Source organism: Caloenas nicobarica, chromosome 2, assembly GCF_036013445.1.
Source record: "Caloenas nicobarica isolate bCalNic1 chromosome 2, bCalNic1.hap1, whole genome shotgun sequence".
In the NCBI taxonomy this organism is placed as follows: Eukaryota; Metazoa; Chordata; class Aves; order Columbiformes; family Columbidae; genus Caloenas; species Caloenas nicobarica.
In genome coordinates this window covers 100,502,921-100,609,019 of record NC_088246.1, presented here as the reverse complement: position 1 = coordinate 100,609,019, position 106,099 = coordinate 100,502,921, and the positions used below count along the sequence as shown (strand labels likewise).

Here is a 106,099-nt window from a genome sequence, read left to right as displayed (position 1 = left end):
AAAATAAAAGATTAAGGGTCCTTAGTACTTTCAAGCTCTAGAAGCTGAAGCAACAAAAAAACCAGGAAAGAGTCAACTGGATCTTGAATTTAGTAAATGAGATAAAGTTAAGCAAATTATGATGAATGCTGAATATCAAGGGGCATTTCCAAATAATAAGATCTATTAAAATGTGTATTATGTGTAGGAAGGAAAATTTTCAACACTGTAATTAAACCTTGACTGAAGTGGAAAGAGTGATGTCTGTAAATGTAGAAAGATAATAATAATATAAATATAAATATAAAATATAAATATAAATGTAAATGTAAATGTAAATGTAAATGTAAATGTAAATATAAATATAAATATAAATAATAATCTTCCTCATTTTCCTATGTGAATCAGTTTCAATATTTTAAGAATGTTTTAAAAATACAAAACCATACAGCCCGCAAACCTGATAAATCAGAAAGTGTGAGGGTAAATACCATGAACTCAATTAGGAGTTTATATTTGTCTGGCTTTATCTCTGTTTTCAAAACTGCTACAAAGTCTGTGCTTATACACTACTGGTAAAGAGACAGGGATGGCTATTTCAGTGAAATTGCTGGAAAAGAAACTCGATTATTGTAACATCTTTTGTAATTCTTTGAGAAGATGAAAAGGGTGAAGAACAAGCCTCTAAAAATGTCCAAGCAAATTCTAGTTGTTTTTTGGTTTTGTTTTGGTGTGGTGTTTGTTTGTTTGCTTTGTTTAAAACAAAACAAACCAAAAAACCTGTTAACAGCATCTATGCAGTAGTTACAGGAAAGATCATGAAGGTTAAGAACAAACAAGAATACAACTTGCTCTTGTATGAGAAGAAGCAATTAGCACTGAGTTTCTGGAAATGCATGATCTCACAAGCTGCCTGGAGACCTACTACCATCTCCCACATAGTTATGACAAGGAGATATCAGGAGACATTTCACTTGAGCACATCAATATTTTTGAAACTCTAACCCTAAAGAGGTTGAGAAGGGCATATCTGGTCTTCCCAGTGCACCTCAATGTGTTACACACATCGCTCCCATTGAAATCTATAAATTATGTGCCCAGGTTGCTTGGACAACTTCGAAAAATAATTTACTGCACCTCTCTCAACAATTCTGTAGGCCAGAGGATGTACTTCTAAATGAGAATTATAATGTTTAATTAAATAAAACAGAAAATTATTTGGTGACCTCAAATGGGACACTCCAGAGAAGAAAAATATGCTAAATATACCAGACAATAAAGAACCAGTGTAGAAGACAAGCTACATCTTTTTTGAATCCTGTGCCCTTACAAATAACAAACTTAATCAGTAAGGGCAAGAAAGGATTGCTGAGTTTTTTGGCCAAGGCACAATAATTTTTATAATAGTCAACAGCAAACTGGTTTTAGCTCATTCATAGTAGCTTCTAAAATCTTGTGCAGATTTTCTAAGGTGAATTTGCTAAGTAAGGATTTAGACTAGTTTAAAATTGATTTGGTTTGGAAATAGTCTGTTGATTTAGATATGAACAATGTTCTAAACAGTCAATACGTATCATTACCAATATAATCTGTGACAAAAGGTTTTTTAATCTGCTTGCATTTCACATAACTTTTTTGTGATCATTTGCTGTTCTTTAATGTACTTCCTGCTTCTGAGACTCAAGATGCTGCACAAACTCATCTTACATTTTAAATGATCTTAATAATCTTCTTAACCCTCCTATCTCCCTAAACTACAGTAAGTACAGTTATGGTGGTTCATTTCTATACTATATTATTTCACAACTACTGGACTGGTAACTAGCAGCTAGACATTCAACTGCCTTGCTATCACAGTCTGAATACTTAAAGTTTCTTCCTAACTTTTCCAGGAATCACTGATTTAAGGTACAAATACATATGAAGGAAAACTGCATGCATGATGTATTGTTATGTAAAACAGCACAAGGAATCTCTAGAGGATTTGTTAGGCACAGAAGTGTTTGCCTGAAGAATGCTGCCCCCTCCTCAGGACAGCAGACTGGCCGTGGTCCTGCTGAAAACAGGCAGTGGGATCTGCCTACGAGTGATTTTATCACTCCTGACAAGCCGGGGCTGCTGCACTCACATCGGTTATGTCTGCAGAGCTCCCTCGTTCACTTCTCACCAGCCAGCTCCAGTGACTTCACAGTGACCCTATGTGTTAAATACATCACTATATGCCCTGAGCCCCTGCTGCCATGACAGCTTTACAATTTCTTGACACCTTCACAATTACAAAAATAAAATCCTATCGTTCAGGAAATCCACTCTGTATTCAAGTTATTCTTATTGCAGTTTTATTGACCAAAATTTTGTAATGCTACCAGATAGAAATTGTTCGCTGTGATTCATGAACTGACTGACATAGCTCAGATCCGTTTAAGGGTCAGACTGACTTATAACAGCCTGCTATCTCTTTAATACTTTTTCTGAATTTTTTCCTATCAGTAAACTTAGCATTTTGGCATTAGAGGAGTAAATATTAGTGGAATATAAGCTGGGAAATTTGCAGAGGTTTCTGATGCCATTAGTTTAAGATGGGAGATTAAATCTCTGATGGAGTCCTACAATGATTAGTTGTTATATCCACAAAGAGGTTTCCAAGCCATGACAGATTTACTTTTTTTTTTCTTTTCCCTTTTTAAAGGGTAGTTTATATCTGGTGAGTCCTGTTTCAGTGGGCTAAACAACAAAGAATCTTTAAGTAGTGCTTTCCTTGTGTAACTTCACAGGCAGCTTGTGTATCCATTCTAGATGTCTTCTCACTCAAGCTTGTGCATATTCTTTGTGAAGTAAGAGACATATTTATTAATGGGGAGAGTAACAGGTACAGATCATAGTGGAGACAAGAAGTAAGGTACAGAATGAATTTATTACTTGATTGGTTCCTATTCCCCACAGACTTTCTAAAGAGGAGAAAATCAATTCTGTCCATGATCCACTCAGACTTTGAAATCTGTATAGAATGATGATTCAGGATACCTTCTTGATATGCACACAGAGCTATCAGATGTCAAGGGTTTTGGCACGAAGTCAAAACCCCTGATCAGTACAATATACAGTACATGCAAAAAAAATATGATTCCCGACAGTTTATAATTCTGCCAATACTACAGAAATTTTTATAATGGCAGTAAAAGGCACCTCTCTAACCCAAAGCTCCTGCCAGGCTTCCAAAACGTGCGGCTAATCATGATGGAATTGGAGCTGTTAAAGTTATAACCATTTTTTTTATTACAGAAGCACTAGATAAACTGAGTTAGAGGCCGCTACTCCTTCTATCACAGTGCCTGTACAGTAATGAAATAATTATGTCAAGCATTCACTTTTCAAATAAAAATATGCTTGCCAATTTTGAATGTGTGATTCTAAAAAACTATCTATATTGAAGATTGAAAATGCAGTGCTTACTTTTAGTTTGATAAGGCACCAAAGTCTTACAGGCTTCTGACTCATTTCTAGACAAAGGCAGGAATTTTTAAATAAATTATTTTTCTGAAAAAAAAAGCGGGGGGGAGGGGACAGAGGCATTCTCTTTGTAGCCACCCTTTAAGTACTGGGATACTGTGATGAGATCCCTCTGAGCCCTCTCCTCTCCAGGACTAAATCCATCAGTCGTTCCTCACAGGGCAGGTTCTTCAGCCCTTTGATCACCTTCATGACCCTCCTGTAGACCCTCTCCTGCCAGTCCGAGTCTTTCTTGAATTGTAGCGACCAGAACTGAACACAATATCCAGGCACGGTTTGACAAGTGCTGTGTAATTGATCTTGTGAATTTTACAGTTTGGAATGATCTTTGTTAATCAAGCTCTTTTTTTTTTTGCTGTGACTTCTAACCCTATATTTAATGATATAAAATTAAGGAAAATATTAAAAATTGCTCATTTAAATCAGTGGATTTTAGGCTTGAGAAAAGAGCTTTGGGAAGATAGGACATGCTTCGAGGGAAGCAGTAAACAGTGTCATTTATAAGACACAAAACCTGAAATTTATACAGAAATCTATAAAGAAAATGACAACAGAATTGAGAAGTGCCGACTTGGATCAACACACACTGTATGACAGCAGAACTGTCTTGGGAGCAAAAAGGGTTGAAAGGAAAAGAACACTGCTTCATCTCTTTTATAGTATGAAGTGTTAAAATCATCAGACTTTCTACATAGTGACATCATAAATTATATAGTTGTAACGGTAGCAAAGGGAACGATGTCTTTAGGAGAAAGAATTGTTAGCTATGTTTTTTCCTATGATTATAGAGAAAAAACTTTCAGTCAAAATAACAATTGCAAATGTGGCTGAAGACACCACAGATAAACTGCTTTTAGAAGATTTATTTGTAAGAAACAACGAAAATGGAATTTATACGTTAACAATGGAAAGCTGCTAAGGCTTCTGAAAGAACACAATATCCAAAACATTAAAGATTGGCAGCAGCTTTTTTCTTCTCTTCGGTAGGTAATATGTGTCTTTCTTTTTCTTGTTCAGAAACATACCTTCAGGTCTGAAGAATTCATTATCCTTTTACCATTTTTGAAGCTTTCAAACCTAGCAACTTTTTAAAGCTGCTCTTCTGCTTTTGCTTGCTATTTATCTATTTTCAAGGAAGATGGTTGACTTGTTTAAAGTCTGCTTGTCAGCTCCTAATTATAAGCTTTTGCCCTGTTAAAATGTTTGTATACATGTTCTTAGAAGCATTTACTTAATTCAAAAATTATTATTGTTTTCCACAAAAATACCCTAAATACAAAAATATTGTGTCCATAGTCTGTAAAATTTGATTTTTGAAAATAATGTTCAAAACATCTGTGGAAAGACACAAGGAATATCGAGAGCTTAAAATACTGTATTCTAAAAGTTAAAAGACCTTGCCAGTAATGAATACTAACAGTATACTGAGTGATATTATGATTTTGCAGCTGCATTCTCAGCTGCCCATAATTAGAATGAATAGCACATATATATATAGAATAATAATTACTGAGAATCTGCCCCAACATTGTGACTCAGCTTCAAATGAACAACATCCTATGTGGACTTAGTAGAGTATGCATTTAGGCACAAAATTATCATCATAGAAAAGAGAAAATTAACATCTTAAAACTAGGAGTTACTCCACGATTCCTAATGTTATTTACAGTAAATTTTGCAAAGCTAAGGTATTCCATAAATAATACCAAATTCTAAAATGCCATTTGGTTGTCGTTACTCTACTAGCAACAGAGTTTTCTCCCTCTTCCACTTAGTAACACTGTAGTATATTAGTTTATTCTAGTAAGTATGACAAAGTCTGATGTCCACAACCTGCTGTTATGTGAGTAGGCAACCAAAGACCTCAGGTAACTGAGGGGCTACCATGGAGAAAAAGTTAAGAAAACTTATGCCTGTTTACAAAAGGCTTGATCAAAAGTTTGTGGAACAAAGTTGTGTAGGGCCCAGGAATACTATCAGATTTCAGTAGTCAGGTTAATCTCAGTTTATCCTCTTACTTATTTTACACTTTCTAAGTAAATGGTCTGATTCATCTCTATGGCTACCTAGCAAGCAACAAGTTTTTGGTTAGTTTTGTGAAATTATCACCATCAACCTTCTCTGCCTCTCAGTCTGATTCTTGACTGAGGCACAAGATGAACTGTTGCCAGGAAGCACAAAATCAAGGACTACAATTTCCATTATTTTGGTGCTAGAACAAATTTCCAGTAATAATGACTCATGGTTAACCCCTTCTCTGGCAGCTCACATAGCTGACAGGCAGATTTTACCTACAGTCAAAAGGATCCCACCAATTTAACTCATACCTTTACACCTTCAACCAAACCAGCCTAAGCCTCTCAGCAACGCATTTTTTATATCTGTATATATGTCTGCTTACTTATATATTCCACTCTTCAAATTGTTTCAGCTCGCAAACCTACCAAGCGTACTTTGTAGTATGTGAAATGTATTGCCCATAAAGAAGAGTTTCTATTTTTATCTTTGTATAACCATCTGAGCAGATGCAAGCTAGTTTTACTGACTGCATTAATATGGCACCAAACCTGCACTAGTATGTTCTTTGAGTAAAGTGGAGAGACAAGCTCAGTCTCGGTGATTTGCTGATGTGGTCTCCGGCTTTTGGACTAGAGCAGACTCATTTACGCAGAACACACAGAGCTTGTTCATACCTGCTATGCATTCAACACTGTGGCTGTGCTTTACAAAGCTGCCTACAAACGAGCTAAGCATTACTAACAGGCCTTTTCTTCAGTATAACATATTACATTGTTGCACATTTTATCCTTCCCTTCTCTCTTGCCCAAAGGAAAAAAGGGAGCTGCATGTGCAAGGGAGTATTTTGGTTGTTATCAAACGTCTCCTTTTAGGTAGGATGCAGAGATTAAAAACCAAAACAAACAAACAAACAAAAACAGCAAAAAAAAAGAGGGTTTGGGGTTTTTTTTTAAAGTCACTTTAGAGACCATCTGTAAACTATACTGTCAGGTTAGGAAGAAATTTTTTACAATGAGGGTGGTGAAACACTGGCCCAGGTTGCCCAGAGAGGTGACAGATGCCCCATCCCTGGAGACGTTCCAGGCCAGGCTGGACGGGGCTCTGAGCAACCTGATCCAGTCGAAGATGTCCCTGCTCATTGCAGGGGGTTGGACTAGATGACCTTTGAAGGTCCCTTCCAACCCAAACTGTTCTATGTAAACCTTCATTAAAAAGACTCAGATGAAGAAATGACTTCGTATGAGGAACAGAAAGTAGTTAGAAAAGATCATCAGCATACATAGGTCACAAGACAAAGTGATGAGGGAAGCACTTGCAGGAAATAATACAGCAACCATTGCTCTAAATACAGTAATAGATTTTTCTGCATTTTGTGTCTTCCTATAGGACCCTTCTCTGGCTGATGACTGCAACATTAGCAATTGTGGATGCTTTATCATGAGTCCAGAAATACATGATAAAATGTGAAATATGGTCCACAAATATCTGGTGTTCAGCTTTTTGAGTTATTTGAAAAAAACTGAAAGCAGAGATTGCTGAATCTCTGACATCAGAAGGTAACTTCTATTATTATTTTAATATTAAAAGAGTAAAGACTTTAAGTCACTCAGGCTTGCTTTCAGCATTTGACTCACTGTTTTTTAATACTTACGATGAGCGGACTAGTGATTCATGGCCTTCTCTTTTCCTTGCTCATTTCTGAAATACTAAGGTGCACAGAGATCATTTTTTTTTACCTGGAACTGCAAGGACTAGAAATATTCTTTAAAGACATGAACACTGATACTCTCTTCTAAAGATATGATTAAATAAGCAGTACTTTAGAGCTTTAAAATAAACATTAGAAAATAAAATTCAGTATGGAGTCATGAATTCACAACGGGTAGGTACTAGGTCCTCCACAGCACACACATCCCATGCAAATTCTTACATCTTTCCGTTCTCCTCTTTATGACCCAAAAGGTACCTGCTCAGAAGAGAGAGGAAAGAGAATACTTGAAGGCTTTTCTGAATCCACCAAATTTGAGTTGGGGATGTGAGACACAAGATGATGAAAAAATACCTTTCTCTTTTTCCCACAACTACATTGTGAGTTAAAACATTCTCCCTGGAGGAGAGGACTTTGGTCACATCAGGTCTCAGTTTTGCTCCAACCTTTCACCAACTTGCAATAGTTAGTCAAAGTTAATCCTTGGGCATTGGGTCAAAGGCTTCAAGTAAAGCTTTTAGGATATACCTCAGTGAAAAACCTGACTTACTCGGGCTGCACTGCATGGTATTAGCACATGTTCCCACCCCATTGAGTTCAGACACCTGCCCAGGGTTGGCTGGAGCAGAGAGTTTGGTTTTGTCAATGGTTTTCGTGGATCTGCAAGTCTCTAACACAAAAAGCTCTGGTCTCTGCATTTGGTGAATTACGCAGACTGGAGGCATCTTCCCTTCTCAGGGCACCACTGACGAAAATAACTGCTTGTTATCAGGTGGCTCAGAGACTACAACCGGCTTGTGTAACCACTACGTCATGATCTGGATGAGGGGATTGAGTGCACCCTTAATAAGTTTGCAGATGACACCAACCTGGGTGGCAGTGTTGATCTGCTGGAGGGTAGGATGGCCGTATAGAGGGATCTGGACCAGCTGGATCATTGGGCTGAGCCCAATTGTATGAGGTTCAACAAGGCCAAGTGCCGGGTCCTGCACTTGGGTCACAACCCCAGGCAGCGCTACAGGCTCAGGGAAGAGTGGCTGGAAAGCTGCCTGGTGGAAAGGGATCTGGGGGTGTTGATTGACAGCCGGCTGAATATGAGCTGGCAGTGTGCCCAGGCGGCCAAAAAGGCCAACAGCATCCAGGCTTGTATCAGAAATAGTGTGGCCAGCAGGACTAGGGAAGTGATTGTGCCACTGTACTCAGTGCTGTTGAGGCTGCACCTTGAATCCTGTGTTCAGTTTTGGGCCCCTCACTACAAGAAAGACATTGAGGTGCTGGAGAGAGTGCAGAGAAGGGCAACGAAGCTGGTGAGGGGTCTGGAGCACAAGTCTGATGAGGAGCGGCTGAGGGAACTGGGGCTGTTTGGCCTGGAGAAAAGGAGGCTGAGGGGAGACCTGATCGCTCTCTGCAGCCACCTGAAAGGAGGTTGTAGTATGGAGGGGGTTGGTCTCTTCTCCCAAGTAATAAGTGATAGGACAAGAGGAAATGGCCTCAAGTTGTGCCAGGGGAGGTTTAGATTGGACATTAGGAAAAAATTCTTCATGGAAAGGGTTGTCAGGCATTGGAACAGGCTGCCCAGGGCAGTGGTGGAGTCACCATCCCTGGAGGGGTTTAAAAGGCATTTAGATGAGGTTCTTAGGGACATGGTTTAGTGCTAGAGGTAGGTTATGGTTGGACTCGATGATCCTGAAGGTCTCTTCCAACAAAAATGATTCTATGATTCTATGATTCTTCCTCCTGCTTTAAGAAAATGGACTCTCCTCCACTTTGGAGAAGGGGGAAGAGATGTGGTCATCTGGTCAATGATTACATAACACTCATTTTCTGGATGCTCACTTCCAGCTTGATTTGCACACATGCTGAGAACTTCTCATGGGACCATTTACCATCAGTGCGAGTTCTGCTTTCTAAGAAGAAACAGAAAGCATATGCCAGAAAACAAACAAACAAACAAAACCCAACAGCAACAAAATCCCCAAACCTGGGTGCCTAAACTTGACTATTGTAGAGTAAGCATAAAACCATATTTTTTCTTTTTTTTTTTTTTTTCTGATTGCTAGCAGTGCAGGATCTCTGCAGGGGCTCTCTCTCAGTGTTGATGGTATTGTTGAGTGAAGACAGCAGAACAACTCAGCACAGAAAAAATGGCAAAGGCTTGAACTGAAATTCTTACATATAGAGTGTTTTTTTGCTGACATTCAAGCACTGCTTCCAATTTCTTTTCTCTGATTTACTTTTGCACAGACATCTTGAAAGCATAAATGGTAGGGGAATTAATATCTGTTATCAGTATGTAGAGTTTTGTTATTTTTTTCATGCAAAAACATTAATGTATTTTTTAATAGTAACTTTGTGCAATTGACTCAGAACTGTGAATAGCACCTTTCAATTATACAGTAGTAACTGGTTTACTCTGGAATTTTGCAAAGTACTTTGCTCTTCAGCTGAGGAAGGAAGCCAGGTAATTGTTTTGTACAAATAAAGTTCAAAACTGAATAGGATGAGAAAGACAAGAAAGTCAGAATCTGGAAATCCTCTGATGTCCTGAACAGAAGAAAACATTGAACTAGTCATGCTGCACAGCAGAATAAGAAGTGAAAGACTTAAGAGAATCCAGATGACTGAAGAGAATCCAAATGACTGAACCGAGACAAACTCTAATATCTTAAGGAATCCACCAGCACTCATTTTTACAGGGTTGGAGAACCACCATTCTGGGTAGTAAAGGACAAGCTGCTGTTTCTTCTGGAAGGGACTATTCAGAACTAAAACTGCAAGCAACAGAAAGCAAAGGAAGAGCTACAGAATTTGACAGCTATGACATTAAAAGTACCTATGTACTCATATGCCTGAGGCAAATAATATTGCATCTTAAAAGGTTAAGTTAGGAGACCGTGTTTTAGCTATAGCTCTCAGGCCATCAGATCACGCGAAAGGAGTCAGAATGAAAAAGCGAGCGCAGCACAGCATTTAGTGTGCTGTTAGTGCCCAATAACAGATACACTACTTACTGAGCTGTGGTTTTGTTGTCATTGTCTGGCAGCAAGATCATTTGTTTTAATGACCTTCTGCCATCATGTGAAAGCAAATAGCTCTTTTGATTGGACATGTGGTAAAATTAAAGGCTAATTGGTATTCCACTGACGATATACAGTAGGTGCCTCATTGTGCTGCTGACAAGATCTGATGGATGCTGCTTCAAGAACATACAGGTTTAAAGGAAATTAGTTTGATAGGAAAAAAATTACAGCGCCACATTTTCAAGTTATCTACTAGTGTTCTATTTCACAAGAGATATTATACCATCCAAATTTAATACATACCAGGCAGCAGAAACCAGAACGACAATAATCCTAAACATTATTGTGGCATCTGTCATATGCCGTATGAGGTTATTTTTGTATCACAGCTTTGAAACAAGTACACCTGAAAAAAGCAATAATTTAACAAGAGTGAAGACATTAGAGTACCAGTTTATCAAAATAGGCAAGTCTTGAGGCCAACAAGAGATCTCCTACTCTCATCTCCCTTTTCCTACTAGAAATATGACAGGAAGTCCTGAACATTTCTGATGGGCTGCTAGATTATCTAGAAACCCTGCATATGTTAAGTAGTTGCAGAGGTCTAGTGTATCTAGAGTGTTACAAGTGCTACATACAGCTTTGGAGCTTATCTAGTTAGGTACAACTAATACAACGTATTCTGGACACTCTCTAATCTGCAGAACATAAACAAGCAGTTGGGGCATGCCCTAAGACCCACCCAATGCATGCACTGATACTTCTTTCCAGAAAGCTCCACAGAGAAATTTTGCAATAATTTTTCTGTACAGAATACACAGTACTAACATCTGCATCTCTGATCTAGCCTTTGTGTCAGAACATGTTTGTTTCAAGTATTACGTTAATTGCAGTCATAAAAGCTTAACTGATCAGAATTTAAGCTTACATTATTTATTAAAGACAACCTTTTAAAATGGCATGGAAACTCTTCATCCACACTGAAGAATGTAAATAAATGGCCTTAGATCCTGAGCATCTATTAGCTTCAGTGATTTCAAAGGCATTTGGGTTCGAAAATTTTGAGTTTAAACTGGAGATTAGAAAGACAACTTCCCGAATGCATGCCTTCCAATTATCTTCTGTATCCAGCAGAGAGCCCAAAATACAGCAAAAGCTGCTGTGCTCATATACGCTTTTTAAATCGAGCTCTTAACTCCCCTAGCTTTGCAAAGCAACATGAACACAAAAAATCTATTCCAACAGTACATTAAGAAGCTATAACATCCATCATTACAATCCATTTTCAAAATATACAAACTAAAGTGGTATCATTTTTCTGTTGTGACGAGGCAAAGCATGGTGCGGGAAAGGAGCAGGCTGTGTCAAAGGGAAAGGTGGCCACAAATCCAATAACTGTGTTGAGTCCAAACGAGAGAGCGACAACAGAGGTCATCCTAGCGCAACGACCCTTTCACAGGACACTGCACCTAAAACTGGAGAGAATATGCTGCTACCATGAACATCATTCTTCACCATGAATTTTCTCATTGCAAGTAAATGTTTCATTGTTACCTCAGGTAAAGAAGTGAAGGCAATGAGTGTCAAAAAGCCCAATGCTATCCCAATAAGATTTGCAGCTCAACTTTGCCATCTGGCCCAGGACATTTGAGATTCAGGCTTCTATTTATGCAATCAAATGATGAAAAAAGGAACCGACAAACGAGGAAGCTATTGTTTCTGTGTTTGTGAAATATAACTTTTTCTAATTAAGCAGAAATTTGTTGAAGAGTTGCTACCCCTGTGTTTTAGACACACGCAAAACATGCATGTTCTACGATGCAGAATCTCTTTGGCAACTTTCAGAAGTAAATAAAAGCTGTAAGCTCCAGATGATAAACTGTACTCAGACACCTCAACCATTAAATTCCTACAGCAAAAAGGAACCGAATCTCCATCTTGGGATACCTTGTAATGATGTTGTAGATTCCCCTATGAAGACATGCAATAACTTACGCTACTTAAAAGCATGCCATGCATGAACAAATGCCCTTATTCTCTTCCTTCACCATCTTCCAGTCAACAGCACTTACAATAATGTATAAAGTTATTGCATTATTCTGTGATTCTGTGATTCTGTGAAATAGCATATTGTATATTATGTATATACATAGCCTTGCTAGATAACAAAGTACATTGTTCTACAACTCTGAATAGGTCACTCTGGAGTGGTTGGGTTTTTTGTTTGCTCGTTTTTTGTTTGTTTTGTTTTGTTATTAATGTTCTCCGTATTCTTTTCTAGTATACTTTGCTGCTGCTTATACTCCCTTCCTGAAAACTCAGCCTTTCTGTCTCTAGATCTAACACCACCACAATACCCAAACAACAGTAATTACTAGGGGTTACCAAACCTTGCTGCCCAGTAGAGCCAGGCTGCTCTGGGTCCAGCTGGTAGCAAGGCTGAGCACGTTCTCTCAATAGGTGGAGATGCACATGGCACACACACACAGACACACACAGCCAGCCACACAAGACACAGAGACAACAAACTCATGCAACCATCAATAGCACCAGCAGCCACATCTCATTCCTGTCAGGCTGATTAGGATGAAAACCCATTAGCAGGAACATGTACATGGGTGGATACAATACAGATCCCTCCAACAGCTGCTCTTAGATACTCCATCTGTCCAGTAACTGGCTGCTGGATCTCCTGGTGTCTCCAGTTGCTGGCATCTGGACATACAAGCCCCTGAAGCCCACAGCCCCACGTGGGTTGCTGGCACCCAGAACCCCGTGCACATGTGCACACTGCTGCGCATACTGCAACTCCCTCTGGTCACCGGCCTTAGTCCATCGAGTACCTGGCTTCTGAATCCTCTGGTCTTATAGTTACTTCATGCACAAAGGCACATGCTGCTCCCCTGATCCTACAGGTCCTTCCAGCACTGCCTTGGACCTCTTGGTTCCTCCCATAGCCAACACTCAGGATGCTTTGGTCTCCTCAGTATGCAGCCCAGGCTTACAGCTTCTTTAGTGCTTGGCTCTCAAGCCTCTTATCCCACTAGCCTGCTAGTCCAGCTTAATGTTCATCACCAGTTACACACACTGGTGTATGCATCCACACAATACGCGTGCAACAGTCTCTCCAGTTGCTGCCACTCCAGATACACAGACACCTGTGATGCTTGGCCCTCTCTCCCACTGTGCTCCAGCATTTCCAGCTGCGCTCCAGTATTTCCAGCTGCTGGCATCACTGAAGTATGGGCCCCTGTGACCCCTGGGCCACTCTCCAGCTGCTGGCACTTAGATGTCCATCCACACAGAACAGACAGACTCCCTCCCAGGAAAAGAGTTAGAAATGGAGTTCAGTAAGAAGACTGGACAGGCAGCGGTGAACACACACAGGGCATGGCCAGGGAAGTGTACTGACCAGCAGCCTTGCAACTGGCTCCTTCTCTCACCTCTTCCCCATCTGCTCACATTTGTTCCTCCTCAGATGACCTTGATCTTCCTTTTCCTCACCTTGGTCCTTCCCCTAATGAGTCCTGCATAATCCCAAGAACCTCTATCCTTGCATCCCATGACTCCAATGTCCCTCTCAGGGTGACGGTGTGTCTGTAGTTGCTCCCACGGAGCCTCTTCCACTGACTCATCTGGCGAGTTTCACACTCGGACATGAGGCTGATCCTTCCCCTTTGACAGCCCCAGGTCTAGGTCAGGGTGTTTTCCCTGCCTAGGTCACTGCAGTGTCACCGCCTGTCACTGTTCCTCTGTGCTCATGGCAATGAGCCTCTGATCACCTCTGATCACCTCATGTACAGCTGAGATATTTTCCTGTTATATTGTTAGATTATCAACCAAAGCTTAAGAGTTTACAAATCATTTTCAATGCTGATATTCTAGATATATCATGAGCATTGGAGAACACAAAATACAACTAAAATTACTGAAAACAAGAACCTCAACAGATCCAAATTGTAAAGTTCTTAGTTTCTCAATAACTGTGATTACATGCTCAGGCCACTAGTTTTCCCACCGACTTCGGTAACTGATGCATCAGGCTAAAGGTTAAAAGATATCATGCAAGGAAAAAACAGCATAACTTTAATATTTTATTTCTATTCTTTACTATTTTAATCATTTGGGGGCTTATTCTTTAGGAATTATTTGTAAACAGATCTAAACTGAAATGACACGACCATAGCTGAGATTTGTAAGAAAACGATCCAAGCCAAAGCCCTACCCCACAGTTAGTGCTTCCCCAGGCGTCTGTGCAGCTCTTGCTGTGCAGCTTCCAAATAATCGTTTCTTTTGTTAAAACCTCTCGTTGACATGAGAATGAACCACTAAAGACAGACAAGAGCACAGTAGAAGGTCCTGGAGATTTTTACGTAAGGACTTGTGTACTGCTCATTAGCGTCGCTGTTGAAGGATGTATGTTTATAAATGTTTTGTTACTTAAGAAATGACTGCTTTGTACGCATACTACTAAGAAAACCCCAAAGCTCACCATGCAGCTTGCTGAAAATCTGCAGCCATTTAACTAGTAATACTGCTTTTTCCCCAGATATAATTCTAAGTATTTTGAAAACCAACATAAAACATATATTAATAAAACCAAGGACATTGCTACATTAAAATATATATTTAGGACTTAAAATGCAAGACCACGAAATATGCAATTGCTAAATAGCTGTTCAGTATGGCGTTGGAGAGAAGAACCTATTGGAACAATGACAGAAGGAATTGCCTTGGGGATTTCTTTATAATTGTGAAATCCTGTTAATAGAACAAAAGGATTACTGGAGATTTTTTAGAAATAACATGGGAGTTTTGCATGGGATTACATCTGTCTAGAATTGTGTGGTAACAACTCTTAGTTTAAAACAAATATATTTGTAACTTTCAGAGTTTTCATTTATTTTATACAACATTTAATATTTCTAATGATACAGCTGTTCTCGATGAAAAGTTAAAAGGCAAGGGAATATAAAACTTTTCAAATTTTAAGAAACTTTCAGAAGTGGAAGCTTAGAGGGACCAGAGCAGAGCGGTTCTCAGCATCATGCTCACAGCCACTTCCCTGCCCACTTACCATCCCCTCCGTTCAGTGTGCAACGCTGGGCTCACACAACACGTTTGTGATGAAGTCTTGCAATAGCTATCAAGTGCAAGCAAAGAGGCTAGAACTGCATGAACAGCCAGCTCCTTACGGGTTCCAAACTGGTGAGTTTTAAAGCATTTGCCCTAACACATACTCAGAAAAGCAATAAGCAATTTTTGGGCAACACTAGTCACAGCAGCTAAGCAGGTGGTATTGTTCCATAAACTTTTCCACTTCCATCATATTCTTCCTCATTCATCTCTTTTCCAAGTTTATTCCCAACATACTCTTTTTGAAATAGAGGCCTGGAGCTACACGGTGTAGTTAAGACGCAGTCCCATGATGGATCAAGACAGCAGTCAAATCGTTTCCTGCGTTGCTCTCTGCTGACTCTCTAAATGCTGCTTCCCATTTGTCCACAGGTTAAGAGATTTGTATATATATACACACATATTTAATACATATATCTATTAAACCACCCAGAAGGGACACCAAGACCCTTGTTTTACGTGATCACAGCTACTCCAGAGCTCCTGGTTGGACACATATTCAGACTAAGTCACTGGAAAATAGAAAGAGCAAAAATGACTAATGTGCTTTAATTTTACCAAGAGATAAAATTACTGAGATCAACAAAGGTACTGTAAACCAGATCTGACATCAAGTTTTACTGCAAATAAGATTTTAGGTGGATTGTTTTTACCAGTGTGGGTTCTTTTTGCCTAGCCGATGTGTGTTAACTACTGAAATTAAAAACAAAACAAACAACAAAATAAGGCATTATAGCGCTGAAAACCAGTTTTGTATGACCTAAGCTCTGACACTTATATCTGTAAATGACCTTGACAAGATGTGAGAGGAAGATTAAAAAAAAAAAAAGATTAAAAAAAATACAACAATCACATGCCTAACATTAGCATCTCAGGCATAAATGTTGTGTTACTGAAATATTACAAAGGCATCTGGTAAACAGTATTCGCGCAAAATGACTTAGCATTAAAGAAAAAGATCTCACCCACTCCTGCATTTTATAGCCTCTCTTCCTCCAGGGAAGAAAAAAATAACGAAACCAAAACCAAACAAAAACCTAAGGCTGAGGGACACAGTATTTTTTCAACACTTCAAAAGCTATTGTATGGAAAAAATCCATAACCTGCTGACATGTTGCTGTTTCTAGAGTTGTTCACAACACATACTTCCCTTCTGTCCTTCAGTCAGTTGAACTCACGAACAAACAGGTTTAACTCACTCAGAGGTATCAGGCATAAAGAAGACAAATCTGTCACCTCCTTGCTGGTGAGCAAGGTGGAACTGTCAAGAGCAGCAGGCAGCAGGAGAAAGATGGCTGAGAATCGACTGGATATTAAGTTTAAGTTGTTGGTGTAACATTCAGGAGCCATCAGGAAAGCCAGATCCTAGGGCAGGATTTAGTGCTGCCTTCACACTCCAGCAAGCTGAAAAACCTTGGCAATCGACCACACAGGAGAGGTCAAATCCCAAAGCCAGCTGGGATGGGTAAGCAGAACTGCACCCCCTGTACCAGCAACGTTAATGGACGTGATGATAGAAAGTAAAATTCTGGAAGCGGTGGAGGAAGAAAGAGTAAATGCAAGAGAGCCTGTGCTGGGACATGCAAAGGTTGTGGGGTCATGGCCAGTTAGGAAAAGTGCTACAGCAAAGCAACACTTGAAAAATACAGTATGCCTATTCAGAAGAAAGCAACACATTTTCAGCAAGTTTGAAGCCTTTCTCCGAGGTGATCTCAGTCCTTTCTTATTGTCTCTTCGTTCACTTGCACATGAAGTGCAGCTTTCTTCTGCCAGATCATTAGTTACAATGACAGACTCAAGCAGTGCTCACCACAATTCCCTAATGGATGCTGTCAAAAAATGACAATGCTTACCATCTACCCACACCCCCCATTTACCACCAGTCAGCTCATTTGCCAGCCCTGGCTTGCCTAAAACCCACGCATGTGCTCTTTTCAAGACTAGGGGTCCTCATGCCAAAACACTGGCCCAGGTTGCCCAGAGAGGTGGCAGATGCCCCATCCCTGGAGACATTCCAGGCCAGGCTGGACGGGGCTCTGAGCAACCTGATTGAGTTGCAGACGTCCCTGCTCATTGCAGGGGGTTGGACTAGATGAGCTTTGAAGGTCCTTTCCAAGCCAAACCGTTCTCTGATTCTACTATAATCTAAGAGATGCTACGACACCCCATGTGTTCACCTAAACCATGGCTTCAAACCCAGAATGATTTGTGTTTCGAGGAAGAATTGCTGTTATCTTCTGATGATTTTAACTCTTTCAGGAACACTTCACACAAACCGCCACCTTCTGAGCCACCCTAAATACAGGTTTTCAGCGGGAAGGTGTGGGAAGGGAAGGTGCGGGAAGGGAAGGTGCGGGAAGGGAAGGTGCAGGAAGGGAAAGGAAGGTGCGGGAAGAGAAAGGAAGGTGCGGGAAGAGAAAGGAAGGTGCGGGAAGGGAAAGGAAGGTGCGGGAAGGGAAAGGAAGGTGCGGGAAGGGAAAGGAAGGGAAGGTGCGGGAAGAGAAAGAGAAGGGAAGAGAAGGTGCGGGAAGAGAAAGAGAAGGGAAGAGAAGGTGCGGGAAGGGAAGGTGCGGGAAGGGAAGGGAAGGTGCGGGAAGGGAAAGGAAGGTGCGGGAAGGGAAGAGAAGGTGCGGGAAGGGAAGAGAAGGTGCGGGAAGAGAAAGAGAAGAGAAGAGAAGAGAAGGTGCGGGAAGAGAAGGTGCGGGAAGGGAAGGTGCGGGAAGGGAAGGTGCGGGAAGGGAAGGTGCGGGAAGGGAAGGTGCGGGAAGGGAAGGTGCGGGAAGGGAGGGTGAGGGAAGGGAAAGGAAGGTGCGGGAAGGTGAGGGAAGGGAAGAGAAAGGAAGGTGCGGGAAGGGAAGGTGCGGGAAGGGAAGGCAAGGTGCGGGAAGGGAAGGTAGGGCAGGTGCGGGAAGGGAAAGGAAGGGAAGAGAAAGGAAGGTGCAGGAAGGGAAGGTGAGGGAAGGGAAGGTGAGGGAAGGGAAGGTGCGGGAAGGGAAAGGAAGGGAAGAGAAAGGAAAGTGCAGGAAGGGAAGGTGAGGGAAGGGAAGGTGTGGGAAGGGAAGGTGAGGGAAGGGAAAGGAACGTGCGGGAAAGGAAGGGAAAGGAAGGGAAAGGAAGGGAAAGGAAGGGAAAGGAAGGGAAAGGAAGGGAAAGGAAGGGAAGGTAGGGTGGGTGCGGGAAGGGAAGCCCCCGCCGCCGACCGGCCTCGAAGCCGCCCACGTACCGCCGCCACGCGCTCCGCCGCCCCCACGTGACACCCGCCCCGCTTCCCCGTTGGCCGCCGGGGAGACGCCGTACCCGGAAGAGGAAAGAAAGGGGGCGGGGAGCGGCTGCCGCGCGCGTGGGCAGCGGCGGCGGGAGGAGGAGGGTCCGGCGGCGGCTGCAGCGGCAGCAGCAGCGGAGCCCGGGACGGCCCGGCCCGATCGGGCGGCGGGCGAGGTAACGTCCTCCCGCGGGGCGGGCGTGTGTGCCCCGCGGTTGGGCTGGGGCTGGTGGCGGTGGGGCGGGCCGGGCCCCTGGAGCAGCAGCCACCGGGTGAGGCGGGGTTGGGCCGGGCGCGGCATCGCTCCGAGGCTCCGCTCGTCCCCGCCCGGCGCTGGCAGCCGTGGAGGCAGCGGCCACACGCGGCCCGGGGAGCATCGGGGCCGCCCCTCCCGCCCTGTGCCGGCCGGGGGCCGCGGGCCGGGCCCGGGCGCAGGCTCCGGGGAACGCGGGTCTCTGGGGACGCCGCCTCCCGCCGGGGCCGTGGGCAGCGGGGACCCGGGAGCTGCGGGGCCCGGCCGGGCTTTGCAGGCTGATCACAGAATGTTGGGGATTAGAAGGGACCTCGAAAGATCATCTAGCCCAACCCCCGCGCCGGAGCAGGAACACCCAGATGAGGTGGTCCGTCTCCCTCATGAGAGGAGGTGTACCATGGCAGGGTTAAAACAGTGACAGCATAAAAACTAATTTTTGTGAAGTACTGAAAGCTTGCCTGGCTGGCCTGCCAAGAGCTCTGGGAAATCCAGCGATGGAAAGCTGGGAATTTTGATTTTTAAGCAGGAACATTGATTTATAATATTTATCTGTCACTAAAAGTGAAATTATAAGGCTTCTTTGAAGCAGAAGAAAAGCCCAACCTAGGACTCAGTTGTTGCAGCCTTGAGGATGCTCCTGTTGTTTAGCTGGTGTGAGATAAGTGACTCAGGCCAAGCTGAACAAAAGCCAGCTTACACCTGGAGGGGTGTTTACAGCCAGTGACATCAATGCTGCATAGCAATGCAGCTTCGTCTCCTGTTGCCTAAGGCCACACATCTGGGAAAAATGCTGAATGTGTAAGAAATTTAAATGGCTCTTAGTGCATTGATACTTTGAGCAGTGTTTGGAGCATGATATTAAGCTACTAGAGAGTGTCCAGAAGAGGGCTACGAAGTTGGTGAAGGGTTTGGAGGGGACGTCGTATGAGGAGCAGCTAAAGTCACTGGGTTTGTTCAGCCTGGAGAAGAGGAGACTGAGGGGAGACCTCATGGGGCTCCAGCTTCCTCACCAGGGGAGGAGGAGGGGCAGGGCTGAGCTCTTCTCTTTAGTGACCAATGGCAGAACCCGAGGGAATGTCAGAAAGATGTGCCGGGGAGGTTCAGGTTGGGCATGAGGAAAAGGTTCTTCCCCCAGAGGGTGGTGGAGCACTGGAACAGGCTCCCCAGGGAGGTGTCCCGGCCCCAAGCCTGACAGTGTTCAAGAAGAGACTGGACAACACCCTCAGACACATGATGTGACCTGTGGGGTTATCCTGTGCAGGGACAGGAGTTGGACTCGGTGATCCTTGTGGGTCCCTTCCAACTCAGGACATTTTATGATTCTGTGGTTTGGTTTTGTTTGTTGTGGTTGGTAGTTTTAGTGGTTTTTGTTTGGTTTTGTGTTTTTTTTTTTTTCCCCAGCAAATTATGAACATTTATTATAATGGAAAATGTGATCAGGTTTATGCAGACTATTAAAATTTTCTTCTGTTTTCCCCTACTTCTTTTTCACTGCTAAAAAGAAACTGCAATGGAGAGTACAGTATGGGTCTCTTTCCTTGTATTGTTTTCCATACTACTGTGTGAAAGTTACCATCATGGAGTGGAGACAGCTACTGTTGTGCATATATCGGAGAGAACTTTTCCAGAAAAGGCAGCTGGCATTAATACTGACTTGGCAGGATTAATACAGAAGCTTCACCTTCAAGAACTTTTCCATCGTTATGGGGAAAACAACTCTCTGTCAATGGAAGGGTTTAGAAAACTGCTCCAGAACATAGGTATAGATAAAATGAAAAGGATTAAAATAGACCACGATCACGACCACGATCATCACCTTCATCATACTCATGTTTCGTTGAGTAAAAACCCCGAGAAGACTGTTTGTCCAAACCATGAATCTGATGCTAACAAAGACCATAGGAACAGTCACTCAAAGGAAGCTCATAAAGTAGACAATGTAGAACATCAGCAGAACTTTGTACGCAGCAAGAACACCGTTAATGAGATAACGGCATCTATCGTCACTGCTCCCACAGATGGCCGCTATGAATTACAGAATGGGCAGCCTGGAGGAGTCAAGGCGGTTTCACGTTTAGGTCTGACCAGCTCTACTGCTGTTAATGTCGCAGGTGGCAGCAACGCCAGCTGGCTTGCTAACAGCAAAGCAAATGAATCTCACTCTTCTCCGAAGGAATCAGAAAGAGGAAGTTACTTGTATTCTAAACCAACAAACCAAAATACCCAAGAGGTGAGACCCATTCTGTTGTGTTCTTGGGAATCTGGATCCACCGGGAGTGGTGTTATGGCATATTTGTCAGGTGCTTATCATTGAATGGCGTGCAAGCTTTGTGATGTAACAGTACTCGTAGCAAAACACAAACAACTTTCCTTGAAACTTAACATTTTGAAGGAATGTCATGTTATGTTCACAAGCTCAGAGGAAAATATATATGTGATCTAGTTATTTTTAATTTTTTTATTCTGAAAAAGAAATACATACTTATATTAAGTATAAACATACACTTGATTTTATATATTGATTATATACTATATATATTCATTATATTATTTATGTGATTTTAAAAATATTACTAAAAGTGAAAAACACTTCAAATTTAAAACCTGCTGTTCTGCCTTAAAGCCAGAATCTGTCTTGTTTTCCTAGTAATGTGGTGAAAGTAAAAAAATCTAGTTAAAATACAGTCACACCAAAGCTGCGTGGCGAGTGTTAGACAATCCTATGGCAAATAGTGTAGAACTGCAGGGAAGTAATGGGCACCATCCTCCTTCAACCCCCTCCCTCTCCATCTTTAAGATTGTTTATTGAGACCAACTGTAAAAAAGTTTGCTGCGAAATGTTATCTATTACTTTAAAATAGTAAAAATTAATGCTGATAAAGTCTATAGTGTGTTTTGGCCATTTTTCTTACACAATGAGATCCTTCTCCATTAAAGGCTTTTGAAAGCTTTAAAAACCAAGTGTCTCCCTGGAATCCACGCCAGGTAATTCAGAGTGGGTGTTATGTAGCATTATGATTGTAGGTGCTGAATTAACAAGTTGTTCCTGTGTTCTGCACAGTCAGAGCAGAAGTACAACTGTTTTAAACCTTGTGAGACTGTAGGTCATACAGTGGGGAACTCTACTGGAGGAAGTGTGTGCAGAACATCTTCTGTACAAGACTTTCCATAGTAATCACTTCTATAAAAAGGTATTTAACCTTTTTACTACTTCTTTATATGGCCTCTAAAACTGAGTGAGAAGTGTTTTGCTATGCAAATAGTAAAAGCCTAACATCTGACCCCCTTGTGTTGAGAATGAATGATAATTGTGTATCATCTACTAGGACTCCCAAACCAGCTTTCTAGGCCAGAGGGGGGGTTGGAGGTAAAGTTCTTACTAAATTAGTTTGTTACCAGTTTTTAACGACCATTTAATTACCTGTTTTCATGTGATGCCACTGCATTTCCACTGAAATGGGATGTGCGGTCCTTTTGAGCTGTATCATGGTGTTTTGGTTCTGGTTAATCTTTAATGTATTGTCTTTCCACAGTGCTCCAGTGCATCAAGACTAATGCAGTCCCATGGAATAGGCACTCAAGTATTGTTGACAGCTACAGAATTTAGTTACCTCTGTCCAGCTCTTATTAATCAGATTGACGGCAAATACTGCATAGTCCATGCAACTAGTGAGAAAGCTGAAACTCCTCCAAAAAGTTACTCTCTGCAAATAGGTAGGTTGTCTTTTTAAGAGGGAATAAAAACTTACTGGAAACCCATTTATGTTGGTTATAAATTTGAGAAACATATTTCGAAGTTGAAAGAAGTTTGCAATTTTGTTTGGGCACTTGACCATGTCTAGAGAGAAATCTTTGCGGCAGACCATTTGTTAAAATCCCATTATGCAACCGATCAGGAGTGTTTGAAAACAGACATGTTAAGCAAACGAAATCTCATATAGCTGTTATTTATTCTTGTTACTACTTTCTTTTTTTTTTTTTTTTTTTTACCAGCTTGGATTGGTGGCTTTATATCCATCTCTGTCATCAGTTTTCTTTCCTTATTGGGTGTTATATTGGTACCGCTGATGAATCGTGTATTTTTCAAATTTCTTCTAAGTTTTCTTGTGGCATTGGCTGTGGGGACTTTGAGTGGAGATGCTTTCTTACATCTGCTTCCACATGTAAGTATTAATTACTTTTTCACTTAGTATCTGAAAGCAGAGAACGTGATACCTGTCATTAATTAGTGCTCATTTGGTGAGTCATTTCTCAACCTTGTAAGACAGATTATTTGATGGAAAGGTCTCCCATTTGGAGCTGTTTATATTATTCATTTCACAGACCTTACAGGTTAAGAACTTCACACCATTATCCATCAGTCTCTCTCCCCTTCTTAGTCATCTGTGCTGCCAAATGACTCATTACTCCTTGCATGCAAAAATTTTTCACAAATATTTTTAGTCATTTATTGCAATGCTGCCTGTTTATTTTCTTGCTCCAGTTTAATGGACTTTATAGATTAGTGGAAATTGCTCATTGTACACTTTAAATGTGGAATAGATAATCCACTGTTTTCTGTTATCAGCCACTTATGTCTATTACTTATCCATTGTAACTTTTTGATCGGAATCAAGCATTTCTTAAGTCCTGGGAAAACATTACTTGATAGACTTTAGGGTTATGTGTTAATTGTTATGTAACACGGACAATGAAATTGGAGTGTGATTGCTAAACTTCTACCTTTTTTGAAGCTCTTAAACAGACATTCCCCCCTCCCTGTTCCCATATCTCCCCCAAAGGTAACTTGTTGCAGCTTTCAGATAAGATGGATATGAAGGACTGCAGATCCTAGGGTAGTTTCTGAGCCCTGCCTGTAATTCACTGGGTCCTTCTTTTGCCTCTTAGTTAATTTTGTTTTGCTGTGTGAGGTTATGTAAATCTAAACATGTGCAAATGAGGTGTCCTAGAAGTTTTTTGATACTGAACAGATCAGTAGCCAGTGAGGAAGGGAAGAATGTCAGACTTCCTTTAAAGAAGGAAATTACTGCAAGTTCCTTGAGGGGGGTGGCGGGGGTGGGAAAAGTGTTTCATGTCTATGAGCTGAATTAGATGGGAAAGTAATTGGTGTGCTGGCTGTTATTACTACTTAAAATGCAGTTTCCTGCAGGAACTTTTGTGGGGGCAGTTGTACATCTTGTATTGAGCAGTATGCACGTAGATGCAGTGTGAGGGTGAGTACCAGGCCTGCTCTCAGTCCTTGCAATGTTTCTGCTTAAATATTCCTTTATCACAAAAATCAACAGATTTCTTTGTAATTGTTTGAGTTTGTATCCAGAGCATTTACCCCATGAAAACTGTTAAGCCTGGACTCTAGACTTGATGAAAAGAATGTTAGGAATACTTTGTGTTTTGTAGGTTATCAGTTCTTTCGAATATAATGGCTTCCCCTGTTTGGTTCTCCTTGTAGTCTCATGGAAACCATCACCATCACCACGAAAAACCTGTGCTTGAACAAAACAAAAGCTCCACGTTCAAACACCTTGTTTTTCAAAGTATAGAGGAGAGTGCTTACCTGGATTCTACATGGAAGGGACTTACAGCGCTTGGAGGCTTATATTTCATGTTTCTAGTGGAGCATTTGATCACTTTAATAAAGCAGTTTAAAGACAAGAAGAAAAAGGTAGAGAAACTGTTACTTTGAACTTATATTGTATTGCATGATAATTTTATGAGTATCGTATACCTGTCTGGATTTAATAGTGGTTGCTGACTTGATTAGTGTTATCATATCATTTATATTAGTGACACATATACTTTTAAACTACATGATAACCTTTTTGTGTGGTCCTCTTATGGAACAGCTCTGAGCTATTTCCTTAACCAGACATATAATAAATGTAAAAGTTGACTCAGTAAAAAGGGTACAGTAAAAGCTGGTGATATGGTAAGCTTTGCTTGAAAAAAAGTTAGTAAACTACTAATTACTTAAAAATGGCTAACTTCTAGCCTACCACAATGACTGAATCTCTGTTTAGTTTTCTTGTTAAATTGGTCATTAAGGCAGCGGTCTCAGAGCAGATGCCGTGTAAGCTCTTTGATTTTGGTCGCGGGAGGTTGTGTTGTGGGGTTTATACTGAAGCTAAACCAACTGTGAGCGACAGGATTGCTTCCCCTATCTCTAGTTAAATTTATTTGCCAAGAGAGGACATGAAGAGTTCCAAGCAAAGCAAGTGTTTTCTGTGTCCTTCTGTCAGCCACTGCGAATAGATTTCCTATTAGACTAATTATGCCCTTCGAGATACTGAGTCACTGATGGTATATTGTTGTGATGGAGAGATTAGCAAGTAATGGTTGAAGATTTTCTTTGATTTTCCTTCAGTACACTAAAAAAACCAAACAAAAAACCCCCAAAAACACACCACAAAAAAACTCCAAACAAACAAGACCCCCGACAATAAATAAAAACAAACAAAAATCCATGTTATTCCACTAATTCTTTTCCATTGTAATATCAGTATAACTTTTATGCAGTGTTTGTGTTTTGCCTCTCAGATCAACCCCTCTGCTTATTTCTCATGCAAAAACGTGGGGTATTTATGCATGTGGGGTTTTTTATTGTTTTTGTGTTTTTTATTGTGTGTGGGTTTGTTTGTGGTGGTTGCTGTTGTTTTTTTTAATTTGCTTTTATTTCCTCCTGTGGAACCTGAGGAACCTTTGTCTTACTGTACTTAGCTGTTTTTTTCAATGTGCTTCTTCTGTGCTCTTTATATGGTTTCCAAGTTGTCATCTTCCTGTGCAAGCTGCATGAATGTTGTGAATATAATGCTGCTCATGTATATCCTGAAAGATAAGTAAAATATTCATAACCACAGTATTTTCTTTTGGAATAAGAAAAAAAATGAAGATGATGGAGAGAGTAAGAAGTTTTCAGCAAATGAAGAAAAGTTAGATCCAGATGATCGTAAGTCTCAGTAATATTGCGCAGTTGTTATTTTGTGGCAGCACTGTTTAAAAAACACCTGATTGGCGGCTCATAGATCTGCTTCTTACTGTAGGTTGAATCACTACCCACCTGAATTCTTTTCAGAACAAAACCTGTCTGTGCATTGGTATGTAGAGAACAAGCTCTGTTTGCTGCTTTCCTTTAGAAAGGATTGACAAGTTGGAAGTAGTGAATTCAAAATTTTGAAATCTTAAGCCTTTTAATTTGGGATTTAACAGCAGAAGTTGAAGTCATTCCCTGAAGCTCTTCTGGCTAATGCCTGTTGCAAATACAGCTGTGCCTACTGACTTCTACACTTCAGAGTGTTAGATGTTATATGTGTGATCCATTATTTGGATTTTTATGTCTTAAGTCTGGATTTTGTTAGTTTGAGTGTTTATTTATAAGGTCGATAATCTAAAATCCTAGAGGTTAGTTGAAGTACCCGGATTGCAAATGATCGTGTGTCCCCAAGATTGTGCTGTAAGCCAAAACACACCTCACTAGATACTTGTTAGCTCTTGTAACTAAAGGAGATGTTAAGTTTTTCAGAAAAATTTTATAACCAATAAAAAGAGTTGTTGATAATGCAGGAAAAAAGAACTGCATTTGTTCATTTAATTGCAGGGGAAGAATTGTGCAAGTATTTGGTGTTAGGTAAAGTAACTAACCATAGTGTGCCACTGATGTTTATATGAGGACGTTTCATAGTCTTGTGGTGATTATTTTTGAGTGTTTATTTTTCGGGTGTTTGAACTTAAGCTCCTGTATTTATAGAAGTACAGGAGTTTCCAAAATTATCTGTAACATAACCCTCTTCAGCCCTAAGATGAATAAATGGCATATGCTTTCTAGACACTTTGTCTTTCTGAAGCAATTGAACTAATGGCCTTCGTGCTGTGAAACTGGGACATAGAGCCTTATGCTGTTGTGTTTAAATTGAACTGTGCCTTAGATTAAAAGCTTTTATACCTTTTAGGAGGCACTTGCTGCCGTAGTGTCACAGCTGCTTTAGTAGTTTGGGACAGAGACTGAAAGATTTTCTGATTTTGAACTATTGAGAATGATCTTAGAAATCCAATTAAAGAAAAATAAGTTGTGGAAACTCTTGGAAAAAAAACCTGGTACAAGAGTTGGGGTATCAGTCTCAACTTCTAGACTTACTCTTCTTTACTGCATCACTTACTCAACTTGTTTATTGCATCTTTGCTTCTTAAGTGATCTTAAAAATGCTAATATTATGCTCTGGGTTTTGTAACAGGGCCTGAAGGCTACCTAGGGACAGACTCACAAGATCCATCACCCTTCATTTCTCAGCAGCCAACTGTACAAGAAGAAGAAGAAGTGATGATAGCTCATCCTCACCAAGAGGAGGTTGACAATGTCTATGTGTCCAGAGGCTGTAGAAACAAATGTCATTCTCACTTACACGATACTCTAGGGCAGACAGATCACCTTAGTCATCATCACCATGACTACCATCATATTCTGCATCACCATCATCATCAGAATCATCATCCCCACAGTCACAGTCAGCGCTACTCACGTGAAGAACTGAAGGATGCGGGGATAGCAACTCTGGCATGGATGGTGATCATGGGAGACGGACTGCACAATTTTAGTGACGGCCTAGCGATTGGTAAGTGTTAGCTTGGGCACTGCAGCTTTGTTATACATGAGGACAGCAGAGTCTTCTTGCTGTCACTTAACTCTTTATCTCACTTATATCTTTATTAGGAACATAACTAATTTGGGGTGGATCATTGAGGCCTAAACTTTATCTGAGAGGAGCTCTGAATGAATGAGAAAAATCTCCAGCTCAACAACCTAGAGATCAGTGATAAATAAAACAGAAATTACGCGCTTACAGTTACGCTTCTTTCGGAAATCTATAAACTTTGCTTATTTTCCTACTTTTAACAAAGTTAAAGCTAACGTTTTTCAAAACTAAAGCTAGGTTTATAATATTTAGGACTTGAGCTGACTTTGTATTTCCATGCCTCCGAGTGCTCAACAATTTTTTAAAAAAAGTTTTTTCAAGATAAGCTTGTCTTTTTGGTCACACATAAGGTAACTGTTTTTTCAGTTCAGTTAGGCTACTAGTATCATTTGCTGCTTTTATTTCTTTTTCCCTTCCATCTTCACGTTAGTCAGCAAGGTCAGGTTCTATATACTTTGCACATCTGGCTTTGCCTGTACAGGGCCGTGGTTACATTCATGTATAAGTTTCCCCAGAGCATTGGTGAGCAGGGAGATGGGACCCTGCTTTAAATCTGCTTTAGCCTGAATATTACCCCGATTGATTAGGCAATATTATATGCATGTGATTTTTGTGCTGTGGAAGGTAGGCATGCATTCATTTTTACTGTAAAATCAGTTTGGCCCAAGGCCTTGTGTTCTCTAAGGTGCTTTTACACTTTCGCACAGCAGTCCTGTTACATCCAGATTCTCAGATGTTACCGTTCACTAAAGAGCAACATTGCAGTTCTTCCTAGTGCTGTGCTAACCTTCCAGAGAAGGTCTATGTAACTTTTTGTACCCTAGGAATGTGTGAGTAGGGCATTAATTAATAGGACATTAGTTAGCTATTACCTCTCAGAAATATGATTCATGGAGCAGATACCAATGAAGTCACTGTATGTTGCCTTTATGCGAATTTTTTTTATTGTCTATACCAAGTAAAAGAGTATATAGCATGATTCCTTCAGATGGTTGGTGTTTTGTACTCAGTCTTAAAACAGGCTCAGTCTCTCTTCTTGGAAAAGTATTTTTAAAAATATATTTTCTTAACACCAGTCATACTGTACTCAGTCTTGTTCTTTAAGTTGACCATAATAGTATTTTTTTTTTTAATTTAAACCAGTGTAATCAGGACACTTATCTTTTTGCTCCTTATATCCTTTTTTTCTGCTTAAATGTTGTAGTTGTTCATACTTTTTTGACAGTGCTTCAGTGAAAATATTACTTTATCACAAAAATAACAGATTGAATATTATGTTTTGGACTTCTGGCTGGGAGGTCAGGTTTGGGAACTCCCTCTTTTTTTTTTTTTTCTAGAAGGCAAGCTAGACTACAGGTATTTTAAATTTAAAAGGTTAAAGTAAGTTACAGAAAGCGAAGTCAAATCCGTAATCCTCAGTTCTTACGCTAGTCTTTCATAATCTTGACTTTAGTATTTAAGCTTAATCGTCACAGGTATCAGATTCATTTCCAGCTTGTATAGCATACTGGGGTCAGTTCAGCAGTATCAGTCTTTCTGTATATTTTATTCTAGAAACAAGTTCATTCTTGTTTGAGGAGAAAACCCAGTAATAACTGTTTTCTCACAGCAGTATTTGCAGTTGTTCAGATTTGGTCAATTCAAAGTATAATGTGAAAAGAGACCTTCTGATTTAATCTCATTTTTGATGAAAGTTGAAGCATGGAATGTAAATTTCTGAGCAGATCAGTGGTGAAAATGTGGTAGAAGAGGAGGATTTGCATAGAAATGAAATGCTGAATCAATTACTTGTTAGCATTAGAGAGATTTGGGAAGGAGCTATGAATTTATAGTTATGAAGGGAAAAGTATGGGGAAGGTTAATAAAGGCTTATTGAACAAGTGAGAGCAATAGCTTTTAGAAGTCCTGCTGTGTAGCTTGTTCAGGCTAATGGAAACGTGGGTTTCTTTCAGTTCTGGATGTGCTCAAAAGTAGTATGGAGAAACAGGGATTTGATGTTCTAAAAACGCTGAAAATGCCAGCGCTACTTGTATAGTATTTTTCCTGTGTTGAAATGAAGAAATGGATGCTTCTGTGAAGCTAGGTTTAACCAGAGTAACCTTTAGCTTAAGTTCCTTTCTTGTGATTTGTTGTTCATAATTTCTATCAGATAGTGGTTTTTTTTTCTTATCTGTTGTGCTGATTATGTAGAAATAAAATTTAAAAGTGCTGCTTTTTCTGTTAAACCGGTTGCATGTGACTAATTTGTACAAAATTATGTTCGGTGATTTGAACTTTTAATTATTTAGTTGAAGCTACATAGAAAATGCATAACACTGATTTTACACTAATCTTGCATATATATTATTTTCTCTAGCTCTTTTTTGAGAGAAGTGAGGTCTTAAAAGTATATTTTAAGATACCATGATACTATTGAGTCAGCTTCTCAAGAGGGGATAATACCAGATGTATTAATGTAGTTTGCAGCTAGTTAATGTTTCAAAACATCTTTTTAGCAGTGAAAAATAAAAACAGATATTCCTGTTATTTATGCCTGTACTTTGGGTACGATGTATCCGTACAGCATAAAGCCACGGCAGCCAGAGCAGTCAAGTTTTATTTGGCTTGTTTTTGTGGTCCCAAAATTAGATTTACCATGTGTGATTAAGCTGGATTCTTGTGATTTTAGTTTTCCTCTAACAAGTGATGACTGAGAAAACATTGTTGAGACACAGTAATATAGAGGAACTTGAAGATTGTTGAGGATGCAGGCATGGGAGAAGGTAATTACCTTCTGCCTTCCTCTACTTACCTAATCTCCTCAGAAACTGAAGCCTGACTGAATGCTGATGAAGTTTCCTGTCTTAGTAGGAGATAACCGTAGTTATCCTGTTTGTCTCTCAAAATCTGACTCAAAACTATATGTTTGGAAGCAGGGGAAATAGACCGATACCTAGAAGAGATTGATAGCGTTCACTGATAACCTCTTTTGCTAGTCCAGTAGCAGTAACTTCTGTCATTTACCTCTTGATTACTGAGTAGACTCCTATGACTGAACGTTTGAGAGTGTAGTGGAAAACACTTCTGCTGGTGGCTCAGGGTAAAATAGCTTTTGACCTGCATGCTGTGCGTCTCTGAATTGGACTTCACAAATAGTCATAGAAATGGGTGGACTCTAGAGGTTACCTAATCAAACCCTCTGCTTGAAACAGCTCTTGGGACCACTTGATGGGGTCAGTCATGGCCTTGCACAGCCAAGCCTTGAAAACCGCCACAGATGGGGAGATTCCACCACGTCTGTAGCTGACCTCTTCTAGTATTGCACTAATGTCTCTTAATAAGGAAAGTTGTGTTTATGTCCAGCCTGAAGCTCCCAAGTTGTGATTGGCAGCCTCTCCCCCTGTTGTGTCATCTGTCACTACTTTCAAGAGTTGGGCTCCTTCATATTTGTGACTGCACTAAAGGTACTTACAAGCCTCTGTTAGACCGCTCCTTATTCTGGTGGAGAGGGAGGTTAGATATATGTAGCTTCTTCAAGCTTTAGGTCCTTATGCTGTAGAGCTGTGATTGTATTGTCAGCCCCTGTTGGACAGTATTCATATTCACCCTTAACTGGGACGCACCAAGGGGGACAGAAGATCCCAGGAACAGCCTCACCAGTGCTTAGCAGGGGTTGTAAAGAACTTAGTCTGCTGGCCTTGCTTCTCCTAAGACTATGCAGTTTGGGGTTCACTGTACTAGGAATGAGAGCACACTGTTGGCTCGTATTCAACTTGTCCATCATAATCCTCACATCCTTTTTGGGAAGGCTGCTATTTCAGCCAGGCAGTTCCTACCTTGTACTAAGGCATGAGGTTATTCTTCCCCATGTGGAACTTCTCGCTTTTCTGCATAAGATTTCTGTTGGCCTAGTCTTCAAGTTTACCATAGTCTTATCTGAAGCTCTAGTGCTTGATGTGTCAGCTCAGCCCTTACTTTCTCCCACCTACTGCACAACTCGGTGTCATCTGCAGATTTGCTGATGGTGCAGTCTGCTTCATCCAGATCATAGAATCATTTTGGTTTGAAAGGACCTTTAAGATCATGAAGTCCAAACGTTAGCCTAACACAGCCAAGTCCACCACTAAACCGTGTAATGAAGCGCAACATCGACGCGTCTTTTAAACACCTCCAGGGATGGTGACTCAACCACTTCCCTGGGCAGCCTGTTCCAATGCCTGAGAACTCTTCTGGTGAAGGAATTTTTCCCTAATATCCAGTCTAAACCTCCCCTGGTGCAACTTGAGGCCAGTGAAGATGTTGAAGAAAATGGGTTATAGTATTTGTCCTGGTGAACTCTACTTGTAACTAGCCAGTCGTCAAGTTCTGTTAGCCCAGCAGTCAAGATGCTATTGCTTTCTGTATTTGGCATCAGTTCTTCCTTATTTGTGAGCAGCGGATGAAGCAGAATGCTAATCCTGGCTGGCTCTTCTATCATTTGTATTGGGAAACCATTGCCAACACAATTAAGGAATATCCTGGAGTGCACCCAGTGCTGTTACCTTCACAGCTGAAAACTCTCATGTAAATGGTGATGTCTTGTGTGGTTGTTCACAGGTAGTGTTATCCATCACTTTTTCTTGGTTAGGTGGTTTGTAACCATATTCCTAGTGTTACTGTGATCTTGATCAAGAGACTCAATAGGCACAAGGAACTGCATTTATACTTAGTTTTACACTGGAGCTCTGTGCAGTGAAGGAACTCCTTTATGTAGATAGGCCAAAAAAGAAAGTGACTTGTATTCTGTCTTTTCTAGGCAGTCCGCATCTATCCAGGAGAGGCCAAATTAGCTTTGGTGGTGTCTCCACAGCATCATCAAGGCAGGTTCTGGGCAAACAATGGACTTCCCTGGGCAGTGGCTGTGGTTGGCAGGTCTGCCTCTGCCCTCTGTCCTGCATGGGAGGGAATCTCCTGTGACTGAAAGTCTTTCCTTCTGTTTTGTATTGCTGGCCCTAATCTGACGTGCTGAACGAATATTGTGGGCTGGGCAGAACTCCTCTATCCTCTCACTGCTGCCGGGGTCATGACCATGTTCTTTAGATGAGCAGCTGCAAGTGGGGACAATGCGTTCTTCCCATTGCTGGGCTTCACTGTTTTGAGATTTTACCCATCTGAGAGTTCATGTTTCCTGTTCCAGTGCTGCTTTGGTCCCGCCTTTCTCTTTAGTCTGAAGGGGCTTGGGACTCCTGCCTCTGTAGAACCTCTTCTAAAGATCCTCTCAATCCCCTGTTCATTATTGCTCATCCTAAGATGCCTGTGCGCTACTTCTTGCGTGTCCTTCACTGGGCGCTCCCGCATTCATCCCAGAAGTGAGGTCGTTGCTGTGATTGCTGCAGGGAGGAGCATCAGTAACTTCTTGCAGATGAAGACCTAGATAGCAATGTCCACCCTCAGGAGTTACATCTGGGGAGAGGCTCCTGGAGTACTGGGGGTGGCGATTGTCTCCTGTGGTCTCATCACCATCACAGCTCTTGCTCTGTGAGCAGTCCCTCGTGCCAGCCACTGTGACATGGCCTTGTGCCTCTTGGACTGCTTGTTGGCAGCACCTTGTTTGCTGGCGCTCTGCTAGTGGCAGCTGAAGGACAAGCCGGAGGTGGTTCTGCTGCACCCCTCACTGAGTCTCTCCGTGCTGTGTGTGAGCTGGGGTTCAGCTCTTCAGCCCTGCTGCTTCCCCCTCAGCTGCCGTCAAACCAGAAAAATGGCAAGCAGCAGGAGGAATCGAGAAAACAAGGAGGATGAGGACTGTTGGACGAGTTTAAGGGGTTTCTGTGGTTGTTTTTTCCTCCACTTAAAGCATGACAGTTCACTTACGTGCGCACTGCCTCATTAACAGTCTTTCACTGCTGGTTTCATATGACTATGTAGCCTTTCTTACTGTTGAATTGGCTTCCCTTTTCCAGTGCCTGACTCTCAGATGCAGTTGAGCTGCCTTCTTCCCTTTAAAAAGTGTCTTTTCTGACAGGATTTCCATTTATTGCATTTTTTGGGAGGGTTGTGTTTTTAAAAGGTATTTGGCTTAGTTCAGAAGTAAGAGTGAAATTTCATTTGCTTTAACTACTTGGAGGATTCTGTGTTCCTTGTGATTTTGAAACTGAAGAATCATAAACAACAACTGTTCAGTTAAAGTTTAAATGCTTCCACAAGCATAAGAAAAAATTGAGTGAAACTAATATGTCCTAATCTGATACAATCATATGCAACAATGCTTCTGCGCTTGATGTCTGAATATGAAGTAATGTTTTTATTTCTTTTTTCTTGTCTCTTCATAGGAGCAGCCTTTACTGAAGGGCTGTCTAGTGGTTTAAGCACTTCTGTAGCTGTATTTTGCCATGAATTACCTCATGAACTAGGTAAGACCTCAATGTTTCCATATGCTGCAGCTATAGGTACTTACAGTGCACTTTGGAGAACAGGGAGTGATTTTTATTCTGTGGCACGATAAAATTTCGTCAGAAAACTTAGTCTGTGTCAAATTGTATACTGAAGAATACTTTTAACTTATTTTAAGACTTTTATTTATTAATTTAATTTATCTTCCTTTTAAAAATCTATTTCTTTGTTTAAAACTCAGTGTCTCTTGCAGTTACTTACAACTGGTTCTGTATAATTCAGTTGTAGTTTTTGTTCTTCAGTTCCCTAGAAAGCAGAATGTTCAATTTCATTTAATGGAGCTTGTAAACCAGTATGTGTATGCATTGATCAGTTTGTTAAACAGTTTGATATATTTGTCTGTCTGTACAATTATGTTATACAGAAATACATTAATCCAGAGAAAACATACCTGGTTTTATAACATGGGAGGAACTTGTTCATCTTAATTCCACAGGAATCATGGAACTTGTATTAATTACCTGTACTAAATGTTGTTAGTACAAATACACAAAATTAATTCATGTTATGAATCTGATAATCTTAGATTCAAGTGCTCTGTTGGTTTTGGACACACAAAAATCTTTAAAAAATTCATACTACTTTGGTCAGCACAGAAAACTTGATAGAAATACCTTCTTTAACAGAGGACATGAAGTGGCATAGGAATACTGAAACAAATGGGACTAGCTGGTTAACTGGGGATAAAAATTGGATCATTCTGTTGTTAATGCTAAACAATGTTTAAATGTACCAGTTCATCTTAATTGCCATATTTGTGGGAAAAGCTGTCGTAACAAATAACTCAGCTTAGAGGATTGCTTTTGTTTACTTTAACTGGAGATAACTTACGTTTTTATATAGAATCCATTTTATTTCCAAATAATAAGCTTATATTATTTTCCTCTGGTTTAGATCTAATTTATCTAAACAAACAAATCTGTTTTGAATGATGGAGAACCTGTTTCTGGCTGGTAGTCTATCATTCCTTCAAGTGAAAATAAGATGTCAAGGATCATTTAGAGAAATTAATAAAGAAATTATTTCTGAATTTATGGAACAGCTAGACTTAAAATACAGAGAGCAGCTACAGGATAATAAATGGAATTATCACCATTGCTTTATGCAACTAGGTGGGAATATTTTATTTTAGAACTTCTTTAGAATGTTCATGTATACTGGGTACTGCAGTATTTTACAGTTGGTTTACATGTAAACTACACTAAAAGCTGCTTCTTCCAAAACTCCTAAGACTTTAAGTTTATGCACTTACAATGTTTGCTCCTGTGTCGTTCTTTGTGCGCATTTTTAAATTTTCTGTCCCCTGGTGATTTCTGATTTTATGAAGGAAAACAATAAGGCAGACGACAGCATAAAAATAGCTTAGTAATCTTCTAAGAAAAGGGAGAACTCATAAATACTGCAATAATTACCTGAGGATGAAAACTTGTTTTGTTTTGGTTTTTTCCCTGCTGTAGGAGACTTCGCTGTACTGCTCAAAGCCGGCATGACTGTCAAGCAAGCCGTGCTTTACAACGCGCTGTCAGCCATGCTGGCCTATCTCGGGATGGCCACCGGGATCCTCATCGGTCATTACGCAGACAACGTTTCCATGTGGATATTTGCACTTACAGCTGGCTTGTTCATGTACGTGGCTCTTGTGGATATGGTAAGTGGCTAGACGTACTTGAATTTATATGGCATAGTTTAAGAATTAATGCTACTTATATTTTGATCTGAAAATAAATGCTTCTGTCTTTTCTCCCTCAATTAACTTTCTCTGCACTCGAGGGTGCTGATGGGCACGCAGTGTAAGTGCTCTGTTAAATGTTCAGGTGGAAGATTGCTTTTATTTAGATTACTGTAGGAAGAGAGGTTGTTTTTCCCTTAGTTTTTCAACAGAAGCAGTTAATAGCAGAAGTGGAGTAAAAAATTTGCTTCTGAGGGTGGCTAGTGTAGCAGATGGCCAGTAAGACTGTGAGTTGCACACTATTGGCACCACCAAATGCACTTTGGCTTTTGCATTGAATCACTTCTGCTTCTTGGGATGAAAACAGACTTGTATTAAAGCCTATACTGTACCTCAGAAGTATGTCTGTACAGAAGTACAAAGTATTTGGTGGATGTTCATGAAAGCTTAGCTATCTTAAGAATAAAATTGTTGGTGTGGCTTGATTACATAATTTGGTAAATAAGCCAGGAGGATGATTAAGACATAAGCATAATTATAATGAAAGCAGTAATTAGAACATTAGATTCTCTCTGTCTCTACATATGGAAGTAGACTCTGATAATGTTGTTCATGTTGAGTGACACCTAATTTGAGGAGTAGTATTAATGCAGTCAACAGGAAAGTCTAGAGGAGTAAGACTTGGCTGCCTCATGGTTGAAGAACTGGGTTTGAAGTAACAGTTTATTTTGAAGGTATTTAACACTTTCTTGGTTTTTTTAGGTGCCTGAAATGCTCCACAACGATGCCAGTGATCATGGATGTAGCCGCTGGGGATATTTCCTGTTACAGAATGCTGGGATTCTGTTGGGTTTTGGGATAATGCTGCTTATCTCTGTATTTGAACATAAGATTGTATTCAGCATAAACCTGTAATGTTGGTTGCCAGGAAAAGAGCTTCATGTTAAATTATAAGTGGTAGGGTTTTTTTCTATTAAATTCCATAATGGAGAGGTACGGTTGATATAGACTAGGTATTTTTATTGGTGTGCTTTGTTGTTGTGTCCCTCCCTCCCTTCTCCCTGATAGAAATGAACGCTGTAAGGTTTTTTTTCGCATAGGATTTAGCATTGCACATGGTACTGTGGAACATTGTACTTAGTAAAACATGGTGAAAGTGCCAAATCTATTAAAGGAGTATTGTCTGGGGGGTTAGAGGTTTGTGGTTTTTTGGGGTTTTTTTTTTAGTAAATTTATTTACTCTATGTAATTATATGTAACTTTTTTTACTTCAATGGTTTTGTTCATTTAAATAAATAAAATGACAGTGGTTTTTATTTTAGCACAATCAAAATCAGTGGATACAAAGGAGAGTGAGCAGTGTAAAACAAGACCAAGATGTAATGGGTAGCATGTGATTATATTTGTAGTAAGCAATCTCTTCTGCATCCACCTAGTTTACACAGAGTGGCAGATGAGTCCACTCCATCCTTTTTGTGGTGGTTCTTGTCTCAATAGCTTGTGGATTCTTTGTCTTACTCCACTTGGTTTCTACTCCAAATGAATTCTTGCGAAATCCTGTTTTAAGTGCTTGCACCAATTTTTTTTTACCTGTTTTGTTTCTCAAATTGGCAACAAAAGTACAGCTGTTAGATTGTAAAAGCACAGCTCTAGCTCTACTGTTTGTGAATTCCATCGAAAGGACTTTCAAAGTAGCGCTATATCCCACTTATGCTGCCTGAAATGGCAAAGATCTATTGAAGTCTGTCTGATATCAAGGGGAGGAGTACTACAGCCTGAGACAAACATTCATTTACCACACCAGCTTCCTTAAGTAGAGTGTTGATTTACTTTGGGAAATGAGCAGAGTAGGAGAGCTGACTACTTCTAGTTCTATGTGGTTGCACACAGTAGACCTCTGTTTACACAGCAGTTACATTCCTTACAACAACTAAAGCTGAGACATCCAAAATAGCAAAATTTCTTTGAGAACACATATAGGGAAGCAGCATGTTAAGGGTAATTTTAAGTATGTAGTTTGAGCTTACAGTTTTAATATTTCAACCACCCTGAAAGTAACTGAAGGAAGGAGAAGGATGAAAAAGACAATTGCAAAATGAGTTCTGCATTTCCAGAAAAGGTGAATATTGGACAAATTTTATGTAATGAGTAACAGAATTATGCTATCTTAACTAGCTAGCTTTAAAAAAACCAAACCAAACAAACAACAGAAAGAAACCAATTAGAACTTATTTCTGATTGAGTTGTTAAATTGAATCAGACAAACAGTCTGGCATATGTTGGTGTGTCATAAAATGGAAGCTGAAACTACTGTAGAACTTTAGAAATAGATGCTTGGAATGAATCAAAAGGCTAGGGGTGGTTGGTTGGTTTTTTTACTGGTTGAGAAATGGGGACCACATGTTTCTGCAGCCAGTGGACTATTAGCTTTTCCTTCTCCTTCAGTCTTTCCCCAAGTGAACAAGATTGAGATTCGATCTTCTTTCCCCAGTGATGAAATCCTCTTCCTTGCCTCCTTGGAAGTCAGGAGTAGAAAGGGATGTGCTTCCTTCAGCTCTGCTGATGCATCCCAAGGGCAGCACTAAGCTGTGGTGGCACCTCACCAGCTTCTCCAGGTCTCCACATGTATGAACCTTTCTCTCTCTTTGCTTGATGAGCAATTGTTTGGAGAGAAGAACAGAATTCTCTTTTAGGAGCACTCATTTTCTCTCCCTGACTTGCTTTCCATCACTAGAAACTACTCTGGTGCTGGGCTTTAATTTCTAACAAGAACACTGACCAAGTATTGGTGGGTGTGTTCCTTCCTTCCATGAAGCACTTTAAATTTTGTGTTTCTCTTGTTCTGTGCTGTTGCGTTTTGATTAAACCTCTGGACTTCAGTTAGAAGTTTTTTGCTAGTGGTTTCTCTTGGCCTACAACCTTAATAGCTGCTAGTTCAGCTGGACTTCCCTTGTCCAGGTGGTGGGTACAAAATAGGAAGCAGACATGTAGCCTGGTGTTGCCCGGGAGATTTTGAGATCAATGAGAGATGGACATCTACAAATTGCAGTCAGTGTTTCCAATGGGTTCTTGGCTGGCTTTCAATGTAATCAACTGGCACCAAAATATCTGCATATCAAAACACATTGCTAGTGTAGAAACTGATGAAAAAACTTGCCTTTAGAGCCTGTGAGCAGAAATGACTCGATCAGCTGGCCATATGCGTGTCTCACCCATTCAGTGTTCTTTAGTGATTGATGGAAAGATGTCCATGATGGACAGCTGTCCAAACTAGTAATTGAGCAGACTGTAGGCTGAAGCCTGCTGTAGTTTTGTACCAGCATGATGACAACAGGCTTTTTGTTTGTTTGTTTTCTTTGTCAGCCTTATAAAGTAGAATCTGCATTTGTTGCAATGTACTCGAATCAGAAGTACTCATGGGTTGGCAAAACGATGGGGCAGAGCCTCTGAGCAGCCCTTTATTTTTATGCATATATTTTTCTGCAGCAGTTTGTGACGTGCCTGTCTGTTCCAGCTGAGAAATCAAAGTATGTCTGGTTTGTGTATCCATCTGTACCCTAATTATGGTACAGACCTTAATTTTGTATGCTGTTACAGCTGCCGGACTGTGCCTGTGCTAGACGCAGGTGAACGGAATAGGCAGACAATGCTGGACTCGAAGTTATTTTCTTTGTAGCATGTTATTTAATGTTTTTGACCTGTACTTGAACAGAAGAAGGTGGTATGTGATGTTACTATGTGCAGCAAGAGTCAAAACAAACTCACCTGCCCAGGCTGTGGGGTTCAGGTGCTCTTCAGAGTGATGCCAAATTTGTTGTGGGAACCCAGCTGAGTTACCTTTATTTAAAATACAATCGAGGCTAAAATGTAATTCACATGGGCTCTCCTGCTGCCTGAACCGAGATACCAACATAGTTAAAATTTCTGTGGAAAAACTCTGTTATTCTGTTTGCTACGAGTGAGAACCAAAAATATGTTTTGATGAAATGTGTTTTTATTTTTTTGGTGCGTATAACAACCACTGAGAGCTCTTGCGCTGTTGCTGCGTGCTGGAGAAAATAAACCGCTGAACCAAATGCTGGGTTTTGAGCGTTTTCCTCACAGATGTGGTTATGGCCGGTTACAGCTTTAGTTTACCTCCTCAGGAAAAAAAAAAAAATAATTGAATATGTAAAGTTATGTTTCCTTAGAGTTAGTAAAAACGACCGCCTTGTGTTAGAATTGCTTCTCCACGCACTCGGGAGGGGGTGAGGAAAGGATTTTGCCGTAGAAACCGCTCCCGCCTTCCGGCCGCCTCCTCCCTCCCGCGGGGCGGCGGCACCGGGGCCCGGAAGGCGGGGGCGGCGGGAGCAGCGGGGCCGGGCCCGGGCGGTGCGGGGCGGCGGGAGCAGCGGGGCCGGGCCCGGGCGGTGCGGGGCGGCGGCAGCGGCGGGGCCGGGCCCGGGCGGGGGAGGCCGCGCTGCGGAGGAGGCCGCGCTGCCTCTGCCGGAACTAGCGCCCCGCGGCTCCGAGCCCGCCCGTCCGTCATCGCGGCGCGCCGGGCGGCTGAGGCGGGGCGGGCGGCATGGCGGCGGCGGCGGGGCCGGGCGGCGCGGAGCGGTACTTTACGCGCTGGTACAAGCCAGGTACCGCCGGGCGGGCCGGGGCCGGGGCGGGGGCCGTGGCCGCGGCCGCAGCGTGTCGGTCACTGGTGTTTGTGCCCTGTTGCAGACGTGAAGGGGCGGCCGTGCGAGGACTTCTGCGTGCTGCAGCACTCCAACAGGCGAGTGTTTGGGGGGCTCCGGGGGCGGCCTCCGCTCTCTCCCGACATCAGGTGCCCGCGGTCAGCCCAGGGCCGCCGGGGTCTGGCCCTCGGGAAGCCGCCGGTTCGCTTCCTAAAGGACCCGCCGCTGCGTTCGGGCAGCGCACGGCCAGACCTGCGTTTCTAATTATTAGACCGTATTTTTAAGGAATCATAGCGCTCATAGTTTAGGAGAACATTAAGGTAGCAACCTTTAAAGATTAACCAACCTTGTAACCATAGAATCTTTGTATAAACAGACGTCGTAAACAGAGAATCTTTGTACTTGGTAATCGTACCCTATTCTTAAAATCGACGTAGCTTTACGACATATTATTTTAAAACAGGTAACTGAGAAGTAACTGAGAAACATGCAGATGTTACTTAGCATTGCTTAAACGATGGCTTGTGGTAGAATAGGCGTGGTTGTCAAGAACTGTAATGAATATGTAATTTTTCTGTCAATATAAGCCATGTATGACCAACTGGTCAGTAGCAGATCTATGGAGGGACACCTCTGTTTCGGCCCTGGTGCTGATTAAAAAATACTTTTAAAACCCTAAAACGTGGTTTTAAGAGTACCTTTAATTACTACTCCAATTCCGCCCCTCCCCCCCCCAACTTGCTCAACAGATTTTTTTTTTTTTTAGAAAGGATCCCTCAGTGTCTGTAGTGCTGCCCTCGCATCCCTGCATTCTCTCCTGCTGAAAGGGCCCTTTAGAATCATAGAATCATTTCGGTTGGAAGAGACCCTCAGGATCATCAAGTCCAACCATAACCTAGCCTAACTCTAGCACTAAACCATGTCTAAACGCCTTTTAAACCCCTCCAGGGATGGTGACTCCACCACTTCCCGGGGCAGCCTGTTCCAGTGCCTGACAACCCTTTCCACAAAGAATTTTTTCCTAATACCCAATCTAAACCTCCACTGGCACAACTTGAGGCCATTTCTTCTTATTCTATCACTTGCTACTTGGGAGGAGAGACCAACACCCTCCATGCTACAGCCTTCTTACATCATCTCATTTACATCATCTCCGGTAGCAGAAAAGCTTTTCTGTAATGGCATTGTGAAGTAGTCTGTTTAACTTGGTTTCTAGGAAGTTAATTGGCTCAATTTGAACATTTAGCTTTTTCTATGTGCAACTTAATTGCTTTCAATTGTCCTTTTCTGTACTACAGACAGTGAATGCAACATAGGAAATAAAATGTCATATGTTGCTTCAACTTGGATGTAGCTGGATATCCAGTGATTTGGAATAAATCAGTCCTGTACCTGGTCTGGACCATAACAACACACCTGCCCCGCTGCTACAGCCTGCTCTGGGCGCAGGGTGGCTTGTGGCATCCTGAGCCTTTCTGGGGTGTTTAGTCCCTGAGGGAAGAACAGAACTTAACTACCCTCTGCACAGAAATCAGCAGTGCCAGTTGCTCGTGTTGAGGGAGGATGAGGCGTTCATTGTTCCCAGGGGGTTCCTGCTCTGTTTCAGAATTCAGAGTTTGGAGAGATGGGAAGAGCGTGTTTGGCACAGGGCAGAGTCATCGCCTCACTGCGGCCTTCAGAGCTGCGGCTGCTCCGTGCAATTCACTTTCTCGTTCTTTGGGAACAGAAACCTGAGTACCTGGGAATAACAAGTGTGACAGCAAGAAAGGACACCTCATATTTGGGCTAAATACTAAATACGTAGTTATTGGTCTCAGTTGTCTAACATAAACAGCTTTCTGTTGACAACAGTTTAAATCCTGTTGATATGGGGGCAAAGGAAATAAAAATATAAACACTTGTTTAGATGTCTATGAAGATTATTTTGCAGTTTAGAATTCTGAAATATTAGGGCCCTTGGCTTCCACAGCAGTTTAGCCAAATGCTCTATGAACTATTTTACCATTGTTACGTATGAGGCTGTGGCTCAGTTTGGTATTTCGAAGCAGTGTAAGATTCTGTTCATTTTTTTCAGTTTGCCAGGTCTCAGCTCTAATAGATGGCAGCTGAAATAGATGATTTGTCACCTTCCCCTTAGAAGGAGGCTGGGGTCAGGAAGAGGTGGCTTTTCTGGTCCCTTTGAGCTGCTGGGCGCATTCCTCAGGATCCAGCTCCCTCTTGCGGGGAGCTGCGCAGCAAGGACTTGCCAAGAGACGGGACAGTGGAAGGAGACAGATGCAGCACCCGCAGGGAAAGCTTTGGTTCTGTGCTGTGGTTACTGTTAATTCTGGTTTTAAACTCTTCTTAAACAGAATAGCTTCATCTCGGTTCAGTTATTGGCAAGTTCTGAGCTCTACATGTTTGTGCGTTAAGCACGGTTCTAACCCAGGCATGAAGGCAGGCCTAGTCTCCAGTTTTGTGACAAGAAATAAATATCCTTTAGCAAAATATAAAATGCAAGCAGCAGGTTAACCGAAGCCCAGAACACTGAGGGATTAATCTGCAGTAACTATTCACCACTACAGGTCTTTAGCTGTTCTGAGAAAAGCTGTCTTGTGTTAAATTTTCCTGCAAAAGCATCCCGTGCTTTGCTTTTGTTGTCTTAAGTGAATATCTACTTCAGCTATCAGAAAACTAGTGAACCAAATATGCTCACATAGCATACAGCAACAGATAGAAGAGCTGTAGCTGATGTAAAAGCTGTGGTTCTGTTTAGCTAAGACACATACTGCTTTCAATGGTCCAGCCCAGTATCTCAAAGCACCTTTTTTGGGGGTTGCTTTAGGTCAGAATGCAATTTTCATTCTGTCTGGTACAGCAGATGTCAATTAAGGTGCTCTGAAGAAAGCACGTCCAATTTGATCCAGTATCTGACATTTTTGTAAGCGGGAAATTAAAATTTGGCTCTGACCAACAGCCAACAGTTATCCTCTGTTCTTCATTAGCTCAGGTAAATTGTGTTCCAGGTTACCGTACTCAGCCCCAGTGCTGTCACCCAGACCTGTCTGTCCTTCCTTCCTCCCTGGACCTGATAGACGCCCATCCCATGATTCATGTTGAACTATCAGCTTAACTTTGCTACTGAACTATAGAGGGAAGAAGCCTGTGCCTACAGAATGAGAGTAAAGAACAGCTTTTGCTACACTGGAAGTCTTGCTAGCATTTTAGACTAGGAGCCCAAGTCAAGTAGTCAGTATCAGTTTTAAATCCTAGCAGTGCAGGCAGAGGAGGTTTTAGAGCTGGCTTAGAGCACATAAGAACAACTCCAGCGTAGTAATTGTGTTTCTTGTTGCAGAATCTGTGTCATCACCTTGGCGGAAGCCCATCCTCTTCTTCAAAATGGAAAAACAATTACAAGCATAAACTACCAAATCAGTGCCAACTGTAGCAGACTCCAGAATAAGGTCTCTGGAAAGTCAAAAAGGGTATGGCTTTCTGATTTGCTTAGTTTTCATCTTCCTCTCTCACGGTGCCTGAGACTTTCTGTCCTTTCTAGGGCAGAAACTTACTGAGTTACCTTTGCATTTTATTTTAAAGCAGCCCCTCCCCAGTGAAAGAACTCAGGCTTTTCTCAAGAGGTTCCTGCCCAACTGTCCCAGTCAGGGTCTTGCGGTGCTCCTGCAGCACTGGTGGTTCCCAGTGTTGCTCAAACCAAGGCTAACAGTCACTTTTAGCCATTTTTTCATTGCGCATAGAGGGACTTAAACATGCCTTTATTTGTAAAGTTTGTTTCCACCAAAACGCCAAGGATTTGGAGACTACTGTTTTTGTCAAACAGACCTGGATAATAGATGGGCTAGTGCAGTGTGTTTCTTGGTGGGTTTTCAAATGTATAGTTTAGCCTGGTGCTATGAAAGTCAACTGTGCTGGTTTTGTCTGTGTTGATTTTAATCTGATTAAAGTACAAGAAACTTAATTACAACTAAATTTCTAAGTTATTATTTGTGTACAGAACTAAGTTGTGGTATTACCTTCTGTAGGGAAGCACAGCTACGTAACTTGCAATGACCTGTTCCTATCACACTTCCCTGCTTTGCTCTGAAGCTTACCAACTTCTTGTGTTGCTGATGGTAATACTTTTAAAAGCCCTGTGTAATCCAAAATGTGTATATATGTGTGTGTGTGTATATATATATATATATATATATTTATTTTCTTTTTCAAATGCAGGGAGCTCAATTTTTAACAGAACTTGCCCCTCTGTGCAGGATATCTTCATCAGATGGAGAGGAATATACCATTTATAGGTAAAGTTTTTCCCTTTTCCTTCTTACCTTGACATACCAGCCCTTTTACTGAAACTTAACACTTTTGCAGTTGTATACGAGGGCGACTGATAGAAGTGAATGAAAGCATTCTTAGCAATCCATCTATTTTGCAAGAAAAGGTAAGAAACTTTCTTGCTTTTTATTTGCTAACTTTTATTTCACTACTAACTTCAGTCTTGCTTTTAAGCCATCAACTGAGGGATACATCGCAGTGGTTCTACCCAAATTTGAAGAAAGTAAGAGTGTAACTCAAGGACTTCTCACGCAGAAGGAATACGAGGAAGTTTTGTTGAAACGTCTTAATTCTTCTTCATGAAATTAATTATACAGGTCTATCTGTATTTGATACTAAATAAGCTACTTCTTTCGTACACTGTAACTTTCATGGTATTGAAAGGCCTAGTGCCTGTTTTTAAAAGAGGAACTTAAACAGTTGTTTCATACAAGAATAAACCAGTTCAAACAGTCTGCATATTAAAATTTGCTTTCTCTTTTCTATCAATTCTAGCACTAAAAGTTTTTAAATAAGCGCAGAATGACATGTTGGAGAGTATTTATGTTCCACAGGCAACTTTGCTTCTGCTTAGTGCAAGCAAAACACATACAGAGAAATCATATGATTTAGCTATCACTTAATCTAGCTAAACTAATACAATATGGAGTTTGACAAAGGCAAATTGAAGATAAAAATGAAACAGAAGCCTATGTACAAAGAGCAGATAAACTTGAAAATATGTATTTCACACCAGGTTATATTTTCATAGCATCCTGAAGTCAAGTAATGCCCTTTGTACAGAAGTTTGTCACAACTGGTATCTATTTTCCTACATTTCAAATGGTATAATGTAAAGACTATATAATACTTCAGTGGTTCTACATGCAATTAAATTCTGCTCTGTAAGTTTTCATAAAAAAGGAAGCAACAGCTGCCACCTACAAATGAAGATAATTTAAAAAAAAAGGTTTTGAGTAGAGTATTAATCCCTTAGAAATACACTTTTGGAAATAGGAATCATCCTAACAAGATTAAAATTCAGTGGTGCAGCTGCTGAAAGAGTTTTTTTTCCCCCTAGAACTACTTCATTGCAGGTACAACTTGTAACTAAGAGAACATTTCAGTGCTTTTGGCCACAGCCCTTCAGACTCTATTCCTGATTCTGCTTTATCGAATACATAGACTGAAATAGGCCAGAGATGAGTTTACAGACTTCAGCAGCAGTGTTACAAATAGCATATGCAGTACAAGGTCCTTTATATAAAATGTCTATTAGCAGCATCTTTGGGTTGAAATATCTATTAAGACATTCATAAGCATTAATTACAAAACCAGTATCAATAGTGAGCATAGAAAAGGCGTTCACATCATAAAAATACATCACAATTAGACTAGTTGGTGTTGTAATTGCTAAGTAATGGGACATCTATTAGATGCGACAAAGGTCAACAGTTTTAATTCAAATTAACCTGGTTTGACTTTCCACAAATGAAAGCAATACTGAGAATTCACCAAGTGTTATTTTCAAATGGGACTTCCTGTGTTTCTAAGTGCTGTAATTACTTGCTCTCTAAAAACGTCATATTTGTTACATGATGTTCTAAAGACTTGATGCCAAATGTCTCAGTTCTCCTTTCTGGAGCATGTGCCTTTGTACCAGTTCGTATTCTGTCTTCTCTCCATGGGGGAGCAGGTTTAAGGCAGCCGTTTCCTGCTTTATTCTGTATAGAAAAAAACGAAGATTTCTTGAAAACAAACAAACGAAACCCCCAAAAACCCTTTAAAATACTGCAGATGAACCAAGTACTCACCTTTCTCAGTAATTTGCAGCAAAGTGGAAGAAGCTGGCATAACAGAGTCATCACATTCCTTGTTTTCAGAATGCAGGCATCAACCTAAACAAGACAATTAGAGTAAGACCACTGATTACTTTTATTAGGAAATTGTTTAATTCATGAGATGAGAATCTATTTCAAGCTTGAATAGGTAATATTTTTCCTTCATAAATCCCTTCTAATCAAAACATTTTTTGCCTAGCTTTTTTGAATTTCTCTATATACTACGTGTACAGCAGCAGCATCACTTCTGTTACCCAAGACTTGAGTTAGAAAGCAGAAGGGAATGACACACATGCCAGGAGAAGGAACTAATATTAATATAATATTAAACGGTAATAGAAGTGTCTTGGGAAAGAGCTCTTACTGAGTATGATTCTTCATGGTTTTCTTTTTGTTTTATGTCCTGTCAGCATGATTTTGAAAGCCATGCATTCTGTAAGCTTTACCTTGATATGAGTTACACTAAAAGTTACCTACATCTTAAAAGCATTTGAGTTTATGCCTCAAGTGTAACACTCAGCACAGGTCACAAGCCTGGGTCCTGAAGAACCCTCGACAGTCTGTTACCGCTATGTAGCAATACATCACCCTGTATAAACATTTAGTATTCCCATTTAATTTAGCTGGAGAGTGTCAAACCAAGCAGTAGCCCTGAGGCACCCAGTGTGGTTTGGAGGGGCTTGGATGCTCCAGCCAGTTTCGGTCCCTGATGTAAAATTGAAATGTCTTTTCTGTAGCTCACTGGAAGCAGACATCCAGGTGCACAGAAACGGTCTTGATGACATTGATCATATTGCTGGTCAGGGATACTTATTCCCCAATAAGGTTTGCAGATCTACTTAGCGTGGTAACAATGCCGAAACTTTATGGGAGCTCTGTGGATATTTACTTGTAACAAATATGAACAATATCAGAATAAACTCTGGGCAGTCTGATATAGACTCTCTACCCACTGAGAAGCAAGCATGTATTTCAGTAATAGAGTCTTTGCGGTTTGGAATTTGTTATGTTTATGTTAAGCATGAATAAGAACAGAATAACAATAACTATTACAGTGCTAGAAATACAAATTAACTTCATTAGTATTTTGATCACTGAGGTCCTTTCTCAATGAGGTACAATTAATTACAGTTCATATTTCTCTGAATGAAGATCTAGTGGATTACAGTATGACTACTGTAATCTAGGGGATTATAGTATTATATACAGTATTACTACATCTCCTATTACTCAGCTGAAAATTCTCAGCTGCAGCATGATAAAATTCCAGTACCTCTCTTTATCTAGTCGGTAAGTTGAGGGAGAGGTTGATAGAAGTTCTTTCGAAAAAAGTTCTCAGCAGTAAAAAGCAATATAAAGTAGTGGAAGCCTACGGACACATGTCTACATTTTTTTTAAGAGAAGTCAAGGAACATCAAGGAACATCACTGTCCTGGGAAACACTTCTGTAAACTCTTTCACTAACAGTGAAATCCAAAACCCAAATGATAATTTCAATATTTTTAGTAATACAAAGGAAAAAAAATCCTTATTTTACTGATTCTCAGACTCTGGAGTTGATAAGATAGAGGTAGGGAAACTGTTCCTTAAAACATGAATATCAATGATATGTCTGTGGCCACTGGGCCAGTTATACAAAACTCCCTAAAGAAAACATTCATATAAGCCTGTAGTAGAGCAATACTCTCCAAGCTGTCCCCTGGCAGGCTTCCATGTATGCTGGGTGCCTGTGTACTTTTTTTTTTCTCCTATCAAACTCTCAGCATCCATGAGGGTGTCAGGCTAAACTTCACTGAAGCTCTTCTCTAGTAGTAGGGAAAAAACAAACCAAAACACACCCAAACAAACAAAACCCCAAAGGCTAGAAAACAGTAGAAGAAAATTCCCTCCTGAGACAAGGTAGTGTGGTGAATGGCTTGGATTACAGTTACCAGGGATGTCCCAATAGACAGAACATTTTCAGCAAGAGGAACAGTTCTTACCGTTCTTCCTCTACACTTTGCACATTAGCTTCTCAAAACATGTTAAGTGCAAAACAGAACTTTGAGTTGAAGTAAATTCCTCTTCTACATAAGGAACAGCAACAATGACATATTGGATAGCAAAAAAATGTTTGCACAACAGCATAAAAGTTTGTACTTATTAATTTTTATGGTCCTCTGTCAATCCAAGAAGTTCAGCTGTCATGATCTGTTTCATATTTTACCAAGAGCATAAATTAGTAAGTTACTATATTTCAAAACAAGTTAGGTCTTACTTTCAGCAATACATACATTTTTTACTTTACCTTTGTAAATGTAGCACTTTTACCCTGAACAGAAGCTTTAGCTGTTATCTGGAGCTGCTTGCATGTAGCGATCAGCTTTTCAGCCTCCAACAGAAGCAAAGGTTTGTCATCATTGTGCACCTGAAACGTGTTTCAAGAAGACAAAGCCACTCCATGTTAAGACTCCAATATTAAGTCAACGGAGGAGATAATGAAACCGGCTTTTAAGCTGTTTTAGAGATCGTACATCACCTGGTCAGAAAAGGCCTGAAGAGCTGCAGCAAGCTTTGTGCCCTCTGTAGCAAAAATCTGAAAGGGGGAGAGAGCATGTAAGAAAATGAACTACAATGGAAGATTAGGCTCTTTTTCCTTGTTTTAATAAATAGTGTGCTATGAAGTAAAAAGGTAGCAGGAAATACTTGTGATAGTTGTATACATTTATAATTAAAAAGTCAGCAGTTTGCAGTGACTTCTGAAACAACACTACGAATTGCCTTTCTCTCAGCTAAGCCAACTTTAAAGGCTTTCCATTTACATGTAAAGAAACTTGACTTCTAATTATTTTTTGCACTGTAGCAGCTCACAGGAGTTTTGTGAGTAGATGACACCTGCCCCATTTGTTTATTGTCCTGACAAAGATAACCAGTCTCCTGTTGACCACAGGCATCTGTCTGGGAAATATCACCCCGCATTCCTTCATTTGGCTCCTTGTCTTTTGTTTGTATTATCCAAATTCTAACATCTTCTTTCTTTCCCATGAAAATACTGCTGCTCAGACTAGGATGGAGTATCCATTAACACTCTCAGGGACTAAGTGACACAAGGAATACTACTAATGCACTGCAGTCCACTGTAGTTGCCGTAACGCCACTTTGCCATTCCTAGCTACTACTAGAACACTGAAATGTTATTTTTCAGAAAGTACATATCAGAGTTAAGCTGCTTAAAAACTACAGCTGCCAGTCAGCTCATGATACACTGTACTTATGCATAAGGAATCAGAGAGTTAAGTTCCAATTTGTTCTTCACTCGGAGTTCCTATTTTGTTCAAAATGTGTTACCTCTGCTTGATGAAATAAATCTTGAGTAGTTTTCAGAAGTCCTTCTCCTCTGTGGGAAATAATGAAAAGAGAGTCTATGCCATGTATAGACTGCAGATTACTTTGCCTGCTGCTTGCACTACTTATAGTACCTCTCTCTCACCCCCATTCACACTACTCAACTGTAAAATATCACTCTCTTAGAAGATACTATGAACAACAATAATTTACTACAGGAACTGCATTTCAGAATATTATATAAACACCTCAGTGGCTAGAGCACTACTGAGAAATCAGGAATGGTTCAGTTCTCATCAGTTGAGCAAGGACAGAAATCCGTATCTCTGGCATTCTGAGTATTATTGGAGTACTAGGGAAGATAAATCTCAACTCCTATACAAAATCCCCTAAATTATTCAAATAAGAGAGCTGACATGGCATTGGCAAGTTTCAGAAGAACACCCATCAGTACAGCAAAGATCAGCATTCTAATCCACAGTTTTATACCTGTGCTTTAATTCCCTTAATTTTTAAAGTATTTATGAACACTATTTAAATAGCTGTTCTGCAACAAAACATACGTTTAGCACTTAAAAAACCCCTAATTTTATTACTAAACAGCTTAGAAATTTAATAGATTTTATAAAGCGTAAGGATAGAAATTAAAGGTCCTTTCTGAATGTGTCCCAATCATTATACTCTGCAAATTAAACAGTCTTATTTCTTACAAATACTGTTAGTGCTCTTCTCCCCACCTAAACATGCTGCTACAGTGTAATTACCTGGTAAATAAATACATGGAGTAGGCCATACTTGACATGCCTTGTCCATGTTGCACGATCTCATTCTCTTGATCCTCCCATTTCTCTGTCTCAGAATCCACATCAGATGTGAGGAGATGCAATTCTAATCCAAGTTTCGCAATTTTTGCCTGTTCCTTTAAATGGTAACCATATTTATGGCACTTGAAAATACATTATTCAGACAAGAGAAAAAAGAATAATAAAGAAAACTCTACTAAAATGATGACATCTTACCTCAGTGTCTAGTTTGACTGGCTTTAATGCTTTCAGATTTGCATTATGCTTCTGTTTCAAACAAAAAATAATACATTTTAAATAAAAGGAATTAGCAGTAATTTTACTAACAAATCATAAGAGGTGGCTGTATATTTAGAGGTAGACTTTGCAGGAGAATTCCAGTGGTTCAGACAAACTTCTCGGTAGAAGCTGAGAATCTGTTCTGTGCTGCCTGTCCTTCTGCAATGGCACGTGCCAAGAGGGTCTGTACCTACACACACCCTGAAGTTTCGCAGAAAAGACCTTCCACAGTTCTAAGACTCCACCTCCTCATGCAGTACCATCTCTTCCCCTTGCCCTCTAAATCCTCAATAATGCTTATGACTAAATAAACCGTCTTAGTCAATTACTACTGCACTGAATTTTCCATCAAAGCTAATACTGATGTAAGAGGCACTTGGAAGTTGTTTTAGCTAGCAGCAAGTTGATCTAGGGTACAACCCACATAAATGCTGGTGTGATGATGTAGCAGATTACTCTGTCTAATTTTGCTGAAGTAGCCAGCAACAAATACTGAGACTTTTTTTTTTTTTTAAATGGATTTCCTTATAACATCATGAACTATCTGGCAGCAAGCCCAATCTTGGCTCAGATTAAACAATAATTCCTGTGCGATCTGCTCCAGGTGAACCTACTTTAGCAGGTGGGTTGGACTAGATGATCTCCAGATGTCCCTTCCAGCCTCAACCATTCTGTGATTCTGTAATAATTAGTGGTACCGATGCGAGTGGAGTACCTGGTAAAGGCAGAGTTTGCCAACTGCATAACACACACACACACACACAGAGTAACACGTGATTTGTTTCAAATCAATTTGCATGCAGAGAGCAGCAGTTCCTGGCTTTAACTTCATGTGCTGGTGCTGTCACTGTGTGATGGCAGCAAAACCCAACAGACAGGGGAACCACCGGCCACATTCACAAACTGCACTGGAGCACAGGGGAATGGGAAGTACAAAGTTAGTGCCCGTAACTTGGAGAGGTGGGAGCCACTGGAGGAGGCTGGATGATAAAAGTGCAGGACTGAGATCCCTGTCTGAGAATCTGACATGAGCTATTATTCATTAGTGGGAGTACTTGGGCTATTTAAGCTCAATAATGCCCATGGAGGGGGAAGAAATATTGTTCATTGTGAACAGCAGCAGAAATAACCTCCAGGTGAAGTCTCCATCTCTCACTTCAAGAGTCTGAGCAAAAATGTAGTGCTACTATTGACGTTCCTACCGAAATTTGCTGCTCAATTTCGCTTTCATGCCATCACTCTTTTCCCATCTCAAAATTTTAAAATATTCTGAATCTTATGAACGTTTACCCAGATTAGACATCATAATTCTACCTATATATTAGAATGCTGATCTCTTATTGAAAGATGTAGCAAAAAGTCTGATACTCCTAATTGTAATTTGTCTGACCACAATGCATATTAGAGATGCAATTCAAGAAATACTGGCTTTAAGGCAGAGTCTTACAAGAAGAAAGGAACACAAAGCCTAACTAGGTTTGTATGTAAATACAAACTTTGGGCTACAAGGTATGGCAAATATTTAAGCTGCTGAGTGAAGGGTATTCAAGAAAACCAGCACTTTAGCACAGGTAAGTTTTTTTAACCCCAAATAACTGAAGAAACCACAGAATGCTGTCAGATTTCAAGTTTTTTTCCACTCTGGTGTTTACTCACACTACTTGAATAGGAAAATTGGTACAACTCAGATAACACAGTTACTCTACTTTTAAAACATGATTTGATATCTAATACTATAGAGAAAAATGCACCTGTGCATTAAGCACAGGCATGAATCATCGCTACTGTGCTGTCCTCAACTGTGGCATGGGCTGGGAGGGCGCTCATTACCAGCAAACGGCACAGTGGCAATTAAACAGATATAACAACATATGTAATGTGATTAGATGGCCAGGAACAGCATGGCTACTGTGCAGGGACAGCGTGGGCATCAGCCCAGCAGAGCAGAGCTCTGTGAGGGCAGCAGGGAGAGAAGGGGCAGTACCCAGAGTCACAGCGCTGGCGAGAGGGGCAGGACCAAGGGTTAGTGCATCAGTTTGACAAAGAAATTGCTCTGTGGACAAACTCTGTTGTCTTATGGTCATAATCTGTATTTCCTGTCTGCTTCCAAACTGTCTATTAATCATAACTCGCCCAAATCTATGCATCTGGCAGAATTCTGAAGAAGGCAGCAACCTTTCAAATGACAACAAAGCAGAACTGTTTAAATCCTGGGAACAAAGTTTTTAATGGAAATATTTTTAAAAGGCACATGAAACAGTAAATGGGAATCTGACTTCAAACATCTCATCTTTATATTTTAACTGAAGTCCAGAAGCTATGTAGCTTAGTCAAACCAGTGAGGGAAAAAACTCTATCAAAAGTTACTGAAACAATCTCTTTTCCAGCCTCAATATTTAGTTCCATAACCATGAAATTCACCCACGCTCACCCAGCCTAACATTATATTCCATTTAAATCTGCAGATTGGATTTATAATGTATGACCTTTTCTCTTTCCCTTAAGGATCAGAAGTAATACGCTGTTTGAAGTTGCAGAATTGCACAACAGCAGACATGGAGACAGGTGATCATTTGACACCGAAATTCCTCAATGCTACAGGTTAAGAAAAAGGTGACGAGAGAAAGAGACATGCTGGAGCTCACTGTACCTTCTGAGATCATTCTTCCCCTTCTTCCTACCCATGAAAAGATTCAGCATGTAGCAAGTGAATCAAATGACTGTTACATGGTACCGACAGGGTTTAGGAGGTTTCCTAACATACAGATGCTCTCAGAAACAATACAGTATCAATTCTAATCAGCTAAGGATATTAATTACCTCACAACTAAACCTGGACATTTGGTGTAGCTTTTTTCTCTGCATTAAAAACATTTAAGATCAAAGAAGGAAACAACAACCAGTTACTTAAGATCCTACAACAGGCTCAAACGTGTCCATTTGTTCCAAATAGGTCAACTCAGGCAACGACATAAAAAAAATCAGATTATTAAGACGTACTTTTACTATGTTGCAATGTATTCCTACTGTTTTAATAGTAACAATGCATTTTTTATTATAGAGCATGACCGTCGAGTACATGGTAAAAAAAAGGTCATATTAATGTACAGGAATTAAAGCTCATGTACAATCAAAGCAATTAGAGCATATTATGTAACTAGTTACCCTAGTTTTCAGTATGGTTGTTATTCACTTAATAAATTGACAGAGCTTGATATTTTCTGTCAGCCATCCAGTCAGGATGCATGTTACCAAGATACTGTTATGTCTCCATTAATGTGTAATGTGGAAAGAAGTCAATTAGTTAACAGCAGATATAAAGTAAATAAAACAATCCTAAAAGTAACTTACCCCTGGTCTGGGCAGTGACAGGTAGACACGCTTCTCTCCTATGAAGAACACACACGTTTACACCAAACATTTGTATGTGGATTTTAATCAGTGGGATCACATGCCCTATTTCATCCTTCCTTAAGTTGCAATAGTATAAAAACTAATTGCTTACCTGTAATTCCTCCTCTCTGAATATTGCAGAGGGTTGCTTCTCTGTCTCGTGCTTCCATAGAGAGACGAGACAAGCCAAGAACTCTCTACTGTTCAGATTTTAGTAGCTGGCGCTTAAGAACGCTCCTCTGAACAGTTTCCCTCAGTAAGATTTCTAGTCCCCTGCACACAACCCACAAGTGAGTAAAGGAACTCTCTTCAGTGACTGAGCAGCTATCGCTCCATGCACTCATTTTTTTGCAAAGTACAGAACATACAATGGCAGCTCCACCTAAGGCTTTTCTTGGCATGGGTTGCACAGCATAAAATTTGGGGTTGGCAACACCACTAGTGAGCAATACCTGGGTAGGTTTTTCTAAGTAATGCCAATAGAACCCTCATGTTGCACTATACTGTACGTATCCCATGTGCACTGTATTTTATAAAGCTCTATAGCATTTTACACACTTACTGAATTATTTCTTATATCCCCAGGAGCCTCAGATATTCCAAATCTGAGCAAAACAAATGGAGAAAAAATAATAATCATTTTAGGTGTTGCCTAAAAGTGGGTAAAAAGAGTTTATTGGCAAGAGGAAACAGTGCCTGGGCTAATAGCCTAGGATTAGAGCTCCAGCTACCAAAAGACTTAACTATCTATGAAGACTTGCATTTATGATAATCGATTCAGGAGAGGAAAGACTGCTAAAACTAAAATAAATCAAAAGCTTAAGAGCCAGTGGAAAATAGATTTTACCTGAAGAAACAAAAGAGGTACCATAATGGACATTGGTACCAGGTTTGCATGGAGATAATGCATCTCGACAGACAAGGACAAGGAACAAACCTCCCTACAATTGCTATTACCTCCTCTCATAACAGTTCCTAGAGAAATTCCATTCTAAGTCTTCAGATGACAGTTCTCATGTGCATTCATGATTTTTCAAAAATATGCTCTTTATCTCCTGACACCACAGAAAGATCATGAGCTCCATGTCTAGGCAACTTACTCCTAAAAAGCAAATTTCATGAAGTTCACAAGTATCCCTGGACCCTCTTGGTATGTATGAAAAATGGAATTATTCCTTTCTAATATAATCTCTTCCTTCCCCTACCCAGTTTTGTGGAAGATGAAATGAGCTATCAAGGGCACAAGCTGCTTAACTATTTTTTTCAGAATGCAGAGTTATTCAGATTCTAATTGCCCAAACATGCATCCAAGCAACATTTCTCACTAAGGACTGAAATAAATTATGAGAAGTGATTTACGACATCCTATGAATCAAAACATCAGCTAAAGGGCATGTAAGAAAGCATGTTAAGATGCACCAAGAACAAAAGCTAACTTGTAAGTTTAAAAGATCTCCTTGGTGCTATGTAAAAACCTGTTGTACCGTGTTAAAAAGGAAAAAAAAAGTTCAAACTCAGAAAGCTTTGACATAACAAACGGAATACAAATGCATACTGAGAGGATGTGCTACTCACATGCTACAAGGTGAGCATTCACAATGATGGAAACCAAATGGAAAGGGGTAGTAAACAGAAATAATAAATATTTTTTTTGCTCTTCAAGCAATTCTCATTATTTGGCTTTGCAAGGTTTAGTTGCTCACCATATTCAGGAAGAGGAAGGATCTCACTATTTGTTTATTGGAACATTAAAAAAACAACAAGCCAAAACAAACCAGAACCACACACACAAAAAACTCCACCTCACTGGACCACTGATACCAGACCTTTCAAAAGTGCAGATCAACTCAGGTCAGAGATAATCCTACTTCATCAGAAAATATTTAATTACATTGGTATAACAACAGAATTTACATTTGATTCCATTAACAGAATACACATATATTTTTTCAGGTATTTGATTTCCTTAGTTTGTAAGTCAGATCTTTGCCATAATAGCAAAAGACTTTTTGGCATATTATGATGTTCCTTTTATTTATTCCAGTCTGCCTTTTTTTCCTAATGTGTTTGCTCTAACATGTTTTTCCTTAGTTTATTTTTTAAATTGAAAATTAATTTTTATTATTTCATCCTCTTTGTCTTCTATTTTTCTACTTTCTAGTAGTTCCAGCCGTGTTTTTCCTTCCAAAATGTCTCTTTCTTCAACTTCCAAAGCCTGCTTTTTACCTCAGTCCTTATCTGAGACTAGGACAGCTGCATCCCTGCTTCACCCTTCTTTTTAGAACTTTAATCTCTAATTCTGAAATTCTGATCTGTTTCCCCTATTCATCAACTGTGTCCCTTCCAAATCCTCATAGTCACTTAACTTCTCTCAAAGCAAAGGGACAAAACAGAAGAGGAGGAGAGAAAAGGTTATCTTCATAAATCATTCTCATACTTCTGACCAAATTACAAGGGAGCAATCAGAGGATTATTCATATGCTTCCCAAACATGTTAAAGCCAAAAAGTTCGAAGGAAAAAAGAGATTGGCTAACTCCTGACAGATTGGATCAATGAAAAGTACGTTCATTAGGTGATTCATCTCAAAGTGCAAGAGCCTCCAAGTTAAGTATCGTTCTGAAACTTGTCCTTTTCAGCTCCCTGCACAGTCTGTGGAGAGCACAGAATCATGGTATGTCCTGAGTTGGAAGGGACCCACAAGGATCATCGAGTCCAACTCCTGTCCCTGCATGTGACAACCCCACAGGTCACACCATGTGTCTGAGGCCTTGTCCAGTCTCTGCTTGAACACTGTCAGGCTTGGGGCCGTGACACCCCCCTGGGGAGCCTGTTCCAGTGCTCCACCACCCTCTGGGGGAAGAACCTTTTCCTCATGTCCAACCTGAACCTCCCCTGGCACATCTCCCTGACATTCCCTCGGGTTCTGTCACTGGTCACCAGAGAGAGGAGCTCAGCCCTGCCCCTCCTCCTCCCCTGGTGAGGAAGCTGGAGCCCCATGAGGTCTCCCCTCAGTCTCCTCTTCTCCAGGCTGAACAGACCAAGTGACTTTAGCTGCCCCTCATATGGCTTCCCCTCCAAACCCTTCCCCAGCTTCGTAGCCCTCTTCTGGACACTCTCCAGTAGCTTTATATCCTTTTTATCCTGTGGTGCCCAGAACTGCGCACAGTGCTCCAGGTGAGGCCGCCCCAGTGCAGAGCAGAGCAAACCCATCACTCCAGCGCTGCCCCACATCTCCCAGCTGAGAGGATCCCGGCGCTCTCCTCAGCGCAGACCAGCCACCCAACGTTTCAAAGCCCAGCATGGTGCAGAATGGGCCTGTTGGATTAAATAGTGGTTTAGGATTAAGAAGTCCAGCTCTCCCTCACTGTACAGTTCTGCACAGCACAGAGAATTTTTCAAAATACACGTGAGGGTTATGGGCTGTGGTGTGCTCACCAACCTCCCCCAGCCCCACGGGTGTGTGCACCCCCCTCCCCAAGACAAGCCCATTTCCATTTGGGCATGATCTGGTGCAATTACATTAAAATTGAGTAAAATATTGCCTCATTTCCAAGCCAAATTTGGCTCTCCATCCATGCAAGTTTTTAGCCTCTGTATGAGAAATATCTAATTTGCTGATATAAAAGAAACACTGGATAAGGAGCTATGCAATTGCTCATAAAAATAATAAGTATGAACAATATGAAGGTAGTATAATCAGAAAAATGCCTATTTTATTAGATGTGTCCAGCACATTTAGTCACCATTCAAGTTTTACCTCTTAAGCTGTATTCTGAACTCTTTAACAAAGCCAAACATTTAAATTGGTAGTACAAAAATACAAGCTTTTAAACTGAGGAGAAAAAAAATATACCTTCTTACTGTAATTCTATCTTTCGTTACACACAATCACAATTCTATTAAGAATAAAGCACTTGTTACATTTTAGTCCGTAAAATAAAGACACTTTTACCAACCTTAAGACAAGTATCATGAGTTATGAGAAGAATAAAATCTTATAAAATATTGTGAAACTTCTTTATGTTTGGAGGCAAAAGTTTTGTGAGTGCCACTCATAATCTCTTCACAAGCAAATATTTTTATTTATTTATTGGGGTCATCAGTAGTGTTTTCTAGGAGAAAAAAAATGTTGAAAGTGGCAAGGTAACTTTAGGGTATTTTCTGGAAGCAAAAAGGTGGGGGTATCTGGATGAGATTTTTTTCCCTTTTTTTTGACAAGAGTCACTCTGAAGTCCAACAAGAGAGAACAAGCAAACGAAAAAAGATTAGCCCACAATACAGAGGAATACTTTATAGAAGATGGGTGGATATAAGACACCAAATTATTTCTAAGGAGATCACTGACAGTCAATATGAAACAATCCACACTCAGAGAGAAATCCCTTACTCGGCTGGGCCACGAGACAAGGAAAATGGAGACCTGATTCCCTAAGCATCGTTTTGGCAATACAAGACCTAATGCACCCAAGGCCATATAAAGAATACAAGCCACGCCGACTGTCTTACCAATAGTGGTATGAGAACACTTTCTGCTGAAGGAAAGGCTGAGGAAATGAGAGACATTGACAAGAACAGACTCATCTAGCTGTGCCAAACCAGAGCAGATGTCCCCGCTGCCCCCAGGCCCACACACGCCACAGCCTCCGACATGCTCAGCAACACCGACCCCTTCTCTTCTCTCCTCCAAGCAATGACATTGGGTTGCCTTGGGAAATGGTGCTTTAAAGAAACTGGAAAGCACCACTTGTGGAAAATGTCTGTTATATGCTGTCAAAAGCCACAAGAGAAAGTTACTGAGGACAGGAGAGACTGGGAATCTGTTGCAGTGCTTCAAAAACTACTTGTTTGGAGAGCCAAGTATATGCTTTGCTCTGGCTGCATGATTCTCATCCTATTATTTTTAAATATAGGAATATATACATGTATACACACACATACACACACATATACAAATATATGCAAAGTTTACCATTCAACTCTGCTAGACCACTGTATGAATATGAAAAAAACCCAGATAACTGCACGATCAGCCCTGCCAACTCCAAGTTTATTGTAACACATTAATGCTAGAGTAATACCAAGCATAACCTTGGCTCCCAAAACAAACAAAAAACCCACTGAAAGTCAGAAGTCCCAGAAACAGGATCTCTGATTGCTACACGTCTTTATATGGCATCCCAGACCAAGGTGGAAGAAAAAGTAGGATAGCAACCATGTATTTCTCAAACGCCTCAAATTCTCATTAACCTGCACAACACAAAATTATTGTAAGCCCACTCAGAATTTCAAGATATGTTTTCTTTTTATAAGTCTTCAGGCTCAGACACACATTCATCTAGCAAACAGCAGCAACAATTTAAGATTTTACTGCCCTGTGGTTGGTTGTTCACTGCCCTCACAAAAAAACTGGCAGAAAAGAACTACTTACACAAAAACCTGATCAAGTACAGAAAATTAAACTGACAAAATAAACTCTAAAAAGGAAAAAAGGTCTCATGTTAATAGCAAGATGAAATATTATATCACTGATAAAGTGTCATGTAACCTGAATAAGGATTTACATTTTCTGTATCTTAGATACAAAATAAATGAAGTCCCTGTATTTAACTAAATCTAAACTTTTAAACCTGAGTGATTTTCTTAAGAATCCAAGACATTCAGCATTATTGTATATTACATTCTAGCTGTATGCAATTATACCTTAAACACTGAAACAAACATGTAGCCACAAGAAGTATGACAGGCTACACTAAAGACATCATCTGAAAAAAAAAATAGATAAAAATGAAAAACAAAATATGGCTTCCATTTTTAAGGTAAATTACCCTACGCTAAAAGTAAACACAGATTTTTTTTTTTTCTTAAGATTCCGAGGTTTTCTTCTACATGTTGTACAAATACCAATAAACTTACCAACCAGAGAAAATATCCCAAGATTGTGCAGAGTCATCAGAGATTCCATCCAGGAGAAAGGACAGCAGTTTAAAAATCAAATAACTACATTCACTACATTATGAAGTGAACACGAGGCAAGCTGACAGTATAGAATATATGTATATATATTTTTCCAGAAATACAGGAAATTAATTAAACATGTCACACAATTCAAGTTATATCTCGATTGTCATGAACTGTTATGTCCCAGACAAACCAAAAGGTGGGATGAAAGCCCTACAGTCCTAATATTTGGACACTGCTGGCAAAGAGCTGGGTCGAATACTTTTGTGTCTTTTGAACAGTTCTATTTGGAACTAACTAACTGGAACTAATCACACTGCAGAAAGTTAAACATACCTAATTCGACACAAATCAGACCTTTAAATTTTTTGGCTGTTTTTCTTTGAAAAAAATCCAAACAACACCCTAATTTGACATTTATACAAACCCAATATATTTGTGGATTGCCACCTAGATTCCACATCGCCATAGGGGATGTGGGACTGTTTACTGCACTCTTAAAGAAACAGTATTTCCTAAATCACACTTAAAATCCTTAGACTACATGTTTTGAAAATTACATTTTTCTATTTGTACACAGCATTCTTACCTCTTCTTCCTTCAAACACATCATTGATTTCTCTTAACAACACAGACATGTCACTCAATTGAGACTCCCAGGCTTCACAGAACACCTCAAGATTTTCTTTTGCAATCTTGCTAGATGGATGTAATGCCAGTGTTTCCGCAGCAGAAATTATCTGGACAGAGAACAAAAAATTGGCTATTGGAAATCCTAGTAAAAAGTGTTGCATGTGAATTCATAAATGCCTTCACAGGCAAAATACGAAATTAAACTGCTACTATTATGTCTTTGTAGTGTATTATATTTGCCTGACATTTGCAGAGTTGATGATCTCCCTTGTGCATTCTTTCAGTTATCACCCAACATTAAAGTGTAACTCCTCCTTAGAACTGCTTTGAATAGTTCAACGTTAGGTCTCCAAAAAATTCATACAAGTAATTTTTATTTATTCATGTCCAGTAGAAGTGGCCAGATAAAAGCGAAGCATACCTGTGGGCCAGTGACCTGGAAGGTATCTTCTGCATGTATGCAAGTAATCTCAAGGGGCTCAGTTCCAGAAACGTGCCTCAACAAGCGACACATCTAAATATTTGTATAAATTTAAAGAGGAAAGAATGGTAAAAAATATGTTTTCATTAGTAGTGAGTAAAGGTGCATATGCACAAACACACACACACAAAATTACTCATATTCCTTTCAGAAACTTATTGGGGACCGCACAGCTGGGTGTTTCTCAGGGAGCATTTACAATAAGAAAAGGGATAAATCCTGACTTGGAATGTGTAGAAAATAACCAAGAGAAATAAAAGTCTTAATAAATAAATAAAAACAAAACAACGAGTGCACATAATTATGACTGAATAAACCTGAAAGCAATCGGATACCTATGGAACTTGGAAAAATTGTAGCATAAATGACTTCACCCAAAAAGCAATTAGCAACCATGTGGAAAATTCAGGTTTTCACCATCCAGGGGACTGAATTATCTTTGAGCAAATCAGCATCAAATTAATTTAGGGAAGAAATACTGTTTCCTTTCACAGTAAGCAAAATGTAGTCAAATGTAGTCATCCTTTTTTTTTTTTTTTAAAAAATAAGTTTAAGAGTGAACTTTGGGCTGAGAGAAGCATCAAAGTTTTCTGATCAAAATGAGAACTTATATGACAGAGACAGTACATATGAAACTAACTGCACTGTCCATCATCAGAAATGCTACAAGGTCTCACATACAGACACTATTTAACCTGATGGTTATGCTTGAAAAAAAACCCAAAACCAACAAAAAACCCCCCGAAACCTCAGCATCTCACTGGAACACTAATTAGTCACAGAAGAAGGAGACATTAACACCAAAATTAAAAATCCACAGTGCTGATTTGCCAGTCCCAGAAGTTCAAAGGTGTTGCTTCTGGATTCCTACTTCTGGGATGAATCCTAATGCCCCATATGATATCACAATTTTTTAGAAATCAATGATTATTAGATGCCATGCAAATACAGCTTCTGGCATCACCATGTTCCAGATGTATCTTTGTACGTCTCCTACTGCTGCTGTTACTTCTGCTCCATCTTAAGACCACAGTATGTGACAGAATTTGTAAAAGCGAAGCAAAACGATGTATGCACGCACCCTCGAATAATTCTAATTACCAAAAAAAAAAAAATCTGTCTGTCAGAAGAGAGAACCACAAGGCATATATAGCAGACATCCTTTCCACAGGTAATCCTAAGAGCCACCATCTCACAATAGTCTTGGGAGTCCCATTTGTTCACATGTGAATACTACCACACAAAACCATGAACATATTAGTACATGAAACACATAGTGCTTTTCACAAAGCAGAAAAGATTTCCAGTGGCCCTCTCGACTGAGAAAAACTATACAATATCTTCAAAACAGTCCAGTTAATTGCATTAAGAAACTTAACCTTATATTCCAGCATTCTTAAAATGTGTCTTCAGATTCAGCTGTTGCTAGATGCTTACGGCTTCAAAGAAAAAGGCTATCATCTTTTCTTGGATCCAGAAACCTATTTTTTAATTAATATTTTAGCCCAGATATATGGAAATAGATAACAGAGCCAAACAATGAGTTTGAGTCTAGATCCAGGAGGAAAATTTGGTATGACACTACACCCCTTCTGCAACTGTTTACCACAGTGACATCTCCAGTTCAGACCATACCAGGAACAATACAAAAGTCAACACCATACCAAGCAAATAAATTAAAATTACAAAAAAGCAGACCAAAGCCTTCCTAAAGAACAGATGAAGACAAATCCGGCCACTTACTTTTTAAGCGCCTTACAAAGTGAAAGTAGCTGTGAACTCACCTCAACAAGTTGTTCTTTCTGCTCTGACAGCTTGCAAGTATATTCTGCTACAGCTTCAAGATTTCCTTCTACTCCTGTGATCTTTAATGCTTTGAGAACCATATGATCCGTATGGTATTTTAACAGATCTGCTGCCAGAGATGTTGCTGCACTATGGACCTTGAGCAGCATTAAAAGAAAAAGGAGAGATAAACCTTGGAAGGAAAAAAACCACACCCAGAACTAAGTCACATAACCCTAAGAGACAGACTGTTTTTCCCAAGGAGCAAAAAAACTACTGCCATGAAAGATCATATACAGCCTGCATATTATCTGGGGCTTTAATTCTTCAATTATTACTGAAAGTACAAAGATGAAATCCACTGCATTAAAAAGAACAACAAAAAACATTACCAAAAAACCTCCACAAACCACGACCAAATACAAAGAGAAACAAATGAGCAGCTGGGTAAAATGAGAACATGAAGTTATCACACTGCTGCTTTCTAATAATGCAACAGCTGAGAAAACAAACAGGTGCATGATTTTGTGGGCCACCAAGTTCAGCATGAGCATGGCACAATGGCCACTTCACTTCTTGTGAAGAAAACACATTAAAAAGAATCAGACTGAAGCCAGACAGCATCTGAGTTTCTAATACATTAGAAACTAAATTCTTATTAATAAATTGTATTGTCAGTGATGCAAAGAAAAGCTTGAATTTATCAGCCTGTTACAGAGCCTTAGAAAAGCAAACCCCATCTTTCCTGCAAGGAGATAGAAGCAAAGAGATGGATACTGGAGACGCCTCAAACACTCTCTACGCTCCCAACAAGCACGGAGAAGCTTCCCCTTGAAACACATCCCTAAATCCCAACACACTTTCAGACCCATGGATCTGCTGAAATTGTGCTGTGCAGGACTCTGCTAGACAACAGCTATGAGAAACTGCTGCTAGTTCTAGAGACTATCGTCATAGTAGGTTTACCTGCGCCCCGTAATTGGCCCTGCTTTAAAAATATATGTAAAACCAAAATAGCAACCTCTTTTAGAAGTAGCAGAGCATTCTCATGCTCTGTTTTCCTTATGCTCATAAGACTGTTAAAAGTCTTGTAATATTACGCTCGCTTTGCTGGACTGCATGGAATATACAACAAACTTGGTCATTCAAGAAGAAAGTTATTTTTCAAGTTCTTATGAATGCAATGAGCTTGAAATTGTGACACTGGTGGGCCTTGACTCTGTAAGGAAAACAATGTTTACTATATTTTTTTTTTCCCCGCTGGACTCTATTTTCCCCCCAAACCCTGGCAGCACTTCTTGTGCAATCCAGAATTAAGTGTGTGTGAGAGGGTGTTTTGTTTGTTTGTTTGTTTTTAATTTTGTGCAAGAAACTTGAATTGTTGCCTCAAAACCTGATGCTACTGTTTTTTAGAAAAAGAAAAAAAACCTATGACAACATGTAACAAACTATTTATATAGCATTGCTCGCATGCCATTAAAAATTCGCACAAACCACTAATCTCAGAAATTAAGTCAGCTCTGAAGAAAGGATATCTGTGAGGCTTGTAATGTTGGAGTAGGAAAACTGGCAATTCTCATTAATATCTAGGCTACATAGAGGTTACCTTTTCATCAGAAATTCTTTTCATCCTGCTGTAAAATAGAAACTCACTTCTACTTGAAGCTATCTCTGATCATAAGCAGGAAAAAGTTCAAGGAAGGAACATACCTCTTGTTTCTTCCACAAAATGACAGAGAGGGGAAACAGCTACTTTTAACAAGACTATCTTGTGTTCTCAGCCACCCAGGCTTTCAAAACCATTTTAATTAGAGTCACAATACTTAAATTTCACCAAGAGAGAGCCTGGTTGCTGACTGATAGACTGCAGCACTATGAGTCAGGCTGACAGGACCATCCTTCTCAGCCATGCACAGCAGCACGGCTACTCTGGGATCAACCCAATGACTACGCGAAGAACAAGGAAAATGACATAATTCTCTAAATTAGCTCTTCTAAGTAAAATTCATGCTGTGCATTTTTTAAAAAGTCACTAAGCAAGCTTTCATACTCTGCAGGTCACCAGAGCAAGTCAGACAGAACTTGGGATTTGTTAGTTTAGAAATCCAAACCGACTCAATTTGCTCTACAATTTCTGAACCAGCGTGCTACGTTTTCACCTGCATTGCTTTTAACATGGAGCTACATCACAGGGCACAGATAATCCACTATTTTGTATTATATGCCACTTCTGTTAGCTGGTTTACAGAAGGTAATTTTCTATTATTGTCACCTGACAAAATTCTTTAACTTTGTGGTAAATGTATAATCTTTGTTGCATGCCATTTTCATAAAGAGAAACCTGTGGGCAGGACAACATGGCAACATTTACATTTATGGAACTGCAAGAAAACAGAGATATTAATGATTTTTTCCACATACTATATTCCAGTCGCCTTTGGCTTTATGATACTGCAATTACATAGTCACATACTATTTTGACTGGGAACCCGTCCTCCTCATTCAGCACATGGGAGCAATGTTACTCAAAAAGGATGATCTTACAGTTAAAGCTCTGGAAAAGCTCTGCTACCGACTTCCTACGTAATGGTGACTAAATAAAAAACTATTAATCAAAATACACAAATTATGGACCCTCCGTTTTCTGGGAGTCCAACACACTGCCTGACAGCAGAAACACAAAGCACTTAACTGCAACTGAAATAGGTGCAAAGCACTGTTCAAATCTTCAGGACGGCTGTAGGAATTACAATCTGGAGGATGAAAGTCTGATGAGGAGCGGCTGAGGGAACTGGGGCTGTTTGGCCTGGGGAAAAGGAGGCTGAGGGGAGACCTGATCGCTGTCTGCAACTACCTGAAAGGAGGGTGTAGCATGGAGGGGGTTGGTCTCTTCTCCCAAGTAGCAAGTGATAGGACAAGAGGAAATGGCCTCAAGTTGTGCCAAGGGAGGTTTAGATTGGATACTAGGAAAAATTTATTCACAGAAATGTTGTCAGGCATTGGAACAGGCTGCCCAAGGAAATGGTGGAGTCACCATCCCTGGAGGGGTTTAAAAAATGTCTAGGGGCACTTAGGGACATGGTTTAGTGGTGGATTTTGCCACGTTGGGTTTGCAGTTGGACTCTATGATCTTAAACCTAAATGATTCTATGGTTTTGCCTCTATTAGAAAATATGCAGCCTGATTTTTGAGCACTCAAGGTTATCCAGTTACAGCAGCAGAGACCTCAGTCTAAGAAAGTACACCATACTTGTCTAACATCTTTGCACTTCTCTATAGCCTAGTATTGAAACCCTCGCTGTCTTCAGTTTCATTTCTCCATTTGCTTAAAGGAGCAAAAATATGAAGCGGTTGAGAAGACATCTGAATGCTTTGTAAGTATTTCAAAAGCTGCCAGAAACCAGTAATTCTGTACTTGGCTTAAATCTGTGGAAGAGGCAAGCCACCAATGCTATCCAATAACAGTGGGGGGAGGACCCTGCTCAGCAAGTGCAGTCCATCCCATGTACTAATGAGGCAGGTACCTCATACATATATTTCAGGTGACACCCAGCATGCTTGCATTTAGGAAAAGAAAGATTTACAAGCACATACACAGCTGCCAACTGTTTAGAAAAATACCTGAGTATTTAAAACAGTGATGCATGCATCCACAAGGAAAGTTCAGCCTTTCCATTTAAAGTAATGATTATATACACAGTACTTATTTTCAAACACTTGTCTTTTTTATTGTTGTCAAGTTAGCAAAGAACCTATGTATCTAACAGATTTCTGATCAATTCTAAGTAAAGACACAGAAGATGAGCGCATACAAGCTCCCTAATGTAATTCTGATTAAGCTACTCTTGTTTATAAACACATACTAGCTTTTTTGGGGTACAGGATCTTATTTTACAACTTCACATTGAACAAGTAAAAAATTCAAGCTTTTATTCAGTTGATGCTTGCTTAAACTAGACTCACCTCTCTTTTAAGTTCATTCATGCACTGGCATGTTTTTAAAATGGCTACTTCCAAGTCTTCCATGAGATCCTTTGTCTTCTGGTTTTGCTACAAGTCAAAGAAAGCAACCGACAACATTACACAAGAACTCCAGCAAATCCCACCTTCACATCATGTGTCATAACTTCAAGTTGCTTTGGTAGACAGCCTTTTCTTTCTAGATGTAATGTTTTCATTTGCACATCCTGTGCATATTTTATTCGAAAAATTATTTTATAGAAACATGTATCACCAAATCAAATCTAAAAACAATAGTGATGCAAGCTAATTGACTGCTTCTGTTCACCAGGTATTTATTTCTGAATCTGAGCTTTTTTTCAAGAAAAGAGTTTTCTTAAGCTTTACGACTTCCAAAAATCTTCTGTCTAAACAACCTGAAGTAGAGCAACAGTTCAAGGCTTTTTTAAAAATATAAATATCATTTTAAAATAAAGTGGTACCTAAAATGTTATACCAACTATTCTATATTGAATTACAAAAAAGGTACTTAAAACACCTTTGTAAGACTTTAGATCATTGTCTAATTTAAACAAGTACAGCAGCTAACAACATTTTGTTGAGGCAGCTTCAAGACAGAGTTCCCACTTCTGCAAACAGCACCTAGTGAGCTGGTGCTATTTTATCTGCTTATTGTGTCTTCAGTCACAGCTAGGCTCGGTTATTTATTAACAAAAATACGTAATGCCTAAGCACATATGTACATGCCCAAGTATTTTCATGGATCATATATATACAAAGTCTTGTGCCAGGCTCTCATTTCTATCGCTTGAAATGTAGCATGTATAATAAATTATTTAGAGGTGATCATTTTCCACCAGTAATAGAGCTTAAAAATACCAAAGTGTATTGGTTTTGGCTGGCAATTAATTTTCTTCATTGTATCTTGGATTTACGATAGAAAGTGTTGATAACATGGCGAAGCATTAGCTATTGCTGAGTGGTGGTTACATAGCTGCCTTCCAGGGCTAACCACAAACACCAAGCTAAACAGAGGTTTACTTTTCTTTAGTTAGGGGATTCTATGCAATTAATATTCTATATAGGTGGTCTTTGTAATAACAACAGTCTGTATTATCAATATGATACATATGCTCTTCAAACTGCACTACTGCATTAAGAACACCTGACTGCAGCATCTCATTCAAAGAAGAAAAAGAAACAAAAAAGCAGTCTCATAATACACTCAGTTAAGGAAGTATTCTATACTAGTATACATCTGCCATATTTCAGAGTGTTAATAAGATTTAGTGCTATACATTTCCTCAGGAACAAGACTGAAAGCAAGTCAGCATCAGAAACAGACACTGTATTTTCCATCTCTGCTTTTCCTCCCCCTTTTGCATGTATCTTCTATCATCTTCAAGGAACAAGATAAGACAAATGACAGAGGGAGGCTTAATGTGCTGCTTCTCTAAAAAGGAAAACTGCCATCATTTGAATCTTGTGAAAAGGACAAACAAAACTCCCTGTAAGTCTTAGTGTCTCCTCTCTCCACACTTTTTTAGAATATTTCCCTTTTCAGTGTTTAAGTGTTTTCAACATTCTGTTGAAAACAAAGAAACAGAAACTGTGGTCACTGCCATGGGATCAAGACAATTGAAGTCTCTGAACTACTTAACCAAAAGATGTTAACTCTTTAAGACTGCTCAATGATACTTCTATTCACCTCCTTGTTTCTACTTACAGCCTCATTAAAATAAGGCTACTGCCGCTAGTAGCCTAATTTAGCCATCAAAGAATCAATGAAGTAATCAATACCATTGGGGCAGGGGGAGGACAGAACATATTGAAGCTGCAGAAGCACAGAACAAACTCTGGCTTCCCTCAGCACCTCTCACTGTGGGGAATACAGGCAGCTCTCTCTTCCTAGACCAGAAGAAACACCGCATTAAAAATTTCTTCCCAAAGTAGAGGTGAAAAGATTTACTTTGCTTAAAAAGCTCTTACAGCTTGCATCCACACTGAAACCAGCTGCTCTAGTTCCATTTTAGCCTGTTTAGACAGCTCCAAAATGTGTTCTCTGTGCTCATGACTGGTATAGGCAGAGTCTGTGAAGTCCTCCGTATGTTCCAGGATAACTTCCAGCATTGTCGAAAGGTTCTCTTTTGAGAGAAAATAAAGATTCTCACGAAGACCCTCCACCTTATTCTGAAAAAGAAGCATAGCAGTTCCGTGAGAGTTTGTGATTATACAGTTGTGATGTGAATGCAGAAAAGAGCGCAGATGCATCACTTTACATTTTATTTTTCTCTCAGTGTTTTTTTTTTTATTATTCAATTGTTTTCAAAGTCATCCAACAACTTGCTTGTATCCAGACATCCAGTTTAGGCTCTACGATTTTTTTTTAAATGTAATAATACCATCAGCAAATTACTGGCCATTCATCAGAAGTAACAGCAAATACATTACTGTTCTCATGCTGTCAATTAAAAGCTTTTAAGTTCAGTTAAGTTTCATAAATTAATTGTGTATTCAGATTTTGTTTGATCTCTACAAGTTTTTCTACATCCATATCATCCATTTTGAGTATTTTTCTAAAAATTTACATGTAGCAAATAGAATACTTTGAGGCACCTTGGAAAAATTTCAACCAAATTCTAAGGGGGGAAGAGAAGATAGATAAATAAATAACAATATATATTAAAAAATCGAAGTGACAGACTCCAAAGAAATGAGACATGGTTGTTCATTAATTGTTCTTAACTGAGTATGAAATTTAGAAAAGCCTTTATCAGGAAAAATAGACTGAGCTACAAGATACAATTACAGCTCATAACATTTCCTTTGAATCACAGTTTGCTCTTTTAAATGTTAGGATGAATATTTTTGTGTGCAGTGTTAAAGATACTACCAATTAGGAAACAAAAAATCTTCAGCAACAACAATTTTAATGAAGTTCTGATTGGTATCCTGATACTTAAATTTATTCACCATTTAAGGTACCACATCAACAAAACATTAGAGTTCTGAATGCATTCTTATCCAGGAGGAGATGGCAAGTATCAGAATGTGTATTTTGGCAACGATAATGAAATTATAATAATCTCTTGTCAGATTCTCTAACATTTTAGGACAGTTATTTAAATCACACTGCTGAAAAGATGCAGCTCCACCACTTGGAGTATTTTTTTTTTTCAAAATTCTAGTTTTGAGGTAATTTATTAGGCTGTAGAAAACAACACTATCTCTATTCTTACCTTGAATTCTGTGATGCCAGAATATATGCTGATGGGAGGCATTTCATTTTCTCCATTTGGTCTAGAGTCAGTTACAATTTCTATTACCTGTTCCAAAGCTAACCTCATCCGATGAAAAACTCCATCCTTGTTTATACGAGCAGATTCACAGTCTGGATGCCTCAGACAAGTCTTTTTAAAGAAAGCAAAGAAAGTATTATGAAGGAGTACACATGCAGTATAGTGAAATGAATGCTTCCTAAAGCAAGTGTAAAAAATGTGTCAGAACATAATTTCTTTTTGTTAAACTGCTGTTGTGTTAAGTAGAACTCATAGCACTATTCAGAATATGAAGATTTTACTCATTCTTTACACTTGCACCCTTCTTTAGCATGAAGTTTAAGGTGGGGCTGAGAAAGAAGAGTCAACTATGCTGCCAGATGCCATCCTCTGTGATTTACCCAAGTTGTGTAAGAATGTGCACACTCACCTTTGAAGCAGTCAGGAGCATCATAGTGCACTTCTCAAGAACAGCCCTAGATGCTGCCATTCTAGCCTTTTTCTTCTCATCCTTCAAATCCTAAACACCAAAAGAAAAAATTAGCTGAACATTACACAGTACCTAAAATGTTAACTGCTTGTGAGACTGCAAAACGGAAACTCTCTTGCAGATGGATGGGTTGTAAGAAAGCTGCTTTATGTCTGACAACTGCTATTTTTAGCCTAACTCATGATCTAGAACTTGCTTTTCAGACAGATTTTAATTTATGCATCTATTCTTGGTTCTATTCAATTCAGATTTCAAAGAAGGAAGACCTCAGAGATATAGAGTATGTTATGTAAACTGTCACTAATTTTTCCATCTTTATCATACAGCATTATTCATAAAACAGAAAGATGAGAGGAAAAGAATACCTGACTAAAAAGTATTTTCTGAAAGGGGGATAGGGTAAAGCAGAGACAGAACACCAGATTTTAGTTGTACTACAGTGCAGGAAATATAAAATAAATCTTTTGCCTACTTGAGTGTTATATTTAATATATACCAGTATCAAAGAAAGTTTTAATAGGCTAGAAAAGCAATTCCTCTGTAGAAAAGCAGGAACTTCTCAAGAACTCTCCAGAGAGAGAGATATACCTGCAAAACTGAACTATACTCTCAGAAAAGTTAATGAAAAAGGAAAAATTTAAGAGTCCAAATTGGGAGTGGGCGGAGGTAAGGAAGACGACAAGATATTAATCCCTCAACATTTAAGACAGTCTAACAAGATGAAGAATTTACAAAGCTACAGCTAAGATCTTTTCAATGCTACCAAAATAGCTGAGTGCTATTTGAGTGTTAAACAGGCAACTCAATGGGACCATCTGAAAAGGGAACAGTTTACAGCATGCAATTAATCCTAAACTGTTCTAGATTAGCAATTAAAAAAAAAAAAAAAAAAAGAGAAATCACTGCAGCAGTCCATTTTGACACTGCTATAAAAATCTCATTTAGCAACTACAGAAAATCTTTAAGATCAAGATCAGCACATTAAAAACCCAAACAAAACAAGCCCCACTCACTCCCTCAAAAACCAAAATAACAAAAAACCCCACCACAGCTCGTTTCTGAAATTCTGACATTATATTCTGATAAATGTCCACACTCAAGTTTCTAGCATACTTACTATAATTATACTAAGGAAAAATAGCTTCAGGGATGTTTCCTCCCAATAAAACTAATAATTCCACAGAGCAGCCTACACACCATAAAACGAGCATATCAAGAAAGTTTTGACACAATTTAAAAAGTACTAATGAAACACTCTTTCCAAGAATGTCAAGTAGGCAAGGAGGGGAGAGCCAAGGATCAGTTAACGTTGAAAACCAGAAATAGCTGAAAAGAATACCACTCACTAGTAACACACTTTTCTCTTTCCAAGGAACACCTGCTATGAATATTTCAGGGTAAAATAAAGAGAATTGATTTCCAAGGAAGTATTTCCTCTAATTATATGCAGTTTTCCCAGAAGTGATTCTTTGCTACTTAGCACGAACTTAGCAAACTCGCAACACATCAACAGTAAAAGGAGTTTGGTATGTGTTTTTAGCAAAGTTCTCTAACGTTTTATCTGAAGGATGCTGCGCCATATCACAAAAAAACTACCTCTATATACATGAGGTTGGCCAATTGTTTATGCAAATTGAATTCCGAATTTTTCTGGATATTAGGGACTCTGTATATCAGACCCTGGTTCAGTTCTGAATAGATATGATTGCCAAGGGGAAGGAACTACAGCTCACAGCAGAAGTCTTAAGCTTCAATGAATCTTTTATTTACATGGAAGTAGCACCAAAAAGCTTCCTGAGGGAATGAAAGGCTTTGAAAGAGCAATTGCATGAGAGAAGTAAAAAAATTACCCCAACCTAAGAAAGTTTTGACCTAACCCTAGAAAAATATTCCATAATAATAATAATAAAAAAAAAATGCAAGCAAAAGCTTTATTAGGATCTAAAGATTGCATGTTTGGAGTTCTCTAAAATAATTACTCTGCTTTCAAATCCCTTCACTATGTGCAAATGTCAAATGTTCCTGTCAAGCAGTAACAGACAAATTCTCTACCAGAGTAATAAGCCAGAAAAGTTAAAGCCCAAAGATGGTGACTGAAGCAAAAGGACATCTCAAAGAACATGCACCCAGGCTTCTGGAAGATACGCGGATCAAACAATGCAGTGGTATTTCTCAGGCTGAGCTTTAAAATAAAAATATGTCCTTTGAGTGGAGCAAGGAGAAAAAGTTAGGTTTCAGAGACAGGACACCAGCAATAGTTTTCTTCTGTCACAATTAATCATTCCAGAAGAACCCAAATCATCCAGTGAATCAGATGAAAATGACACCTTACAACATCTCTCACAGCTTTTTATTAATGCTTACATTTTGCCGATCTCCAGTTAAATGGGCAAACTCTACCATTTCGTTTCCAAACTGGCTGAATATTTGTACAAACTCCTGGAAACTACTGACTTTTTCTAGTTGTTCCATTGTTGCAAGAACCTGCAAGATAGAGGACAATACTGTAGATTATCAAGATGCTAAACAGAAAACATTATTACTAAACTAGGAATACTATTATTTGCAGACACTTCTAAATCATGTGGTTTAAAATTTTGTTACTATTTAAGCATTAATAACACAACAGCTGGAAATCAAGTCTAAATTAATAATCATGCTTCATTAAAAATGAGTCATTTGTTGTCAAGTCTCAAAAAACATTTTCTTCACTCTTCCCAGTACCAAGAGTAACAGTATTACAGGATTCAGTTTCCAGATTTAGGAAAAATGTTACTGTCATATTAAATTTAAAAACATAAGTACTTGAAATTAATATACAGATTATATCCCTATGTTGTAAGTCTCAGTTTCAAAGTTCAATTTCAGATGCAGAACTTTCAAACTCTAAAACTACAGTTGCACAAAAGAAAACGAAGTTAGAAATTAACATATAGTTTTATACTACAACAATATCATAACAATTTACTCTAACTCTGAAGATTTTTATTAGCTCTATATAAAACAAAGAACAAAACAAATACAAGTTTTATCACGGTCTTACTCAAGATACACAAAAGCATGTGAAATCAGCATTTTCTAAAACACTCAGCAGAAGTTATTACATAGCGTATAAATCACTAAAGCTATCTTGCTGGAGTCACTCCAACACGGTTTATAACGGAGACTAACATTAGGGCTTTTCAGGTTAGAGGCCTGGTTGCTAAACCCAAAACCATCTTTCAAATCCACTGTCTTCAGAAAGAAAGACAACCAAAGCAGTTCTTCATTGTGTTTCACACTGGAGATAAGATACTGCATGAAAATTTAACAAACTGTACTTGAAAGGGAGAAAATTCAACTTATTTTTCCTTTCCTATGCTAAAAGTATCTTCACCCAACTAAAAAAAGCAGTCTACATAACTGATTATGACAAACTACCCCCACCCCGCAACCCAGGAGAACCTTTCTAGAAGCACCCATTCTTTTGTAATGGAGTGGCCCCTCCATCTCAATCAACATAATGCAAATGTTCCACTAAAACCTGTGAGTGCAGTGGAATAGACTGCTTTAACATACAATACTGGACCACAGTATCAGTCTGAGGATCTCATGTTGTGCAGCCAGGTCATTTTTGTGATTTAGGTGTTGATGAATGACCAAGGCTGGGGTAGAAAGGACTTGGAAGGCAGCTGCACAAAGCTGAAGATGTGAAAATAGTACAAATGCAGAAGAAGCAGAGAACAACAGGACTGTGAAAGTATGTAGAAAAGTGAATGTGGAGAAAGGAGAAAACATACAAGTTAAGGTTCAACTTTCTCTTCTAAGAATGGATAAAAAAATAATAGCAGTTATGTTCAATCATTCTTGGTTTCAGTAAGTATAAGTACTTCCCCTCTACTCTGCCCTGGTGAGACCACATCTGGAATATCATGTCCAGTTCTGGGCCTCCCAGTTCAAGAAGGACAGGGAACTGCTGGAGAGAGTCCAGCACAGAGCAATGAAGATGATTAAGGGAGTGGAGCATCTCCCTTATGAGGAAAGGCTGAGGGAGCTGGGGCTCTTTAGCTTGGAGGAGACTGAGGGGTGACCTCATCAATGTTTATAAATATATAAAGGGTGGGTGTCACGAGGATGGAGCCAGGCTCTTCTCAGTGACAACCAATGGTAAGACAAGGGGTAATGAGTGCAAACTGGAACACAAGAGGTTCCACTTAAATTTGAGAAGAAACCTCTTCTCAGTGAGGGTGCCAGAGCACTGGAACAGGCTTCCCAGGGAGGTTGTGGAGTCTCCTTCTCTGGAGACATTCAAAACCCACCTGGACACATTCCTGTGTAGCCTCACCTAGGTGTTCCTGCTCCGGCAGGGGGATTGGACTAGATGATCTTTTGAGGTCCCTTCCAATCCCTAACATTGATTCTGTGATTCATGAGTATGGTCCTGGTTGCAAGCAACTCTGTTACAGTTACCCTAAAGCAAGTGTTTCTGTCATGACAAATCTCTTGTCAAATAAAAACTTCAGTGAAAGCGCATGCATTTCCATTACAGTTAACAATTCTAGACATTCCAGGTAGAGCTGACATTCCAAGAAACTATTAATACATACAGGGACAAGCTGTATAGACAGCTCTAAATTTGTCTAAAGCTTACTCAAGAAGCTGTTAAAATGCCAAATACCTGTGACGTGTTCGTAATTTTCCATTTTAAACTTTCTTCAATGTGAAACACAGAGATAGTAATTAAAATATACATTTTAAAATACAAAGTTAAAATTATGTATCAAAAAAAGGCTCTTAAGATCTAAATTAGTATCACATAGCTACTGCAGCAATATGAATGTCACCTTTCAGCCAGCAGTTGTAGGCTGACATCACTTGGGGGCACATCCATATTTTGATCCAATGTGCACAGTGCAGTGACACCCCCACTACCTGTCACTTCCTGATTCCTTGGTCTGACGCTCCTAACCTGACTGATGCCAGTAAGCAGAGCGAGATGTTAAGCTCACTGATGCAGTGACTAAGTCGGATAGACAGTGAAACAAATTTTGTAAGGTCAGAAAGACGTGGGCAGGGATGTAAGAAACGCACACAATCTAAGACCACAGGGATGGTATATATGGTGCAGAGGATGCAGAAGCAGGAACAGGATCAGTGGGATCATCAACCAGAGGTTGGGTTCTGGAGCAGATCACCGTTCTGGAAGATCTCAATCACTTCATCAGTCTATGAGATTGGATGCCCACCCACTAAGCTGTTTCTCTGTTCTTGGTCCTTGGTTGACTTAACTACTCTTGATTCACTTGAGGAAGATGATGATGATGATGACGACAATGAAAATTAAGGCATTCAGAAAGAGGCAGCAAGCAAACTGGCATTAAAAGTTTAACACTGGGAATTCAGTCTAAGATGAAAATGCAGCTGATATCTCCTGGAAAAGTGACCTCCTTGAAAAAACTGCTCCAGCTGGCAGTACTGATAATCCTGCTCCTGCCTTTCCATCCTCTATGCCATGTTATACTACACTGTCTGAGTATTTGTGTGCAATTCTTAAGTCCCTGCCCACATCATAACTCTACCAAACTATGTCTTAGAGGAAGAACTGCTTTGCTATCCATCATACCAGTGTCTGACACACTTTTCAGGAGTGTACTCTATAAATATCAAAGTACGGCCTGTGTAAGATACCATCATTAGTTTAATTTGGTCCTAGAGATGTGAGTTGTTCTACTGGTACCACAAACAGAACAGACATTCTCAAACACATGTAGACTAGGGGTAGAAAGGAGAAAGCAATAATACCCAAAAGACGACAAAGACCATGGTGACTATGGCAATTGGGAGTCAGACACACTTACTCTGGAAAATCAGAGTTCATTTTAAATACCTTCAAAATGAAATCCTGTGCCTAGGCTTACTATATTTATATCACTGTATATATGACAATATTTTCAGATTTATTTAAGACGATCATAAACCATGCCCTGCTGCTGAAAGGATATATCCCTCCTTATCCCTTTCTGCTACAAACACTTGCACAGTTGCTCTGTAGCCTAAATCTGTATTAAGACCAGCCACTTTTAGAAAGGCAAATTAATTCAGATCACTGCATGGCTGCAGACAAGGGCAGAAGAAAAGCTCAGAAAAGGCAGCAAAAGGTATTAAATGCACCATTCTGATCCTCAGCACAAGAGAGGACCAAAGCTGCAAGTAACTTCAACAAACTAATATCGATAAAACTGCTGCCACCTTCACCAATCACTGGGAAAAAGAGGACTAAGACAGCAAATGAGTGCTGCTAAGTCTAAAGCCAGACTGAAGCAGGTATTGCCATCGTTTTTGAATCCTAGACTCAACTAAGTGCCTTGGATCTCGAATCTGAAAAATAGAGACCAGCATGTCTGGAAAGCAAAGGAAGAGAGAAAGTATGAGGAGTCACGAGAGGAAAGACAGGCTCCACTCTGGATTATGAGTTGAAAATTAATGGAAAAACCCAAGTCCCATCAGGCTCTCATCTTCCAAACATGAGGCTTTTCTGTTTTTGTTTTAGCACATCAGGGGAGAAGAAAAAAGAAAGAATATCCTACAGTCAAGACACTGCAGTATATGGAATAGGTTACATCTGAGGTTAAATGTGTCTTCATACATTATTTAAATCAACTAAGTAGTTTCAAACTAGGTTTCAAGACATAAGTTAAACTGCACAAAAAACTTTCAATCTGTAAGCCTCACATCACTAGCACAGACTTTTAGCAGTATTCCTCACAGCTTTTTGCCTTAGACACATTCATAACACTCTCCTTGTCTTGATCTTGACGGTAAAAACATCCTGTCCTTAGCAAGTGGAAGCTTTTGTTGGCCATTTTACTGACAGACACACTTTCCACCTCACAGCAAACTTAAATAAGCAGTAACACAGCATCTTCTCCAGCATACTAAGTCAGAGCAATACAGGTCACTTAAAATGTAGAAAGTCGGTGAAAATTTTTATTTTATTCTCCTTGATTTACAGCCATTCCCTTTCAGCTATCTGATAGGTGAACATGTGCAAGGCATTCATCTTTACCTCTTTATTTTGCACCTTCCCAAGAGATACAATGAAAATACCACTTAATTTAGAAACACTCTTTTGCATTTACTCCAGGTATCAGTTAAGTAAAACAAAAAAGGAGCTACAAATACCTTGTTTCTGGAAGTTATAATTTGCTTAATAACAATTCTGTCTGCTAACACCAGGACCTTTGTGACCGAAGAAAGCAACAGCCTTGCAGCTTTTACCACACCCGTTTTGTCAGTAAAGATTGTTATGTGGCTGTCAGATTCCGGATGATCTAAGCTTGCCACGTCCGTAAGCTGTGCAATTGTTTCACCTAGAAGGAAAAAACAAATAATTAACATTTCAGACTTACAAAAAAATATACTGGGCCATTAAGCATTCTTAACTTTTACCTTTGAGAAACAAAACAACAACTTCAGAGCTACCCACAACTCTTTTTTATTTCACTTCACTTCCTTCTACTAACTGTTGGTGGCACCCTCTCCATATTTAAATCTGGACTGTTACTCGGCAATGCCTCCTTTCATCTGTAACACAGACTAATTTTCTTATAGTACTCTACAGATATGTGAGGTGGAGGGGATCGAGCTGGGGAGTATGGTGGGAGAAAATGTTCATAGGAAATATTTTTCCAGTTTTAGTAGCAAAAAGTCAAATCAGTGTCGACACTTGCAGCATCAACCCACTGAAGGAGTGGGATGCAGCAAGGAAGGAAGAACTACAAGATCCCTTCCACCTTCCAAATTTCAGTCAGTATTCCCATAACTTACGGATTTTCTATTCCTGCAGAAGTCTTCAGGGATGAATAATAAAGAGACTTCAAAACATAACTTATAACTTCTAGGACTGAAGCATTATAGTGAAAATATTGCATTTTCTGTTCAAAGGAGTACCACCAAACAGCATGTTGTCAGAGAGAGAAGGGAAAAAATGGCAAAGAATCACTAATTTTCAGTTCATAAGCAACTTTTTATTAAACTAGCATTTAATACGATCATAGTTAAGTAGGACTGTTTGACCACTTTTATTTTTTATGTGGTAACAAATTCTACAATACAATACAGCCAATGGGTTTCCTTATCTGAGAAAAATCACAGGCCTCTATTCAATTAAATCTTCTGGGGTACGCTAGATAATAGTGCAATAGAGGAAAGGCATAGGGCAGTTTCCTATTTCACAACCACAGAAGGACCACTGGGAGCCTGAACTCAGGCAAGCTCCGAGACATGCTCTTTGTTAGCGTGCAAGACAAGATGATCAACCTGCAACTAACCTGCAGATTATCCTTGAAGATAAAATCTAGAACATTTGATCGAGTCCTCCATGACTCATCTTCAAAACCTCAACTAAGGTAATTCACCTAAGCAGACAAGATACCCACTTCAAAAGCCTGATAAAACCAGAGGTCCCATATAAAGAACCTGAGGGTGCATTATTCCTCTGGAAATACCACACACCAACACTATAGAACAAGGAAGGCCTGACAGTGTTTATGTATAGATTTGTCTCCTCCAACAACTGTAATCCCTTGAGATCCTAAGTTGCCTTCATAAGTTTTGCATTACAACTAAGAACTTCCAGTTATTTTGCTAGGACTGGGCCAGGTTATAAAAGTAAAGTTACAATAATCAGACGGTCTCTGTATTGTAGGTATGCAAATATGATAAACAGAGTACAATCTGAAATGGTGAGTTCCATATAGCTGAAGTGCCTGAAAATGAAGCAAGAAGAATTATAAAAGCACGGCTATTATGAAAACAGCGAGGGCAGCCAGGTGAATAATAGTGAAGTCGTAAGACAAGTCTCCAGCCAGGCAAGGAGATCATTTAACAGCAAAACAGATTGGCCATTGCCTTCTCCACAGTCAAACTCATTTCAGTTCAGGCCAATTTCTAGTTGGAACTGTTCAACTTTGTCAGCAGATTAACCCAAATCTCTTCATTTGACCTCAAAATATATGTGACCACATAAAATACTGTAAAAACACACGGTGAACAATTAAAATAGACATAAAGTTCTTTTGGTAACCAAGGAAGGATGCACAACATCATTATCCCCTTTCTTATGCTGTGGGATTCACCTTCTTGAAGATGAATTATCAAGTCATAGGTGAAGCATCTAATAATACAAAGAATAATCAGAGAGCAAAGAAATAGCTGCAATATCTGCCTGTCAAAAGCACCAGATAGCCCTAGAAACTTGAGACTTCTGACAACAGAACAAAGCTTTCCTTCTCTGCCTGCAGATCTGAAACTACAGGAATGGGAATGGTGCCCTGGAGTGAGCTATGAGGATCAAGACCTGGTAGGGTAAAAAGACTGAACTAGGGAATATTTAAGCCAACTGGGCATACACAAGTCCATGGGACACATCTGAGAGTGTCAGAGGAGCAGTTTAGTGTCACTATAATTCTGCTACCCTGTCTGAAAGATGGTAACAATTGTGAAAGGTCTCCAGTGATAGAAAGGCAACTGTCACACCCATCTTCAAGAAGGGTAACAAGAAAAATTCAGGTAATTATGAGCTAGTCTGCCTCACATCAGCCTCCAGGAATATTATTAAAATAATCCTGGAAGTCATTACCACATGAAGCAGAAAAAGGCAATTGGCAAGGGTCAGCACAAACCTGCAAGGGTGAATAGTCCCTTATCGACCTGAATGCCTTCTGTGATGTGATCACACCGTCTCTAGAAAAAGTAGTAATGGATGCTGTGTATATCAACATTAGCAAGACCTCCAATGTGATGTCCCAGAGTGTCCTTATAACTAAATAATGAAATATGTACTGGATAAGTAAACAATAAGGTGAATAGAAAATGGACCTGACCATTGGGCTCCAGGATGGTGATCTGTGGTATAAAGTCCACCAGATGGTCAATTACCAGTGGCATCCCTCAGAGACTGATACAAGGCATCAAAACTGTTCCCTGAATGATGGGCCACAGCATGTTCAACAGACATGTGAACAACACCAAACAGGGGAGTGTCTGATATGCTGGAGGACAGAGGGACAGGCCGGAAAGATGGTCTGACAGGAAGTTTGTGAAGTCAACAAAGGCAATAATACCCATTCCTGCATCTGGGGCAGGATAACACCAGGCAACAGTACAGGCTGGGTCAGCGGCCTGGAGAAAACTTTTGTGGGGAAAGACACAATGGTCCTGGCGGCCAAAGAGCTGAACAGGAGGCCACAATGATGGCCAGCTGCAAGCTGGGTTGTTAGCAGAGGTGTAACCAGCAGGCTACAGAAATGGGTCTTCCCTTCTGGTTGGCACTTGTGAGACAGCATCTGGAATATCATGTCCACTCTGGGGCTCCCCCATACAAGGGAAAGCACTGACATAGTGGAGCATGTGACATAAAGGGAGAGGTTGAAGGAAGGGGGTTTGTTCCACCTCAAGAAGAAAAGGCCAATGGAAAAGTTTACTGTGATCTACAACTACCTACCTAATCGGCAGGTATGGAGGAGACAGGCACAAGACTGATCCCAGCAGTGCACGGTGATCGGACAAATACCAACAGATAAGATAAAAGATAATACTGTAAGGGTGGTCAAAGACTGTAAGAGGTGCACAAGAAGTTGTAGAGTCTCCATTCTTTGAGTTAAATGTCTCTCCCAAATTATGTTATTCTGTGATTTTATTTATCCATTTTAAATTGTTAGTTTTCAACCTCATTAATTTAGTCCTTCTCTGTACTAAAAGACATGGCAAAACCAGGAGAGCACTATTTATTGCTTCCAATTTATTCCATGTCTTCCTTTAGGGCTTTGTAGTCAACCAGCAGAGAACAGTGAAAATGTTATGACACTAGCTCACTTTTGACATGTGTTTTCTCTTTTAAATGAAACAGCTTTTCCCAGTTTTTGAGAAAAACAAACAAACAAACCAAAAAAACAAACAAAAAACCCCAAACCAACAAAAAAACCCCCCAAAACCCTCAAACCAATAACTACACAGATGGGCATCTAAAAATGTGCTGCTTTGAGTTGCATTCCACTACAACACTGTCACTGTAAACACTGACACGGTGCAAGACTAATGTCAGGCAAAATCTGCTACATGACCCTCTGCAGTGTTTTATGAATCTCTTTTGAGTCAATCAAATTACAAGGTTTATTACAAGGCAAGAGTCACAACAAGTCTGAAACACTTCAGATCACTGATTATACCCTTCACAAGAGACAGATACAACATCTGTCATCCTTCAAAGTGTCTGCAGGATATGCAGTTGATTTAAAGACTCTCTACTTTTCTTAGCAACTGAAATGCTTAATGTTCTAAATCCCTTAGTGTTGAAATCTATCTTCTATGCCTAACAAAGTGTCTCTTTATTTTTTGAGGCACCATCTAATTTACTGGTTAAAATGAAGTATGAACAGCTCTACAACATCCTTTGTCATAAACAGCAAGGCACCCATAGCATCAGAACATGGGATTATTTTATACAACTCAACATTCTTGGCCATAATTGGCCAGGAGATTTTATTGACTTGCTTTGGAACACCAAAGTTGTTCAAAATGGCACTTGAGCAACTGCATTCAGACAGTAACCCATAAGAATTTCTCTGCACAAAGCACTCTCTGACCTTGACCAACACTTAACAGTCCACAGAGATAATACCGGCACAAAAAAAAACACCAAACAAAAAACCAGCAGCAAACACGTTTGATATACTGGATTTCCCATGTAAATCTTAGATCTCAAATAGCTCAAAGAGAGAATAACTGACCCCTGTCAAGGTAAATATGAGGCTTGACGGAAAAGTAAACAGTCTATATCTTTACTCCACTAGATAAGGCATATTACTGCATAACAGGAAATAAAACCTAGAATGTAAAAGAGTACAATCATTTGGTGAGAGAAAAAATTGCAGACTATTTTTAGATTCTGAGCTCCTCCTGGATAGACTGATAGGGAGAAAAAGCACGTGGCCACATGTATCGTCTTTGCATGGCAAGGTTTTGGTAGCAGGGGGGCTGCAGGGGTGGCTTCTGTGAGAAGCTGCCAGAAGTTTCCCCCATGTCTCACAGACCCAATGTCAGCCGGCTCCAAGACAGAACCGCCACTGGCCAAGGCCAAGTCCATCAGGAATGGTGGTAGCACCCCTGGGATAATATAGTTAAAAAGGGGAAAAAAGCCTGCAGAACTGCAGCTGAAGAGAGGAGCGAGAGTATGTCACAGAAACATCTCTGCAAACACCAACATCACTGAAGGAGGAGGGCAGGAGGTACTCCACATGCCAGAGCAGAGATTCCCCTGCAGCCTGCCATGCAGACCATGGTGAGGCCAGTTGTCCTCCTGCAGCCCATGGAGGTCCACGGTGGAGCAGATATTCACCTTTGTCCCATGAAGAACCCCACAATGGAGGAGGAGGATGCCTGAAGGAGGCTGTGACACTGCAGGAAGCCCACACTGGAGAAGGCTCCTGGCAGGATCTGTGGCCCCGTAGAGAGAGGAGCCCATGCTGGAGCAGGTTTGCTGGCAGGACTTGTGATCCTCTGGGGCACCCACGCTGGAGCAGTCTGTTCCTGAAGGACTGCACCCCGTGGAAGGATCCATGCTGGAGCAGTTTCTGAAGAACCGCAGCCTGCGGGAAGGACTCATGTTGGAGAAGTTTGTGGAGGACTGTCTCCTGTGGGAGGGACCCCACACTGGAGCAGTAGAAGAGTGTGAGGAGTCCTCCCCCTGAGGAGGGAGGAGCGCCAGAGACAACGTGTGATGAACTGACCACAACCCCCATTCCCTGTCCCCCTGCGCTGCTGCCAGGGAGGAGGTAGAGAAAATCGGGAGTGAAGTTGAGTCTGGGAAAAGGAGGGGTGGGGGGAAGGTGTTTTAAGATTTAATTTTTATTTCTAATTATCCTACTCTGATTTGATTGGTAATAAATTAATTTTCCCCAAGTTGAGTCTGTTTTGCCCATGATGGTAATTGGCGAGTGATCTTTCCCTGTTCTCATGTCAACCCATGAGCCTTTCATTATATTTTCTCTGCCCTGTCCGGCTGAGGAGGGGAGTGACAGAGCGGCGTTGGTGGGCACCTGGCGTCCAGCCAGAGTCAACCCACTACACGACAGCATGACCGGCAAGTCAAGAAATAGAGATCCAGACTGCACTGCTCTTCTAGCAGCTGAGGTTATCAACATCAACTTTGGCAACTTTGGCTTGTCAGCATTTTACTTGGATCCCTGAAGAGAAAACACATGCTTCATATAACAAGTGGAATGTTTTCAAATCAGGACATTTCTGTTTGCAGCCAAGTTTACTGGAGCGACCACGAATCTACAGTCTGAAGTTTATCTGGAGTAGTCCTTCAAATCACAAAAACAATCATTTATCGCCAGCATGTCTCTAAACATTGCGACTCATTGTTGAGGGATGTTCAGAGGATTTCTTACAGTACCATGCTCAATTTCTAAGCCTTTTTATTTATTTTTTTTTTTAAAATCACAAAAATAGTATGAACTGCATCTCCAAAGTCTGAGGCCAGCACAGTGATTCAGCAACAAATGTACTGGCTAGGACACCAAAAGACAAGTTTCTCAAGCTTCTGAAGTTATTTAAAGTTAAAATCTAAACACTTCCCCACAAGTCCAGTTTACCTTAACAGATCCATTTTAAATACAGTAACCTATGTCTTTGAGTACTATTCCTTTCTGCAGTTATCAAGAATTAGTGTGCTGAAGGGTCATTTATTTGCCTCCACATCTGGAAGCTCAAGATTGTCTCCCTGAAGCCACAGAAAATCTGTCACACCTGCAGGTACTTCCACCTGCCTAAATGGGAGAAGCTTCAAGCAGAATTTCCCATTATTCAAATGTATTAGAAAGAAAACACAAAAACCCACCACCACTAACAACAAAAGGAATGTTCTTCTACCCGTGATCTTCCTGAAGGCTGCACTGCACATGTAAGAATATGCCTTTACTACGAGCTGCTGAAGTATCATGCAAGGAACAGTATTTAATATCTAGGAAAGTAGTTTCTAGTGTGACACTGACGTTTGCTTTCAGTATCAGAGAATGTAACCCACTATTTGCTTAGATAGAGGCTTCCGGAGGAAAGAAGGGAGTGACAGCAAGCAGCTCCATCAGTTATCCATACTTCACATTCGATCCACACACAGAGCAGGTTTGCAACAGAAGTTGAATCCAGCAAAAAGACAAGTACAATATTATTTTCTTTCTACTGAGGGGAGTCATCAGATGACTGACAGGAGTCATCTTACTGTGTCCTGATGAAATATGGGTTGACACTGACCTTCACTCAGACATTTAGATTTAGAACACAGTGACCTCAATAGCATAATACTCAAATTACTTTAAATATTACATTGTTTTAGCTTGAGAGTTATGAAGTCTAAAGTTGTATTCTTATCACTCTGCTCTTTGTCTGTAGTAACATCATAAGACAAAGAGCAGTCAGATAATTCCTTGTGGCAAAAGATCCTATGAAAATCAAAGCCAACACACAATTCCATTCCCTGTTCATAAGATGACAGCAACTGAAGTGACAAAATCAGGTAACAGATCAGGCCTTGAATGAATCAGTACGAGAGGGGTAAGCCATCAAATAACAAAGTTCTTACATTATTCCTGATACTAAAAGTAGAGTGCCAAAAATGGCACAAGCACAACAGGTTACAAATTTCATGAGTAACTACATACCCGCTCTCCTTGCCTCGATGCAAGCAACACTCATTTCCTCTTTCAATTCATGATTTTCATTTGCTATAGCTTCACCTACTGTAACAAATCTTCCAACTGCCAGGTTAACTGCTTGGCCCACTCGCTGAATTGCTTGCAGAGTCTTGTCTGAACGCTTTGGTTTATCCTTATGATTAATAAGAGTAGTTATCTGCAAACAAGAAGAGTTAATTATTAGAACTGTAAGCAAGAAGACATTTTAACTTTAATACTAAAGGCAAGTTTTGAACTGAACTCAGTAGTAGATTTTTACCGTACTCCACTAATAAAATTTAGTGTTGAGTCATGAGGTATCATTTAACTTCTCAGAGAATGAAAAAAAAAAAAAAAGAGTATAATTAAGTTTGCTCATCTGCTGTGATCTCAACTTATCTGACATTTCAAATGCATGGAGGGATTCTTCTTTTTTTCTCCCATTTGCAGTATTAAAATAAGCTGCCCTAGGTCTCTCAACAGGCTCTCTCACTACAGACACAGGCAAAGTTGAGTACAACAGCAGACATATCAACACCATTTTGGGTTTGCAAGCATTGGAAATCTTAAAAAGTTTTTGTGCTGCCAGGTAACTAAACACACTCATCAATTATGATCTGGGAGCTCTGGCTGTTTTCACTGAAATAAGCCTTTCTAAAATATGTTTTATCCAACTGATTAAGGCAGACTTTAAACACAAGCAGTAGCACAGTTTTTACACAAAAAGAAGAACCATTTGTCTTTTAGAAATAATCTGAAGTATTCCAGCCTTCTCTCCATTAAAATATCCACTGTACTCATAACTTAAACATCTTCAATTATGTGTGTTTCCTAGAATTAAAAAAAAAACCACAAAAACAAGCCATTTAGATGCAAGTTATCAGTAAAACAATTTGGGAGGATATTCTTCTTCTGAACTCCATATCTGGTATCAGCTTTTCTGCCCTGTGCTACATTGCACTATACATTTCTTTTTGGATCACACCAACCAGAGATCACATTCAGATTCATGCAGGCTGCAGAAGACCAAAGATTTGCCCAGAACACAACCAGCAACCACCCAAAGAGAAAGGTAAAGTAGAAGCAGCTTCTCAACCAAGGCAAACAAACATGAGGACAGTGTGCAATGCTGCCACTCAGAATTAACTAATTACAAACGCTGTAGAAGCTTTAGATTTTTGGTATGACAGTAATTTTCCAGTGAGATGCAGGACAGAATTCAAACTCTGTAGTTCTGAACATCCTAAACCAGCATAAAAGCCATCATTGTTGCTAAAGATAGTCCCACCTGTCCTTGCCTCTCTCTCTTTTTTGCAATGAATTCATCTGATGTGAGTTACACCAAAGTTGTGGAAAAGGTGATGTTTGTTCATTTAGTTTTCCTCATAATCAGTTGCCCAATCCAGTTCACTGCACAGCTGTAGGAATACTTCTGGTGGCCGAAAGGAAAAGGCACAGACTGGAGAGAGAAGGATGGGCAGAAGTGCTGCTTTCCGCAGGAGTGTGCTTTAAAATACCCACAGAACTGCATTGTGAGCCAATCCCCAGGGGCTCAAAGAGGTCTGCTGATAGAATCTCAGAATTACATGAATTACTTAAGTGTTTGAACACCTCAGCTGTATCAGCTTAATCACAGATATCTTCGTCCATTCCTCAAAACACCATATACCACCATCCACTCATTCATTCTCCTACCAGTCAAGCCTACGGTAGAACAAGAGCACAGAAGCTGTACCTGTAATGCTCACATCAGATCCAAGGAAAGAGCAGGAAGCAGTGTAGGAACTGCTCCACTCAAGTATTTATCAATGCCCAAGGCTTACCCTTCAGATATCACTGAGTCTTATTTCTAGGGAAAAAGTAATGGTGTTTTTTAACAGCTTACTGGAGCTGGTTTTGAATTCCAGGAGTTGGTTTGCTCAAGTCTGCAGTATTAAACTCTCTGCAATGGAAGAAGTCAATACTTCATTTGTCCCTGTATGAGTCCCCCAGTTCACCAAACTTCAACCCCAAAGCCTATGAACCCCTGCTACCCGTCCAGTGAAAATACAATCATAGGATGAAAACAGAGTCCTGTTAAACAGTAAACTAAGGAAACATCTGAACACCTTCAGGTTCATTCTAGAGAATTACCATCACTTCAGTGGAAATTCCAATTAATATCAAATGGATATTAAAAACAGCATTGTAAACACTTCAGATATACCAAAATACCAAATACCTGACAGCAGCTACTCTAACCATCACAAATTCTTGACTAGTCACAGGCAGCAAGCCTACAGAGAGCATTAGACCAAACACTGAAGAAAACCCACTTGATAGAGGGTCACAACTTTGTTTCCTCAACTGGTTTTTAAGCAAACTGCAACTTAATGCTATGCAAACAAAGCACGAATATTACATTCATACAGTTACTGACTTCTGAAAAACATAGACAATAACACTAGCCTAAGACAAATAGAAGACAAGTTGGATGCATGTCCTGGCTGCAAGTTTACCTCCCACAGCATTTTATACCAGTAGAAGTTCCAACATGTTCTGCATAACCCTGAAAAGTGTATATGCGGAGCAAAAGGAATCCCATCATATTTTAAAAATCATCAATGGCATTTTAATGCCGTATGTTACTGTAGAGGTACGCAAATGATAACAATCTCAAAGATGTCACAGTTGAAGTTGCTTTAATAAGGTCTTACAAAACATTTTCAGAAACATTTTCATTTGAGATATAGCTGAAGGTTACAATTTTATCACTTCTCTAGGACTCTCTTCAGAGATGGTCATCAGTTTTGTAGAAAAGGACACCTCCTATACCCCCCCACATAAGGTGAAGCAAGAATCAGCAGCTGTTTTGGCAGGTCCATCACCAGTGTCATCTAACCTTATGACCTCACCAGTGTCATCTTAACCCCATGAAGTTCAGCAAGGCCAAATGCAAGGTCCTGCACCTGGGTTGGGACAATCCCCAGTATCAATGCAGACTGGGGGATGAAGGGATTGAGAACACCTCTGCTGAAAAGGACTTGGGGGTACTGGATGAAAAATTGGACATGAGCCAGCAACATGCGCTCACAGCTAAGGAAGCCAACTGTATCCTGAGCTGCATCAAAAGGAACAGGGCCAGCAGGTTGAGGGAGGTGATTCTGTGATTCTGCCCTTCTGCTCTGCTCTGGTGAGACTCCATCTGGAGTCCTGCATCCAGCTCTGGAGTCCTCAGTACAGGAAAGACATGGACCTGTTGGAGAGGGGCCAGAGGAGGCCACAAAAATGATCAGAGGGATGCAACACCTCTCCTGTGAGGACAGGCTGCGAGAGTTGGCGTTGTTGAGCTCAGAGAAGGCTCCAGGGAGACCTGACTGCAGCCTTTCAATATGTAATGGGGGCTTATAAAAAAGACGAAGACTTTCTACCAAGGCCTGTAGTGACAGGACAGCAGACAATGGCTTTAAACTAAAAAGAGCGTAGATTTAGATTTGACATAAGTAGAAAATATCTCACAATGAGGGTGATGAGGCGCCGGAACAGGGTACCCTGAGAAGTTGTGGATGCTCTTGTCCCTGAAGTTTTCAAGACCAGGCTGGACAGGGCTCTGAGTAACCAGACCTAATGAAAGACATCCCTGTCCATGGCAGGGAGGTTGGACTACATGGTCTTTAAAGGTCTCTTCTAACCCAACCCATTCTATGATTTAATGATCTACTCTAGACATCCACTGGAGTAGCTTCTATATTTAGATTGAACTCAGTTTGGAAACCTATCGTTATACACAGCAGCTGAGGCTTTGCAAATACCTCCTCAAGTAATGAACTCTCAGCTGGGTAATATAATTTCTTCTCAGACTGGCTAATTAGAGCCACTACAGCAACTATCTTGACATTAGAATGGACGGAACCTTATGGAGCGCCATTATTTTTTTCCACAGAAGTAAAAAACTTTATAGATCACCAGTTAAAAACAAACATTGTGCAAGAACTAAAACAGAAGTTGGTCAAGAAATTGGAAACATAAGACAAACAGCTTCATATAACACCCATTTCAAGTGTGATCAATACTATGGCATTAGATGTAGAAAATACAGCCTGTACCAATATAGTAAAAAGGTAAAAAAAAGAAAAGTAAGTAACAAACAGCCCTGGACACAGGAGTAGGTAAGTCATGATAAGAGAGAGAGGAAGATAGAGCAGGGCAATGAAGCTGGTGAGGGGCCTGGAGCACAAGTCTGATGAGGAGTGGCTGAGGGAACTGGGGCTGTTTGGCCTGGAGAAAAGGAGGCTGAGGGGAGACCTGATCGCTGTCTGCAACTGCCTGAAAGGAGGTTGTAGCATGGAGGGGGTTGGTCTCTCCTCCCAAGTAGCAAGTGATAGGAAAAGGGGAAATGGCCTCAAGTTGTGCCAGGGGAGGTTTAGATTGGACATTAGGAAAAAATTCTTCATGGCAAGGGTTGTCAGGCATTGGAGCAGGCTTCCCCGGGAAGTGGTGGAGTCACCATCCCTGGAGGTGTTTAAAAGGCGTTTAGACGAGGTTCTCAGGGACATAGTTTAGTGCTAGACTTAGGTTATGGTTGGACTCAATCCTGAGGGTCTCTTCCAACCAAAATGATTCTATGATTTAATATGTATCAGCTAATGGAAAAAGGGCTGTCTTCAGTTCTAGAAACATGAGTTAGACATACACCAAATGTAAGATGTTTAATAGTGTCCAAGGCATGAAGAAAGTTCTTCCGATACAGATGGGCTTCTCATAACCTGCCACCTGCAGAAAGCATTGCTGTGCAAACAGGGAGAATGTGTAATTCTGAGCAATATCTTTCTCTTTCCTTCATGAAGTGTTAAGAGTCACAGGTGTAAACTCAGCTATATCCTCCATTTAAAATGAAGTTATGAAAAAATAGCGGTAATAGCAACTGTAGTTTCAGTTCCTTTACAAGACTTAATCAAGCTTATAATTAATAATGAAAGTTAAAAAACTAACAAGCAAGATCTTAACTGAGCAAGGAGAGGAATTTCACTTGTATATTAAGTGAGAAATTGAAGGGAACTGTGATGCTAATAACCAGCACAAACATTATTTAAGCAGTTCTGACCATAGTGAAAAAAAAATAAATAATCCCTAAGTAGTACAATTGGAAGGGTGTTGGGGTGAGGCATACAATACCATTTGCTTCAGGATATGAATAATGCAATGAGCATTAAAAGGCCAGTAAGCTAGGCTTCTAAACTAAAGAATAAGCAAAGTTTCCGTTCCTGACTTTTAAGCAACATTTAAAACAAAGATATAGAATCAGACAAGTTAAACGGAGAAAACCAAAGATCCATAAGAAAGCTAACAAGGAACTTTCTCCCCAGCAACCAACCACCTTTATCCAAAGATACCCTAAGAGCCTATAAAAAACTGAATTAGTGAAAACTTGCAGTGTTTAAGGATATATTAAATAACAGAGAATTGCTTTTCCCCTGGAGCCCATCCAGTTGCAACCAGACCAGAACTGTTACTGCAGTGTTTCAGCTGTTTCTTGGGGTTTTTTTTGAAGTAGGAAACCCTGGTGACTCCAAGAACATTATCTAAGATCTCCTTTAAGCTTAACACCTCCCAAATATTTAATCTGTTGTATTCTGATCGTGTATCACCCAGTCACTAACATCCGTGGTGTTTGGGCATGAGCTATCAGCTGAAAATATTACCGGCAAGTCTCTTTGAACAAGAGAAATATGTTACGTGCTGTTTACTTAAGGATTTACTGATCAGGTCCTAGAAAGGAAACAGTCCTTTTGATGGTCCTCATGCTCTGTTTAATGTGGGCTCTTACACTATTTCCATGGAACGCTTAGCTGAGATTTGAGACAATCAGTTTAAGGAGTGTGCAGTCTCAAGAAATTGTCAGTTACAATCTTTTGTCACTTGTTACAACCAGCCCCAGAAAACCTGCCTTTTCCCAAGTACTTTACTGAAACTAACATATATAGTCATAATGTAACAAGACGTACTTCATATTTAAGGAAAGATGCTTAGTTGTGGCAGGTTTTGAGCAGCTATTTTCAGAGTTTTTTGAGGGCCTTCAGATACTGACATTTAAGTCGTTATAAGCTTCATGCACAGGAAGCATCATGACAGCATGCTTAGCTAAAAATATTCTAATGTCTATTTATTATCAGTGTAATTAAGTCTTGCATGACAGAATTAAGTGACACTTAAAGAGATTGGGTTTCAGGAAGTATTTATAGAGAACTATAAATAAAACCAGGGGAAACGTAGCTATTTCACAGTCACTACTACAAACGCAAGAGTTAAACTGATAAGTCATGTTGGAAGATAGCCTATCTATGCCCCTCCCCCCAGTAAGTACCCACAATGTACACGGGATGATTTAGACTCTCAAGAGTGGTATTTTTCATTGCTTTATACAAATTAGTTTTCTTGCTAGAAAAATTCAAGATGTTTTCTCCATGCAACAAGGATTAGCTATAGTGCTGTAGCATCCTTAAAAGTAATAGCTCCTCTTCCATTTTGTGTATTTTCTGCTTTCTACTTTCCATTAATTGTATAATGTTAGAAAATTCCTTTCTGAAAAAAGTAATAATAATACCAGGAATGGAAAGCCTTTGCTGAGAAAATGCGATAGCACTACATACTAGAGAAGAAGCTAGAAATGCCTACAATGGAAGCGTGCTGTAAAGGAAATTTAGTTCCATTGGTTAGGACATACAGAAAACTTGGTGAAAAAGGCCTTTCTCATGGTGCTCATTCTTTTATTAGTTCATCTTGAGTTTGGGGGCAGGGAGTAGGTGGAAATTTCTAATATTACATTTGAGGTACTGTATCTCATTAGGTCTTGTGTACTACTTAAGGACAAACAGGTCTTCAGACTCATTTAGCCAGACAGCAGCACACATTGTTCCAAGACCCAGATCTGCTACAGAAGACAACCACACATTCGAGAACACACAGAAGCAGCACCTGGTATTTCACATCCAATCCATAAGGGCCACAAGCAGAACTGTCACATAGACTTCTCATCACAAGAGACAAGAGCCTTTGGGATCTTGAGAAGTGAACATGGACTACCTGCCTACCTACCCACCCTAAAAATCAAAAGTCTGTTAAGATTAGATGTCTGTCTAAGCATTAATGGAAGTCTTACTAAGCATATTCTACAATGTCAAGCACTGCAATATTTTTACAAGTCTGGCTTATGTGCCAATTTTTAGAATTGGAAAGCATTATCTTCCTACTTAGTTTTCATTTTGTAGGAAAATCCCACAAAAAACTTTGTATAAACTCAACTTTGGAAGTTTTCAAAGGCTAGAAAAGATTAATCACAATGAAATGCAACTGTGTTAACTACTAATGCACTAGTTAACTGTAAGAATCCATATTCTACTTATCCTGAAAATGTTATGTGAGACAGCTGCCTCTGCTTTACAGACACTTGAACCATGACAGTTTCTTCTGCCCGTTCTTATTCAAAAGGGGCAACCAAAAATCGAACAGACCTCAACACATCATTCAGGACTTTGAGTTACTACTTCTGTAAAAAAAAAAAAAAACCAGCTTCCAAGAAGTGGTATGATCCTGCTACCGCATTTGTATATATTTTACTCATATTGCCTATGCACTGGTGTCTAGAAGGGCAGTACAAATACGCTGTATGTCCAAGACTGCTGAGTTCTATTACACTTGTGGTATTGAGACTGTTGTATCTTTACCTAAAGGGGTTTTATAAGCATCTTCTCGCTGCTTTTGTACACATCTTCCATAAAAGCCTTTAAGGAAGCAAATTAAATAAACTACATTAACAACCTGTAAGCTGGTTCACTTATCTGCAGGCAAATGCCAACATGCTTAGAGGAGCCTCAGGCAATCTTTCACAGGTAGTGTCTAATAAGCTGAAAAGCCTCCTCTGAAAAGGAAGAAGGTATAATCCAGGACCTGCAGTGACAAGTAGAAGCTGACAATCAATGCAAGAACAGCCCTACCAAATCAGATCACTGGTGTACCTAACCTAGTATCTCCTACAGTACCCAAACATGGGTGCCTAGGAGAAAGCATGAGAATAAAACAAGCAAATGAGACACTAGCTATTTGCAGCTAGAACCAGATTTTTGGTTATATGCAAATCACACATTTCATTTTAAAACACCACAACATTTAATTGTGCACTTCTCACAAGCTCAATAGCTTCAACAGGTAGATAATATTATTTGGAAGGGGTGAGAACAGCTTCTTCATCTCCTTCAGATCTAGGCTTCAAAACCTACTTCAGATCTCTTTGTAAAGTTTGCCAGGAAAGACAGAGTACACAACTTCAAATCCTAATACACACCTCAGATTATTAGTAGTATTGCTATGTACTCGTTACACATTCTTGGAATTGTTAAGAGATCAAAAGGATTCAACTCACAGCAAGACTGTACTATAAGTAGTGAACACCCTTTGTGCTGAATGCATTCCTAGAAAACTAAGAGCCCTTTAAATTTCAAGATCCAAACCAAACACCACAGAGAAAATGATTATCCAAAATGTGATAGAGATGAACTTGTTCAACTGAAGTGTAGTATTTTGATGGCATCAATTTATTTCCTCTAGTGTGGCCTTTTTTTTTTTTTTCAGGGGGGTGTGGAGGGATTTGTGTGTTGGTTTTGCGTTGTGTTTTTTGTGTTTGTTTGGTTTTTTGGGGGTTTTTGTTTGTTTGTTTGTTTTTCCCCGAAGTAATGAATACTCTGGAAACTTCAGATTTTTTTTTTCAGTAGGATTAAATAATTTCCAACTTTTTTTGTAAGTTGTTGTGAAAAGGAATGCCAAAGAAACAAACAAAAAAAAGGAATGAACATGGCTGAATAGTTCATGCAACCTATGGACTCTCAGATGTTATGTGGTCGTTTGAATTACTTTAATAACGCTACTAAAGTAACACTATGGTAGAGTAGAAATACACTTTTTAATGGGTTTTTTTTTCAGACTCCTTAAAATCAGAGATCCCCAGTGATCTGGAGATACAAAGCAGAAAAGTATACGAAAACTGACCTGCACTCCTGCTATCCTCCCTTCTTTTTTCCACACGTGGAAGAGAAGAAGGATCACTGGAGAATGCTCAGTGAGGCTTGACCACCCATCAAAGCTATCTTGCTTACTTGTACTGTCACATGCCTTACAAGTCAGAGGACTGCCCTATCTTCCCCCCCCAAAAAAGGTGTCTTCAGAATTTCTATAGAAATCAGTGACAATGAGAAAAAAATTCATCTGCAGATAATTCAAGTTCGAGTTTCCTTCTCTTTTTGAAAAGATGTATGGAAGTTTACAGACTGAAATTTGCACCTTTGAGCAACTTGACACAAGTTGGTCAAAATAATTTGTCAAATTGAAAGCCAAATTTAAACTTTTCTGATAGGATTTGTACATCAACAAGTACACTGAACATCAGAAAATATGTGTTTCCCAATCATAAAATGCACAAAAAAAAAGGTCTTTACTGCACTTTTCATTGTGAACTGGCCTTCTAACTCAACTGCTGTCTTGAAGTTTCCTGAAACCTGCAACTATCTCACTAGAAAAAGTCAACATGAATAAACAGCCCCAATAATTGGTTTTAGGTGTGTTCCTCCCCTCCTGTTGCCCTGCAGTTCAGTATCTTCATACCCAAATAGGTAGATTTCATAAACAAAGTTATTACTCTCCTTCATTCTGCACCTAAAAATCCTGGGCATAAGCAAGCCTAAGTAAACAAAACCAACTCAGAGGGAAATTCATTGTTTAATGTGTACTTTCAGATGTGGTCAAAACAGATGTAGACATGTTTCAGCACCAGAGAGATGCAAGTCTCAGAAATAACTTAATTTACTAACATGATCAGATAACCCCCAAACCAGACACTGAATGGCAAATAATTATTGTGGCTTTCCTCCCTAGCTTGCCTTTGTTAATGTACCTAAAGTATAGCTTGTGCAAACTACGCTCGAGCCAACTCTGAGCTGCTTATTGGAGAGGGGGAAAAAAACCCAACAACAACAAAAAAAACCCCTACTGTTGTGGAAGTAAAATTTCCAATATTGTAATAAAGGATGTAACAGGGACAACACACTGATACCACCTGCAATTGAGAATTCTTTCTGTTAAAATCAGGACACACTCCTGAAGATGCAGAAAAAGTTGGTTGTTGGTCCCATAAAGAGGCAGCGTCACTGGCAAAATTACCAGCCATTCTAATCCATCTTGCACTGCGTGTTGCAGACAGGAGGGTTCCTCCAGCCTTTTTTAGAGAAGGCTTCCTTCGCAGCATTCTGACATACCACTTCAATTCAGAGCAACACCTGGGATTTCATCTTGAAAAGCACATACTTGCCCTAGGGATTAATAGAGAAGTACAGTGTGGACTGGAAAAGGCTAAGCAAATCCAACTACTATCTACCTAGGGGAGTGTAAAAGAAAACAAAATCTTCATATAATCCAGGAACCATTATCTTGTTTATGTTAAAGAGCCTGGATGTTCTTCAGATTGCTTCCTTGAAGCGCTCAAGGGCAACAAAAACTCAGTTGGAAAATTTAACAGTATTTAAACGTAACATTGAAACACAATATGGAATCTTTGATAATTAAAAGGGAACATTCCATACATTGGTCTAACTCCTACATGTTAAGCACTTGCAACTCTGGACTATATTACCATTCTAAACAATTTTGACATCTGTGAATAAAAGAAACAAACAAAACAACAAACACATACCCAAACTAAAAACAACAAAACAAAACAAACCCCCAAACAAACAAAACCCTCCACATTTAAAACATTACATTACTACAGCACCATTTTATTTTATTGTTAATTGAAAATACATTATTTCTGCGGTTGTATTTACATTCACTGCGCTTAATCCGAAAAGTCAATACAAAAATGCCTCCAAGACAAAAGTAACTGCATAATTTTTATTTGTCCATATACATCTGAAAGAACCTTAGGATTTGCTCATATGTGATTTTTGTAACTTGTGTTTATGAGTTATCTTACCATTTGAGAATTCCTTTTATGTATAAAACCAAGAAATCATCCCATACAATATCTAGAGTAGATTAACCATTACCATTTGGCACTACTCATAGTATCACTACTCATTTACTCCACTAGTTTTAAACAAGGCTATTGATGGAATGCAATAAAACTCAATGAGTAAAAATTATCATTTCAGGCTCTATCTAGCAAGATTTATGCTTTGTCAATGAATTAATACACATAAAATAAATTCATACAGAAAGCCATAGGCTCATAGTACCATACCGCAGTTTTACTAAGCTACAATCAGAGTTGTTTGCAATCATTAATTCATAATTCACCCTTTGGGGATTTCCCTGTGTAATCTGTATAAAACCATCTGTTAACAATGCTGAATAGCAAGAAAGCTGCTCTAGTTCTTTTTCTGCAGGATCACTGTGAGGCAGTTCTGATTTAATACTCATTCAGCTGGAGAACTACAAAAAATTGTTTAATCCACAGAAAAGTCATTCATCACGTATCATAAATTTGAAAGATAGGATTCCATTGAAAAAGATCAACTGATTTTCAGCTATGTCAGTAAGAAGCATCTTACTTCAGCTTCCTGAAGTGTTACCCTGACTCATTTATCACATCAAAGACTATCATACTGAACATTATAAACCAGGAACCAACTCAAAACCAATTTCATCATTCAAAGGTTCACAAAAAAAACATCACCAGACACATCAAAAACCTGAAATAACAGCTATTTCGTGGTAGTGCTGTTGCTCATGCTTATGTGATAAAATGTTCATATATCATTTTTCTTGTAAAGCACAATATCATTAGTGATGTTAACATCATTGATTTTTAATATAACGAAATAATTTCATTTACCTATTTAGAATATTCTAATGTACTTCTGTGCTCCCCAGCATATCTTAAAAATCACAGCTGTAAATGATTAGCTATTTCCCTTTCGCTGTCTCATAACAACCTAACTCCAATGACTAAATAGCTGTCAATTAAAAACTAGCCTAAGTAAAGGGAAACCTGCAACCACAACAGCCCAGAGATACAACTGATACTGTGACTGAACTAATCACATTATCCACAGCCAGACAGCAAACTCCTAAGATTAACTTTACTGCATAAATCAAAGATAAAGAATCAGGCTCCTTTAGGGACACAGAGTACCCAGCGCAGGACAAGCTGTTGAGCTGCTGCAAGCTTCCTTTTCCAGAAAAAGAATGTGTATCAAGTGGAAGGTCTGTAATACAAAGCACAAGCTCACAACTTAACCCACAAGACCTGTGGAACCAAAGGGAAGAGTCAGTGAGTGAGTAATTGAAACTCATGAGGTGCAACTCTGTACACAGGCAGCACACCATATGCTTCCAGACTCGACAGCAGAGGTAATGCATATGACTCTGCACCCATGGCACAGTTTCTCTGTGGTACAGGACATAAACTAAAAAGAGTTTAGCAGCAGCTTTGCTTCACTCAATACAAGTTACAATGCAAGTCTCTACACCGTAAATCATAATTTTATTACTCAATAGAAGTACCAAGTCTCAAGTCTGAAGTGAGTACCAAATTAATTCACAAAGAAGAAAATACTGGAAAAGGGGAGAAACAGCTTCTCAAAGCTTGCAAATTAGCATAATTTTTAAAGTACTGAAGAATAAAGACTAGTACTCAAAAATCATTTTAAAAGGGGTGCACTCAGATTTTTTTCCTCTGGATGCACTGAAGAAAGCAATGAGTTTAAGACTAATACGGATCACCCTACTTTGTCCAAAAATGAATTTTCCCATCCTCCAGAAAGAGCCATAAGGGGCAAAAAGCAAGCCCTGGCACCATACTGGAGCAAGAACAGCCAACAACATATGAACCCTTTAGCACCTGAGAGGTGGGAAAGAGAAAGACCTAAAGGTACCAAAAAATGCCTAGTGAAAAAAGACAGCCAAGGGACTTGCTGGTACAAATCTCTCAGTGCATCTGCTGCATGGGAAATGCAAATAAGTCGAAATGGATGAGAGCCTGGACTGAACGCTGACATTCAGGAAAGGAATGAGACTATACATATGCTTAATGTTATGAACATTGTCCAGAGAGTATATAAGACACTTCTATTTAGTCTCTAAAGGAGAAAGAGAGAACATATTTGATTCACAACTTGTACGTATTGTGTACTGCAATGCAATACTACAACTACAGACATTCAAACATTAGTTAATATACAAGACTGATGCATGATGTGGAGGAAAAACAGAGAGGGGAAACATGGTGGGTTCTTCCCTCCCTGTTTTTGTAGACTTCCAAGAATAAAAAGCTAGGGACATCGAGTCAGAAGTCTAACAGTGCTTTTAATAGAGGAGTCTCTGCTTTAAAGCTGTTAGCAAAACAAGCAAACAAAGAAACATTAAGACAAATCCATGACTGAGTAATTCCCAAGAATATTCATTTTGCAGCTATTAAGCTTATAAGAAACGAACACTCATTGAAAGATATCATGTGTATGTATGTCACTCATATATAAACCTCTTACACAGGTTTTGGCATCACACATGCATACATCCCCCCCAAAAAATAAGTCTTCTAAAGCTCCTTCGCTACATTCAGAGGAAACATCCTTCAGTAAGGAGACACACTAAGGTCCACATTTACAAGTATATTGAAGAATTGAATGTGAGGTCCTGTTCAGAGTTCTGCTGCTACTGGGTACAACACGAGCAACCTAGTAGTCACTAGTCACCTAAGGACTTCCAAGCCAATGAGACTACAAAATAGCTTCCCCAAAGACTCTGCTAGCCTACAGACAAAATTCAAAGGCCTGCATGACGGAACATCAGCATATTGAACTCCATGTCTACAGTTCTACAATTCTCTTAAATTTCTCTGATACAACATGCTTGTTTAGTTCAATGGAGAATAACATCAGTTCCACTAAACGTACAGTAACTTACCAGCTACTACAGTCCATTTCTTCAGAAGCTATAACCCTGCTATACTCAGGTACTTCCTTAACATGGCTTTGCCCCATCCCTTTGACAGAAAATAAGAACAGAGCAGAGCAACTATTCTTATCTGTGCTCAACGACAAAAGAAAATTAAGCAATTCCTACTCCAAAACACATCTATGTGATATGCTCGGCAAATCTGTATGGAATTGAAGTGACTGCAGAAGAGGATATGAAAATATTAGAGAAAATGAACCGTAACAACTTGCCAACATTAGATGTTATTCACCAAGATTTCAAGGGACTCAAACATACAAAGGATTATATCAACTTTCTCATGCAATCTCCTGCTTAAAACTAGATCGACAGTTGAGGTATGGAGGTTGCCTGACACTAGTACATGGCAAATCAGTGCAAAAAATGAAGAACAGAACTAGTAGACATCCAAATAAATATGATGTACTGGCAAAGACTCAATATGGTGCTTGTTAAAGGAATTCTTGTCTCACAAAACAATCACACTTTTCTGTAGAGATCACCGATTACACAGATAAGGAGGCACTCTGCTAAAAGAAAACTAGGAAACAAAGCCTGTGTCAAAGCTTGCAAAGGACACCCGTCAAGTCTCTGAAAAAAAAATGAAAGAAGGCACTTTGTATGAATATTTAACTAATTAAGAGACGGAATGATGAGAAGGAAAATGAAGAAATGCAGGAAGTAAATGACTGCTTACTTTAATAGACGGAGATAACCAATGAAGTTTCACAGAAACCTGTGCTGGGACATGGATTATTCTACATAAGCATAAAGAAGGAGAGATAAGCAGGTAATAAAATGATGAAAATTTGCTGGTGATCCCAAGTTATTCAGGACAGTAAAGATAAAATCTGACTACAGAATTGCAGAAACATCTTGCTACACTGACCAGGCAACAAAATGTCAGACAAAAAAAAAAAAAAAAAATCACTGGAGATTAAAGTGATACAGATGGGAAAGTACCATCCTAGCTTCCTGTATGAAAGTTAGGTCCTAGCTGACCATTACACCTCTCTTCTTGAGATGGAACGAACCCACTTCCTTCAACCTTCCTTCACATGCTCCACTATCTATGTCAGTGCTTTCCCTTGTATGGGGGAGCCCCAGAGTGGACATGATACTCCAGATGCTGTCTCACAAGTGCCAACCAGAAGAGAAGACCCATTTCTGCAGCCTGCTGGTTACACCTCTGCTAACAACCCAGCTTGCAGCTGGCCATCATTGTGGCCTCCTGTTCAGCTCTTTGGCCACCAGGACCATTGTGTCTTTCCCCACAAAAGTTCTCTCCAGTCAGCTGACCCAGCCTGTACTGTTGCCTGGTGTTATCCTGCCCCAGATTGGGTTTTATGGGGTTTAATGGGTATTATTACCTTTGTTGGACTTCACAAACTTCCTGTCAGACCATCTTTCCAGACTGTCCCTCTGCCTAGCAGCTCTGTCCTCCAGCATATCAGACAATCCCCAACTTGCTCTGGGGGAGTTCACATGTCTGTTGAACATGCCGGTCCATCATCCCAACATTCAAATCACTAATAATGATGTTAAACAATATTGGCCCCTGTATCAGTCCCTGAGAGAAGCCACTGGTAACTGACCAAAAGAAAATGATAAAAAGTCATTGATTATATGTGGAACTCTAGCTTGATGCAGTATGGCTAAAGTCACACCTTCAGTCTGAAAACTACATCAGTGAGCTTTTCACACAAATGGGAAAACATTAGCTGTTGGTTCTTCTTTGGGCTCTAATACACAACTCCAGAAACTTCTGGAAAAACAGAATACTGGCAGAACATTATGTAATGTTATATAACTTTTACAAGGTTTATTGAAATGAGAATTATTTTAGCTGTCTTCAGAGAAAGCAAGGAAACAAGACCATAGTAAAGAACAGGTTTGTTTTATCCATATGAAGGCATATACCACTGTTAACTTTCTCAGAATCAAAGACTGGCAGTGACGAAATTCAAAACATTGGTATCATGGGCTTTCTGTTACTATTTAAGCTTGTATTTTGACTATATAGGTCAAGCCAATTCCACAACCTTTTACAGGATCTCCTGTAACAAAGTTGGAAAAATATCTTCAGTAACCTGTGGACACACAATCATTCTCCAAAGTGCCTATGACAAAACAGGCTTTCTGAAGGTGCAGCAGGGAGCTGTAATCCCACAGGTCTACACTCAAGATGTTGGAGGATAAGTCACCTTCAGCCATGAAAAACTACTTAATTCTTTCAGGAACATACACAAACAGAGCTCAAAGTTACCTCCCAGCAAACTTTTCCTAAAAACCTGACTGCAACAGTTGACAAAAACCTATTCTGCAGTTTCTCTGAGTGCTTCCTTAGAACAGATCCAGACAGACAGACTCAGACAGCTCTGAAGATACCCAGCTGCTGCCAGACTAGCAAACAGGTACATAATGGCAGCTGAGGAAGTCGCTGGTGGAGCCACATCCTGGAAAGTACTTTTTCCCAGTCTTTGCCTTTCCTCAACTGTTTAAATGACTTGTTATTAAATGAGTCAGCACTGACCACTTTAAACACCCTTCCTGGCTTGTGTTGCCAAAAAGCTTTCCATAAAAAAATAAAACCCAACATAATTAGACTGGAAATGGGTAGCAGCAGTGAAGGAGATGTCTGGATTTTAGAGAATGCTGTTCTATTTATATGTGGAATACTGAACTAAAGACATCTACCCAGGAAAAGAGAATTCTACTTGTTCTGAACAAAATTGTGGGGTTTGACCCCAAAAGCCATATTTTCGGCACTGCATAACATATGCTTTGCACAATACTGTAGAATGCTTCTCTTCACAGTACAGATATGTAGATACTGAAAAAGAAGTGTTTGCAATATGCTTAATGCTGCAGCTTAAATCTGCAGTCTTCTTTTGCCATTTGAGGCACTATTAGAAAAAGGCAACATTGGGATCTGAATAGACCTAGAGAAAATGAAGACGTAGTTCAACTCTGTAAATAGTTAAGTTTTAAAAACAAATTTATTAATAAACTTATCCGGTAATGACTCTAAGGGTAATTTTTTCTGCTGGGAAAACAGGAATCTTACAGTACTGCTGGCAGCAAATATACTCTGATACTATATAGTCCATAAGAAAAACCAGGCTGCAAAGTACAATTAAAAAACCACCAAAACCAAACAAAAAAACAAACACTCATGTTTGTTGAGTAAGACCAAACAAACACACATTTACAATATTATACATCAGTTTGGACGATGCACTATACAGTACATGAATTTAAATAAGAATCAATTCAACCTTTTTTTTTTTTCTTTAAGAAAGTAGATTTAGTTCCATAAGAAGGATTGAAAGTGAGTTTGTCAGACAGGGCACCTTTTGTTTCCTCTTCGCTTAAAATAAGTAATGAGAAGCAGTAGCAACATTCTGACCATTTTTTCCAGTGGTATACAGGTATCACATAGCACTTCTAAGCTTTTAACAAAAGAGTAAATTGTGAAGTTAACCTCACAGCAAGAGCAAATCCCTTTGCAAGTGTATTTCACACAAGCAGAAAAAGACTCATGAGCATTACTGCTGATACATAGCTTATGCAGAATATAAAAACAAATTCTGAGATTTAAGTACTGTATAACACCCTTTCTGCATAAATACCCAACCAAAGCAAGGCAGTGAGACCTCTACTGAACAATCAGATGAAATACTACAGACAGAACTGACAAACCACCACAGTAAGTGGGGCATTTTATTGGGCAAGTGTAGGGAACTACTGCTGATACCATCAGCAACTTCAGCCTCAATCTGAATTGTGCGCAGCACTCACGATTCAAGGCAACAAGCTCATCTAGCGCACTTTACCTGGAAAACAGTATGCTCTGAGCCTTCAGAAATGCTCAGAGACCTTACACTGTATAAGTGAAAGATGCTTAGCACTTCTGGAAGACACAGTTCTAGGTTTTGCGGTCAATGAAAAATCATACATGACATATTACATGTGCAACGAATCCACAGAGAAATAAGACTACTGTTATTAAGGAGTATTCCAGAAGAAGAAGAATGTGCACATCTTCACATAAATCTGTTAAAAGTAAGAATTTAAAATATGAAATTAAATTCAGCCTTTGCAACTGGAAGGGTTTCTATTTGTTCTTTAGCTTCCTAAAAGTCACCTCCATATTTCACCTCTCTCAATTGTTTCAGGAGAAGAAAACTCATTGAACTTTAATTTTACTTTGCATTGGAACAAGTGGTTTAATCCCTTCAACGGGCTTCTTTGAGCTGACTGCGATTTCTTCAGAGAAAATCAAATTGCCACGATAAGTACAGAACCACAATTACCCATCACAAACCTCTCCTGCAGTCCAGCTGTACAAATGCAAAACAGGGCTTACAACAGTTTGTTTCCAGATGAGCTATGATGATACATATGTAACTTGACCTCACCAGGATTAGTTATTTTTCTACAGCTGTTAACACATTGTCTAAAGATTTTGTACAGATAGGTTTTGACTTCCTAACTTTAATAACCAGTGCTCTAAGTACAAAAATATTATACAGCAAGCACTGTGCTGCTTTCATACATTATTTTTCAATGAAGTAAAATTTTCTTTGGTATTTCAAACTCGAATTTTTAACTAAAGTACTAAAAAAAACCACCGACATCGAAGTGGTTAGCTTATAGTTACTTAGTAGACCCCTTGAAAGCCTGAGTTTTACTTTTTTTAAGCTCATCTAGCGCTGTGTGGGTCACGTTAAGAAGTCACCAAGACACAGTCTACGTATTATTTAACTTCTTAAAATTTTGGGTACTACCCTCGGGTGCGATAAGAGCTCCAATCAACGCAACGCTCGGGCGCGACCGCGAAAACACAAAGCTTCGCCAAATCCCCCGAAAGCCGATCGCTCTCAGCAGCGCCGAACTGTGAGAAAAGGAGAATCCTCTCATGCGGAAAACCACGAGGCTAGAGACTCGGTCAGCCGGCGGAATTCGGGCGGCGGTGCAGCCCCCCCCGCCGGGGGGAATGGTTCCCGCCGCCCCCGACCGCGGCATCCCGGGGCTCAAACCGCCGACCGCGCCGCAGGCGCCGTCGTCCCACGGGCGTTACGCAACGGCACCGCGACCTTGCGGGGAACTTCGGAGTTTTTTTTTTTTTTTCCCCTCGGGGAGGGACGTGCGAGCAGCATCTCCCCCGCAGCCCCGCTCCGGCAGCGGGATCCCGCCCCCGCACCTCGGCGCGCCGCCTGGCGGGACCCCGGGCCCGGGATGCGAGGGAGGGGGCGCGGCTGAGAGAAGCCGCCTCGGCCCGAGCGGCCGGGGAGACACAGAGAGAGAGAGAAAGAGGGGGCTACGGAGCGCCGCGACCCGAGCGCGGAAACTTCGGCGGCGGCCGAACTCCATCCCGGGCGGGAAGGGGGACGCGGGCCCCGGGCGGGAACCGGCTGCCCGGGAGGGACTCGGGAGCCCTTCGGGGACCGGGGGAGTTGGGGGTGGGGGCGGGTAAGGCTCGCGCGCGGTATTTCTACCTGCGACACCAACGGCACCAGCGTCTGCTCCACGGAGCGCGTGCGGATCTCCAGCCCCGCGTCCGCCGCCAGCCCCGACGAGGACGACGAGGAGACGCCGCTGCTGCTGCACGGGGACGTGGCCATGGCGGGGGAACCGACGGGCAGTGCCCGCCCTACACGGCCACCCGTGCTCCCCTCTCGGAGAACTCCGCTCCCGCCGGTGGCACGGCGGCCCCCACCGCTCTGCTCCGCACCGCCCCCTCCCCGCCTTCCCGGGGCGCCAGGCGACGCCGCGCGCGCGCGCGCTCAGCCCCCCTCGCGGCCCCTTCCACGCCCCTCGGGACGGGATTTAAAGGCACAAGCGCCCTTTTCGCCGCCCTCCGCCCCGGCGGCCGCCCCTTCCCCTTGTGCTCACCCGCTTCCCCTCACACCCACCCCGGCGGAGGAGGAAAACGCGGAGCGGACCCCGCCGCTACAGCTCCCACCCAGAGTTTCTCCGTGGCTGCTGCCTGAGGCAGGCGGGGCGGCCGGAGCGCCCCTGCCCGGGTGGGGAAGCCAGACTAGAGGGTGCCTGGGGGTGGTCCCCAAGGAAACGGGAGTCCGGGCCGGTACCCGGCCTTGAGCGCCAGCGGCACCGGCCAGCGGAAAACTGCGGACGGGTGGTGCCAGTCGGGAGGTGGGGGAGGCGAGGGAGAGCCAGCCAGGGAGCCGCTCACTCCTCCGGGAGCGTTGAAATCACGGTTCGTGTTCTTCATCGCATCTGGGAGAGCTTGGTGAGCTGTCTCAAACCACCCTCCATCGGCTTTTCTCTCAGCAGCCTCCCAGCGAAGGGAGGGGAGGGAAAAAAAAACCACCAAAAACCAAGCAGCTTCTCCCGCCTTTCGGTGATTTGTATTCTGTACCTGGCACACGGGCCGCTTTCAGGGAGCTATCGAGTGTACCTGGTTTTGCAAGAGCCTTGGTGCTAAAGCAGACCATCCATGATCTGGCAAGAAGAAGGCAAAAGTAATTTCAAAGGAATAAAAGTGATAAAAGTGGTTTGTTTTGTTGTTGTTTTTTGAGAGGGTGTGTTGTTATCTTTTTTGTTTGTAAGTTTTTGTTCT

The 106,099-nt window shown here is 40.2% G+C and overlaps 3 protein-coding genes across 6 annotated transcripts; 2 read left to right on the top strand and 1 right to left on the bottom strand.

Annotated features, from left to right (window-relative positions):
• The first annotated feature begins 18,722 nt into the window (after positions 1 to 18,722).
• On the top strand, positions 18,723 to 36,918 carry SLC39A6 (solute carrier family 39 member 6). The gene is made up of 10 exons (XM_065628956.1): positions 18,723 to 18,810; positions 20,390 to 21,117; positions 22,421 to 22,601; positions 22,881 to 23,050; positions 24,337 to 24,549; positions 25,761 to 25,830; positions 27,113 to 27,490; positions 33,859 to 33,939; positions 35,437 to 35,627; positions 36,411 to 36,918. The coding sequence occupies exons 2-10, from the start codon at positions 20,398 to 20,400 to the stop codon at positions 36,561 to 36,563; spliced, it is 2,157 nt and encodes a 718-aa protein (XP_065485028.1). The 5' UTR covers positions 18,723 to 18,810; positions 20,390 to 20,397; the 3' UTR covers positions 36,564 to 36,918.
• A 3,100-nt stretch (positions 36,919 to 40,018) lies between these two features.
• Positions 40,019 to 54,420, top strand: ABITRAM (actin binding transcription modulator). Of its 3 annotated transcripts, none has more exons than XM_065627198.1 (6): positions 40,019 to 40,273; positions 40,359 to 40,410; positions 43,647 to 43,776; positions 44,522 to 44,598; positions 44,669 to 44,738; positions 53,364 to 54,420. In XM_065627198.1, the coding sequence occupies exons 1-6, from the start codon at positions 40,213 to 40,215 to the stop codon at positions 53,373 to 53,375; spliced, it is 402 nt and encodes a 133-aa protein (XP_065483270.1). In that variant the 5' UTR covers positions 40,019 to 40,212; the 3' UTR covers positions 53,376 to 54,420. The 3 variants fall into 3 exon arrangements, with proteins under 3 accessions (XP_065483270.1, XP_065483269.1, XP_065483271.1); XM_065627197.1 differs by lacking the exon at positions 53,364 to 54,420 and adding an exon at positions 44,807 to 45,099; XM_065627199.1 differs by lacking the exon at positions 53,364 to 54,420 and adding an exon at positions 44,794 to 44,873.
• On the bottom strand, positions 44,152 to 105,226 carry CTNNAL1 (catenin alpha like 1). Of its 2 annotated transcripts, none has more exons than XM_065627195.1 (19): positions 105,015 to 105,226; positions 85,540 to 85,729; positions 77,999 to 78,186; positions 73,202 to 73,321; positions 70,778 to 70,867; positions 70,309 to 70,479; positions 69,059 to 69,259; positions 67,073 to 67,159; positions 63,109 to 63,267; positions 61,265 to 61,357; positions 60,800 to 60,950; positions 54,210 to 54,247; positions 50,796 to 50,846; positions 50,541 to 50,722; positions 49,780 to 49,828; positions 48,971 to 49,027; positions 48,740 to 48,859; positions 46,426 to 46,509; positions 44,152 to 46,335 (listed from the first exon to the last, which is right to left on the bottom strand). In XM_065627195.1, exons 1-19 carry the CDS (start codon positions 105,138 to 105,140, stop codon positions 46,174 to 46,176), a joined length of 2,319 nt encoding a protein of 772 aa, XP_065483267.1. In that variant the 5' UTR covers positions 105,141 to 105,226; the 3' UTR covers positions 44,152 to 46,173. The 2 variants fall into 2 exon arrangements, with proteins under 2 accessions (XP_065483267.1, XP_065483268.1); XM_065627196.1 differs by having other exon boundaries at positions 50,541 to 50,695.
• Positions 105,227 to 106,099: the final 873 nt, after the last annotated feature.

Coding starts and splice junctions, on each gene's coding strand:
- ABITRAM (XM_065627197.1), top strand. CDS start 40,213: ATGGCGGCGGCGGCGGGGCCGGGCGGCGCGGAGCGGTACTTTACGCGC. Junction 40,411..43,646: donor GTGCTGCAGCACTCCAACAG/GCGAGTGTTTGG, acceptor TTCTTGTTGCAG/AATCTGTGTCATCACCTTGG. Junction 44,739..44,806: donor CATCTATTTTGCAAGAAAAG/GTAAGAAACTTT, acceptor CTTGCTTTTAAG/CCATCAACTGAGGGATACAT.
- SLC39A6 (XM_065628956.1), top strand. CDS start 20,398: ATGGAGAGTACAGTATGGGTCTCTTTCCTTGTATTGTTTTCCATACTA. Junction 21,118..22,420: donor CAAACCAAAATACCCAAGAG/GTGAGACCCATT, acceptor GTCTTTCCACAG/TGCTCCAGTGCATCAAGACT. Junction 23,051..24,336: donor TCTTACATCTGCTTCCACAT/GTAAGTATTAAT, acceptor TTCTCCTTGTAG/TCTCATGGAAACCATCACCA.
- CTNNAL1 (XM_065627195.1), bottom strand. CDS start 105,140: ATGGCCACGTCCCCGTGCAGCAGCAGCGGCGTCTCCTCGTCGTCCTCG. Junction 50,847..54,209: donor TGTCACTGCCCAGACCAGGG/GTAAGTTACTTT, acceptor TGTTTGAAACAG/AAGCATAATGCAAATCTGAA. Junction 46,336..46,425: donor GCTGCAAATTACTGAGAAAG/GTGAGTACTTGG, acceptor TTTTCTATACAG/AATAAAGCAGGAAACGGCTG.